The sequence below is a fragment of the Excalfactoria chinensis genome, chromosome 5 (genome assembly GCF_039878825.1).
Source record: "Excalfactoria chinensis isolate bCotChi1 chromosome 5, bCotChi1.hap2, whole genome shotgun sequence".
In the NCBI taxonomy this organism is placed as follows: Eukaryota; Metazoa; Chordata; class Aves; order Galliformes; family Phasianidae; genus Excalfactoria; species Excalfactoria chinensis.
Genome location: NC_092829.1, coordinates 7,863,265 through 8,006,533, shown reverse-complemented (window position 1 = coordinate 8,006,533; position 143,269 = coordinate 7,863,265). Strand labels below are relative to the sequence as shown.

Genomic DNA, 143,269 nt, shown 5'->3' with positions numbered 1-143,269 from the left:
ACATGAGGCCTAAATTTAACCCTTTGCTGTACCATAAGCTCTAGCTTGCAGCAAAATCTCTTAAGCCCTCTAGGTGAGTGCTAAATTGCTCATTATGGCAAGAGTTAACTCCTATGTACTCTCCTAATGGCACTCCCAACTCCACACAGCATTTCCCTGACTTGAACCTGGATAGAATCAACTGAGTGGGAAGGGATCTTTAAAGGCTATTCAGTCCAGACCTTCTGCAATGAACAGGGACCCCTACAGCCCAATCAGGAACTCACAGCCCTGTCCATCCTCACCTTGAGGGATGGAGCGTCCACCACCAATCTGGGCGACCTGTGTCAGTGCTTCAATGACTTTAATGACTTTTCAAAGGCACAGGTGAGATTCTGTAACGGTTCAGTGCCTTGGGAAGAGGTGGTCCGTCCTATCACTTTTTTCCCCCCAATCATTTATTTTCCACCATTCTATTTCTTATGCTCCTACTGTTTGCCTTCAATTATCCTGGTTCTCAGAGGGCATTTTGTTGAACCAGAACACTGTCACAAAATGAGGCTACTTTAAAAGCTTTTATTATGTGTTTGCTAAATTTATACCTGTTTTCTTCCAGACAAGTGAGTTGAATTGACTCAGTGAAGTGTCACAGGAGAAACAGATCTGGAGCAGGGGCTCCTCTCCTGGAGGCTGCTTCCCTCACCATAGCAGCCATGGCACACACAGAACCTGGCACTGAGATGTGGTTCTCAACAAGGTCTGCTGCTAACCAAAATCTTGTGACTTGAGCCCTAAAATGAGATAATCACACTGAGAAAGCCATTAACAAAAGATCAAATCCAGAGTAACTACTTAACTTATAGATAACAGCGAAATGGGGAAAGGTAGGATAGGCTGTCTGGCTGTCAATGACTCAGAATGAGCAATTCCTTATTGAAATTTCTTAGAGCATTCCTAGGTTGCATGGAAAAAAAAACAAACAATTAAGTTGTGTATTTGCTGTATAATATTTTAAGTTTGCTTTAATAGTCCTTTACATCATTATGATCGGTGCTGTGTGTGCATAAATATCTCCATCACCTCAACATTTTCCTCTTGACAGGTTAGTTTTCTACCCACAGAGATATTGATGAGACACTTTTGTGCTCCAGATATGTGCATTTTTCTGCATTTTCAAATAGGAACCACCATTATCTTTTTGCAAGCTGAATATTTTTTATACATCATTTACCAGTGACTAATGTGTACTTCAGCCATGAGCTCCAAGGACTGTCATTTATCTTCCATAATGACCACAAGTTCTTAAAAAAACAGGAACATACTGCTTGCAAAAGATGATCACAGAAGACTCTTAGTTACAGCAAACAGAAACAGAGCAAAACGTGTATTGATATCTCTTGTTTTGGAAACAAACAAATGAAAAAATCAAAGGTCTCTCCAATTTCTTGTGTGCAATGCAACATAAAGTAAAAGGCTTTAAATCAGGTAGAATATACAGTTTTATTTCTGTTTCTGAAGTGATTTCTTCATCCGGATAACATCAGTGTGAAAAAAAGAACCAAAAAAACCAACCTACAACACAACAAAACAAGCACACACAGCAATGATCAATTTTATTGTCTGCCATTTCTTAGTGACTGATTATTTTCTGTATAAATTAGACTATTTGTATAGACCAAGACTACTTGTATGTGCATTTAGGACAATGCTGCTGTGACCACAGGACTAAAAAAATTCATTCACATTATGCACTTTCTTCTACATGAGGGCAAATTGGATGTCATTTACCACAGCAAAATACGTATTATTTTAAGAAGTCAACCTAGGCATACATCTGTTTGAAGTGCTGCATCACAGAAGCTGACTAAGTATGTGCCAGACTATGCAGACACAGCTATGGATAGAATTTAACAAGCCATGAAATCTCCCCCTGGCTTAAGAGCAAGCAATTGCTCACCATTTTGGCAACTCTGCCCAAACTGTGCCAATCACTGTGCTCAAGAAGAATGTTCTCAGCAGGCTGTTTTGCTTCCAGCCCTGGTTTTCTTGGGTACTGCATGCATTGTGTTTCCCACCACCATCTTTGTCATTCACAATGAGAATGCGCACTCCATTTTTGCGGTGCTCCTAGTGTTTACAAGCACCCTATCTGACCATGATTTTCATGGAAAGAAACCTCAGCACTTGTTTGGATGCCTTCTGTTAAGTATTTCCTCTTCTGAAGTTTTACTAGCAGTTCAACAAATAGTTTCCCCAGTGCCAAATAAGTTTCAGCTACAAAACAATTTCTCCACATGCTTTCAGATGCCATAAAACAGCTTTATCTCCATTCTGTGTCTTGATGTTATTTTTTAGTGTCTTTCCTCCTATTAATAAAGAGCAATGGAGTGATAAATGTGTATTTTACACAGTACACAGCACTATATATGTATATTGCTGCTTCCAACAGCTCAACCACCTCCTAAGAATGCAGGCTCTATACAGCTTCCTCCTGTAAAGAGGCAAACACACAGAACACATAAGTCCAGGGAGCCTTTTGTCACCATTATTTACCATGTTTGCAGGGAACCCACTGGGCCAAATACAAATCCAAAGAGAAATCTTCTTTGGAAGATTCCTTCTTTGGAGGCAATGTCCTTTACTAAAGTTCACAGATGTTGAGTATGTATTTTCCAGTCAGGACTGACTGTAATCAGTCACATTATGGACAATGTTGACATCAGCTGATTAACTCAATGGTCACACTTCACATGGGTAATCTTGGCCAGTGTAATTTCTGGTTTAAGTACCTTATAGTTTGCTCTCTTATGGGTTTCTAGCTTGTTTCTGATAGTCCAAAATGTGTGCCCTATCCATCTTTCCATATCTATCTGCACGATAATATCCACATTTGAGAAGGGGATCTGATAAATATTCCTTTTTCCCCTACCCACAAAGACAAATATCTGGGTGCAGAGGTTCACATCAATAGATTAAGATGAGCGCTTCTTGAGCTGACCAATAACCAGGCATGCTTTGCTTATGCATTATGCGCCCATAAATATCTTAAAGATATCAGAGAGATCTGATCTTCAGAGACTGAGAACTTGTAAACAGAAGGCTGGAAATTCAAAATCTCTGAGACAAATGTTTCCTACCTTTCCAAGTTATTAATTTAGGAATCTAATTGCAACGAAGTACATTTTCATGTTATAGTTGGTGAGTGTGTTTGCCTGGGTATACTTCTTTTACTCCAAGATATAGTCGCTGATAAAGATGGATGGGCTTTGACAAGGCACATCTGTCATTTTCAGAAATGTGATAAGGCCACTCTTTGCTCAAACAGCCTCGTGTGAGCACAACAAACACTGTGTTTGGAGAAGAATATCTTTGTCTGTGTGTGTGTTTTGTAACATCAGTAATAGGTACCTTGGGAGCATTTAATCTATAGTATCAACACTGTTTATGGCATCTGGATTTTTACATGGCTAAAGTAATTACTGTGATAAATGCCAGTAATATTTTAAAATTAGCATTGAAGTTTCCTTCGATTTAGAAGCAGAAGATACTTAACTGGCAAAGATGGGATTGCACTAAATTCCATTGCACTTCAGGGCCTGATTCTGCATAGCTGATTCACAGAACAGTCTGTATTTTCATCCTAATTTCTGGACTGACTACTAGACCAGGTCTTGATATGTTTGTCCCTATTCACCTCTTTAGTGATAACAGCTTCAGCGTTTACTCCTGTTGTAGGAGTCAACAAGTCACCTATACCTCAGAGTACAGCTTACAGCATAACTAACAGATGGACAGATAAGTCCAACTTCATCTATTTCTCCTCTATTCTGGAAACATCATATAACCACTCTCAGCAGAGAGCCTGAGAAGAGTTCCCAGTTTCTTTCTAATCACAGCCAAAGCACAGGAACGCAGGGTTTGCTCTGTTGGTGGCAAAAACTCCAGGGTCATTACCACCTAGTGGCCACAGAAGGGTATGACATGGACTCGTAAATCGTGGAATGATAGAGCTGAGACAGTTTGGAAACTCACCACTACCAACAAAAAGCAGAGTTGGCTTATGACTAGTGGACCAGGGCTGCTGCTGGAGTGAAGGTGAGTAAGAAGATAAAAGGAAGAAGCTTAAAGAAAGGAGAGCTCTTGTTGTTTTTTTTTAGTGAAAATGAATCATTGCATCAGCTTGGATGCATGGGTCATGCTCTCCAGTAAGGAAGGGAATGCTATTTCTACTGTTTCTGTCACTTCAGGCTCTTTTCAGTGGTACCCAGTGCCAGTACAAGAGGTACAACAACTCAAAATCAGTTTATCTGCTCAGCCAAGACCTAGCCTGCCATGGAATGGAATCACAGTAGAGTGACTGTGACACCTATTAAATATGTGTGTCTAGGCCAGCGCTACCCTTTTTAGCACTATTCAGTTTTAGCAGTTGATGTTGCAGAAGATACACAAAAAATCATGCTGGAAAGGCAGAACACCAGGGAACTCTCCACCACTATCTCTTGTCACAAACAGTGGTCATATCCATCTTGCCATGTGTTCACTGACTCTTCTCTCTGTGGGACGGTTCCTGAGTTGAATGAAGATTTTTAGACATTGAGTTGTTCCAATTATGGATGGTACTTTCTACTCAGATTCTACGCATGTTCTACCTCTAAGCTCCATGCTACTGTTAATAAAGATGTTCTCAAGCTATTTGAAAATTCAGGCATCGAACAGAGTCAGCAGGTACCTGATATAATCATATATTCAGCTACAAGATCTTCATTTAACCTGAACACAAACTGCAGGGCCTTTCTTTTTTTTTCTTTCCCCATGAATTACTCCTGTATTTCATTCCAGAACACTTGTCACTCTGGTGAATATTAATTAAAAGTTGTAATTAATTAAAATGTCAATTAGTTCCTTTATTTTATTCTTCAGGGTAATACTGTATTCAGTTCAAGTGAAAGCAGCAAGTGAGCTTACAAGAATGAAATAAAACAAATCTCAGTCTAAGTTCTGCATTGTGGATGCTGAAAGAAGCGACTGCCTCATCACCATTTGGTAAAGGGAGAGATAGGGTTAAGGAACACCTCCATGAAGACAGACAGACAAACATGTTGGTCTCCTGTTGTCCTCAAACTGTTGCAACTTATTTATAAGCTGTGTTTTACAAGTCACAACTGTGTGCCAACGGGTATCTCTGAAACAGGTTTTTCAGAATGACAAGAGATCATAGAATCTTAGAATCACAAAACCACAAAATGATTTGGGTTGGAATGGATCTTAAAGCCCACTCAGCTTTAACCCCCTTCAGTGGGTTGGTTGCCCACCCACCAGCTCAGTCTGCCCAGGGCCCCATCCAGCCTGACCTTGGGCACCTTCAGGGATGGTGCACACACAACTCTCTGGGCAGCAGTGCCAGGGCCTCACCACCCTCTCAGTGAAGAAATTGTTCCTAAGATCTATTCTAAATCTCTCCTCTTTTAGTTTAAAGCTACTCCCCCACGTCATATCACTGTCAGACTGTGTGAAATGTCGGACCCCTCCTGCTTATAAGCTCCCTTCAAGTACTGGAAGGCTTCAGAAAGGTTTCATTGGAGCTTTCTCCTCTAGGCTGACTAAGCCCAGCTCCCCTAACCTCTCTTCATAGGAAGTTCAGCTGTGCATTAGCAAAACATCTGCATATGGCTTCAGCAAAACTATATTTCAAGGTATAGATTCTACCAGAGTAAAAAAGGCAAAAAAAAAAAAAAAAGTCACAATTTGGGCAACAAAAGGAGATGGAAGTTGAAACTGTTGTTTTTTGTTTTGTTTTGTTTTCCACTGGAATTCAAAAGGTTTAGAATTAAAGTAAATGTGAATACATGGTAAAACTGCAAGTGAGCTCTTAACTGATTTTGCTAAGAGAGCACTGATTGCAGCATTAACCATGGGAGTTTAATAATAAGGGATGAAAATTCCCCATACATGTGAAGTCAACACAGAGGCATGTTGTTTACCTGGAACTGCTGATGTTCTGCTCTGTTATTGTTTCATTTCCTTGCAAAGTTTCTCAGAAATCACAGTTATTGTATCTCACTTCCTCCTTCTTCCCTCTAGGGGCAGTTCCTTCCAGATCAAGGCAAACAATGAGTTTACGATGCATCCTCTCCAGACATTATGAAATACTGTTTTGTAGACCTTTCCTGTCAGCTCACACTGATGATTCTATTGAGGGGTCTGGGATGCTTTTAAGAATGTGCATTTACCTTTAATAATAACTGGGTACAAAATACTGTGCAATATAAACACAGTCTCTCCTTTTGTGTTTTTCTAAACTCAGTTACATCATCACTACTGTAGGCAGGATTTATCTGACAAAAAGAAGCCAGATGCTTCTGAGCAAGTCACACCGACTCTCTCTGCAGCCACAGAAGCACTTCCGAGACATCAGTTGTCTCATTGCAAAACAGATTAGATGAACCACAGCCTAAAATAATTTTCCCTTTCTATTCATTGTAGTAGAGGCCTTGTATGACCAGGTCAGAGGCTGACACAGACAGTACAATCCAGGTGACACATCACATTTTCTATCTTGGACAGAGAAAAATCCAAGAAACTTTTACTTCCAATTTCATATCTGTGAACTCAGTCCTGTAACAGCTGGGTTTCCCATAAAGATAAGGAACGTGAATTTGGGTAAAAATAAGTAATTGCTTTCCTTTTTCTGCTCTTGGATTCTATCAAGAAATTCCAGAGATGAAAACCTTCATGGGAGCTCTGCCAGACTGTACACGACTTTTGACATTCTGAAAGTCAGGCTGTCCACTGACATGGTTATAGGGGAGCAGCACGCAGAAAGTGTGTGTTGGGACAATACTACACTCATCTAACAGATTAATAAGGAGACATCATGATAGAGCCCAAAGATCACCAGCAAGGGTTCAGCCAGCACATTTGTCCCAGCCAGGCCATTTTGCACGTCTCCAGATCATGAAGAGGAAAGACCCTTCTAACCCAAGCTTGTCTTATGATTCTAAGACAGGGTTCCAAGTAGGGTCTTAAAAGCACTTAAGTTTCAAAAGCTGAGGCTCACACTGTTGGGAGCTCTGCTAAAATGAGCACTGCTACTGAAAAGGAGGCAAATGAGTCTGGGATACATCAGATGTCTCTTCTGAATATTAGTTGCTGAGCACTAGAAAACTTCACCTCCAAAGCTCCATTTGAGGTGTCAAATGGAAGTGCAAGAACCTGGGTTTCCTTAGCAGCTTGCTCTGTGAACTGGCTAATTGATACTTTTATTTACTCCCAAAACCACTTGATGTACATCTTAAATAGAAAGGAATTCGCAATTGATACTACAATTTACACCAATTCTCCTGCCAGCTGGATCAGGCCCTTTATGTAGCTAGAGATTAGATAAGGTCAGCTAAAGAAAGACATTGCTCACACTTTCACCTCAAAATAGTTCCTGTAGCCACAGGTTTTTTCCCTGCTCCTTTGAGACAGTCTTCCATAACAATGCACAGGAGCAGAGAGAAGGTGAGGCACAGAATGATTGTCTTGCCAGGACTCTTTAAATAAGGTCAATTGACTGGAAAAAGTGAACACATGCCTACAGCTCCTGAGTCTGGAAGAACCCAGGCTACTTTGCTTCACATTCTTATAACAATATTTTCCAAGTTTCCTCCTGTGATAGCAAGAAATGACTGTCTAATTGGGAAGAGCAGAGGAGCGGATTAGCACATAGTACACTGAATAGCATCTCAACATCTGTTGCCACAGATTTGCTGACAGCTGTTTCAGCAGAGTAGCTGGAAAATCTGATAATCCTGAACATTAAATTTCTTGTTAGCTGTGCAATGGCAAGTGCCAGCCTCTAGCATGACCCAAAAGGACAACCTGCAGCTTTGAGCAAATGTTGCTGGCTACACCTGGGCATCACATGCAGCAACTCTGAGAGAGCACATCTGGACACAGCTGGACCAGGGCTGCCTCCCACAAGATGATATGTGGCACAAGGGACTTCTGGTCCCCAAGGGGTATTTCTTATATTCCACAGTTTAATTCTATTTGCAAGCTTAAAGGAGGGTCCAGGCTGAGTCCCTCTCCTTCAGAGTACACAGAAATGATGTGCAACCAGTATGGGGATTCTCTAAAAGCTTTGGAAATTTTAGAAAGAGAAAAGACTTCACCTTCACTGGGACCCAGTTAGCCTGGGTGAAGCTGTTCGTCACTGCACTCCAGTGCCCTGTGTCTGTGCTTAATGGTCCTGTGTCCATTGGCCAGTAGGAGATGATGGTGTTTGGCTCAAACTCACAGCAGGGTATATTTTGCAACAAAGATCTACAAATTCAAGCTGCTGTGATAAATCAGCCAGGACTACAACAGCACCAAAGCATTTCCAACTCATCCCAAGAGCAGCAAGTCCTCCCAGGCAGTCCTAGATCCACCTGCATACTCAGCTTCTGCACAGTACAGTCTACCAAGATGGTGTAAATACACCTTTGAAACTCCCTTCCTAAAGTCTTGAGTCCCAGGCATATCACAGCTTGACCAAGCACACAGTCCCACTATGTCATAAATGAAACAAAAATTTGTTTACTGGGGACTCTAGTGATCCCAGCCCTACAATAAGACATAGATACAACATTTGGAGCTGTAACTTATTTTAACTTCAGTGCTTAAGAATAAGAATAGGCCAAAGCTACAAAGCTCTTCCCTTAATTACCTTTTTAAACCTGCTCTCACTGCAAATGACAAACACTGATAATAGCAAGAGTCAATCCTAATAGCAGTTGTGCATTTTTGCAAATCGCAGTTATCTGCATGGCAGCCCACAATCAGCAGGAATGCCAGGGAAGTGTGAAAGCCCAAGTACAGGCATTGCTTAAGAGGCCCATTAAACACCATTCCAATTCTTGTTTTCACAGTTTATTGAGTAGCTCGGGTGCCCAAATACTATTTCATGGCCGGATTACACCAAGGGAGAAGCAGAAGTTTCTCCTGTGGTGAGTGAATCAGTCTGACTGGGAGTACATTTAACCCTTTCGAACACAAAAACTCTAAAGAAAGATTTAAGATCTGATCGGAACTAAAACACTTAAGGTTTCAGTTCGAAGTGGTATTAAACATTACCTGGCACTGCCAGCACAAAATGGGCTGGTTACCCCTCACCAGCACAGGCTGCTCAGTGCCCCATCCAGCCTAGCTTTGGGTACCTTCAGCTCTCTGGGCAGCCATGTGAGAGCTTCACCACCCTCTGAGTAAAGAATTACTTCCAACATCAAATCTAAATTTCCTCTTTTTTGATTTAAAGCCATTTCCCCTTGTACTATCAGTATCAGACCATGTTTCAAAGGGAACAAATCAACTTGCATAAGAGTCTTCTTCAGAAAACAAGGAAATTAATAAAATAATGGAATTGCACTTCAGTTATTTCCATACAGAAAAATCACTGCTTCCAAAAACACCTGTATATCTCCCATCCATGCCTGTATATAGCCATAACAGCACAGACCTAGTCACAAGCTGATGTGGGTGCTACAACAGAAGGTCCTTAATACAAGGTGGCCAGCACGGTCCCCTGCACGGAGACTATTTTTAATTTCTGCAAAACATACTTTATTTAATTTGTTCATTACAGTAATTATTTTTGCTATTTCATACTACCAGGGCTTTGTAATTAAGGCAGGAGCTGGGACAGCAGGTGAGTTACAGGGTGTAGAGTTGAGCATGAGTGCTGTTATCCAGTAGCCTGTAGCCACATGGCACCCAGTGCACTGGGTGTGAATTTACTGGGCCATAAATAATACTCGTGTGTGCCTTATGGAGGAGATAAGCCTGCTCACAAAGCAGGGAATTTCAGGACTAGGCATAAAAGCCTCCATTCATCCCCGGACTGCACACAAGAGGAGCAGACAGGCAAAGCTGGGGTATCTTAGAAGGTAGCTGCCATATCCCCGTTACCCCAGAAACACTGTCACAAACTCCTGATCCTCCTTAATTTCACATGCAAGAGTACTCTATGGGTATAAAGGAAAGAAGTTCCAGTAGCACTTCTTATTTACCGAGCCCTGTGGCTTTCCATCATCAGAAAGTACTGGTGGCTCTGGGCCATTCAGATAGAAGGAATGTGATGACCATCTTCCCAGCTGTGCAGTTAACCTGATTTCCTAATCACGGTCTCACAGATCTGAGAGAAACCAAAAGAAATAATCTTGTGAGGCACGTGGACACTCCAGTCCCATTTTAAGCTTGATTGAAACGTAAGTGCCTAAGCCTCCCTGACTTTCATGGACAGTTTGGGTTGGGTATCTTGGCAGACTGACCATCACTTTGTGCATTCCCTTTTATTTATGTCACTAGAGATGTGTTCAGCCATGATAATAAATGGTGTATTTTATCCCATTGGATTATGATGATGGATCTCTGTTTCAAAATCAAATCTGCTCTCCCACTGAGCCAAGCAAAGAATTATTATATTATTGTAAATGAAAAGAGAAATAACATTAATAAAGGGTTTGGACTGGGGCTTTGGCATCTGGACACCTGCATAAAAACAATGCCAAATCTCAGAGTGATGCAATGATCTGTTAATTTTGCCACAAAGCACAGAGCAAGAGCAGCATCTCCATGCACTGCACAGGCAGTGCAGGCATCATCAGCATCCGATCTGCACAAATGATCATGCCCATGTGCAGGGCCAGCATGTTCTTTCTCACCATCTCTGGGTCATTTTGGTGTTCCTGCCTTCAAAAAATAAAAGGCAAGATAAAATCACCACTGCAAACCAGCACCTTGTCCATCCCATGTCTCTCAGTAGGAGGTTGTCAACACTCCTTCCTTTGACAGAGCCATCTTTGTGACTCTGGGAAACAAACATGTCATTTATGTTCTTATGAAGTATTCCTGGTTTATATATGATGCATTCAGAACAATCCATCTTCTATCTTGGTGGCCTGTTTAGAGACTTAGGGAGCTGGCACTGATTAAATGTCTATAATAGAGAGCATTAATTTACCCGTCAGTAGAAAAATCACCATTGTAAATTGTCCCAGTCGGTTTGTATATCACCAAATGATACGCCGGGTGTCCTGGATGCATGTACTGAACGGCATGTGTACATAAAGCATGTTCAATTAGCAGCCACGGCGTGCTTCAGCTGGCAACAGGCAGGAGGTGTGGGCTGCATTCTGCTGCCCTCTTTAGGATTTATGCCGTGGACTCCTCAGTCTGAAGAATGAAAAAGAAAGGCCTCTCTGTGACTGAATTCCCACATGCAATCCACAGCATCTCATAGAAACACAAAAAATTGCCATATCCTTTTACTGATCATGCTATGCTGCTTGCAAGCTTGTTAGGATCTGTTGAGTTCACAGTTCCAGCTGAAATATCACTGTTACTCAGCAGACCCCTCGGAGCACAAAAGCAAAGTCCCCGAGCCCTAAGCAGAGGTATGAACTGGTCTCACTTGAACAATGAAGTAGTTTCCAATTTGCAGAGGGTATGGGGATATCTCAAGAAAAGGTGGCCAATCTCTCATTATGGCTGTAGAGGAGGGCAGGGAGGTGAAAGAGGTATGAGCTGGGAATGAGTTAAGAACAAGTGGATTTGGGGAAGCAAGGAAATACTCTACACATGGGACCCAGGAGGCCGTGGACTGAGATGCTCAGGTGCTTGGGAAAAGACTGAGAAGGGAAGGTGAGGAGCAAAAGAAAATCTCCATCTGTTAGTTTGAAACTCTCATCCTGATCTATGCCCAGCCATTGCTCTGCTACATGCCAGGTTCATGCCCAGGGCTGGCTCCCTCTTTCCCAGATACTGTGCAGTCCCAGGGCATGAAGGTGAGACAACACAAGGCAAAACCTCCATCTTTCTAACCACTGAACACATTGCAAAAGAGAAGCCAAATCCAGCTTGCCTTCCCCCTCCCTTTTTTGTTTCTTTTTAGATTTCCAAACATCCCACAGAAGCAAAGGAGATTATTTCTGTTGGCAAAACACACTGCTCCTGTCTCAGTATTTCCTTTACAAAGGCAATACCCTCAGATCCATCAGCATTTCTTTTCACAGCACCAAAGAAGTTTTTCCCAAACATGCTGGTTTGGCTTCATGCCTGCTTCCCACCCTTGGGCACACAGGAGCTGCAAGAACTTGTGGTGTGGGCTTTGAAGAAGCAGCATTCCCACTCTGACCACTCAGGAACTACACGGGAATCAAGATGTGATCTTTCATAGAATCAATAAGGTTGAAAAGACTACTATGATCAAGCCCAGCCATCAGTCTATCACCACGATACCACCAAGCCATGTCCTTCAGCGCCGCATCTCCACACTTCTTTAAAACCTCCAAGGACAGTTACCCCACCACTATTCTAACTGTCAGCCTTGCAAAATTAATCAAACAAATGAAAACCCCCTTCTGCCCTTCATCACCACTGATAAAGGTCCTACCATCAGAACCAAGCTCCCAGTGTGGCTGCTGATGCAGAAGGCAGGAGGTGACCCAGTTCACTCTCACAGAGCCACTGTAGCTTTTGCCACACAGGTACTACAAAAAACTGTTCAGCCTCAGGGACCTGTGTGGGCATGGCTTCAAGCTCTATGTCTGGTAATATTGCAGGAGTTATTTAGAAAGCACCATCCCTTTCAGAAATTAAGGTCAAGGTTACAAAAAAATAAGTTGTGATTTCCAGCAAGTCTCCTGCTGAGCTGTTTTAAAAGGATGAGCTATTTTTGAAGGCTCTTATTTTCACAAAGCACTACGAAGTATTTTGTAGCTTCTGAAATCAGATCTTTTCAAGGGCAGAATAAGACTCTGGGTGCAAACACTTCCAGGCTCCACCAGGTGATAGCCCCACTGGAAGTTTTTGAGCATGGTTAGCTGCTGGGAGGCAAAGTGAACAGATCAAGTTATGTCCAAGCATTGCTGTATCTGTAACTACTTTCAGGCTGTGGATGGCCCCATCTCATCAGCTCTGACCACACAGAATCACCTCCCATATAGGTCTGGCTGTGGAAAAGCTGACAGCAAAAGCTCAAAGCATGCACTGCGAGCTGTTGAGTTTCTAAAACCCCAACCTAACATTTTCAGCTGTCTAACACTGTGCCAAGCATCTGCTTCACACCAGAGTCCTCGCAGAAGAAGTTAATTTTATCTGCAGAGCTCTGTGCTATGCACAAGTAAATCCCAGTGCATTTCTTACCAGAGTGATTTATCAGTCTGGCTTAGAAAACTCAGGTCTCAGAAGTCTGTTGTCAAAGTTAATGGAGCAAGTATATAAACTGCAGCATCTTAGGGCTATGGTCACTTCTCCACACCATCCTCTTGCCAGCTTTGGATCCAAATTTCTGCATTATTTGTTTAGGCTGCAGCCACACGTCCAGCAGTGACACGGAAATGCCTTTCCTTCTGGCCTACAGAGCCTAAATGAGAGACAGATTTCTTCTTGAAGCTTACATCAAAAGACTGAATCACTTGCATGGCTACCCTAATGAAATAATGGAGGTGATGGGCACGGAGGGAAGAGTGTGGTATTTTGCATGGCTGTGTCATGTTTGCGCCCATGGAGGGCAACGCAGGCATTGCCTGGCTTGGTGAGGGTACAAAAGATCCTTTACCTGCTTGATAAAAGGTATGACAACAAGGAAAGAAAGAAAAACAAAAGAGGAGCTTTCTATAAGAAGGAAAAGCAGGGAAGAAGTAAATAAATAAATAAATCATATTGACCCCAAACTTTGTCACCTAAGAAGCACAGAACAGATGTAAGCAACAGGATAAACAGTGACAGTAAACAAAAGCACTAGAGTCCCAAGACTGAAAAATGTGACAAAAACAAAATTTTGCCTAATAGTTAAGTTAGTGATAATTCATTTTCTCAAAGCAGAAATAAATATGTTGCTATGACTTGTGCCAGGAGGCAGGGACAGTGCCTCCAGCATCAAATGCAAGGGCATTCTCTCCCATCTCAAAATCAAGGTGAGCAAGTCCCGGGCATTGAAACCCATTCAGTCCCCAGTCAGCAGCAGTAATAAAATGAGTACATAATGCCACCTACTGGCTATAGTGGAGGACGCAAGAAAAACGCTGGCAGAAAGACAGTGCTCCGTCCCTCCTGCATGCAGGGGGATGATATATATCACTTGACTTGGGGAAGTCAAATTTCTTTTGCTGACTTAATCCCAGAGCCGAAATTAATCAGACATCCTAGCTAACAGCATCAGGAAATGCCATAAATTATGCTGCCTCCAACCTAACAACAGCATTAACAGCACGAAGAAGGTGGAGGCCCTTTTTGATTAATAGCTGTTTAAGTTGCCTAAAGGACCTATGAAACCTCCTGCTGGCTGACACAGTGAACAACATTTTATATTAAGCGATAGAAGGAAATGTCTTTAGAAGTGATGGATTATGCAGATGTAAGCTATGTGATGCGACTACCTCAGAGCTGTGGACATGACGGTCCCCTGCTGCCCTCAGCAGCCCCAGAGGGGACACTGTCACCTTGAGCTGAGCACCCTCAGCAAAAGCCACATAGTGTAATGGGTTGGGTTGAGATGGCTCCTTACAGAGCTAGAAGGATAAAGCAAATGAAATCCATGAAACGTGCCATTCCATCCAGTTTTGTCATTGTGATTCATAACTGAGCATTTCTATATAGGCCCAAAGTTTCCTCTTACGTTATCTACGGATGATAATTCATCCACAGTGGCAGAGGAAGTTTTCCAGAGTGGGAGAAGAAATTGCCAGCAGATTTAAACTCCTCAAAATATTTCAGAAGGACCTTTCCTAGTTGAAGTTCTTATTCCTTTAACAACTCAGGTATCTCGGTTCCATTCCTAGCCTCTTAGATTCATGAACTTCTCCCAGTCCTCAGTGGCCACAATTCTGATGAAATTCCCTCTCTCTATAGTCCTTACAACTATGTAGCCCTTAACTACTCCTTTGAAGGGGTTCCTTAAAAACTTATTTCCTTGCTGGTCACTTCTCCAGTTCAGCATTCTGACTCTGATTTACACCTTGACACCAGGCCTTCCATCTTACTCCCATTGCCATACCCACATTTGCTGATGGACAGTCTCTCACCCAGCCATCAGACTCCTGCACCAAACTCCTGCCCATGAAGGTACAGGTTAAAACAACCAGGCCTTTATTGTACATCTGCAGCAACTCTGAGGAGGGCCAGAAGAACCAAGACAAATTATCAAGGAGAAGCTTAATCTTTAAAGTAAACAAAGCAGCAAGAAACCATGTCACTTGAAGTCTGGCCAAAAGCGTGCCCACAGGAACGTACCTGGCCTGAAATGAGGTGCTCCTTTTTTCAGATCTGACTCATCTGCAGTTTTCTGAGTGCTGAAAAACCTTTCAGACTGTTTGTTCCATGGAAAAGCGACTGCTTTACTTCTAGGCTTAGAATAGCCCCAAACCCACCAAGCAAGCTTGTCTTGACCCCAGGGAGGCCAAGGGTGCCTATATCAGGTGCCCTACTCACTCACTCTGTCAATTAATTCAGACAAGCCAATGCTTTTGCCTTCACTAATTGATGCAACGAGTACCTAATTAAGAGACTCCCCATTGCTTTGCAATGTTCTCTGGCTATTCAGCCAGGTGGAGCCTGAGTAGGCACACTCCTCCCAGCCTGAGCTGTTTCTCCAGCTGCCAGTCATCAAACATCACCCCTCCAACAGGGCTCAGGATGATGTGTGCTTTTCCTGTCATGTACACAGGGGGAAAGAAACCTCCTTCTACTGCCTCCTGGTTTGTCTGATCCGGCAGATGGATGCCTTTGTCTACCCTGACCTACTTCTCCATCTCATCTTCTGCTGTCTGTCTCTCTGGAGTGTCTGACTCACTGCAGGCACAGGGATGCTGAGCCTGCCCACACACCTCTCCTGATGCTGAATTAACCTTCATATTAGACACGGAGGTACTCTGCACTGATTTCCCCAGCCAAGTCATGATCTTCTCCTCACTAAGGCCCAAATCACTTGCCCTCTGGCATCTCCAGCTTGCCAGCAATGGTTCTTCCACTCTCTCTTGAAGGAAGGGAAGCTTGGGGAAAGCAGGATCAGGAAGACAAGTTGACTGGGAGCACTGGTGGCTGAGGAGCCCACTCCATCCATTCTTCTATGCCTGTACAGATCCAGCAGCTGGACTAAATGATCCTTTTGTGTCCCTTTCAGCTTGAGATATGTTGTGTTTCTGTGCTTCCCTGAGGTCATAGAATCACTAAGGCTGGAAAAGATCACTACGTTCAGTGAGTCCAAACACCAACCCATCCCATCAGACCCCCTAAACCACATCACTCAGTGCCACGTCTCTGCAGCTTTTGAACACCTGCAGGGACGGTGACTCCACCACCTCAATGGGTAGCTATGCCAGTGCATCAGCACTCTTTCTGAGAATGATTTTCCCTAATATCCAACCTGAACCTCCCCTGGCACAACTTAAGGCAGTTACCTCTATCATCGTATTTGTATGGGAAATCACAGCCTGAACCTCTGATTAATCAGCTGAGGCAAGTGTTGGGTCAGCTGCGGGAGCACAGGTGAGAGTAATGTAGCTGTGCTCCCGGAAGGGGTGGAACTCGACTCCACCTCCTCTAAGACCTCATTTAAGGGCTGACCACCACTGAGACAGCATCTCTTGGAGATTGCTCCCCAGTGGAGATTGTCCCAGCTTTTCCAGCCAAGGTATTGATTTTGGTGAGTTTTCCTTTGCAAATAACTGTGGAATATTTACCATCATCTTTGTTAACATCTTTATAATATTTGACCTTACAGTATTGCTGTTACTAAGGAGCAGAGGTCATCCTCAGATCCTTTTTCTCTATGCAGTTTTCCAGGCAATCTTTCCCAAGACTGTAGCATTGCATGGGGTTGTTGTGACCAAAACGTGGGACCCAGCACTGTCCCAGACTGTTCCTGGTCAGGCAGAAGGGTCAACAACCACTCACTGTGCTGTGACATCCAAGGAACCCACTCCTCCCCTCTTCTGCAGCAGATGGAGGTGTCAGCAAGCAAACAGATGCTGTTAACTTCTTGCCACATTTGTGCTTTCCCCACAGCTCAACAATGCACTGAACTCACCAGCAGCCTTTCAGATGCCTCTGGCTGGTGAGTGGAAGTGCTGGAGGAAATAAATAATTTTTTACCACAATTAGCAGCTGTCTTTGATTCATGCTGCACAGTTATTTTGGGAACTTAACTTCTAAACTTAATTTCTTCTTGCTGAGAAGTGTTTGTGTTGAGTCTGAGCATAGACATGTTTAACAGGAAAGCAACAAGGCGCTCCCAGACTTAATGCCAGATCATGAGTAGATGCACACAGAAAGCAAGTGAAAAGAGTTTTGATTAATTGCTGGGTATTAGTTTGCTGCCATGGTGATAGAAACACTTGCTGCAAGCTTTTCAGAGAGGGAACATGAAAATGTTTGACACATCTGCCTGGCTTTGTAGCCAAGCCTGTGTGTTGCTGGTTAACTCTTAGCCCAGCGTTAGTGAATGAACAGGACAAGCAAAAACATTATTTTCACTTCCCAAGGCAGCAAAGCTTGCTGATCTAGCAGAAAAATAAGTGAACTATAACATAAGCTAGTTTAGATAGAATCAGAGAACATACTGTCCCCTGTTAGAAGCCTGGCTATCTCACAAATCCTCATTTCATGTTCTTTTTTTCCAAGGAACATTCTCATAGTTTATATCCAAACAACCTAATTGGAGGCAGTGTCAGCTCTCGGGGAGGAAATGCAGGACTGCAGGGCAGGTATTCTGAAAGCAAACACTTTCACGTTGTCAGAAGTGTTTTGTTTGCATCTTATCCAGAACTGCGAGGAACCATAACCACAAATACTTCACATGGTACTTTGAATTTAATAGCTCACATGGGCTACTGTCTGAGTTACTGCCTTTTATTTTATGACTAAATTAATATTATATACACAAGAGCACATTTAAGGTACCCAACAGGGTAAAAGAAATGATTGCTTTGTTGAAAAATATAAATTTTTATGCACAGAAGTTATTAGTAAAGCCACATTCCCCAGTCCATTAATGTGCACACATTTAAATTTTCCTTTTATTTTTTTCTTTTGACCTTTATTTTCAGATACTGCACTATGTTATCTTAAAGCTTTAATAAAACAGTAATTCACTCATGCTTTTTATGGCCTACTAATTTGTCTGTTGTGCCATATATTGGGTTTCATAACTTTTATATGCAAATCAATAAAAACTCCTTTGATATTTCATTTAAATCATTGAATAATTAACACATCCCAGCCCTCAAGTCAGCTAAACCATGTAGCAGCGAGCCAGCACTCACCAAACTTCAAATAAAAGAGGGTGTAATTTAAGACTTGGAGAAATCCAATGTATTTTTATAAAGATAATTAGAAAAACTGTGTTTATTAAAAGGAAGAAAAGGGGAGAAACATCTCGTGATTGGTAAAAGTAAAAAAAGCCTTGGGCTTGTGATTGTAAATGCAAATGGAAGACAAAAATAAATGGAAACACAGCAGAAGGACTCCAGTGAAGTGAACATCTCCAGGCTGGTAACATCTCACTAGATGCGAAGATTAAATCTGTGCAAGGAAATCCTCAAGGCGTGCCATCATCTGTAGGCATCCTGCAACCACAGCTGTGAACAAGAAGCCCTTTATTTCACTGGTTCTTGGCAAACTTCATCAACCACTTCTATTTCATTAAAAGGAAAATGTTTTAATTTCATAGAATCACAGAATCATTAAGGTTGGAAAAGACTATTAAGATCACCCAGTCCAACCATCAGCCCATCATCACTGTGCCAACTGACCCATGTCCCTCAGTGCCGCATCTACTCTTCTCTTTTTCAGGATATTTTGATGAAATATGCCAATTTTACTGAAATTTACAAATGGGGGTCGTTGGGTTTTGTTTGTTTGTTTGTTTGTTTGTTTGTTTTCCCAGCATGATATAAAAGTTAGATTAGTATCAAGAGTAAATATTGTGGACTTTGTTGTGAAATGAAAGAGAACAGCTGATATTATTTCAGTGGAGCAGGTGACATTCTCCTGGAATGAAGAACACAGCTTATTTCTTCTCATAGGTCTAAATAAGCTTTTGAACCCAGGGCTTTTCTTAACTCCCCCACTACCCACCACATCTGCCATTGAGTAGCCCAGGCTCCATTTTGTTGTTGTGCATTCTCCCTTTACTCGTTTAATGTAAGGCCAACATCACACATGAATATTTGAATGCTCTTCCAGAAACAGAATCAATGTCTTCTATCAAGTCTTAAGCTCATCTGGTAGCAGAGAGGTCACAAGGATTTACGTTTGATTTAGTTTTTTCACTGCTCTTTACAAGTAAATAAGAAGCTTGGAAAACTGGCTTCTTTATACATTTTCATACTTCATTGGTTGGAAATACTGAATTAAAAGCACACAAGAATAACTTCCTGATTATGTCAGAGCTGTGGGACCAAGCCACTGAAGGCAGGATTTGATTACCAAGACATCTCAAGTGGTACAGAGCACCTACTACCATACCAGTGCCTGAACACACTGCATTCCCAATGATTCTTCTAGCCAGGGCTTTACCTAGAACCTCAGGTCTTTGAGTCATGTGGTAAAATCAGACTGGAATTTCATTTGCCTTGTTTATGAAGGAAAGGAGAACACAAAAGTTGGCAAAGCAGTAGCTCATTATTTTGATCCTTGTTGGAAGTCACACAGTAGAGATTCTTCATCTCACAGTCTGAAGGATGGGGGCCTTGGTTTTGCAACACTTCGGCTCAGCCCGGCTGCATAGCCATCTGTTAGAATGTTAGCATCTCATTATATCAGAATGCATCCACGTTACTGCCTATTTAAATGTCCTTACCACTCAGCCTGGTGTTGGACTATGCAGAAGAGACCAGAAATCAATTCAAGATTGCTGTGTAGTCATTAAAATACAGAAAGCTTTTAGATATTTCACACCAGCATTGGCACTGTGTCCTATAGATGCAGAGGAAAGAGTTTGTTGAAAAGAAATTAAAGACTGATTTTATGTTTGTGTTTGTTTAACTAATGAGTTTTTGCTTAATAGAGAACTGCAACACCACATTAAAAGGGAGAGCACCAGACTGAAATAACAGTTTGGATCAAGATAGGATGAATGGCAATACCACAGTGTTTTCTCTTTGTGTATGCTAACTGCTGACAGAGAGTAATTCTCCATAAAATTTATTCAAGGGATGCTGATTTAGTTCTCTGTCCTTCCTGATTTTTGTCCACAATATCAGGAGGAGCAAAAATAGAGCAAACCCACCCAACATTGGTCTGCCACACCATGATGAGGTCAAAGTCAAGGAAAAAACCTAGCCTAAATAAGGCTGTTCCACACATTGTTGCCTACTTATATTGCCCACAGAGAGCTGGCACACGGGGCTGATCATTAAGCAAATGCTTTCAAGGTCGAGGGCACACTCTAAAAGCTGGCTGGTTTTACATGGGCATTAGAAGAGTGCTTGACTACTTTCCTCATTACGTTAAAATAATTTTATGTTAATTCTTTAAATGTCAGTTATTCAGATGTTTTCACACTGCACTTCTGGCTTCAAAGTTATTTCTTTTAAATTGCTGTACACACCATTTAACAAGGTTCTATGCAAAAGGTCCCATTTTTTCTGCTTTTAATATTGATTTTCCTTTATATCTTTTCATCCAGGAATAAGCCAGAGCTTGTGCTCAGAGTCCAATTGCTTGTTTTGTCTCTATTACTTCTGGTACATTTTCAATGTTTTACATTTAAATTTGTGCAGTTCGTTTTATTGTGCTTGTAACCATCTTAATTTATTTTCCATCTCTATTTCTTCTTTCCAGTCAAAATGGATACATTCAAAGACTGTCTTGTATTTGCAAACGAAAGAGTGCACATCATCCAAGGGTTTTGATTTGGGAGATATTTGGGCTTTTGCATAAAAGCCCAGGCCATAGAGTGGTTGTTTCAGACCTTACAGGTGTCCTACCTTTGAATTTCAATTGAAGCCCAGCTGATTTTAATCAATTCCTGCCTTTCTATGCTCCATCAGTCTCAAAATGGGAAGGAAAATTGCTTGTTGTCCTAAACCATTAGTGTCCCTGTAATTGAATGAGACCCGATGTAAGTGTACTGCAATAAAAATTTAATCTATCCCCAAATTCCATTAAAGACTATTGACAGGTTATACACACACTCCCCTGTGAGCCCAGGGACTCACCTGGTTGACTCACCTGTGAATATTAGCAAAAATTTCTTCTCAGAAAGGGTGTTATTGCAGTGTCACAGGCTGCCCATGGATGTAGGGGGATCACCACAACTGGAGGTGCTTGAGAACTGTGGAGATGTAGTAATGAGGGACATGGTCAGTACTGTGGTGGTGATGGGTTGATGATTGGTCTGGGTGATGTTAGAAACCTTTTCCAACCAGAATGATCCTATGATTGTATGACTGCAACAAAGCATGGCTGTCTAAAATGGCTCAGGGCATCTAGCAAAAAGTGTAATTACAGGTGATTCGTCAGGCCGCCAATGGGATAGAAACTCTGACTTACCACCTCAAGACAGATAACCAGCTGATATAAGTGAGCACCACTCCAGCAGCTGGCAGAGCTGGGCTAAGTAGCTGGAGTGCCATTTTGCTTCTCTTTGTACTGGGCAAAGTAAACCACAAAGCACAACTGGGAGTATGACAATGCCCTGGTTATGCTGAGGGCTCTTTTAGAATTTGCTATTGCCTCCTCACAGGAGGAGAAACAGAAATGAATTCATCCACCCTTTGAGTAACTGCAATGAAAGCAAAAATCAAGATTAACCCAGGTTGTCTCCTGCTCTGAAATTGGATTCTTGTCACTGCTAGACCGGAGATCCAAACAAATCCAATTCTCCCAACAAATAATGATGACTTTAATATATATATGTTTAGAAAATGCGAGGGTTTTGCTTTGCTATTAAAGTTTAATTAGTAATTAATATTTATGCAGCTATTGGCTTGAATTCTTCAAGTTACATAAATAAATATTAACTTGTGCATGATTTAAAAAAACAGCCTTGCCTCTGAAATTTATTTGTGCGACTCTCTATTACTTATTCATTAATTCATGCATAATTCCAGCTCCTCTTCATTCCAGATGGAGCGGGAGGGAGGGGGGGGTCACTCCCTTGGGACCAACGTGCACAGTTTTAATTCTCAATTTAGTCTTCATCACTACAAATTAAACATTTAGAAATTCTAAACAGTGTGTTTAGCAATGCTGACGTTCTAATCCATCAGTTCTTTAGGTATGCAACAGGATGGGCTGGGGGAGCAGCAGGCAGCACCTGAGCAGAAAGGCCATAGCGTGAGTCTGTGCATCCCAACTCACTGCAGTCAGTGAGTCCTTCACCTTCCCTGTATATTGGTTAGAGAAAAGAGCATTGGGCTGAGACTGCAGCAAGCCTCTGAGTTTACAAGCTATGGAAATGGGGAAGGGGCACCTTTAAGGAGGCTATTTAGTTATTAACACTTAGGAAAACTTCCCAGGGCTTCTAGGATCTCTTGCTAGGCACATGTTGATAAACAGTGCTTGATATGTTTTGACAGCTCCCTTTTTCATAGAATTGTTTGAGTTGGAAAAGAACCTTAAAGGCCATCCAGTCCAACCCGAACAGGGACACCAACTGCTCAGAGCCCCATCCAGCCTGACCTTGACCTTGTCTCCAGGGATGGGGCACTTTCCACCACCCTGGGCAATCCTGCTATCAGGATGGCTAAGGGAAAGTACATACAGTCATTTCCAGCTCTCCAAGCAGCTGCGTTATGAACAAAGGCCTGAGTGACCTAAAGACTCCAACCATTAGGAGTTACAACTTGCTAAGAAATAGAGATTCTTCCACTTCCAACTATGTCTAATAATCATGCAGCACAATGAATTAGGATGCTGGGCAGGAGAGGTGGGGTACAGTAAGTGCACTTGTAAGGTTTTTGAGGTGGATTTTGCACATCACCTGTAGTGATTATTCAAGTCCACAATGAGGCATTCAAACAACCTGCAGAGAACAGGCAGCTAAAAGAAGAGCTCGTTTCTGCTCCTAGGGGAATGGAAATAAATTGAGGTGCTGCCCTATACCCACAGCAGTGCCCGAGGCCTTAATAGCCTCTTTTTCCTTTTTAACCTAGAAGGAGAGGACTCCATAAAATATCAGCAAGCCATCCACATTTTCCCATGGCCATGTGCCTTTTTTCCCTGCAGCTGGGGAGGATTGATGTCTCCAGGCCTGGGAGGTTGGCCAGAACAGTGCTGGCATTGCTGCATATGAGGAGCACAGAGCTGTTTATCCTGAGGCTGCTGCTGGGCGCAGCCAGCTCTTCTCTGTGCTGCTGCGTAGATCCAGACACAGCTCTGTTCTCTGATTTTCCATTCCATTTCACCAAGGCAGTGATGTCTGGAAACACTTGTTAGCAGAACAATTTCTGTCTCACACTATCTGAATTCTGCTGATAAGATTAAGCTACAGTCCACAATCTCATTTCTGTATATTTCGCAGCTAGCAGGCATTGCGTAGAAAGCAGCATTGATGCTATATGGATTCCTTCTATTACAACTGCGTTGCCAATAAAAATGCAAAAGTGCCTTAAAACAATGCAATTTGAGGAGGTATCAAAGAAATTCCATCTAGGTCTGTAAAAGAGTTTATATATTACAGAGGGGGAGATAGAAAAGCTGTAGCATTATTGAGCCATTTAGAGTAAGATTCCCCATTACTCCATAAAGCCCACATCTATCTGGGTTTTCATGTGGGCTGACAGCAATTCTAGCTTCTTTCCACTTAATACAGTGGTGTGCTTCAGAGACAAAGAGGGAGAATGAGGCAACCTTCAATAGCACACGCCAACTGGCTGGAGCTCTAGAGGGGAAGGAAAACTCTTTCTAGGAAGATGGGGGACGTGGGGGAAGCATCACAGCTGCGCTTTTGCTGTGCTGGGATCTTATAATAGCTGCTACTGGCATCTTGCTCTTCAGTTTTGGAGAGAGGAAAAGGGGGACACTGCCTCCTGGGAACAGCAGGCTAGGAATCTGCATTCAAATTTGGCTTCAACTTGGTTATGAATCATGAAATTATAGAATCATTAAGGATGGAAAAGACCACCATATCATCTCGTCCAGCCATCAACCCATCCCACCATGTACACCGACCACGTCCCTTGGTGCCACATCTCCACAATTCTTGAACACTTTCAGGGTCAGTGATTCCTCCACCTCCCTGGGCAGCCTGTGCCAATGCATCACTACTCATTCCAGGAAGAATATTTTCCCTAACATCCAACCTAAATTTTCCCTGGTGCAACTAAAGGCCACTGCTGGCCATACAGCAAGAATTGTGATACTAAGCATGACATTGTAAATATGGTATTTCCCACCTTTTAAGATCTACGGGTAGATGGTTCCTGGCACTAGAAACCACCCCAAAGCATGCCATATGTGGAAATGCATTTCCCTTTGCCTCTCCATCTCATCCAGATGAGACATCAGGTGTCACCCAGCAGCTGATTCTCTTCCTTAACCTAATGCTTGACAGCAGACAGCAATCACTCTTACAGCAAGACGTGCTACCCTAGAAATGTATCCCCCAGTGTCTATGCACGGCGCTCGGGAGCAGCCGGGAGCGCTCGCAGCGCCGGAGCGGCCCCGTAAGCGCACAGTGACGGGCTGGGGCTCCCTCTGCCGGCCCAGGTGTTAAGATAGTAGGATCATAGAATAACAGAACATCCCTAGCTGGAAAGGACCTGCGAGGATCATGGAGTCCAACCCCTGGCTCCGCACAGAACCACCCAAAACCCAAATCCTATGTCTGAGAGCAGTGTTCTAATGCTCCTTGTGCTTCGGCAGCTGGGGGCCATGCACACTGCCCTGGACAGCCTGTGCCATGGCCACTGGCATTTGGGGCAGAGTGTTTTCCTGATATCCAACCTGATATCAAGCTAGGTACACACAGACTCACAGGGGATAGGGGTGGGGTGGGGTCCAAATGACTTCCTGAGGGCTGGAAATTCAGAGAAATAAATAAGTACACGTTGGATTATATTCCAGAAAGTAGACAGAAGGAGATATGGAGGGGTCAACAAGTGGCTTGCCATACAGACCTCAGTGACCCCATGTCATCCACTTTGCTGGGCATCTCCGTGCATGCCAGCATGCCGTGCAGCACTGTGCCAGCTCAGCAGCGTCTGGGGATGTGAAGCACTTCTGTGCATTGTGCCAGCTTGGCAGTGCCTGGAGTCACGGAGCTGATCTGTGTTGCACATCTGTATGGCACACACACAGCGTCCTTCTGTGCCGGCAACGTGCCCCATGCTGAGCCCTTGTCAATGGATCTTGGGGGCCTAAACACAGAATGACACTGACTGTGACATGTTTCTTCCCCAAGGAGCAAATCCAGCCGCTTTCCATTCATTCTGCAAATTGCAAACCCCAGGGGAAGGAAAGCTGATCAGGTGAGCAAAGCTTACTACCTTCACCTCAGGAAAAGACAAAAGGCAAAAATCTGCTGCGTACAAAAAAGTCTGCAGAGTTGCAGAGACTTTCCTTCAGAGAGGCAGCTCTGGGCAAGGTCACTTGGTGAAATGTGACTAAAACTTCTTGGATTGCTCTGAAAGCACAGGGACGCCTCTCAAAACCCACTTCACAGCACATTTCCCTGTGTGGAGGTAATTACAAAGAGTTTGGAAATGGAATCAAATCTCAAAAAAAAAAATAAAAATCAAATCTTAAATAGATGATTATTTTTTGTCATCTGGTGTCTGAGAGTGTGCTGCTGCTTTTTCTCTGTCCCTGCCCTCAGCATTCCTGGAGGCAAAGGAAGTGCTGATATCTCCGTGTGCTCTGCAGGGAGCTGAGGGACAGAGAACATAAGGACGGGCATTCAGAAGTAACTGGCAGCCCTACCCTGCATTTAGGACATACTACTTGTGAGAGTCCTACATGTAGAGGTGAGTCTGACAGCCTTGGCTTGAATCCAGTTTAGCTGCCCCAAGCAAAACAATCAATCTTGAAGGTGCTTTAAAAAGTAAAAAGTCACCGCTTTCCGTGGTAGTGTGAAGCTGAATGGCTTGCCCAAGGTTGTACAGGAATGGGGCCAAGCAAACTGAACTGCCTCCTGAATTGCTGAGTGACATCTAAAAAGCCCAAATCCCAACCCCTGGGATGTATTTGGGAAGAACCCAGAGCTCAGTTCCTGAATCCTGCATGGCTTCATATCAGTGTGAGGGGGTGATGCTGGTGGTTAATCATCAGGGTGGCTGCTTCTTAAATGTGCATCTTAAAAATGGGGCTCTGCTGAGAGCTGAGGGAGATATGAGCTTTAAAGCTGCAGTCGTCTTCTTTCCCTTCATGCATCCTCATCCAACATCAGCATCCAGGCTTCAGCTACATCCTGCCCATCACTGGCTGATGTTACCTACAATCATAATGCCTTTGCTGTGTCATCCAGAGTTGACCTTGAAAATGACTTAATGTATATTCATAACTCTATTTAATTTCATCATTAGCTCTCATGTATACCTAATTTATCATTGTAACTGTGTCAAAGTGAGAAGCCTGCAATTTCTCTGCCAATATACTGTTGATGTGGTACTAAGACATCATAGAATCATAGAATCACCAAGGTTGGAAAAGACCTAAAAGATCATCCAGTCCAACTGTTCACCTATTACCAATAGCTCCCACTAAACCATGTCCCTCAACACAACATCCAGTCTTTCCTTGAACACCCTCAGGGTCGGTGACTCCACCACCTCCCTGGGCAGTGCATTCCAGTGCCTGACCACCCTTTATGAGAAGTAATACTTCATGATGTCCAGCCTGAATCTCCCCTGCCACAGCTTGAAACCATTCCCTCTGTTCCTATCACATCAGCACAGTCTTCACCAATCTGCTCTTTTACTTTCCTGACTCCCAGACCCGGAGGAGCTGTGTTTTTCCTTAACCATAGCACTCTATCAAACAGCTATTGTTCCACCAATCCCTGTCCTCCACCTTCCTGAGCAACTACTTCCCCACTGTTAATGTAAAAAACTTTGGCAGAGCCAAGCTCAAGTCTCGTCACACCATAACACAGCCTCCCATCACATCTAAGAGTGCGTCTGGGGCTGTGTTTGGGTCTAGCTCATCCACAGACCTGATCTCTTCAACTCAGAAGCACTGCAACAACTCAGAGGAGGATGTCCCATGATGGATGCTCATCTCTCATCCCATACAATCCCTGCAGGCCATCAGTAAGGAGATGAGTACCAAGTGTCCTGGCCTCTTCTCTCAGGTAACAGTGATAGGATGAGAGATGGTGGCTTTAAGTTACACTAGAAGAGGTTCAGGTTGGATATTAGGAAAAACTGCCCCTGGAAGAGTTAAAGAAGTGTGGAAATGTGGCACTGAAGGATGTGGTTAGCAGGCAGGTGGGGGTGGATTGGGCTTGGGATGCGCTGGATGATCTTAGTGGTCTTTTCCAACCTTAAGGATTCTATGATTCTGAGCAGGCACAGAAATGGTTCCCTAAACAAGCCTGGAAAAGCCAAGAAACACATGGAAAAATAGCAGCAGAAGCTATTTACAAGGAAATGCAGGGGAGTACAAAGGACAAAGCAGAGGAGGAAAATCTGGTGCAAAAGAATGCACTGAGTGCTTTACTTACAAGCTGTGTAGGGCAGGCAGGTTACATCAGCGAATGCCACACAAGGTCATTAACAGCAATTACTGCAAGAGAAATCATTATGTCAAAACTTCGGGAAGCAGAACAACAAATGCACAACCGACTTAAAAGATGAGCAACAGTTCTAGAAGCTCAGGTCAGCACCAAACATAGAGTGGTGGTACAGACTGACAAGATAGTAGAGGGTAAGTAGGCAAAAGGACCGGTGCAAGCAAACACCCTGTGACTACTTGGTGTATTAGGAGCCAGTATCAATTCAATGATGAATTGAAAAAGGCAGCTCATAGCAGGATCTGCAGCCATACTGCAGTTATCAGGACAGCTGACAAGCTGTGTGTTGAATGAATCCCAGCAAGCTAAACAGAGTGCTGAGCACAACTCCACCCAAGTGCCTGCCATCAAAGAGATGCTACCAGACTTGGCAAAAGCAAAAAAGACATCCTCAGTGTTTGATGCCAGTGATGGGGACTGGTGTGAGCTCTGTGGCAAGGAGAGCAGCCACTTTACTGTGTTTTGAGCACCAGCATCGACATACAGATGGCTGAGACTGTCATTTGGGATCACAAGAAGCGATGCCGCCAGCCAGACACACTAACAAGACTCTCAGGGATCTGTGTCAGTGCTGATGACATTTAGGGGTAAAGATGAGCAGACAGTGTGCTGGAAGCTGTGACAGTTAAAGAGTGCAACTGGCTTTATCAGCCAAGAAAAGAGGGAAGCAATTGGACCTATTTGATAACACCAAACTGAAACTGAGCATCGCTGCACTCTGAGGTGACCTTCTGAAGGCAACCTGGAAGAAGTTCAACACAGGACAAAACTGCTCAAGAAGAAAGAGAATGCTGAAGCCCATTGACTAGTCATTGCAGAATGCTCCTGAGCACCACCAGCGCATGCTCCTGTACAGCAGCACATGGAGCAGTGACTTGTTCAGATCAGCATTCCAAGTCATTCCTGCTGAACTCACATCTGATTCATCCCATAATAAGCATCCACAACAGAAGTGCTGGTGACAGAACTTTCGACAGTGTTCAGCATGTTCATCCCCACACTTCAGAGCCAGCAGCCCTGGTGAAAGCAGTGTAGTTTCATCTTTAGACTGCTGCAATATAGTCCAGCCTTGCCACCAGCAACCCTCCTATCCTGTCCATGGATCCCTGAGAGAAGGATCTGCCCACTCTCAGCCATGTGCCACTCTCTGCCAGGGCCATTGGTGATCAGGACCAGTGGTGGTTGGAACTAGTGATGCTCATGACCAGTGATGCTCAGTACTAGTGGTGACTGGGACTAGTTCAGAGCAGTGATGCTCAGGACTAGTGGTGGTTGGGATAAATGATGCTCAGGACCTTTGATGTTTAGTACCAGTGGTGATCAGGACTAAAGATGCTCAGGATTGTTGATGCTAGGCCTTTATCAGCACCCAGGAGAGTTTTAATCAATGGAAAACCATCCCCAGCAGCAAGATGCTAGGGATTTCTATGCACCACATAGCCCAGGGGGCACCCTGGGAGGCACTCTTTCAGCTGGGAGAGGTGCATGTGGCAGCAGTGTTGAAATAGCTGAAGGGGATCTCTTTCCAGGACAGCCCTCCATGGAGACATGAACAGTGTTTGCTGCTGCCATTCCCTGAAGGCAGGTAGACAGCACACTTTCAAAGATGGAAAGTAAAGACTTCCGTGGGACTTTGTCAGTTGCACATTCCACTGCTCACCTACAGTCACCTGCTGTTGTTTTCCAGTCTTGTACATGGAAAAGAAAGAAAGAAAAAAAAAGGCTGTGCATTGCATGCAGCTTTTCAAAGCAGCCTGAAGGGGCTCCCAGCCCCGCAATGTGGGAGGAGATCAGCGAGATGCTGTGCTAGGTCCTGGGGGACAGAGCTGGCGAGCTGTGCGCCGGCTGTCGGCTGCTTCCCTCCTTCCCCACAGCACGGAGCTGCAGGGATGATGCTTCGCTGGCTGCGGGAGGGCAGGTGGCAGCCGCTGTGGTACTATGCTGCTCTGTGAGCAGTGCCAGCAGTGCCTTTGGCACCGGCTCCAGCGGGCAGGGGGAGTTTGTGCAGCAATAGCACCTGGAGACACGGGATGCTGTGAACAAACCCTGGCTGAGCCCCTGCTAAAGCAGGGGTGCTCCTCAGTTGCATCAGCACCAGCGTGAAGTTGTACCTTTGTAATGGCTTTCCATTCAACTTGTTTATTTAGAGCATTAATCTCATTATTCTAAAATGAGTCTTGTTTTTTTTTTTTTCAGGAGGGGAAAAAACAAATCATGCAAGGCTGTTTAATGTCATGTGTTGGATTCTGATCCAAGAGCTGTACATGTCTCATTGCACCAGCCTCAGCCCAGCAGCTTCTGCTCTGCACCCACGTACTGGAAGCAGTAATCTGCCCCCCCATTGCAGCTCCCATATGCACTCTGTGCTGGTGCTGTAATGTGATTGGAAACCCAGCAAGCCTGCTTTCTTGGGATGCTGCAGCTGAGCAGAAATCACAGGTGCCGCAGCAAAACATACTCTGAAACAGCACACCCGTATTTTTAGCTGCAGTGAGTGCTGACAAACAGTGCAGAAATGACTGATCTGAAAGTTGAGAGCTGAGGTGGCTCCTCTGGGTTAATGCTTGGACAGGGACACTGTTCCATCACCGCTGATAATGGATCTACAGTTGTAAAGGACAGATAAAATGCAGCCGTGGAGCTGCCTTTCATGGTACTCTGGAAAGCAGGTTCCATGCAGATAAAAGAAGCTTTTGTAAGGTTAAAAAGAAAGAGGAAATTAAAGGCAGCACTTCAATAAAACTCTGCTTTCCTTAGCAAAATGGAATATGCTTTGCTGGAAGTTTTCAGGCAGCCCTAGTACCTTGCCCAAGGAAGTAGCAAACAGTATACACACAGGAAATACTTACTAATTTAAATTATTTCATTTCTTTCCTCTTCCTTCTATATTCTCTAAAGGAGGATGTGCTTGTAATAGACTCCAAAGGCCACAGACATGCTCTATCTGTGAAACAGGGGGAGCCAGGCTTCCTGTCTGTTAGCAGCAGCTCTTTGGACAACCAAACCTCTGTGTTAAGCAGCAACATCTCTGAGTCTCATCCTCAGTGGCAATCACACTGGCTCTGTTCTTGCTAATACAGCCTCCAGGTACTGACCAGCACTCCTGCTTTGGTACCACCTGGGGACTCCCCATGTCTGCCCCATTCCACTGTCCAAACCATTACAGAAGATGTTCATTAGCATCAGTTCCAGTAACAAGCCCTGAGAAATGATCAGCTTCTGGCTGGGTTTCTCCTTGCCTATCCTGGCCCTCTGCGTCATCTATTAGGTGATGTCTGTGTAACAGCTGTGATTTTTGCCATACTCTGTCTAGAAGAAAGAAACAGGAGCCTCTGCCCAAGGTCTTTGCCTGCCCACAGGACAGTGCTATGCTGAGGAATGAAAACTCACCACCAGGGCCTAGACCAAGGTAATTACCTCACCCACACCATGGGAAGATGGACACTTCTTCAGGCAACCCCTAACACTCAAAATGTGCCCAGGTTGTCAGCATCATATTTGGTATATGGAAGTGGCCAGACCATTACTGCTCTGGCAGATATGAACCTCTATAATTAGTTATCTTCCTTGGGAGTGGTGTAAAATGCCTCAGAAGGCAGGTCTCACATAGTTGTCTGTGTGTGTCTGCATACATGTGCCATCAGCCAAGTCTGCTGCATCCCCCTGGACCTCATCAGCTGCAGGGTCTCAGCACTACCCAGCACTGTGTTCATTTGGTGTTCTGAATATTTTGTTCAGCTAAGAAAATGCTCTTTGCTGGTCTCAGACACGCACTGATTGGCATTTGGAGTAAACACCTGCAGCTGTCTTTTTTTTTTTTTTTCCTGGTCTCCTTTTCCTGGTAACATTATGTTCTCCCAGGGAGGAAAAACATTATCTTGGTGCTGGGATGATTCAATTACTCAGCAGTAGGTCAGAGAAAAAAACAAACAGTGAATGCTGCCTCTTACATCCTCTAAGAAAAGCCTTGCTAGAGCACAGGGGAGATGGAGTTTCAGACAGCATCCTACTGGGAAGGACCACAGAATCATAGAATTACCAATGTTGGAAAAGACCTATTGGATCATCCAGTCCAACTGTCCACCTGTTATCAATATTTCCCACTAAACCATGTCCCTCAGTACAACATCTAAATGTCCCTTGAACACCTCCAGGGTCAGTAACTCCACCACCTCCTTAGTCAGCCCATTCTGGCACCTGATCACTCTTGAGGAGAATTTCCTTATGTCCAATTTGAATGTCCCCTGGCCCAACTTGAAGCCATTATCTCTAGTCCTATTGCGACCAACACCCACCTCAGGACCTATGCCAACGAAGTGGATTGTACCCTTCTTTAATACCTTTTGTTGAAAAAAGGAGACTGACAAACAACCTGTGGTTGTGCATTTCTGCTCCCCCAAAACAGCTGCAATAATTAGCCTTATTACCAGTCCTAACTATCTGTAACCCACCGCCTTTGAGGGAAGTGTGAAATTCAGTTAGCACACACAAAACCCAAATTTCATGAATGGCTGTGCATGCTTTTGGAGAATCTCATTCTTCCAGCTAATTTTGGATAAGGGAGAGGCAGCTACAGATGTCCCCTGAAACACCCTGCCTGGAGACTGACATAAAACCTTCCTGTGATTTCCTTCGAAGGAAGATTGTGGCAGCATTTGTGTTACCTCAGCTTTACACTTTCCCTGGATGTTGGCACACACAAAGCATTGCAAAAGCTGGTGAGAAATTGCTTTCACAGAAACTTTCACGCTAGACATGCCTGTGCTGTCATCACATTGTAATTGGAGAGGAGAAGCAAGGAACAAAAATAATGCCCTGGCAATTAGTCAGAGTAGACAAAAAATGAAGGGAAAATAACGCACTTGTAAGAAGTATGGCAGAATGAATCTTGTTTGGGGCATGAGCACATGGAAGAATGCGGCCACCAAAAAACCATTTTGCTGAGGTGTGCCTGCAAAGTGCACTTGGGGAATAGTCTGAACAAAATCCCTCCTGACTGAAGCTGCTTCAGAGAAGTCTAGACTATTCTTACAGACCCGTAAACCACCAGAGATAGCAACACCCCAAATATGTCACTGCTACCTGAGCTGTATCATAGAATCATAGAAACATTAAGGTTGGAAAAGACCACTAAGATCATCCAGTCCAACCCTAACCCATCCCTAACATACCCACTGACCATGTTCCTCAGTGCCATATGTTTCTTGAGCACCTTCAGGGTCAGTGTCTCCCTCAGTCCCCTGTGCAGCCAGTACCAATGCATTGACACTCTTTCTGAGAAGCAATTTTTCCCAACATCCATTCTGAACCTCCCCTGGCACAACTTAAAGCTATTACCTCTCATCCTTGTCCTCATCTGTAGTGCTCAGCCACAGTGCTCTTCCCATGATTTCAAGTAGCCCAAGCAATGCCCAATCTGCCACAGCTCCATGTTAAGACCTTCTATTGCTCCGGCAGTACCGAGCATGAGAATCTGTTACTTCCCAGATCTCCTGCAAGGTGGGTTTCTGGTTGAGTTGTCCATTTGCTTTCATTGTTTTACAAGATGCACAAATCAGTCATTGCATTGGCTTATTTCCAGCACAGGCCCAGTAATACAGTCCCTTAACTGACCTGTTTATGCACTTTTGGATAAGGCTAAACTAATCTCCCAGATTGCAACCACCCCCCCCCCCCTCCTTTTGCCATCATGCTCTGCATACACAGGAAAAATATGCCAGTACATTGTTCAAAGAACAAGTGTGGTCAAGAGGCCAAAGACCCCAGAGCAATGAAACAGTGTCAGTAGATACAGCCTTAGGTGCCTGTACAAAGGTGGGACACAAAATATTCACGCGTGCCTGTTTGTATGTGACAAGCTGACTCTTGGACTGCTTTGATTTTCTGTATGGTGCCCAGATTGGATTCCCTTCAGGTCCATGGAAACCTTTTCAGAGATTTCAGTGGGAACTGAGTCAACTTCAGCAACATTTTTCAGCAGCAGCAAATACAGAGCTCATCAGAAATATGGTATCTTTATGAGGATCCTCATTTCTACTTCCTTACTTGTAGTTTTAGAAGTGGAGAAAATATTTTCTTAGGGAAGAAACCAGCCTTTCAGGTTTCCTCAAGAATCACAGCAGAGAAGTGATAGCAATGTTGAAATTCAGCAACCGGTGGTTTATTTTGCTGCTATCACATCTTAAATCAACTGAGATAAGAACAGAGGGGAAAATATTGTCTGAGAACTGAGATAGCTCCTCCTGTTCATCTGCCAGCTGTTCCAGTGTGTGCTTTGTAGGATTTACAGAGACGGACTATAATCACATCAGTGGGCTGGTGTCTATCTGCAAGAACTGGCTTCTGAATATTGAGCAACGCTGTGCTGTGAACTGAAGCAGTTTGGCAAGATTGGTTCAAGGAAGGCTGCTCTGTGATAACCCTGTGGGTTTTTTTTCCCTTAAAGCTTTTCAGATGGCTGCTGTTTGGGCTGAAGTTTTATCCACTGCATACACAGTCTAAACATACGGACAGCTTATCTGGTGAAAGGAATCCACCCAGCAAGGCAAAGGTGAAGGAGATGTTGCTTTGCTTACGCAAAAATAAAGAAATAAATACAGAAAAATATAAAGCAAAATTTTCTTTCTTTTACACTTGGTTTAGGAGCAAGACCCAGAGTTAAATGGTGAATAAGCTTTTGGGTCATGACCTTGGGTTTTCCTAGGCCTTGAAAACAAGGCTTTGCTAGTGCTTACAGAGGGACAAGGAAACAGCAGGAGGAGAGAGGACATCCACCCATCAGGCATTTGAGCACAATTCTAATTAGCTTTTATCTCTCCCTGAGCCATGCTGTACCATGTAAGTAAAGCCTTCAATGAGCAGTCACTGAACGCTCAGTCCTTGTCCCCCGGGAGCTGCCTGAGAACCCTGAAGCCCAATGGGCAGAAGAGCAGAACGCTGCCAGCTGTGCCAGCACTCAGAGCATAGACATGCTTTGGGCAGCTGAGCTTTTGCAGACAATTGCTTCTAAGCACCTTTTACTGGAAACCCAAAAATGAGAGAAAGCCACATTGGTTTTGATCTCTGAGTATCCCCAGCTCTGTTTGTCTTGCTTTGCTAACCACTGCACTCCCTCACCCCAAGAAATCTGATGCCCAGAGGAATGTTCAGCCTAAATTGAACTTCTGGATGCACAAGATGACTGTGGAGGTGGCCTAGTTTATTTGGGGAAAAGAGCAAGGAAATGAGCACCATGCTGACCTTGCAGCACAATGGCAGTGAAGTCTTGCTCAGCCATTTAGTTGTAGTCTCCATGGGAAAGACCTTAAGGTCTCAGGCCTCAATTAACATTGTTCTTTGCTTAACCTTAGAGTTCCTTAAACCCTACTTGAAGCTGCAGTGGTGATCAAGTGGAACCCAAGATCCTGACGAAGAATATCTAAAGAAAGGAAACTACATGGAAATCTGAAAGAAAGAGAGGAGATGGAAAACATGAAGCATCTTCACCTTAGGAGGGAGGTATTTCTGTTCAAAAAGGGAACATGGCACAAAGCTGGTAAGAATCTGAACCCATTGCCCAAGCATTCGAGATGAACTGTCTCCTTTATCAAAGGAAGACCTGGGAGGCTTGGGGTGCCAAAGAGGCAAAGAGACAGGAAAGTCTCCAAAGCAGGAGCCTTTAGCAAGAACAAAGCAAATGATAAGATTTTATTAATCCACATTTCAGAGCAGAACAAATTACTTCCTTAAGCACCTGGAAGTTTAGTTTTCCCAAGCTGGACTCCTGATTTTATTGGAAATCTTGTCTAAATCTGAGCTCATGCTTTGTTGCTGCCAATCAAGTGCATAGAACTTGATTTTGTAAAAGAGGTAGAAACAGAAGGAGATATATGCATGTAAAATACCTCTCTGCTGAATTACATGCGTTTGTTGTAGTAACAGCATGAGCACCCAGATGGGGGAAAGCACCACATGTCACCACCTGATCCAGGGTGGGTTCTCTATGCTGAGGGGATAGAGATTTGGAGGATGAATTTGGGTAATGTAGGGAGGATTGACTGCTATAGTTCCTCTTTTTAAGTTCATAGCAGTGCAAAGCAGGTCTGATTCATACTCATTTCAAGTCACTGCCTGTCGCCTGTGATGCTTTCTACAACCAGGCCAGCCTGCACAGGAAGAGCATTTAGTATGCAAGTATCACTTCTCGAAAACCCTACAAGAATCCAGAACTAAAAATGTGATTCACAAAACCAAAACAGAGCAAAACCAAACCTCACAGAACCATACCCACATGATAGGAAGGTGGTGTGTTGTCACCAGGCTACCTCTCAGCAACTGTTGGCCATGGGAGAGCCCTGCACAGGTCTGCAGTCTTTGCCCATATAAAGTATTTGCATTGACAACGCCCAAACATACAGTAGTCTGAAGTTTTAGCAGCAAGATATGAGGACTCATCGGGTAGACATGGAATACATTTATCCTCATGATCCGGGGTAGGGAGCTGGTGTTCCAGAGGCCTGTGTTTCAGTGAATGTTCATTTAGAGCTCCTGGATAATGCAAAGTGACAGCAAGCCTATCTGTTGCTCTGGTTGCTCACAAAAGGCACATCCCTTGCATCTAACATACATTGAAAGGCTCTTACAAGGCATCCTCCTCTGAAAGTTTGGTCTTCTGTCAGTGTAATGTTCTCAGTGCAGCCTGATTTATTTCCATTCAGGTGGTTTGGGTTAGTGAAATCCAGAAACAAGATACAGGACAGAAAAGGAAGACAATGACAGCAGTGGTTGGGTAAAGTAATATGAAGGAGTACTGCCCTGGTCAGTATAATGAGTTGATGGTCTTGCCATGTTTGTGATAAATTCATTGGCACCACAATAACTGATATAGGGCAAAACGAGAGTTACAAGCTTGGCTTAAAAGATCTCAGTCAGGGATGCAGACACTGAGCATTGCAGTCTGCCTAAAGGAATGCAGAAGAGACAGGGAAAGCTCACATGACACTGATAAATCAGTCCCTGCAAGCCATACTTGCAAAGATTAGAACTTCACTGCTGCATCTCCATGGAATTCAAAAGAAGCCACAAATACCTGTTCAGAACAGGATGCAGTGTGCTACAGACTGTTTCACAGCCAGGGTGATCTGGGACAGAGCTGTGCCCACATGGCCCCGCTGTACTGTTTTCATGTAAGGAGCAAAGAACACACGGCAGCTAGGATACGCGAATCAATTATAAGCCAGAAGATCAAACAGCAGTTCCATCTGGTGTGATCAGTGTCGTTCACTCCCTGTGCACAAACCAGGAGTAAAGGACAGGGAAGTCAAACATCTTTTACATTATATCCCCATTTTAAACAAATTATGACTCAAGAAGGGAAGAGGTCACTGTCACCTCCTCTCCAGTACCTTGGAAAGGGAGAGGGTTTGAAGGGGAAAGTACATTTGCTTCTTTTCCTGAAGCCAACCCAATCTGGGACACTTCTGTATGCTAATACAACCCACAGCCCAAGAAAGCATCTTCTTCTCTGATATCAGTACTCCCTTACAAAAGCAGTTTGGGTAACCAGGTAGACCTCCATTCATCGCTTGAACAGAGCTGACTTCAGTGGAGGTGGTCCAAATACAAGGGGCTCCAGACTTATATTGAGCAAATACATTACAAGCAAAACTTGAATAAGCCTCTATCTATTTGACATATCGGGCACTTGCTATTTAATTATACAGATGAGTAACACCAATGAAAGGGTGCTTTTTCTTTGCAGATTTGTTACAGGGGAATGAACGTGAATTAGGTTGTAAAACAAAACTGTGGTGTAAACAGTGTAATTGCTGTCTTCTCATCTGTGGCAATCAATGATCTGTAAGTCACTTTACATGGCTGCCCCAAGCCATTTCACCATCTTGCAGTCTGGGGGGTAATAAATAACATCTCTACGAATGAGGGAGAGAAGCATACGTACTCCAGTGTGGCACCCAGAGAGAGCTGTACTACATCAAAGGGGACCTCAGCCACATGGAAAACCATGTAGGAAATCTCTTGTTGACAGAGGAAAGATGGGCAGAGTGAGGTGCTTTTTGGTAGAGGCAGGCCTTCATTCTCAAACTTATTCATTAAAGCCACTGGAGGGGATGCTTAGCAGAGGTCACAATTTGTGCCAAACTGACATTTATTAGAAGCTTAACTAGTTTTTACTCACAGTTAGTAAAATGCTTTAGCTCTTATGTTTGTCAATTAGGCATGAGTTTTAAGTGCAATAGGACTCAGGGACCACAAAGAGGTTTTAGGTGACTTGCAAGGAATATTTTGAAAGTGGGGATGTTTCTTGATGGCAGAAAAGCAGCTAAGGATACAACTGAACCTCTCCCACCCCCCCAAATATGATGTCTTTCCATGCATTACTACCTCCTTGTGAAAGCTGTGCCCTATATACCTGTATAACAACGTTTGTGTTTTAGATCCTGATTGTGTAACTTCCTTAATCAGATGTTCTTCTCAACCACTGCTGAAAGGATCATCCCCCAGTTCTCATTCCTCCTTTCATTGGGTGCAGCCATGTTGCACCTTACTGGTGCCCTGGTGTCCCCATGTCTATGGAGCCATGTTGCACATTTATTGAGGAAGATGGCCAAAATGAAACCTAGTGTGCTGAGCAGAGCTGCCCCACCAGGTCAGAGGCTGAGAAAATGCTTTTTCAGCTGTTGCTTCATAGCTAGGGACCCATCTTGAACCTTTCGCATAAAACAGAGAAGTGAAATAGGGCTCTGGCTCTGACAAAGAGTAGCACTGAAGCATGTCCAACCTTTCCTCTTATTCAGCTGAGTGTCTGAGCCAATGCATGCAGATGAACGGCCCCACACAGCTGCCATGTGTCCATCTGCAGTATGACTGGCTCCAACACCATGACTGTGGTGATGGCTGGGATGTCCCTAGAGCCTGAGTTCCTGCAGACAGAGGGTGGCTGAGGATGGCAGGCTGGGCTGGATGCTGGGAGTGTGTTCCTATCCTATAAGACACTTATAGTGTATTCACAAATGAGTAGCAAATGCGGCATGCAGAAGGTTGAATCAGTGCAAAACTCTGACTCTCCAAGAGGACGTTAACTAAAATATCTGACTTATGGCAGAGAGGTGGCTGATTTGGGAGCTCTGCATATCAAAGTGTCAAGAGGAGACTGAACCCCATTGTATGAAACACCAGAGGCTCTCATCCACTCTATAGCCCTGGTGCCTTGTGAGACCTGTAGCAAAAAAAAAATCATGTCAACCAGTATTTGTTTCCCCTGGAAAGAAATATAATCATAAATCCCTCAGAGGCCTCTGCGTGAATGTAGAGCTCGGTCTCAGCCAGATTTTATCAAGGAAAAACAACAGATAGGAGTCTCTAGGACACCTCCTCTTCCCAAAGAAATGGCTCTCCTTTCCAACTGCATTTAGCATGTGGTTACTGGAACACGTTTTGAGCAACAGCCAAGCTGATGGCACTTATCTAACTGCTCAGCCAGAGTGCTGGAGGGAAACTGCAGGAGAGAAGGGGAGATTTGGTTTCTCAATCCCCAGTTATGCTTTCTGGCATTCCTGACCTCTGTGGGGCAACTGAGTAATTTCATCACCTTGTTTAAAAACAAAAGGAAGAACAAGAGGTGATGGGACAAGCTGCAGGGCTGCAGGTGTGAGAGGGTCAGGGCTTGAGCTAACCAAGACAAACAGTGCAAGAGCAGCAGCTCTGCAGCAAGCTGCTGCAGAAACAACCACAATCAATGCAGAGCAGGAGGACAGATCTCCACTTGTAACACTGTGGCCCAGTCCCAAAACCTCCTTACTTTCATCTTCCCCTTGTAACTATACTTTCTGCTCTGTGGCCACTGCTGTGGTGCCACCAAGCAAGCCACCAAGATGGAAGGAGTCTGGCAGGCAGTCTCACCACTTTCAGAGTGATGCACCGCATTAACACCTTATGCTAGATAAAGTTGGTTAGTGCTTTCTCCCTGAAAGGTGAAAACCTTGAAAACCTCCACAGACCTCACCGCTTGTGATCTCTATCAGCATCTTCCTGTGTTAGCAACGCTCCAGTTTCAACAGCACTCTGAGCTATGTGGTGCATAGCTCAGTGTTTGGATGATTCCCTTCTCCCGGCAGCTCTGCTGTTCTCTGTTTTTAACTAGAGCTCAAATTTACTCCCTCCACACTCATTCCTATTTCTAAAAGTGGCCAAGATTCACATCTTGCTCTTTGACTTATTGGAACATAATCTCAACTACAGCAGAGTATAAGAAGTATAAACTTCATCATCCTCCACGCAATGCACTGCTTTTACCCACGCAGAACTTCTAACAGTGACTGCCCATTCATCTCACATCATTTCAGACATTCTGCATACATCTCAGTTTCTGCTTCCTTTTCTTCATCTGACACAAATTAATCTCTTTTCTATATCCTGTTCTCACCAAACGGTTGGTTTCAGTAATAAAATTATACAGGGAACTTCTGCTGAACTCTCTTATTGTTTGTTCATCCTTTCTCTCCTCCCATCCTACAGGTAACCTGGGCCTATCCACACTTCCCCTTCAACTCTTTCCAGTCAGAAATCTGAAGGCAGCTGTCCTGTTCCATCCTCGTCTGCTATCAAGCTCCATCCATGCAAAGAGATGGGAATTTTTGCATGCTCATAATAGCTCTAATTTTGATTAGGTGAAGCAAAAGTTCTCTTTCTCTTCTTTGTCTCAGGCCCACAGGAATATGAGCTCAGAGCAGAATCAGTTTTGCTCGTCTCCAAATGAGTAATGCAAGTTCAAACTCAATTCCCAAAATACATGTCTCACCATCTCAGATCTGCTTGACTCCAGTTATTCTTAGCCCCCAAGCCACTGTGTTAAGAAGCTTAATTAAACTGATTTCCAACACAACAGCAAGAAAAATAAATCGTACTGAAATGAAAATATTTATCATAACTGCTTCTGGAAATGAGAAAGCTTTCTTCATTTTCAGGGAAAGCAACATGATGGTTGTTTAAGAAACCACTTCAAAGCTGATACTTTTACTGATCTGGACCTTCCAGAGTAAAAGAAGAGTGCAAAGTGTTTGCAAAAGACCCTGCCTCCATACTCTCTTCTCCATGACGGAGAACTCACACATCAGGCACATGTGATCCCACAGGGCTACTGCAGAACGTGACTGCCCGTCAGCAAGCTGTGGATTCAAGGAGATGATGGAAAGAAGAAGTCAAATGGGTAAATCCCATGCCCAGCATGTGAGATGTGACAGATCTGCTGTTCTGACCTGGGAATGCCTTACACAGCCATAAACATCTCCAGCAGGGTGAGCTCAGTGGAGAAGCAGCCTCTCTTCTGGAAGAGCTGTGGGCGCGTGTTGGAGACGTGATCTATGTGTTCCCCATTCATTTTCAGCTCCATTCACGTTGCTGGAAAACATTGCTCAGCTCCTACACCTCTCTCCAGCTTTTGTCTTACAAATTTTTCAGATAAAGCCACGCTGAAGCTTTAGGTTTTGTCTTTTTAAAAGCTGACAGATTTAAAGACCACTTTTCCTAAGCTCTTTGTGAATGCTGTAATAAATAAACAAAAACTGAAGTCAGTATTAAAGGCACAAAGATCTCTCTACTTGCATATCTCATGCAGTTTATGTCCTTACATCACTGCTTGTTGCTACATGAATACTCAAGGAGCTCATGGCAGCACCTGCAAGGATCTGGTCTGACCTCCTATGGGACAGCCTTTGGGATTCAGGTCTTCTTGATCCCCTCTATCCCTGTCTGCAGGACATTCAGTTAAAGTCTAATTAAGAAGAGAGCAGGAGGACCAGACCAATAGATCTGTAACACAGACCCATAGACTTGTCACATCTGTGATGAGTTTCTCCAGACCACACAAGTCCTGGCACTGCTTTGGCTTTGCAGCTGCCAAGAAATAAAAGCCCACTGCAGTGATGTATTTCTCACTTTAGGTCTGGCCTTGTGGGGAGAGGACTGATTTGTCCAGCCCCAAGGCAACTCACTGCACCAAGCCAGGACCACAACCATGATTTTCAGTGTTCATCTAAACAGCTGGGTGAAGGGTGATAGTACTGATGAAACAAGCACATAGCAGCACTGATAGCAGGGAAATGAGAGTTAGACAGTGGCTTGAAGGCTCACTAATAAGCTAGGTATATCCTGCCCAACCCTAAAACCGTCCTTTCAAGCTTTATGACTCAGAGGTTTACCACGAATCACTCCCTTTTTAGTTTCCTTTTGCAACCAAGAGAAGCATTTAGAGCTATCCCAGGGAAATGTGCAAGGAGAACCAACTGTGGGCTGAGCCAGCTGTGGGGTGAGGAGCCACCAACATGGGGCAGACATGCAGCCCACCCAAGGGGACACGCAAGCCTCCGTGCTGCCCAAAGCCCAGGCTCCAGAACTGAACGTGCTGCTTCCTGAAGTGAATACAAAGCTCTGGAGCTACTGAAGCTGTTACAAGGCTGGAAGGAATGAAGGGTTAGGAATGTGGAGGCTCATTCTGCACCAAGCAGTGTAATGGGGAAAGCTGTTGATCCTCCTTATCCCACCCTCTCAGTAACTCCAGCTCTGCCTCAGCTCCACTTATTCAAATTCAGCTCAGAATTAGTCTTTTCTTTGAGTAGTTTTCTGATGAGTAACCCAGTTACATCAGTGGCTGAGTCACAAAAAGCAAACCTTTATGCAGCGGGAGAAGCTATGGAAACTCCCTGTCACATCAGCTTTATGACTGCATTGTTCAGATGGTTCAGAGAAAGCAGCTTCTCTATAGCTCAGAGCTTGCCAGTGGATGGGAATGAATGTTTAGAAAACGTTAGCAAGTGATTAAATGGTACCTTAATTGAAAACAACAGAGCCAGAACCACACATAGGAGGGGAGATTGGTTCTCCTGGTCTCATGGGATGTAATAGCATGGGGACACAGATCTATGTGCATTTGCAGCCTCTGTTGCCATCTTCCTCTTTAACCTTAGGAAGACTGGAGTTTCAAGGCCTAGTACTAATCTGAAAGAAACTTGCACCCAGTTTGCCTAATTTTTCAGCTATGGGGAGAAGACAACAAATAACAGTGGGACCATTTATGCCCTACACACAATATGGGACCATATCCTACCTTTGAAAGTAATGAATGCTTAGGCAATGAGGACATGGCATACTAATCCTACTACTTTCCTAACCCACTTGCAGTTTATGGGCTTTCTGAGTATTGCATTGGATTCTCACAATTAATATCCCCAATGAAATTTTCTCCCCTAAATTTGCCTAACCATTTTCTGAAGCCATTTATTCTTCAGCATCTACACCAGAACAGGGAGTCCTATAGCTTACAGCCAGACTGTGTAAAGAAGTAATTCCTTCTGTTTGTTTAAAAGCCAAGTTGTCAGAAGAAATAAATAAATAAAACCATTTTGAGAGCTCAGGTTCTCATTTGGAGAACACAAACATACAGGCCTCTATCATTCTGTTCTTTATTCATCTCCATTGCACTCATGACAACACAGCCCCTACCACAGCCCCTTTCAGTCACTCCCCTTCCCAGCCATTACAAAGCATTCTCAAGTAGGAACAATCCTATTCCTTCTGCCATTCTTGTTGTCATTCTCCACATCCTTCCTATTGCATCTTAATTATTTTCAGCAAGAGAGTTAAGAACTGCGTGCACTGCGTGTGCAGCATCCCAGGTGTGAAGGCAAAACGTTTCTAGAGGAGCTTGTTTTTTTCCCTTTAGTGCCTTCTTCCTGTTTGAACAATACCTACCATCTGATTTGCCATTTTCTCTCTGCTGAGCATTGAGTTGACATTTTCATAGGGTTATATGTGATGAGTCTAAGCTTTTCTTTCTGAGAGGCAATATCTAATTTTAGACCTCACCGCTGTGCACGGTTAGGATTGTTTTTTTCCTTAAGTACATGAATTGCATCTGCTATTTACCATTCAGCCAATAAGCATTATGAGATCCTTCTGTTATTCTCTCCTGTCAGTTTTAATTTTTATTATTCTCTGTAAACTCTGCATCATCAGGAAGTGCTGTCATTTCCTTACTCACTTCTCTCCCAGATCATTTATGAACACAGTAAAAAGGAGCCCAGCACATATATCCACAGCAGTTTATTAGTCTATTCTCTCTCAGTTGTGAAAACTGTTTCCTTAGTATGCTTCACCCAGCCATTAGTCCATGAACGTGGCTTCCTTTAATAGGTTGAGTGATTGTTCCTTTTATATCTGGCCTTTTGACCACACTTATCCTCAGCTACCAATTTTCCCAGGACAGTCTGCAGCTCCCCAGTCTACACTTCCATCCTGAAGAACTTGGTGGTGGAATTCTCCAAAATAAAAACAAGCCAGTTTATAAGAATGCCACAAAGCCTCAGCGCTAGTGGTAGTCAAGTATTTATGTATTTAGAAGCAGTGCAATATACTGAGTCATATATGCCACCACTCTCCTGCTGGAACAGATCTCTGTGTTCTTGGCCCAAACACTGAAACATACCAAAATTCTCAAGTTGTTAGAGAATGTTTACGTGTGGTTATGCCTTGTGATGTACATAGGAGACAAGTCATTCGTGGCAAGCTCTGACAACTGCCACTGTGAAAACCCCTGCCTAATGACAATCAGTCAGCTGAATGTAATCAGGATGTCCAAGGGAAAAAAAATTACCCATTAAAACAACTGATGATTTTGAAAGAGTCTAATTTGGATTGCTTCCTTCTCAGTTACATTCCATTTCCTGAACAAAATCTCAGATGCTTACATTGCAAACACACAGTGCCTTAAGCCAGCAATTTTCTGTGCTTCCAGTACAGCAGCCTAAATATTCTTGGCATTATGGGTATAAATCACAAAATAAACTGAGCAAATATGCTACATCCCCACAAAGCTTTGTGGACAACTTAGCACAAACAACTCTGCAGGCAATCACTGCCATATGCAATTAAGCAGGTGCTGCTGTTCTGTTGTTAGGACACCTTAAGCATCTAAGGATGAGTTTGGGGAAGCTATATCTTCCCCCTTCTACACAAGGAACAGAAGTGTAAGAGCCTATACATTTGCTGTAATTTGGAGTTTAAGATACATATTGTAGAGTTGAAATAATACAATCATATAGTTGTAATTACAAAGTAAATGGATAGCCAGAGGATATCTAAGAAAAAACTCACCAGTGCTGAGGCTTTCAGTCAAAATGGATGCACACCAATGCTGTGACTTACTACAAAAACTCCACAAAGAAGCAATCTCCAGAAAGAAATGCTACCTTACTGGTGGTCAGCCCTTAAATGGGATCTAAGAGAGGTGGAGTCAAGATCCACCCCGTCTGAGAGCACAGCTAAACTACCTTCACCTGTGCTCCTATAGTTGATGTGTTGCTTGCCTCAGATGGTTAATTGGAGGTTCAGGCTGTGATTAGCAGTTTCCCTTAACATATATAAAGACCAAGTTCTGCCTTGGCTGCTTGTTGTTGACTATAAAGAGAACAGGGGTTCTGTGAAGAAAAGGTCCTAAGGAGAAGTTACAAAGCTGTGAAAGACAAGTTTAGAACCAAGACAGAGTTTTACTCTACAATGATGGTAAAATTTCTTTGTTGCTGTACTTGAATGGAAATGCTGCTCCCTCAGAGCGGACACTGGCTTGGCCAGGGAAAGAGAGTCAAAATAAACATTTCCTTGCGGTCAGAATGGTAACAGACTGGTTACATCCTCACACTGGATCCAACTACAACCCTTTTTATTTACACCCAAGCATGATGAATATATGTACAATAGCCAAATTAACAAATATTCCATGCTGTTGTTGTGTATGGATTATGGAGTCAGCCTTTGTTCTGTTGCATGCACCAGCTTTGAAAGAGAGCCTTTGTCAAGGAAAATGGCCTGCTGTTTGTGTCAGTTTCCCTGCCCAAAATGAATTCTGCATTTCTCCCAAAAACACACACTAGGCTTAAGTCTCCCTCTCACAAAGGCGCTCTGTCTGGGTGCCTTCACTTAGAACACAGATTTTATTTATTAAAACTGAGCATGAAATTCAGTGCCATGTTTATACTTAACCATGCAGAACATGCTGCTTCTCAGCAAGATAGGATGGTGAAGATAGTGATGGTGAACTTCCTCCTCCTGCCATGGTACTTCCATTCTTCCACCACCTTGGGTAACTGTCACCACCACCTTAGCGCCAAAGTGCCTTTGGAAACAAAAAAATCCCCTTCATTGCTCAAAATCAGAACAAAGACCTGCAGTAAGATCATCTTTTGAAACATCATATTAAAAAAAATAGATAGTGAAATGGGCTTTGCAGATGGTGGGGGGCTACCTGCTCAGAAGAGCAGGTGGGAAGGAAGCTCAGAGGCATAAGAGTAGATGTACCAGGATTCACCAAAGTCTCCATCCAACTAGCCCCACATTTAGTCTCTTTAGTGGCCAAACCAGATGCCTCACACTTGCTAGTCCTGTCTTAGTACAGTGTGTAGTGATACACACCCAAATACCTCCCTAGCCTCCAGCATTTTGTATCTTAGAGACTTTCAGATCCACAGGTAGCACCTTAATAGCCCTGTCTTGTTTTATTCCATGAGTTGGTCTTCAGTGATTTTTAACATCCACAACATCCTGCAGCAAGGCATTTTACAACTTAATCTCATTTTATGGAAGAATCATCTCCTGCTATCAACTCCTGTCTCAAACTTCTATTCCACTATTTTTCTCTGAGGATTTTAATTCTTTTCTTGGAAAAGACAGTAAATAATTGCATTATGTTGTACTGGATCCAGCCAGAACACCCAGACATTTGTAGGTACCAACTATTTCCAAAAATCTTTTTCCAGAAACATGAAACTATTTTTGCTGCATCTACACCTCCAGTATTTTGAGGAGGGCAAAGAGGCCAAAGCCATGGCATTAATGTAGTAATTTGGCAATAATTAGCTCCTGCAACATGCATTTTAAGACTGTTGCTTTGTCTTCATATGGCTGTGTATTGGTCCTCCAAAGGCTGATGGAGTTTCCATCGCAAGAGACAATCAAACCTGCAGAGCCCACAAACCTTCACCTTTTGTCTCAATGTGTATGAAGTATGCCACAAAGGGAGAAGCCACCAGTGAAGAACAACAAATACATATGATGTAGGCTGAACCAAACATATATCTGAGAAACAAGGGGGGAACCATAGTGGGGGTGACCTAAGTGCAGGTACATCAATCAAAAAAGGAAAGTCCAAGAAGGTGTGCCTCTCCTAATGAGCAGTACAGGCAGGCTGGTAACAATGGACAAGGAGGAGAATGAGATACTCAGCAACTACTTTGCCTCAGTCTTCACTGGCAACTGCTCTTCATACAGCCCTCAAGTGGATGGGGTGGGAGGTGGGGACTGGAGGAGCAGTGTTACTCCCACTGTAATCATAGTTCACAACCAACTGAGGAATCTAAACATTTCTAAGCCTAGACTTAGTGAAGCTTTTTATTCTGTCTCCCACAGTATTCTCCTGGAGAAGCTGGCAACCCATGGTTTGAATGGGTACACTCTTAGCTGGGTAAAGGACTGGCTGTAGGGCCTGGTCCAGAGGATAGTGGTGAATGGAATTTAATTCAGCCGGTGACTAATCAAACTGTTGTTCCCCAGAGGGTGGTACTTGGGCCAGTCCTCTTCAATATCTTTATTGATGACCTGGGTGAGGGCACTGAGTGCATCTTCATTAAGTTTGCAGGTGACGTTAAGCTGGAAGGAATCATCAATTTGCCTGAGGGTAGGAAGGCCCTACAAAGGAATCAGGACAGGCTGGATGGATGGGATAAAGCCAATTGTATGATCTTCTACAATACCAAATACCAGGTCATACACTTTGGTCATAACAACCCCATGCACTGCTACTGGATTGAGGAAGAGTGTCTGGTAAGCTATATGGATGGAAAGGACCTGGGGGCCAACATCTGGCTGAACATGAGCCAGCAGTGTGCCCAGGTGACCAAGAAGGACAGTGACATTCTGGCTTATATCAGACATAGTGCAGTCAGCAGGACAAGGGAGGGGATTGTCCCTCTGTGCTTGACACTGAGGCCACACCTCAAGCGGTGTATTTCAGCTGTAGCTCCATCATAACAGTTGTGAAACAGAGGGTCGCCTCCGCTGGTTCAGATTTTTATGAGTGCTCTTGTTCATCGCTTGTGAAAATGCACAGCTAATGGTGGTGATTATGTTGAAAAATAGTTTGATTTTTTTTTTTTTAAGTTGAGAATTTTCTCTACCAAATAGTGTTATTGTATTCTTTGTAGCTGTTGTAGTTCCCATGGAAATAAATAGAAGGCATTACTTTCGGATCAATCTACAGAAGAGCAGCTCTCCTTGGTCACCACCCAAAATGTGGGGGAAAAAATGTTTATCACAGACTTTCTTCATTTCTTCTGGCTACAAAAGGATCTGTGAGTAAAAGGAAGTAAAACATGGGACCAAAGCCATGGGTGGTCACTGAAATTGGCTTCTGCTATTGCGAGCAAACCCTCATCAATTGCTTCCCATACAGCAGAGAAGCTCCCTTTTAACTCAGCTTAGGGTTTTTTTTTCCCCTTTCATCTCCTGACAGAAATATCACTTTTCTTACTACTAAAGAACCTCTTCCTATTTCCAGAGTAAATGTGTTCATTCCTCATTAACACCCATTTGTTCCTATGCCAGCATAGTTCACAAACTTCAGGAGCTGGGGGGATTTTGTTCCCACATGGCACAGACACCTTTCCTGAAATGCTTTAAGATGATCACCTCCCCCTCTAAACCTTCATTTTGTTACACTCCATCAGCCAAGCTCTTTTAATCTCACACTGTAACACACCGCTGTCATTCCCATTCTCTACATCTATTTCACTTTACACTGACCATTCTAGGAAATACTGAGAACTACCCACAGCATTACAATGGATACTCCTAGCTGAGTTGCTAGCAGATGGGACCTGTACCCCAGAGAGCTGCAGATAAAAGCAGAAGGCTCTCCTTCCAGAGCTGGAAACAATTCCAGGCTGATGAATCTTAATGCAACCAGTTTATGAGGTAGGGACAGGGAGCTCACATCACCTGTACCCACAGTTTGGTGAAAGACATCTCACCTGTGGATAAAACATCTGTGAATGTCCTCTCCTGGGTTTGTAACTGGTCCCCTTACCCAAAGCAAGTGACAGAAAGAGCGGCTTTGCTGTACTTGGATGAGTATCAGGCACACAGAGTAAGACAGATTTATAGGGCAGCCAGAGCACTGACCCAGTACAAAATGATCATAGAATTAGTAAGGTTGGAAAGACCACTGAAATCATCTTGTCCAACCATCAACCCATGATGACCCACTGATCTGTATTTTGAGAAGACTGGCGTGGCTGAATGCATCAGTACCAGGACTGTAGTACTAGAAAGTCCCATTGCACAGGAAACATGTCCATTAATCCTATACAATGCACTAGGCTGAGATAATGTGTATTACATGGGAATCAGGAGGCTTTAACCAACTTGTTAAGTGCAGTGGACTTGTGTTCTGGAAGCTTTTAGCCTCTTTATAACCACATTCAAGATGCAATCATTGTTGCTGTGGAAATAAACAAGATGGGATATAGAGAAAGAAATGCTATCAAGTGGAGATGAGGCAATGGGAGCAGATGAGCCCTTATAGAACAAAGGGCTCTCTCGTTCTCGTGTCTAACAGAACAAAATATGAGGCAGAGTGACTGAAAACACCTTACAAAAATTGACTGTGCTTAGCTACGTTATGTAATAGGACATCAGCAGGTCTTTATCTAAATTACACAATCAGAGGCATATCAACCATTCTGTGTTTCCAGCCTTCATAAGTGTTCTCTTTTTTTTTTTTTAATCTGCTTTCCATTACAGCATCTGAAAATGTCTGCCTAAATCCTGGTGTTTATATGCACCATTATTGACTTGCAAACACTAGATTGCTCCCCAGAGTTCTTCCTTAATCTCCTGTGGCTCAGAGAACACGAAAACACCGAGATTATCGTGTATTTGATATTACAGATAATGTCTTCATCTTCAAGGCTCTAAACCCTCCCATGGCCCCTCTGTCAGGTAAATTCAACACTTTGAAACTCATAACCAGAAAGTACTTCTCTTCTGCATCCTGACCTTTGCTGTAACCATTGCAAATGGATGGAGTGCAGAGACAAAAAGTTCCCAACTCCTTCTGTGCAGCACATGCTCTTAACCCTCAGCTGCTGTTGGAAACAAGTTCTGCTTTAACCCAAGCAGGGACAAACACAAAAACAGCTTTCATTATGAGACCTTGGGATGACAATTCCTGCAGCTGTGCAGTGATGACGTTCTCAGCACAGCAGATCTCTATTTAAATCCAGCTAATTGCCATAAAGAAGAATGTCTGCAGAAACATTCACTTATCACAGGCATTCCTGAGCTCTTCTGCAGCCCTATTTCCATGTCAGGAACCCTAGAGGTTTCTGCACTCCTGAGAATGGGGCATAACCAAAAGAACATGAGGAACTTGATGTGGGTCCCAGAACAGCAGGAAGCAACAGCTCGGGGGGGGGGGGAAAGGATCCAGATTTTGATGTAGATAGTGCAAACACAGAGACGGGAAGGCCAATCAGTATTGGGCAGTAGTCTTCTCCACTGAATTATTTACTTTTTAAGAGCTCAGTTCAGCTGCAGTCATGTTTCTCTTAACCCTTTTAACCTCTTTTGCTGTGGTAATGAGCAACAAGGGGCAGCTCTAATATGGGGATGGGAGCATAAGCCACCCCCAACTAAGACCAGGTGTGTGACATCAGTTTTTGGCCTGAGTCAAAGGAGAAAAAAATGGCCAGCGGTGGATCAGAAGAGAAAAAGCAGCTCACAGTCACAGCAGTCTTGGTGTAATCAAAGGGAGACTTGGTGCATGTTTGGGATAGAGTTAGAGTGACAGGGCTAAATGGAAATACCAATACAGACATGTAAACACCTTTGCTGCTCATACCCCCTCAAGGCAGCGGCTGAGGAGCCCAAGGAAAGCTCAGGCTGCTTCTTGTGGATACGAGATCTCAAGGTGCAAAGCACATTAGAGATCCATAATGCCTGCATCCCCTCAGCCATACCACGCCTACATCCAGCCCTGGACACACATGCACAATGTGGCTTTATTCCCACAAAGGAGCATTTTTGTGCTCACTGTTCGCCCCCGTGCTCATATCTGCTGCGGTCATGTCAGTGGAAACAAGGAGCTTTTCCACAGAGTCCTATTTTCTCTCCTTGCCTCGTCTTTGTGCTTCACTCCTGCACAGTGGCCATCATTTGTCTTCCACAGGCAAGTTTTAGGGTCGTGATCACTGTCCATCTCATGTCTAGATGAGGAAGTGTGACAAATGTAAAGCATGAGAGTAAAGATGAGTTAAGCAGCAACACATGGGGAGATTCAGACTGGATATAAAGAAAAAGTTTATGGTAAGGGTACTGAGGCCCTGGCACAGGTTGCCCAGAAAGGTGGTGGATGTCCCATCCCTGGAAACAGCCAAGGTCAGGCTGGACGGGGCTCTGAGCACCTGATGGAGCTGTGGGTGTCCCTGTGCATTGCAGGGGAGTTAGACTAGATGAACTTTAAGGGTCCCTTCCAACACAAATGATTCTATGATTCTATGCAAGGAAACAAGCTGTCTTGTTGTCACTTATCTACCTTGGGTATAAGGCCATGAAGAGATGGTTTCCTGCACACAGAACTGAAGCTTCCCTGCTGCCCCGTGGCCCTAAGGACTCAGCTGATAAATGCAGTAAATGATCCACTGCCCAGTACATGCAGACATTGAGTAGGAGAGCAATCTCCAACCTGATGGTGAAAATGCCCAACATGGTCTCATGCAGGAGACAGAAGGAGAAGGAAGACTCATAGGTCCCACCACGACGTGAGCAAGGTGTCCCACCTCCCCCCCCCCCCCCCCCCGCAGCCAACCCCAGCTGTGTGCCATGGCAGCCCCAAGAGGAAAAAGGCAGAGGAGAAGAAAAATGGGCTCAAGAACAAAAAAGATCTGCGGTCCCTATTCTTCTTTGCACACCAAAGCAGCAATAACATACAGAAGAGAGATGTTGGCTAAAGCAAAGACAACAGAAGCAGCAAAAGATAATCAGTATTCCCTAACCAAAAAATAGAAATAGCTCTTTTAAAATCAGAATAAATCCTCAGAGAAAGATTCCAGGGGACACATCCATTTTTTTCTGCAATGCAGTTCTGTAAAACAAATGATCTACCTGTTTGAGTATCACGTAAGATACTGGTTGGAAACATTTCTTTTAAATGATGAGCTGTGTGTGCTGCCATCCTCAATAGACGCAGCCTTCTCCCATTTCTCTCCTCTCTCAATAGAAACAAAGCAGCATTTATGAGCAAAGAGTAAAATCTCTGGTCTCATTTTCCAATTTGAAGACTCCGAGGTGCTCATCACTGTGTTCTTCCCATATAACTATCCTCCAGCCTCCCGTAATTGCACTCAGCAGTACGAAGCTTGGCACTTAGCAGCTTGCAGCAGCTCTCTGCAGCACAATGATCAGGATTTTCATGTCAGCTCTCCTTCTCCTCCCATCCATGATTTTTTCCTGCTGGATTTCTGTCTGGATGGCAAAGCCACTACCGCGTGGCTGCCCCAAACCAGCGCAGAGATGCTGAGGGAGGCAGCATCCTGACCTACAAATAGAAAGTATCTTTGCCACCTAACTCTCCCCACTTGGCTGATAACATGTAGGCTTAGCTCCAGTCTTACACTGCTCATCTGTAGAGCTGAAGAACTTTGCTAAGGCTGAGGGAGCTGGGGCTGTTCAGCCCCAGAAGAGAGGGCTCCAGGAAGACCTGAGAGCAGCATTTCAGCATCTAAAGGGGGGGCTGTAAGAAAGAAGGGGACAGACTCTTCAGTAGGATCTGTTGAGAACGAACAAGGGGGGATGGTTTCTAACTTAGATTCAGACTGGATATTGGGGAAAGCTTTTAACAGTGAGGGTGGTGAGGCGCTGGCATGGGCTGCCCAGTGAGGTGGTGGGTGCCCCATCCCTGGAGACACCCAAGACCAGGCTGGACCTCCAGCCTCCAAAACTTCCCCACCAGGACCGGAGCCGGACCCTCCCTCATCGCCCCGCCTCCGCCCCGCCTCTAAACCGGGCGCGGCCGCCGCGGCGGGCGGATGGGCAGAGCTCGGTCGGTGCGTGCTCCGCTGGAGGTTGGCTGCTCGCTGCCTCCTGTCCGCAGGAGATCGCCGCGGTAAGAGCATCGGGACCGGGGGGGATGCTCGGTAGGAGCCAGTAGGAGGAGTTGAGCTGTAATTTCCCTCCGTGGATTGCAGCCCGGCCGGGAGTCCTCTCCCAGAGCTAAATCGGCTGTGTGCAAGGCGGTGTGAGGGGAAAAGCCTCCGTGCCCGGTCGGAGGCATCGCTCAGCCGCGGGGGAGCTGCAGGTGCGGTGGCTCTGCGGGGGGGTGGGACGCGGCGCGGGGTGCGGGGATACCCCGTGCCACGTACCGGTGATGGAGCGGAGCGGGGAGGTGGCGGCACGGGCCGGTCGCAGTATTGCGCTGGGTTGGTCCGGATTGCAGCAGGTGTGAGCTGAGGTCCGCTGGGGCTGCGGACAGCCGCTGTCTGCCCCGGGTTTCGGCTTTTATTTTGAAGCATTCTTCGGTTTTGGGGCAGGGTTTCCCAAGTCCTGCCCGGCTGTACATACTTCCCTCGTTCCACGTCCTCCCTTCTGCGCTCTGCGCTGATGAAGTGCTTTCTTGCAACATCAGCGCCAGGAACTGAATTCCAGAGGCAGGGGGCGGAGGAGGCGTGCTGGGGTACTTTGATCTGCGAGAAGTACCTCAAAACCGTGCATCAACCTGCTGAGGCCGGGGGATTGCTTTGAGCATACACTGCGGGCTGTGCTACTCGCTCGGCTGTCGGTGGAGGAACTTGTAACTGAAGTCGGTTATAAAGAAAAGTTGGAATCAGCCGCAGTAAGGTCGCAGCCATCCTACGGAGCACAGTCTAAGCTCCCCGGTTGCTAATCTCATTTTCTCTTCCATCCACATCAGTTTGGTTTTCCACTACGCAGCTGCCAAAGTTGAGGTGGCGTCAGGGAGCTGTAGGCGGCCGGGAGCCTGGGTAATGCCTTTTGGTGCTGTTGTAAGTGAATAATCCCCTTCCAGGCTGCTGTCCAAGAATTTTGCTTCAAAAATGTGAGCACTGTACAAGGGCCATTGTGTAAAAGATCATCTGAATGTAGGACAGGAAGGGGCCTGGCAGGTCAGCAGATTGAACACCAAATGATATTATGCCTTATTGCACACCGCTGTGATCCGTTTCTCCCCGTTCTCCTGGGAAAGGTACCTTTCAGAACTTTGCTGAATGGATAATACAGCATTTCTTCCAATATGTTTCTTTCTCTCACTTTATATTGGCACGATGATTATTTAGTTCTCCTTATTGTTCTCTTTTCCTTTCTTATCACAGTATAGAAATAGTTGCTTGCTTTGCATTGTGCAGTGGCAGACAAGCTGGGACTTGCTATCTGCTCCCATATAGCAGGCTTCAGCTGCTGCAGGTCCCCAGCAGCCCCATGCTGTGTGTCTGGCTTCTGAAAGGATGTGAGTGAGCTGCAGGTTGCATCGGGTACTGCTTGTGCTGTGACTCCTGATCTGGAGACTGATCCCTCTCTAGTAGGCATTGAAATAAGCATCTTCCTCGGGCTCTTTCAGTCCTGTAATGGGAGTGAGAAGCTGAAACTTTTACAGCATATCCCCATGCTCTGGACTGCTGCACCCTCCTCCTGGCTCTCTCCTACTTTCCTGCTTCTTCCCATGACAGTGCTGTAAAGGGAGGTATTGGGTAGGACAGGGTCTCCCCCACTTTCAGTGCTGACTCCACCACTGCTTCCTTTCCACATGAGTGGCTGTCTGCTCCCTGTGGATGTGTACTCTGTTTATTGCAATTGCTCTCTTTCTTTCGCCTTGGCTCCCAGCTTTGTTGCAAGCTGTGCAGCAGGTGGCTGTGCTTCAGAGGTGTTGGAAATGGAACTCTGCCCTTTCCTTGTGTGCCAGCCACGCATGGTAGGTTTCTCAGAGTGACCATGTAGAAAATTTTTCTTATCAGAGCAAACTAAGTTGCATATTGTCCCTCTTTCCCCACCATTTACTTCCATATCTCCAATTATTTACTTGCTCTGCGACAATTATTCTGTTGATGAGGGATTTTTAATCAATCATTGCACCTCAACCAGCCATGAGATGGGAGTCACTGATTTCCACTGTAGTGGATTGCAATGCAATGCAATAGATTAGGCAGCAAACATAGAATTGCTAAGGTTGGAAAAGACTTCCAAAATCATCTAGTCCAACTGCCAACCCATCACCTCCATGCCCACTAAACTGTCTTAAAGAGCTGGAGCAAGTCATGCAACTTCAGGCAGCCTCAGGGCTTGTATCTGGGCTCAGATTGAGCTCCCAGTTAGATCCTTGTCCTTACTATTTGCAATAAGGTCTATCAATAATGATTCAGTGGAAGTAGCACCCGCTGAATCAACACAGTTAAATCATAGCATCGCTCAGCGGTGCTGAGCAAATCCAGCTCCACGCAGTGCAAAATGCCACAGTGGGCAGATGCAAACAAGCCCATCATAAAGAGATATCTGCATTCCATTTGCTAACACTGTAACATTGTGTGCACTGTTTTATCTGATTAGGTGAAAATGGGCTAGATTCTGTGCAGCAGCTCGGTGCAGCCTTGCAGCCCGATGCCCCTTGTGCAGGAGGGGTATTGTCCCCAGAATGCTCAGTGCCTCAGGGTGAGCGTTACTAGGTGCTTCTGACCTAATCCATTCTGTCCTTCTGTATTACCCACCGAACTATTATTGCAGTGTCTCTCAGCATTGCACGTGCAACAGAGCAAGCAGGCAGTTCCCTATTTCACTGCACTGAGAGCTCTTGGGTCCCAGGCTGGCAACCAAGATGCTAAGACCAAACTGGGAGAAGAAAGAAAATAAGATGAGGTTATGAGCCTTGGCTTTGCCCTTCTTCCATAAGGTGACACCTTGCTGGTAGGGCTGTTCTGAGCTTAGGTGTGGTTCTTGTCACAGCATTCCCATTCCAGCTGTGGAAGAGTGATGGAAGGAAGAGAACAAAAAGCAGTACGAGAATGCTTTGCAAAAAGGGGTCACCGCATTTGTGCAAGGAAAGTTCCTGGTCAAGGCTGCATATCGCCTGGCTCTCTGTTCCTAGGAAAAAAAATAACCACTGAGCAACAGACAAGCCTTGTCATTGCTACCAGATGTCATTGGCGTAGACAAGGAGCCGATTTTGTGGAACTGAATGTAGAAACAAATAGGGTGTGTGGAATTCATGAGCTACTGAGTCATCGCCTGTGGCGTGCAGGAGTGGCTGCAGTTAGAAAGGATTGTACAATGTGGCAGGTTTGCTGCTGTTTAGTCTTCATATCCCTTCCTATCTGCAGAGAGAGCTCTGAAAGAGGGTCTGCTTTTAGCAGCCCAGTGATTTTTCTATTTGATGTAACCAGTGGTGTTCAGCTATTTCTGGTAGTTTGATACCTGCGCTGACATTTCACAGTGCTGGAAATACTGAAGCCTCAAATCGATGTGAATCTTAAGCAGGCAATGTGTTTGCAGAAAGCTCTGTAGCATTTTTGTGGTGGTGAATTGCTCTGGGAAACCTGCTGAGCTGATAAAGGGGAGCGGGCAAAGCCAACAGGACTGGGACTCGGTGGGTGACACTTGGACTCCAGGATTGAGGCACTCAATGGACTCCAGGGTGTTTTAAAAGCACCCAGTAAGTTGCAGCTCACTTCCGAGGGGACTTTGTGCCAGCACTGTGTCCAATAAAAAAATAAAGGCAAGTGAAGAGCTGCCAGATCTTGGTTGCATGACACAATCGACTTGGTATGGGTATAGTGGGTGTCACCAGGTGGTGCTATTTAGCATTGACTTCCCTTTTATTCTTCTCACCACGACCATTATTTTGACTCATCTGAGTGTTAAGTGGTATTAATTTGGGAAAATGCTTAAAGGCAAATAAACCATTTGCTCTCTGCAGTGCTGCTCCATTGGAAGCTGTTGTACAGGGGCCCTTGGTCAGTCCTTTGTGCTAGAAGGACTTTCCCAAAAGGGACGCAAGATAAACTCCAGCTGCTTAGAGCGCACACAGCTTCAGTGACACTTGCTTTTCCCCCATCCAAAGCATCCTGTTGCCTTCAAGATGGTGGTGGATGCAGAAATAAAGACAGGATGCAGCTGATGGCCAGCCTGAGGCTGCGTGGGTCTCTGTGCTTCCAGCTGGGAGAGCTGAGTCACATTTTAACGAGAGAGGAGAGCTGGGGAATTTGAGCTGTACTGGGATAGCTCCAGGAAAGTGTGGGGAAAGGAGGTACCCTGGCACTACAAAAACCTAAATTTAGTTCTCTTCTAAATGGAAGATGCTTATGATTTTACCCTGGCGTGGGTCAAGCAAAGTAGAGGCCATGGGGTCTGCTTCTGTCCAGCCCTGGGAGCAGAGGGGCCAGCATCAGCCCCATTCCCCATGCTTGAGGCAGCAGAAGAGGATGGCATCAATTCTGTTTACCTGTTTATTTTCAGTTTGGCCCTGTTTCTGTTGACGCAGCAAAGGAATAACTTTGTTGCCCTCTGCTGTGGCAGTTAAATCACATTATTTTCAATAAGGCAGCTATCTCCACACTGCTTCTGTTGTGCTGGTCTCTTCTATCTGGAATCTGTCTGCTTCTCATCATCTTGCTTTTGTGCTCAGCCATTGCGCCGCATGCTCTGAAAGCAGCGAGCAAAGCATTGGTGTGATGGAAGCCCCAGGTAGTAACACAAGTCTTTATCCTTTAGATATTCATAAGCATTGACAAAATCCCATCTCCGTCTTCTCTTTTCCAAGTTGAACAGCTCTCAAGTTTTTCTCATACAGGAATGGTTCCAGTAATCTTAGTAACCTTTTGCTGGATTCCCTCCAGCAGTTCCCTGTCTTTCTTGAACTGGGGAGTCCAGAACTGCACACAGTACTCCAGATGTGTCCCAATCAGAGCAAAAGGTCAGGAGGATCTCCCTCACTTTGTTGGCTGCGCTCTATTTAATGTACACCAGGCTGCTGATCTCCTCCTTCGTGTGCTTCTAGCTCAGGAAGGGTTGATTCATTTTTCTGAAGCAGATTAATTATTTCTGCTATTTAAAAGGAAAGAAATCCTTTCGAGAAGTCAGCTTAACACCACGTGCAGAGTGCGGTGAAGAAAAGCATTCCTACCCCAAGTAAAAAGGTCTCTGTGGAATAAGTGAGTGTGGGTTGCAATATTTACCAGCAGTGGGCTCTGCAATTTGTGAAGTGCCCGTGAGCGTGTCTTGCTCCTGACTTATATGACAAACTGCTCAAACATGAGCCTGCCATCGAGGTGAGCCTGGAAGCAAATGTTTTTATTCGTTGATGGACGTTAATGACCTGTTTCCCTTCTGCTTTACATCACTGTGGTGTGGCACGTTGCTCCCCAGCAGCCAAAGCCTGGTTGAGCTGCACTACCGCTTCCTCAGCCGGCTGCTCCCCAGCCTGCTTGTCTCCATGTGCTGTTTATGCACTGATGCACTGTAGCTCCAAATTTCAGAACAAGCTGTCCAATATTCATGAGTTATTTTGTGTGTTGTTTTTTTCCAGTTCCTGAGGTTTCTTTTAGAAGTCTGGGGATAAATTCTATGTTTTGTTATTACCATTACTGGAAGTGCACTGAACTCACACAGCTAAGCCCTAAACACGGCCTCTGTTTAGCTGGGAGGAAGGTAGGGTGAAAGACAACAGTGAGTTGTTTTACAAGCCTGCAGTTCCCAAATCTCTGCTTTGGTAACACCTGTAAGCAAATGTGAGAGCAAACCTTGTAAAGGTGAATCGCATATAAAATGATATCCTAACGTTGTGTATTTATCTATCAGAAAGAGTAGTAATGCAGTGGCACAGCTGCCCAGGGATGTGGGGGAGTCACCTTCACTGAGGTGTTGAAGAACCATGGAGATGTGTGGCACTGAGGGATGTGGTCAATGGGCACAGTGGGATGGGTTGGGATTGGACTGGCTGATGTTATCGATCTTTTCCAACCTTAATGATTCTGTGATTGTGTGATTTCAAAGTAAAAAAGAAAGCGACAGCATCAACACCTTGTTTCTAAAGTGTTTTAAATGATTTCATAAGGAACATTAAAAGAGATAATAGAGTATCCCAACTTGAAAGGGACCCATAAGGATCATCGAAAAAAGCATTAACATAAGATACCCTACATTTGTGTTACACCTGGTTATGTTATTATGTTAAAATATATCATGGGACTATTTTGTCCCCAACATGAGGATATCTCATTGTAAACCTCCAGGTGGTTGGAGCATGATAAAATCCCTTCACACCGATTACAGGAATGTGGCTTAGTACAGGAATAGGAGCTTTTAGGAGGGATAGCTTTAGCTCCTCTTCAAACAGTGCAATAAGCCACTCAGTGCGCTGGGATTAGTGCTTATAAAAGAGACATCAAACTTTTTCACCTAGCAGTGGAGAAAATAGTCTGAAGGGATGTTTGGAGTGATTAGCTTAGAAATAATGCTAAGCCAGTCTCCTGCTCTATTCATGAATTTGTTTCCAATGCCTCAAATGCTTAAGTTTTGGAATTAGCACCAGGGCATGTTCTCTGGTTGCTCTTAGTAACATCCACAGCCATACAGCTCCCATGCAGGTATCTGGGGCCAATCTCCTTAATGTGTGTGGTGTGTGCCTTGCTGTGCCATTAGGAATCCAGGCTGCAATCAGCCTTATCAAAACAAAAGCACTCAGGATGTTTGCTCTTGGGTTGATGGCTCACTGCGATGGACTTTATGTGGACCATGAGCTGTTCAATTGGAACAGCCAGTCTCCATAGGAAGGAGTCAGATCTGTAACCTGCTTGGGGAGCAGCTGGAAAAATACAGCCTCCTTAAGGGACCCTTCTGGTGTCCCCACAGACTTTTTCAGTAGATGCCCTCAGACTTTGACATGGATCTGAGCTGCTCTTTGGCTCCAAAGTGCATGCAACCTCCTGCAGAGCTCTTCCCTTCCTTCTCATGCACTGCAATGTATTTATGCAAGATGAAGTTGCTGAAGATGTAACCAGTGTGAGCGCATGCATCCTTTAGAGACCCATGCATGGGTCTGTGCCATTTGCTCTGGGTAAAACTGCTGATGCAGGGTTCATTTTTCTTTCTTTCTTTATTTATTTGCAGAAAATGTGGTCATCTCCTGCTCAGTGAATTGTGGAGTTCATGGTGCTTCCCCAGCTGAAAGCACCCTCCCCAAAACAGGATGTGTTTTGTTATAGGAACTTCCTAGAAGAACTGTGGGCTGAATGTTTTTGACGTTTAAAATAGATCTACCCCATTAGATACAAATGTTCCAGGAAATACACACGTGCCAGAAGCAGCTTGATCCTTTATTTTCATTATCTGAAGTGTCCATCAGATAGATACTTATTTCAAGAGGCCTTTCTTCCTTCTTTTTCTTTCCTTTGGCCATCAGCTTCAGTGAATGTACTTGGCAGAAAGGCAGACAGAAGTTGGTGTCTTGAGGGCTGGAGGTAAAATCTGTTCAGTCCCTGAGGAGAGAATTCAACCGAGATGTCCTCCCCAGCATCTTCCCCCACAGCTCCTCTGGACCTGCCTGCCCTGTGGCATAGGATCACCATACGCAGGACAGGCGCTGATATCAAATCATCTGCAGTTCTTCCTGGCACCTTCATTTTACCCTCCAGACACCCCACAAGCACATGCCCATTCACCTGCCTTTGCTGTGGCACCCAACAAGTGGTCGCAGAGAGCTGCTCCTCATTGCCGGATCTGTTCCTGTGCTGAAGGCTTGCAGAAGGCCTGCAGTTCTGGGGCTGCTTTTCTGCTTTTTTTTAGCCTGATTTCACTGCTTCTGCTCTTTTTTATAATTATTGTTGTTCTTTTTATGCATGGGAGTCAGTGCAGCCTTTCAGGGAACAAACACTTCTGACATATCTTTTAGGTCCAGAGTTCAGATGAAACCTGATGGCAGCTGATAGCTCTTTTAATTCCTTGTCTTGGCTGCCAGAAGAGGGTTTTGTAACACCAGTGAGCCTCTCCTGCAGGATTTTAGTCTCTTGATTCTTCTCTGCAGCCCTGCTGTGCATCCACTGCCTCCCAGTAACCGGGGCAGTGACTGATCTGGCTGAGAGCTGCACCTCAGGAGTGCACAGTGAAGTGAAACTCATGTGCTGATGTAAAATCCATCATGGAGGAATGTTTATCTTGGACTGTAATGCTTCCTACAGCAGGACGGAGAACTGCGCTAAGTCATTTCCTCAGCACTGAATTGTTACGGTGAAACTGCCTTAGTTAGAAAACACAGGGCAAAGTCTTCCCTTAAAGCAAGCTGTATTTAAGCCTAGGGACAGGTGGATCGGTGTATTCCAGGGATAGGTTGGATGGGACCCTGGGCAGCCTGATCTGGTGCCTGACTTAGTGGATGGCAGCCTGCCTATGGGGCTGGAACTTGGTGATCTTTGAGGTCCCTTCTAACCCAAAGCATTCTGTGATTCATTTCTGATGCAGCCAGAACTAGTGCAGTGGTGCTCCTGGACACAAGTACTGAGTTCCTCTGTTAGAGCAGGGAACTTCATCCTGTGGGTGATTTATGCTGGTTGGAGGCCTCATGGAGGGAGACAAAACAGCATCTGACGCGTAATGGCTGCCACGAGCCAGGCAGCAGGACGCTGCTGACATGGGCCGTGCTGAAATATTCACAACTCAATAAAAGCCAGCTCTCGGCAAGCACCTCCCAAGAGGGTGAATGCAGCCATTTCAGAGCTCTGTGAAAACCCAACCAGAAGCACAACAGAAAAGATTTTCTATTAAAATGAGTTATAAAAATCCTCAGAGCCTTGAGCTCAGGCCAAGCTTGAGGCACAGGGATGTAGGAGTGCTCAGAACAAGCAACATTCCTAAAGCCACATCCCTGACATGGAATGATGTCTGCTGGGTGGGCAGCTCCAGAGGAGGCATCACCCAAGTTATATGCACCTCCAACGCTGTGCTGACTTTGCAGTCATAGCCAATGCCATAAAGCCTTGCAGCCAACAAGGGTGGGGACAAGGATGGCTCTCCATCTGTCTCCCCTGGCCAACTCCATCCCACCTTGGCCAACTTTCTTCTTTTCCAGTTATATATATATATATATATGTATGTATATTTTCTCCTTCGCACCCTGTGTCAGATCATTTTCCTGCTCTGAGTGACCCCATGTCTTTTATTTAGAGCCCGGGGACTTCATGCAGATCTCCATTTGCACAGAGCGAATGAAGGGGGTGACAAATGACATGCAAATGCCTTTCCTGGAGGCTACAGGAAAGTTATTTGCTTGCACCATTCGACAGACTGATATTTACATACTATTAAATGCTGACATCCTGTTCAACTTTCTTGTAGCTGTGTGATTTGCAGACAGTTGCTAGTTTGGGGATTTAGACCTTAATGACTGAGGGCTGCTTGGCAGAGGAGAACACAAGCTGGAATGGGAAGTGAGGCTGTTTGGAGACCATGGAGTTCATCCTTTTAGGTGAGAGAGACTGAAGAATAATTTGGCTTGAGCTCCAAGGCAGGAATTCATTTTTCTGTCCTCTGGGCTTCCTGTGGAGGTGTTTAAAAGTCTTGAAAGAAAAAAAACAAACAAGAAGCAATTGCAGGTTTTTGGCTCTTGTAGTATCTGTTTGGTTGACAGCTTCCCACTGCGAGCAAACTGTGAGGATCTTAGAAAGTTATGACTGCACTTTGCGTGTTGCTGGGTAACAGTTTCTGCCTCTCGTGTGGCCATCAAACCATCATCATAAATTGCATCCTAAAATGCCAAATGGCATTGGCACTGTTGAGACAGAAGCTGTGGTGGCTCCAGATATGCCATAGAGCCCAGCAGGGTTTCCTTGGGACCTGGAAAGGAGTCGAGATGCCATGAGGAAGCCCTGGTGATGGGATACGGCATCATGCTTGGGTTGTGTTGAGCATTGCTGGGAGCGTATCCACAGTGTGCATGGAATGGGTGCTGGCTGCCACGTGGCATCACTGACCCAAGACCTGCAGTAGCAGGTAGGGATGCTGCAGGGCTCTCATCTGCCAGGGCAAGCTTTTAAAATTGGTTTGGCTGACAGGGGAGGATCAGGTGTTGATTCTGGCTGTGTTTCCTCAGTAGCAGCGGCCATTTTTGACTGTTGCACTGATTTCTTTTAAACCTTGCTTGCCAGGATAAGGGAAATTGGTTACTGAGCATCTTCAGACTGTGTTACTGTTGCAACTCTTTCTAAGCCCATTTAAATCTAAGCTAGAGCAAGCTTTGAATATAAATATGTCTCTCAATGGCTCTGAAGATCCTATCACAAACATCCTTGAGCATCTCACTTGAGTGTGATTTGTGCGTGGTTCCTGCAGCAGACTAATGATTTATTTACTTGTTTGTTTGCTGGGGAGGAAGCAGACACAGGTGTTAACCCCATCATTGCCGATTCACTCTGAGTGGACCTGGTAACCACTTGTTTGTGCAAGCATGATACTATAGCTTATATCTGGCCAGGAGAGAGAATCATAGAATCGTTTCAGTTGGAAGGAGCCCTTAAAGGTCACCTAGTCAAACTCCCCTGCAATTAACAAGGACAACTACATCTCCATCAGGTGCTCAGAACCCCCTCCAGCCTGACCCAGAGTGCCTCCAAGGACAGGGCATCCACCACCCCTGTTGGTGCAGATCTTGCCTCTGGCTGGCACGACTCACTTTCCCACTAGATTCTTAACATGAGCTCCCCTTGTTCCTACTGACAGCAGTGGGCCTTCACCAGGGGTCAAACTGTGCCTAAAATAGAGCTGCCCCCCTCTTTCAGCATGTGGGAGGATGATTTCATTAGTTGGTGTACACTGAGCTGCTCAGACACTGCACAGGAAAACACAATAGTGCAAATGAAAGCAGGAGGAGGAACAAACCCATCAGGCTTTCTGAAGTGTTTTTGGAAAGTGCAGAGCCAGGATGTTGTTTCTTTATAGTGACTGAATAGACTGACATGTTGCAAAATACAAAGGCTCTGCATATTCCCAGCAGTGGAGTGAAAACTGGAACTACCCAGAAGCAAAACCTATCATTAGCAGACAGCAAAGCACAGCAGCCTCACCAGCACCAGGAGCAAGCACAGAAGGGAGGGAGGGGCTGAGCAGCCCCCAAAGAGCTTTTCTTTGGGCCAAGGTTGTGCAGCAGCCTCATTGAGAGAAGTAAAGAGCTGTGATTTAACGAAGGCAGTGCATGTAGTCTGCCTTCCTCAAAGGGCATTGTCTTCCCAATGGCATCTCTGTATGGCAGTATGGGCATCGGGTCTGCTCCCAACAAATGAGTGATTCTGAATCTGTAACTTTTCTCACTTTCCTTCTCTCCCAGTCCTATCAAGCTGTCCTGAAAAATCGTCCTTTGCTTGTCCTCCTGGGTCCTTGCTGTGATCCATGGCATCCTGGAGGCGTGTAATAATCAAGACTGAATGCTGTGCTGTACAGCTCTGTTCTCTCCAGCAACACAGGGTGGAGAAAGTATTGACATGCCCTGATTTATCCCCTACAGATGTCATCTCCCTAGGAGCTGGCTTTTACTTGGAGGAAAGAAGGGCACACAGTGCTGTGAAAAAGCATCTGATTCAGAAAGAAAGGAAGAGGAGAGTTTAAAGGACCAGGCTGAATGAATGCAGGAAGCATCATGGCTTTGCAAACCCAATGATCCAAGCAGTTAGCACCATGAACCAGTGTTTCTGTCACCAGGAGCAAGAGGATGAGCATTTCATTTATGGTGACTCTCCTCAAATTTGTCTGCTCAGGAGTACTTTTGCATTCAGACTTCTGCAGATGTCATTCCCCACCAGGTCTAACCCAGCTCCAAAGATGAGAAGCAAGATCAGCAGGGCACTGTGTTTATCCCAGTGTGAGCTGCGGGTGTCCCAGTGCAGGGAGCTGGGATGACACCAGGACATGACTGAGGGAGCAGCACTCATGCTGTGCTGAGGATGCAGATGGGGAGGGCACTGTGCTGCCAGCCAGAAGTTGGGAACATCACTTTCACCACTGCACTGCAGTCCATTTTAATCTCATAACTGTCCCCACTCCACAGCCATCATTTACCTGCTGGTAAGCTCCTGTGGTCAGAGATGAAAGGTGAAGCCAGCATCCCTCTGAGGATGGAGCTGTGCAGCTTCACAATACTGTGCTTCATAGAAAACAGGAGAAGATGCTGCATTCATAATATATCACTCATATCCATGTTTGTAAACAGATTTATCACACCATCTGTAGAACTGTGCTGCAGTCTCCATATTTATTTTCTTTCCATTTATATAGCACAGCTCCTATTTAATTAATTTCATTTTTTCAGTTATGTACATTAGCCTCTTTATTTTTCTTCCCCACAAAAAAAAAAAAAGGGGGGGAGACAATATTTAATCAATCAAATTTGTTCAGCTCAGTGCAAAGCAGCTCAGGCCTTTACTGCTCCAATATTTACCTGCCTGGATTCGCTTCCCATCATCTCACATCTGTGTGGAGCAGCTGGGGGGAAAGGATAATTTAGGACAACTCTGCTGGCAAATAGGATGCTCTGTTGGTATTTCCTGTCTCCTGTTGCACTGGGTTAGCTTAATTTTCAGAAATCAGCAAAGCTTAAGGTCAATAATCCTATTATAATCTCTCTGACTTCCTGTAACTGATACTATATATATATAAAGATGTATTTGTCCAACTGGGAGAAAAAAAAATCAGCCTGTTATGTTATCTGGTTTGATAAGGAAGGTTTAGTCATATGCAAATAAAAAGGTGATTTATTGAATATAAAAAGAAATCACTGAAAGAGAGAAGAAGCTTGTAGTCAGCAGCTCTGCAACCAGATTCTCTGCTTGGTGTTGGTGCACGCTTTCGCTCTGGAGAGAGCAAAGAGCTGGGGCTCCAGCTGAGCCAAGAGGAGGGACAGATCCTACCCAGGGCATTGGGGTGGTGATAGGGCTGAGAGCATGGGCTTGGCCCGTGGTGCCAGCACATGGTTTCATGCTGATTGCTTTTACAGGAATAAAAATGCCAGGAGTCCCAGTCAGCTGAATCAAGGGGAAAGCAAAGGATTCCTCTCTGCAAAAATATTTCTTTAGAGCTCCAGAAGCGTGTTAGAATTCTCTGTGACCATATCCAGCCAACTCTAGAACCGTCTGACCCTACTTCTACACAGACTTTAATGCTGTCAGCTGTGTTTTGAGGTGTCCTGCTAAGAAGTGCTTCCCAACACTTTGCCCTGAGGGAACTGTTTGAGCTACTTCAAATGTCCCATCTCACCACACTTCGCATCCATCCAAAAGCCATTTTTAAGTCCATAATATTATGCTCTGAAGTCTCTTGCAGATGAGTAAGTAAATACTTTGGCTGCATTTGGTAATGAAGGGCAAGATTCTCCTGGAATCCTTCAGTCTACCAGGTGCTGCATTATGGGGATAAATGGCACCTAGGTTATGTTGGTCCCCATGTGAGCTCACCAACCCAGAGAAGCAAAGCTGCTGGTGGCATAGCAGGGGAGGAGGAAGCGTTAATGGCTGGCTTTGGGGCATAGGGGTCAGGCTCTTTCTGTGGAAGAACTGTCCCCTCTGAGAGTAATTCATTTTTAAATTCATTTTTAAAACTATTGCATGTAGTTTTGAAAACTATTTGCATTGGATAACTAACCCAAATGGTTGAGGATCTGAGAAATGAGCATCCTTCAAACATAAAGTCTAGTGTAAAGGGTTCATTTGGCTTGGTTTTAATGCTTCTTCGTGATGAATCAATTCCTCATGTACCTTGCTGCTGAGACAGACCATAGGAGATGGACCTTGAAAGGATGTGCTTCATCTCCAAAAAGCTGTACTGCTGTTTTAATAGCCTTTCCCTGCAGTCCCTCCGCTTGCAACTTGTTGGGGTCTCACATTAGCACACACAAGCACCACATTTAGCAAACATATTCGCTGCTACAGCAGATGGGAAGAGATTGAGTGAATGTTATAAAATTAACCTCTGCATCATTCAAAAGAAACAAAAAGCAAAAAAGAAATGACAGGGTAATTGGATGCTTATATGAACAGGATATGCTCAAATGACTTCTACATCCCATTACAAATACTTAGAAACTGCACAGCTTTTCCACTGCAGTGAGATTTCAAAGTGGTTTAATGGGCATAAGGAGTTCAGAGCTGATAATGCTGCTTCCAGCATTATCCTTTCACTGCACAAAAATAGGTATAGTAGCTATTGACTGGTGGAAATTGACTACTTGTAAAGCTGTATTTACTGACTTAGAGGTGCTAAGAGTCTCTTTACAGGGTTTTCAGGGCCTGAAAATAATGTGTGTTGTAAGGAGGGGATGTGTTTAGTTTCTTCAACAGAGGACTGGTTCCAGTGTGTGCCGGGCATGCAGGAGAGCTGGCATAGGAGCAGGAACCCTCTGTGGTTGTGCTTTAAGTCTTGACCTTAGGAGAAAAAAACATTGCTGGTGTGGGGTTGGTACTCAGCCTAAATGGACTTCTCACGTTGTCTTTTTCTTTCAGGACAAGCTGTTCATGATGTCAATCAAAAAGGAAGGTGCCCACAAGAAATGGGCTGCCCTAAAGGAGAAACTCGGGCCCCAGGATACCGACCAGTCAGAGGCCAACCTGGAAAATGCAGAGCCAGAGCTGTGCATCCGCCTCCTGCAAATGCCATCGGTGGTGAACTACTCGGGGCTGAAGAAGCGTCTGGAGAACAGTGATGATGCTTGGATGGTCCAGTTCCTGGAGCTGTGTGGTTTGGACCTCCTCCTGGAGGCTCTGGACAGGCTGTCTGGCAGAGGGGTGGCCAGGATTTCTGACGCCTTGCTACAGCTTACCTGCATTAACTGTGTGAGAGCAGTCATGAACTCCCACAGAGGCATTGAATACATTGTGAACAATGAGGGCTATGTCAGAAAACTCTTCCAAGGTGAGGAGACATCTTCCTGCCACACAGAGTGTGGGCTTTTTCTGTTTCTTCTTGTCTTGCCCTGCAATGGGCTTCTTGGAAGTTGTTGATTGCAACTGATTAATTGAATTAATTTCTCTTAAAAATGTCTGTTTTGAAATTACGTTGCTTTTGTCACTTAATACCATTTAGATGGACTCATTTTCGCACAGATGTCTTTCTTAGCTTCACGAGAAGCTGGGAATAAGCACTTCCGTGGCCATATACAGTCATGAGAAGTCCAGTACCCAGCTTCTCAGCAGATATTTGCTATTAGTATTTGTGAGGCCCAAGAGCAGAAAGAGAGGCGTTAAAAGAGCTTGGAGACCTGTAGCCTCCGAGGAGGAGGAAGAGTGGAATTGTTTAGACTTGATGTTTTTTAGACTTGAGACACTCAAGGTCAGGCTAGATGGGGCTCTGAGCATCTGATTGATCTGTAGGTGTCTTTGTTCATTGCAGGGAGGTTGGACTAGATGGCCTTCAAAAGTCTGATGCAACTCAAACTATTCTATGTTAACAGTCCATTTTTCATGTTGCCCAGTCTTTTCCTTCAAGGAAATGGGATATAACATCATGCAACGTTTCCTGCTGTTCATTTGCTAGGAAACTTGTCAGGGCATCTCCTAGGGCTTCCTTGTTGGCAGTGGGGCTGGGATGATAACTTCTGTGTTGTTCCACAGAGCTGAGATCACAGCTGCACCCAGATACCCTTATTAATAGCTCATTAAAGTGCATCTAATCTGGAAGATGTCTTGTTCCTCTCTATAGTTATCAAGTCCTCTTCCTTTTCTTCCACACTGTATTTTCTTAACCGGTGTGAAATACAGAACCAGCATTATTGGGCTGTGAAAGACAATGGGATATCCTGGGCTTCTCAGCAGTCTGGCTTCTTTGTGCACCGATAAACAAAAAATAAGATAACCTAATCCATTCCCTCTCACTTCCAAGGGCACAGAGAGAGAGAGAGTAATGGAAGAAAAGGGAATGTATGAGGACTGGAGAGAACAAATGGCCTATTTGATATGCACGTTGAGTAATTCTGCACTAAAAACAAGATTCTTTAATTGGGGAAAATGGTTCATCTGCTATTCTAAATAAAACATTTGCATGAGAAAATTGGAAATAGAATGCATAACTGCAAGTGCTGAGATCTTGGCTGCTGTTACAGCATTTCCACTGGTACTTGGAAGAGGCAAACAGCTACATGCAGCACCAAAAAGCCAGTGGGGTAACTGAGCTAACATTTACTGTTCCTACTAGAAGTTACTACCACATACTGCTATTGAAGCGGGACATCTATAAATAAGGATATTTTTCTTCCTGTCTGCCTTCCATGTATTGGCTGCACTCTTTCAGGTTTTCTTCTGCCATTATCTATAAGCCTTACAGCAGGAGACACAGAGATTCAGAACTTTGTGCTCTTAAAAATCTTCTTTCATTTTGTTTTGTTTCATTGTCTTCCAGCACTTGACACAACTAATGTCATGGTGAAAAAGCAAGTATTTGAACTCCTGGCTGCGCTGTGCATTTACTCGTCAGATGGCCACGGTTTGGCTTTGGATGCCCTGGACCATTACAAGGCAAGTTTTGAGCTGCAGGAGGAGAAAAGGGTTTGGAACAAAGGTCCCTTTGCATCATTTTGGTAAGAGAGGCAGGGATTTACAAAGGAATTAGTAGGAATTTTGGCCTGGCCAGCAGAAGCCCAGAGGCATTGCTCTGTGATTTATCTCTGAGCAAGGGACTACCAATAAGAAGGTTCTTTCTGTCAGGAAAAGTATCAAGGTAGATGGTGCCATATCCATGGGTGTCACTTGTCATGAGACCAGATGCATAAGTTAGCGGAAAGCAAGAGGAGTTTCACACATATCCCCTGTTGACCAGACACTGTTCTATGATAAGAGTGCTGCTTTTACCTATATTTTCCTGTCTTGTGGTTCGAGGCATAAATTGAGAGTAGTTTTAAGATGGTGACCCTAGTTGAGAGCCTGCGCTAAAGAGGTAGATGTTAATGAACTGTCTAAACAGAAATGTCACTTGTGTTACTAACAGAATGTGAAGAACCAGCAATATCGATTCAGTGTCATAATGAATGAGCTGTCAAACACAGATAATGTGCCATACATGGTGACACTGCTGAGTGCTATCAATGCCATCATACTGGGGAAAGAAGACCTAAGAACAAGAACACAAATCCGAAATGAGTTCATAGGTAAGGATGTTTGTGGCACCTAAGTTTCTTCAGAAAAAAACTCAATGGCCAAGCACAGGGCAGTTTTATGGCTTTATCTTCAGATGTACCTGTGAGGTGATTAAAGAGGGCTGGGGATGAAAACTGCAAACTCCTATTTTTGTGTGTGTCTGTGTGTTCTCTATTCTCTTCATCAGCATTTCTTTAGCCAGATGTATTTGATGCTCTCCCATATCTTTGATCTTTTCTATCATCCCACCAGCCCTTGATATTCTCAGAGGCATTTTTATAACCAGTCATCTTTTGTGGCCACTTTTCATTATATTACAGTTCACCATAAAAGGAGATGAAGTTTGGATTCACCTTATATAATGAGCACGTCTGTGCTGGTGAGCCTGGGCTCCATTTCCTTCTGTGGAGAAAAAGGGACATTTGATCTCACAGTTCATCTGACTTGCTTTAGATGTCTACTTTGGAATGAGAAGACTTGTGCTCTAGAAGTGCCAGTGTCCCTCTGTAATCCCGGAGGGATGCTCAGTGGCTCACTCAGCTGCAGATGTGAGCTGCAGGTCTCTTCAGTTGTGGAGTGAACCTACCTACTTTGGCAGATCCAGGATAGCTTCACTTCTTATTTCTGCAAAAAGTGTTTATGAGAGCAACGTTCTATAAAAATCATAGTAGATCACTGCCAAGTAGGTCATAATGCCAATATATATGTATTTTTTGTTCTTCCAGGGCTTCAGTTGTTGGATATTTTAGACAAACTAAGGTAAGGATCACTGTTTAAATTTTCTTATACAAATGGGATTCACAGTATCATAGCTGTGGAAGTTTAATACTTGGCAGTCTTCATTTGTGTGAGGTATACATGGGTGGAGTGGACCACACAGGTGTGCACCCATTACATGGAACTGGAGACATTAGGCCAATGTTAAGGTGCTGTCATCAACCACAGATAGCTGTTGTTGCAGATGACAATGACAAAGGCTTTGGCACAGATGGAGCATGGATCAGCAATGCCTCTTGTTGAGACTGCAGGTTAAGTTCAGACTTAACTTGAAGTGATGCTGTGAGCTCACTCAGCCATTGATGTATTTAAGTTCCTCACTGCTGGTGTTTGTTCTAGAAGTGTTCAGCTATAACACCTTTCTAATGCATATCTGCACGCACCTGACTTCAGGGTTTCATGATATGATGTTCTATCAGAAAAACCCATGATAAATTCTAGAATATTTTATGTATGAGTGCAGTTATCCATGTAATTAGAACTGCTCTGTCCAAACCCTTAAGAGTTAGGGAAGAGAAGGTCTGTCAATACTGACAGCAAGCACAAGCAGAGTTCTGCACTGAGTCTCTCAAGAGCACTAGAAAACTTGGCTTTAGAGTGTTTTTTTTTCTTTTTTAATGGAATTTTGAACAGCATAGAAGGAACTTTTTAAAAAAGCAATGTTTGTGTTGGCTATATAATAAAAAAAGTTGGCAGCCCAATTTCAAAGAAGGTAGAAATACCACTCTGTTGTTACTGCTCCAAAGAGAAGTCCATGCAAATCATACTCAGGGCCAGATAATCACATGAATAGTCCCATTCATTTCTATATGTTGGTTATACGAAGAGGTATATTCAGTTTGAGAAAGGATACGCTGATGGCATTTGATCCTCTATAAATAAGGTAGAGTTGGGCACTTCCAGCATGAACCAGCTGAGTGTGAGGGGCAAAGAAATAAAAGCCATTTAAAGAAAAATACTGATCTGAAAATCAGTGAAAGGCTCTCCAGTGAAAATGAGTTCTGTAATATTTTAGAGACATAGAGGAGGAGGACCTGCTTATCCAGTGTGATACTTTTGAAGAGTTCAAGATAGAAGATGATGAGGAATTATTAAAGATATGTGATGGGATAAACATGAACGATCATCATGAGGTCTTTTCATCTCTCTTCAATAAAGTAAGTAGGCCCCCCTGTAGGTTGCAAAGAACTACAGTGGCAAAGTTAACAGACCTTGCTTGCAACTAGTCTGGTACACAGACTTGGTATGATGGAAAGCTGCCTTGTTTTCCAGGTGAGCCGCTCCCCGGTCTCCATCCAGCTGTTGTCCATCCTGCAGAGCTTGCTCCACTTGGAACCATCTCACCACTCCAGCCTCCTGCTGTGGGAGTCCTTGGATGCGGTAGTGAACAGAGCCCTTTTGCTTGCCAATGACAGTAAGGATGACATACATCTAGCCTTATAGTCAGCTCTCTTTGTTCCTCATCCAACCCAGTGCCGACAAAAGGGAGGGAAGCAGAGACAAAACTATATCTGCTGCACAGTCATATCTTGATGGGAAGTTCCAGCCATACGGGTGCCAATGGGAATTGGCCATGTTTAGCATTGGGCTTGGGATTCACCATCTTGCTTTGATGGCTAATCCCTGGCACTGTAGTGAGCCTTGGGTCACAGGAGTCAATGAGAATCTGTTTTCATTGGCAACCTGCCACTGGGGCTGGCTGGCCTTGTTGGCAGCCATAATCAAAACAGTGTGTATGAGCCAGTACCATGAGAGAGAATTTCTCTATAAGATGAAAATGCCACTGGGTAAAATGATTCCAGGCTTTGTAGCTCCAGGTCTGTGGGAGCTGAATAGCTGAATAGCATGAATAACTCTTTGAGCATCATCCTCTTCTCTGACCTCAACGTGTTTTTCTAGTCCAAGGAAACACAGTTGAGGAAGTAATTGAGAGGCTGTTATCTATCAAGAAGCATCCAAACAAGCAAAAAAGAACCGAAAAACGTCTTTCTGGGAATGCAAATGGAGGCATCCAGACTGAACTAGAACCATGCACAAGTGCAGTTGAAAGCCTGGTGGGGTCACCAAACCCCTGCAAGACACCAGAAGCTCCCTCAGGACCACAAGCCTGTGAAGATAAGACCTCGTCCTCACAGCTCTCAGCCTGCTTCACCTCACCACAGACCTCTAACCCTCCACCCAACACTGCTCCCGCCCCTCCACCTTCACCACCTCCACCCCTACCCTCTGGTCCAGCAGCCATGCCCCTCACAGCCTCCATGAATTCACCACCAGCCCCACCACTCCCTGGCATCCCTCCTCCTCCACCTCCATTGCCTGGTATGGCAGTCATCCCTCCTCCACCTCCATTGCCTGGTATGGCAGTCATCCCTCCTCCACCTCCATTGCCTGGCATGGCAGTCATCCCTCCTCCTCCACCTCCATTGCCTGGCATAGGGGGTATCCCACCTGCACCCCCACTTCCTGGCATGGGGGGTATCCCACCTCCACCCCCACTTCCTGGCATGGGGGGAATCCCACCTCCACCTCCACTGCCAGGCATCGGGGCAATCCCACCTCCACCCCCATTGCCTGGTCTGGGGGGAATCCCACCACCACCCCCTCTGCCTGGCATGGGGGGCATTCCACCACCACCCCCATTGTCTGGTACTGGGGGCATCCCACCCCCTCCACCACCATTGCCTGGTATGGCAGGAGATCACATAGAAGCTGTTGTGGCCTCCCAGTTCAGCTGCCCTCTCGGCTCCATCAGGCCTCCATGCAAGGCAGTGAAGACACCAACATTGAGAATGAAGAAGCTAAACTGGCAGAAGCTGCCCTCCAACGTGGTGAGAGGTGGGTGCTTCTGGTCATGACTACTTTATAGGAGGGGAAAAGCTGCTATTTCTAAGTTTGTCAGGTTTAGCTAACTCCATTTAGACACAGAATTTTCCTGATTTCCGTTACATACTGAGCCAAAATGAATAGAAGCAGGATGGAACCACTAATGTAATAACTATTCCAACTAAATAGCTTGGAATAGCTCATTTATAAATGAAATCATTTGAAACTGAAGAAGGAGGAAGAATGGGAAGATTGCCCTAATCCACCTTGACATGCCTTAAGCTTGAGTTCTCGGCAGACTCTAAGCATTTAAAAGTCATACGTAACAGCACAGATCAGGATCAGCTCGTAGTTCAGGAAGGACATTGAAATAATTGGTGAGACATGAGAAGTATTGGCTTGTTTCTTGATTTTTGGGTCACATTTCCCTCTCCTAGCAGATCCAAAATGGAACATGAAATATAAGAAGAAGCAAGGACAAACAAGGTCGGTTTTGCCCCAAACAAGCAAGGCATAGTTGAAGTCTAAATAAGGCACACTTTTAATCATGGGACATTTAATTGTTGGGATTATTTCAGTAGAGCTTTCTGCAGCCCAATTTAGGTGTTGTTTTTTGTTTTTTAAAGAAAAGAAGAGGTTTAAGAAAGCACAGTGGGGATTAATTCGATGCTTAAGAGAATGCAGTAGGGATTTATTTAAGCAGTCCTATTGCCAGCACAGCACAAGGAGACTTGATTACGAACTCAAAAATACGTCTCTTATTTAATTCACCTTCTGAGGAATTTCCCTTCTTGCAACTCAGACTACCCAAAAAGCTGGGAGCTTTCAGCCCTGCAGCCGCTCTTAATCCCTTGTCTTTTTTTTTCAGAAAGTCACTCGATGTGGGCTTCAGTGAGCAGCAGCAGCGAGGAAACCATAGAGCCCAATTACACAAGCATAGAGCAGCTGTTTTGCTTTCCACAACCAACCCCTAAGGAGAAAACAGCCGCACCAGTGAAGGCAGAGCCGAAGGAGGTGAGGGGGCCACTCTCATTCTTTCAAGTAAAGATTGCTGCAGACAGCTCATCTAATAAGCCATATCTTCTTTTTCTTTAATGAAGATCACATTTTTGGACTCCAAGAAAAGTCTCAATTTGAACATATTTTTGAAGCAATTTAAATGGTAAGATATAGCCGATTTTCATGACAGTTGACAAAACTTTGAGTAGGTTGTGCATAGTGCCTGTAAGGTCCTCAAGAAATCTATTTTTTGCCACTGTTCTCTTTGTAGTCTGTGTTGCTGTAACATCTGGTTATTTCACAGCTTGTCAAATACTCTCTCTAAAATATTGGGCTTGGGTATTCAACTGTGTTTTTTCATAAAGTGTTACAACTCCATGTTACAGATAGAGTTATAGCACAGACTCTTAGGGTGGCTTTGGCTGTGAGATGCCTCTGGAAGTGAAACTCTTCCTCAAAGCGGGACCAAGAAGGAAGATGAGAATTCACTTTTTTTAAGGTAGTCACATAGCCAGGGGCAGACATCTGAGTTGGAAGATTGATCTCTAGACTTAAGTCATTTGACCGGAGCCAGAAACAAATTTTGTGCATAGCAACTACTTGAATCTGGATCTTCCAGGTCCCAATTCTGAGTTAATCACTCAGATGTATCTTTCCTATCTCTGTGACCCTCACTAGTGAAGGTACAGAAAACTTGTGCAAGTACATGCCTCAGTAGTGTGTGGTTGTGGAAGGGGGATCTTTGGGTGACTGCTACCTGTGCTTCTCTCTGCAGCTCCAATGAAGAGGTGGCTGCCATGGTCCAGAATGGGGATCGGACCAAGTTTGACGTTGAGGTTCTAAAGCAGCTGCTGAAGCTGCTGCCTGAAAAACATGAGGTCAGGAGAGAAAAAAATGCACCTTTGTTTCACAGAGATGAATGTGCAGTGAAATCCTGCAGTCTTGATTCTTGATTTTTTATTAGATAGAAAACCTGAAGGCCTTCAAAGAAGAGAAGTCGAAGTTAGCAAACGCAGATCAGTTTTATCTTCTCCTCCTTCAGATTCCCAGGTAAGGATACTCATTGTAAATGTCAGCCCAATCTTTTCCTGGGTTTATTTATTGGGAAGTTCATGTTTCTATATTAGTCTCACAGATAAATACCAACACATACAGTTGGTCAGTCTTCAATTTCACCTTAGCCGTCCCTTCCCCTTTTTCTTTCATGAAAGGGTGTCCCTTCTGCTGCATCTATATAATCAAAGAATCATTAAAGTTGGAAAAGACCACTAAGACTACCTAGTCCAACCCCAGCACATCCCCTCCGTGCCCCTCAGTGCCGCATCTCCATACTTCTTGTAGACTTCCAAGGATGGTGACTTCACCATCTCCCTGGGCATCCTGTTCTAATGCACAACCACTCTTGCTCAGAAGAACTTTTCCTAATATTCATGCTGAAAGTAGCAGAAGCTGGACCAGACCCAGGGTCAGACCTGCCCATGGAGGCCGTGTAACCTGCTGAAAGTCACATGGGAAGCCAAATACAATGCCAAGAATGGGGAACCCATATCTTAGACTGCTGTCAGTCTTCTCTGTTGATCACAGTGTATCAGCAGAAACTATATCCCTGTGTGGCTAAGGATTGGTCCCAGTCTAAAGTGATAGCCCTCCACAAGCATTTGTCTGATGTGGATGTGAGAGACAGCAATGCTTTGGGGTTGCCAGCCTTAGAGGAGATGTGGAAAGAGAGGTGATGTGTTGGCCGAGATTGTGGTGCCTTTATGCTTTTAATCAATCTCCATCCTTAGCTATCAGCTACGGATTGAATGTATGCTGATCTGCGAAGAGACTACTGTTGTGCTGGACATGATTCAGCCAAAAGCTGAAGTCATCCGGAAAGCCTGCGAAGGTAAACGGCCTGACATTAATTCTGGATCTTGTTTAAAACAGTCAGCTGTAAAGCCCCAATAAACCCTCTAGCACTCTGCAGTGAGTCTCCCCAGCACCACAGCTTTCCTTCAGTCTCTTCACTGATTTACTGCAGAGTACAGGATGCAGCTCTGGGTATCTCCACTGGTTATTAAAGCCTTTAATATGATGGAGACCATTTACCCTCAGCTTCAGGCCTCTTGTTCTGCAGCAGCTGTGTTCTTCTGAACCGCTTTCAACAATGAAGTGTTGGAAGCTTGTCAGAATTTCCAAAACAGCTGAATCTAGAGCTAATTCGTTACGCTAAGATCTTCACACAGCAATTTTCTCTGCTTCCAGAAAAGCATACCCCAAACTTCCCCCAGAAAGCAGTGATACTTCAGTTTTTTCCCCTCCCTACAAAAGTGATCAGAAGAGAAAGTCTGTTAGTTTGGGCTATGAATTGCTGATGCTCAAGTTTTTGAATACATGGAGAAATTATGCAATAGGTCTCTTTTTTCCTGTTGCAGAAATCTCAGGTCCCACTGCTGAAAGCATTTCTTGTCAGTACTGATTGTCTTAAAGAGCTCCTTCTGTAGGCTTCTCCAGCTGAAATTACAGCTGCCTGCTGGGATAAAACTCCCCCCAAAAATTCCCTGCAGCCCACTTCTCCTTTTAAAGCTGTTCCTGCCTCAAAACTGAGTGCTTCAGAAAGCACATCTCTGCAGCAGCTTGTTGTAAGGGCAAGGACAGGGACTGTACCCTTCATGCCTGATAAGCATCTTCACCATGCTAGACCAGGAAGAGATGGAGTGTGTCTGGTTTTAGCAGCTGGCAGGTAGTTGGAGTACTGTCAGAACTGGCTTTGCTGCACAGATGAATGGAGTCTGCAGGACTAAAGCTGGAGCCCTTTTTCCCTCCCCCACACCAGTTTAAATCTGGGCAATTGCAGTTGATCAGAGTCCAGCTCCACATTGTTTTCCATTGGGAATGAGAGACCAGATGAGAATAAAGAAAGAAAGCGAGCAAAAACTTTCATTAAGGCCAGCTACTGGGAATGAATCTACTTAGAATCAGCTTCTCTGCAGGTTGGGCTGTTGGGCTGCAAACCTGAAAAAGCAGATTTAGTTTGCTGGAATTCAGAATCCCACTTTTTATCCAGTTTAGAAAATGTTCTGGTTTAACTGAGGCTTTTGCCTAAAAAGCCTTTTATGTTTTTCAGATCTTCTGACCAGTCACCGTCTGCCGCTCTTTTGTAAACTGATTCTCAAAGTTGGAAACTTTCTGAACTACGTAAGGACTTTGTTTGGCTTGTCCTCCACCCATCAACAGAATACGTGTATTATCTTCAGAGGGTTGGACTCGATCTCTGGAGGTCCCTTCCAACCCCTACGATTCTGTGATTCTGTGATCTTCACATCTAAGGCTGCATTTTGGATACAGGAGTTACATCTGTCTTTTTTTCTCTTTTTTATCTTGTAGGGAAGTCACACAGGTGATGCTGATGGGTTTAAAATCAGCACTTTACTCAAACTAACAGAAACCAAAGCAAACCAAACCCGCATTACGCTGCTCCACCATATCCTGGAGGTACTACAGTCCTGGGCAGAAAGGAAAGGGAGGCTTTTTACTTTAGTGAACCATTTCTCCTACTCTAGATTCAGTTAATGTAATGCACTCTTATTCATTATCCTCCCCATCTAGCCGCAAGTTAAAAGCATTGGCTCTCTTAGGCTGGTGGTGAATGCTTGTGGGCACTGCTTTCCTCCAGCATCTTTTCCTGCAGTTGCTGGTCCTTCCTTTGTTCATGTTTGCACAGTCTGCTCATCATCACCTGCAAGCCACAGAGCTTGCGGCCACCAAATCCATCCTGGCAGCTCTGTACCCATTCATCCTTTCTACCTTTCCATGGCCACTCTCTTCTACGTCAGGCTGTGTTTGAGCTTTTCAAACTCCCCCCACTAAGTACCTATGACCTTCTTATTCCATGCATTAGTGTTTGTTGTTTCTTTTTCTCCATATTCTGCTCTGCCACCCTCATTCATTGGTTACACGTAGTTAAGGTCTGCAGAAAGGAGGCCAGATGAGGGGCATAGTGCAGTTGTCCTTCTGAGTGCTGCTTCCTTTCCCAGCTTGCACGACTCAGTAAACAGTGCTTATTTCTCTTTTCTGCTTCAGGAAGTAGAAAACAGCCATACAGACCTACTGGAACTGCCGGAGGACCTTGAAAATGTTTCAAAAGCAGCAGGGTAAGATTGTGTGTCACTTCCTTCAAATGAAAAACAAAACTAAATCCCATGCATATCAACAGTGTATCAGAAATTAGGATACCCACAGCTGGTACAGCATGTTAACAAGATAGCATCTTTCTTAGCTTTAACCAAACGGTTTGGTTGATGAGTGCTTACGCCTGCTTAATATATTACAGTTCTTCTACAGCTGGCACTACTGAGGTATGACATTTGCAGTGCATTTATTTAATACTGCCTCACAGGCCCTTCCATAATCTGCACTGCATTTGCAGCAGCAGGAGCTTCTGAAGTGCCTTTGACCAGGGAATCTGAGCAAATGCTGAGCAATCAGGGTGGAGGTAACCCTGGGTGGATTTTCTGGGTGCTCATCTTTTCAGTGCATGATGTTGTGGGGGGACTGAGCATCTTTCCATAAGTGCTGTGGAAGGAGGCTGTTTTTCATGAGTTCTTGACTGGACAGGGTTGAGGGTTGAAACTCACATGGGAAGCAGAGGGGCAACCAAACCAGCTAGACCTTGCCCTCTCTTTTGTAAGTGCATGATACCATAGCGAGAACTAACACGAGGTATCTGTGTGATTTCAGAATTAATCTTGATATTATACGCTCAGAGTCCAGTGCCAATTTAAAAAAGCTGCTGGAGCTCCAACGAAAGGTCTCATCAGCAAACGATGATGTGAAACAACAGTATGAGAAACCTATCCAGGTCAGTCTTGGAGTTCCCTTATAGCTTCCACCTTACACACACAAAGCCAGAATGCTGTATGTAGCTGAGGACGCTCACAGGAGGGTGAAAAATATTGCCATGAGATGCACTCTCAGATTTGGAAACAGGCTGTAATGCCACAGAACTCAGTGGTGTTTGCTTTCCTCGAACCTACCTACCTTTGGTGAGGGTGTTTCTTAAAGGCTTGTTTCAACAGCTCTCCGTGCTCCACTTTTCCTCTCTATATCCAAGTCAACGTGTTCACCCTCTGTGCAGGTAGCCAAAGTAAACCCCTTCTCTTGGGATGAAACTTTGCATTGAGCTTTCTATGTGTTGCTAAAGCCACCCCTGCATAGTGGCACAACACAGTCACCAGGAGGCATGTGCTGTTTCTTCCCACCCCAAAAGCTCTGCTTCAAGTTCTTATGGTGACAACCTTTTTCTTTATGAGCACTTCACCTGTTATCCTCTGGATGGCGTCTCACTGTCTATACTAAATGCATTTCAGGATAGCATTGATGCCTCCAGAAAACTGGAAGAAGATTTTGAAACCATTGACAGGAAGAGAGAAGAACTTGCAAACTATCTCTGTGAGGACCCAAGCAAGTTGTCCTTAGAGGATGTATTTAGCACCATGAAGACTTTCAGAGATCTCTTCATCCGAGCCCTGAAGGTTAGTGACGGCACACAAAGATGAGCACATCACAGTGCTGCGTATTTGTACTCCAACAGACATGGGTGGGACAGGCACAGAGTCAAGAAGGGAAGCTGCTGGTTCTGGATCCCTTCTTATAGTGCTTGGCTCGTGGTCACCTGGTGAATGGGTATCCAGTCCGTGCTCCACTTCATCCTCATGTACTGCCAGTGCTCCTGGCCTGACCCAGACCCTGGTGACTTGGGATTTCAGTGCAACTTCAGCTGCATATTCATAAAGATGCTTTCATAGAGTCATGGAATATCCCAAGTTGGAAGAAACACATAAGGATCATTGAGTCCAATCCCTTCAGAGCTGAGGGCATAAATTTTAGAAGAACAGAGTTATAAATCTTAATCCTTCACTTCAACTTGAGCAAATAGGATCAAAAGCAAAATAGCCAAAAGGCCACTAGTTTGAAAGAAAATATGGATTCAGTACCTTCCATGTTTGCCTCAGATGACTGTCAATGAGAGAAGCTGCACATGGGTAGCTGTGTTAGGCAAATGGCTGCTGCCACTTCCTACTGGGACTGAGCAAAGTCCTGCACAGATCAGCAGCGTCCGTTTCACTCTCCTGGCAAAACAGTTCTCCCTATGCTCATTTTATTTACTGTGAAGATTTCTCTTCTGCCTTTGCAACCATCTGCATGTTGTCTTTCTCTTCATTGGTTCTCCTAGCAGACATTTAGCCAACCTTTTCATACCTCTGTTACCTAACTGCAGGAAAACAAAGATAGAAAGGAACAAGCTGCAAAAGCAGAGAAGAGGAAGAAACAGCTGGAAGAAGAAGAGGGGAAGAGACAGAAGGGAGAAAATGGAAAAGTCAGTGAGTATCTATCTGAAAGGGCATCAAAAAGAAATGGGGGACTTGCAATCCCAAATGGACTGGAAGACCTGATGAAAGCTCTTTGCTGGTCTTACTTTAATGACTAGTAGAGATAATTTATTCTCTGAATTTCCAATTGCTGACTGACTAAAGGCTTTTTGGTATCTTATTGGCCATAGGTAGAAAGTGACTTTTCAGAGTGGCAGCTGGGCAGAGAAGTTAATTTTACTTTTGCTGACTGAGCAGGAGAGAGACAAAAATAAAACTGAAACATTTCAGTTATTTCAAATGTTTCAATTTCTAAACAAACTTTTTGAATCCTAAATCTAACAACAGACATTTGACTTTCCCCTAGAAAGTCTCTACCTACTCTTGAATAGTCTTGCTCCAGTTTACCACAGACTGCAGACATCTCAAACGTCTTGCAGATGCCCTGTTTGTAGCAGGGAAGCAGCACCAACCCAAGGTGATAGCACTGCTGTGCAGTCTGCAACCTTCTCTATCGGGAGCACATTTAGCACCTGTCTCTCTCTCTATCCTAGTTAAGAAGGGGTTGGTGAAGCAGGAGGATGTTTGCGTCATTGATGCACTGCTGGCTGACATAAGGAAAGGGTTCACGCTGAGAAAGACAAAGAACAGACACGAGTCGGATGCACTTCCTAAAACCTTGCCTGCGGAGATCCCAGAGGAGAGCCGGTCCGGTAAGGACACAGACCCAACTGTACCCGCAACTATTTCTTCCCATCTGTCTCTGAGTCTGAGCCAAGCACACAAGCAAGTAGCCTTCCAGCATTTGGGGCATCCTATTTAAGGAGGATCTGCAGCAGAGCTGTGGACAGGAGCAAGCAGCCCTGAGCTGCTGACAGCCAGGCGTGCCTCAGATCATCAGCATGACCTTGTGCCCACACTGATGAACCCTTTGAGAGTTACAGCCCATGGTTCAGCCACAGGACCCTACTGGTGGGGCACTAATGTCATCCCCACCTGTCCCCCCATGCAATCAAATCTCACTAGAATAATTTATCCTCATATTTTAGACCCCAATCACCCAGGTGTTTTTTAGGAGATAGCCTATGGTTTTAGCCTTTTTTTCTGGCTCATGACCTGTGTACCAATGCACAATTACAGTCTAAGGGCACTGGTGTGTGGTAGAGCCTGACTTTGTGGCTTTGGAAGGGCCAGCAAGAATTTAAGTGCTTGTGCTGACCAAGTCAGCATTCCCAGCTTGTTCAGGACATCTTGATACAGGTTTTCAGACACCCTTTACAAGTCCAAAGACTCCTATGGGCATCATCCATTTGACAGCAGGGACACCAGGGCACCTGTTAGAGTGACCACAAGGGGCACTAGGAGGGGAGGTGGGAGTGCTAATGAAGACACTCTTCCTTGGCTGTAGGATGAAAGGGTGCTGCCTGTGTAGAATCACAGGATCATTAAGGCTGGAAAAGACCACTCAGATAATCTAGTCTAACCATCAGCCCATCACCATGGCTGCTTTCGGGGCAATGCAACTACTGTAGGCAGCAACAAACTTGTAGCCTCTCCCAGTACCAGGAACACCGTGGTTGATCTTGGATGCAGTTCTGCATATATGGCTGATCTCATGCTTTTTGTTTGAAGGAAAGAGCATTAAGGATCCACAAGCAGGAGGACAGCAGATGGATGATAAAGCCAAGCAAAACAACGGTCATCCTTCAGAAAGCACTTTGTCCTTGGCAGCTGCCCTACCAGAGATTGGTGGAGATGTCGGAGATGCTTCAGCTCCAGGCCAGGCATTACCTGAAAATAATACTGGAGAAAATTTGCCACTAGGGTCTATGACAGGAGACCCTTTGGTAAACTTAGTGGAAGCTGATGGAGCTGGGCAGGGTACGGGGATGGCAAGCCTCCAGCCACGCCTGGGGAGTGGTGCCATTTCCTTCTCTGCTGCTAACATAGGTGCCAATATAACATTTGTGAGCAGCAGCTCTGATGCTGCTCTGAGAGAGCAGCTCAATGGGTCCATCTCAGACGAGCAGGACAACAAATGCCCAGGTGATGGCTTGGAGAGTTGCAGGCTGGCTCAGGACATCCAGCTGAGCCAGAATGGAGGCAATCCCAGCACACCATCCACTCCCTGTGATGGTGCACATCAGGCTGAGTTGAAAGAGGTGGCAAAGGAAAACGAAGACCCTGGTACAGACTCGCTGTTAGACACTTCCCAAGAGAAATCCTTCTCAGAGGAGCCAGCCACCGACTCTTCTTGTTCAGCAACACTGCCTCCAGGGGAAACACACACTGACAGGGAAAAGCAGAGGACATCTGGGAAACGGAGAAAGAAGAAGAGGCACAGCAAAAGCCACTCAGGTATCCTATATAGCCCTTGGGTGCTGAGTTAAATGGGGGGAACCTCCTAGTACATTTGTAGGTGTTATTTTCTCCCAGGTCCATGGTCTGATATTACCCCTAGAAAGTCCTTTGTCCCAGTGTTTAATGGAACTATTATTTTTCTAACCTGAAAAAGGTGTAAAAAGAAAAACATAAGCATCATTCATTCTTTTGACATTTATAAGTAGTTTATAAATGGGTAAAGATGAATCAATGATTAAAAGCCCATTATGCATAGTAAAGATGGCAATAAGCACATCTGTCAAGCATGCTAAAGACAGCTACAAGGCACAGTTATGTGCAAACAAGAGCTCCATTAGACTCCAGAGCTGTGATTAAGAGCAGTTAATAGTGGATACTTAATCAGCAATCACCCCTTTCAGCTACTTATAAATGCATAAAGCCAGCAAACAGCAGCAATTTTTCTCCTAAGCTCCCTTACAAGAGCACTTTGCCTGCAGTAAGTTGAAAATCTGCCCCGGGTACACTTCAGTTGTCTTGCTGGGTCCAATTCCCTCAGACTCTACAGATCTGGAGACATATTTGGGTGTAGATACTTCAATCCTGAAGTTGAGCTGACTTTATAGAGAAGACACATATATCTGTCAGCCTTCAGAAAGATACAGTATGCTGTCCAAAGCTTGTTTTCTGCAATCAAGCAGATGGGCAGGCAAGTAGTGAAGAAATCTTGTTAGTGTTGAATGTTTTTACTGCCGAAGGAGGCAGAGCAGAAAGTAAAAGAGAATTTGAATACCCACTACTGTGAGAGATAGCATGGGCTGACCATCTACCACTTACTTTCATAGTTCCGTCATAGCTTGGGACTTTAAGTATATATATTCTTAATGTGCAACATCCCCTAGCTAAAACCAAGGCATGAAACAGAAGTGTTTTCTCAGAAATAGTGGTTCCCAAACTTGCCTTCCTGAAGGCAGCAGGAAGAGCTGCAACAAAGAGAGCTCCCAGCTATCACCGTGTTTCCCTTCTGTCTGTAATGAACCCCACAATAGCCATGGGGTTCCCTGGTCATCCAGAGGTGGCATCCTAGGGACCTCTCTACTACTGGATGGTGTTTTTCATTGTAAGAAGTTCCCTGTTGTTACACTTACCTTACCATGATCAGATATATTTAGTGTGTCTCTTTTGTTTAAAAGCAGAGGTTGAGACTGATTCTGGAGATTATAAGACAAAAAAAGGTTGTGTGGTACAGTGAGGTATGTACACTTGCAAAGGCATTTGTATGTCAACTAACCCTAGTTCCTTCTGGACTTTACAGACCTAATCAATAATTAGCACATCAGCTAAGCTTTTTGTCTTTTTGTCTAATCACAAATACATTTAAAACAAATTTGCTACTCTGATTTTCACTGACCAGGGTGTTGATCTTGTGCTGAGCGGAGTCAGTGCTGATCTCCCCACAACACTGGATCACATCCCACATGTTCATCCTCTGTGCCAGCAGCAGCCAATCGCCTTTCCCTGCAGATAATTAAAAGACAGTATTCTAACCACGTGAATCCAGCTTCATGTGATAAACAAAGTCCTTGCTTTGATCCCGTTATTTTTCTCATCGTAAAAATGCAATTTCAGTACCTACCTCCTGCAAATAATGATGTTTGGTTTGCTTGTGGGTAGCCACTTTCTATAGCACAGTATACACACAGGCGTGGATAAGGAAATAAAAACACCAGGCCCAGGGAGAAATACATGATGGGACAAGATACCAGCTCCAACTCAAAGCCAAGTTCAATTTCTCAAGTTACTGCACACAAGGTAGTGCATTGGAGCAAACAGACCATGCACACATCTCATTTGCACTCATGCATCTTTCTGGGACAAGGTGGAAGAGGGGATTCGGCTTTTGTCACTGAAACAAATAAGATGCAGGGATCTTGGTACATACAAGTTCCCTCTGATGGGCAGCATCCTTGCCCTTCATGAGAAAACTTTAGGAGTTTCATGCCAAAACTTTCATAAATAAAAGTCTGCATGCTTAACGACAAATGGAAAGAAGGAAAGATAAACAATCAAAACATCCACTGTACTGAAATTGCATAGTTACTTGTCTTTTCCATCCCGATGAGCACCTCTTGTGAACTGAATCAATTATGCCAAATCTCTCACTCTCTCATTTCCTGAAAGGAATGTGTTTATTCTTCAGCATCCCCCATGCACAGAGGGGCCAGGAACCCCTAGCCCTGAAGGCATGGAGCAGAGGAAGCTCTGCAGGATTCCCAGATAGCGTTGATTTTATTTCTGCACCTGAAGCATCATTGCTAGCAAAAGAAAATGAGATATATTGGGTAGTTCCGCTCCTGACTACTGCTGTCATAACCTTTTGGCCCCTTCTGTACCATGCTTCAGGATTATGCTGAGAGCAAAAGGGGAGTAGTACTGTCAGTTTAACATTCCTAATGAAGATTTACAGCAAGAGCAGAAAATAGTAGAAACGAGTAGAAAATAGTAGCAGTGAGGACCTGTGACTGTCCTGCACAGGGAGAGCAGCTGGAACCAAGAGTTGTGTAACTCAGATTATATGTTTTAAGTACAGGGATTCTAGCATGCAGGTTTGAAAAAAAAAAGGTTGATTTTAACAGAGATTCAGACAGCTTCAGATTCTCCTCTGAAGAAGGAAAGCAATATAGAGGAATGCATGGAAAACCAGCACCATTAGGAAATGACTGAGTCAGGCACATCCTTGAGATGCCACCAGCACCCACAAGTGCTCACAGCTGCAAGGGCAGTGGAAAAGCAGCACTTGAAATCTTCAACTCCCCTTTTCTCCCTCATTCCTGTGTCATTTGGAAAGGTCATAGGAAACAAAAATCTGCTTACTTTTCTTAGTCTGTAGCCATGGAGTTTCCTCCCCCAAATGCAATTCAAGCCTATTCCTCTTGACAGCAAACCTGAAGCGCTCCCCATCACAAAGATGGGAGACCCCAGGAAAAGAAGTTCAGTACTTTTTTCCCAGGGTGATTCACCTGATTTATAACCCTGTCTTTTTTTCTTCAGAGACCACCTTGAAGTTCTTGGTCACACTCTTGGTACAGGATGTACCTCTCTCTGGCTGGAGCTAGAATTTGCCAGGTTGAATTGAAGCTGTAGGAATTTTCCTTCTTATACAAATGCACTTTCAGGGATAAACGCTACACCACCTCATTCCCTACACCCCCCTAATCCTTTAGAACCGCTATAAAAGCAACAGGGAAAGGACAGGATCTGACCCACCAGGAACAGCCTGTGACTCTATGAAATAATATTTCAGAGCTGTATAAGGACTCAGCTATTCAGTTCTCTCATCTTGACCATAACTTGTCACGCAGCAGTTTACGTATTAACATCATTATTCTTTTACACCCAAAGAGTGGTATCTCATGTTATCTCCAGTATACTGGGGGTCACATTATGTTTCTATGTATCTTGGCAACAGCTGAACGCATTTCCAACCAAATCTAAAAAGAGCTTGAAGAAAGAATGCTTTACAAAGTCTGACAGTCAGAGGGCACTGTACAAAGGTTTGGACACAGGAGGAGGCGCTTGAGTTCCTTTGTATTAGGCCCTATGGAATCTCTCCAGACAAATGTTCACATCCATAGCAAAATACAGGAGGCCTCCAGTCCAATCAGTCCCCCAATAAGGATATCAACAGCACAACATCTGCGGACAGCCAGATTCCATCCTTGGCTGTCCTTGCACTGAAAAAGCATTCCCTCATACAAACTCCCTGTAGGAAGAGGTTCAGTCAGAGGTCAAACAGAAACACAATTCAACTTAAAAGCACAAAAGTTCATAAGCAACCAGACTCTGGCAGTTCTCCTGCTCACAAACCTACTTGATTTATTTGGTAGAAAGTAAAGGATAACATCAAGCATAGGCCAAGTGTTCAAATACTGCAGCCTGGTGAGGCTCAGAAGAAAGAGGCAAAGGTACACAGTGCTGTTTGCCAGCAGCTATGACACATATGTGGGCACAATGGGAGCTCAGCCTATCTCGCAAAGGAACAGAGTTTTGGAATCAAAGTTTTCCTTTGTTTTCTTTTGACTTAATTAATGTTTTAATTTTAGACTACTAGATGTTTCACCTCACCCCCCACAGCTTGTTGGTGTCTGTGGGTTGATTTCTAATGAACAAAAGCAATGCGATCAAGCTAATGGCTGTCTTCCTGTACAGCCTTTGCCATCATGGCTGTCATTAGAAATTGTATTTCCTTCAGCTGCTGAGTGGGTCTGGTGCTTAAAACCAACAGTGCTCAGCTCTTTCCTCTGATAGCCTTATCTCCCTCAAGAAACACACCCAGATGGGAGCCTACCCCTGAGTCTCGCAGCAAAGGCACAATACACACATTTTGCTTTATTGTGCTACGACAGAAAGTTTGTGCCCTCTGAAATCCCATGCTCATGGCTGTGACCCAGCTCTGTTTCCCAGTAGAATTTCTCACACAAGGTGGGAGATGTTCTTCAACTGCATGAAGTGCCACACACAGGTTTCATTTGATATCAGTTGACAGTGACACTCAAGCCTAAAGCACTAGTTAAAATGTCCCCTGGACAAGACGAAATGAACATCCAGATCTATTAATTCAGCAATTTAACATGTAGAACCATATACCAACGTTCTGTTTGGAAAGCATAGAACTCACATTGTTGCCTAGCTCAAGAACAGAGCTGTCCAAACTCTTCAACATCAGTATCAGTGCTAGAAATGCGAGCAAGGTTTTTAGCAAATATATAAAAACTGGCGGTGCTAGAAGTTTAAGTTACCTGAGTTGGTACCACAGCCAATACACACAACAAACCAAACTGCTCTCACTTTACAGATGCGAACAGTTTGTATTTTCCCCTCCTCCTACAGGTGTTACAGCAAGGCAGAAGAAATAACAGGGGCCCGGAGACATGCTAACTCATCCCCAGAGCACTGCCAGCCTCTCAGAAGCCAGGCTCTGCATCACCAGAAGGCCTCCTGCCCTGACTGGATGTCACACTCCTCCTGATGCAGCCTTCCACCCTGTGCCCAAAGGCCCAATGAGCCGCCATGGAGGCTTCAGCACCCTCAGCCCGTGCCTTACGTGACCTGCATTGTGCCCCGGGGGTGCCTGTGGGGATATGGTCCAGATTGATGCAGCAGCAGGGAAGGTGCAGGCCTCTCAGCCTCCATCCTAATGCCCATCATCCCTACCTGCTCTTAGGCCAAATTTCTCTTAACACAATGGCAGAACGCGGCCCAGCATTCAGCCCTTGGGAAATTGAAAAAAATAGCAGTGCCTCAATTAGATTGAGGGTATGAGTCCAGCAGTGGCTGTACCCTCACAGGGGGAAGCGTTATCTCTCATTTCATTGCCCACAATCAGTTTATATTCAGCCAGAACCAAGACGCAAAATGTATTTGCTCTCTCAATCGCTTAAGGCAAGCAAAATCAGTTACAAGAACATCAAAAGCATGCATTTTGGTTAACATATGGCCATGTAAACAGTGTCTGGCTTCCAGATAACACTTATGTGCAATTAAGTTGAAGCATGGCTGTGGTCCTGCAGTAATTTCACATGCACAGCTACAGGGCCCCAGTTCCTATCAAAAGAAAAAATGTTTTCCAGGGTACTGTGTTAAACACATATTCAGCTCAGCCTTCAGTAAGTCTCCGGGTTTAAGTCCCATTCTCAGCTGCTTGCATTCTGAAGTCTTTGCATTCAAGCTGCAGAACACGTATTTTTCACATTACTTTTGCTTTGAAACTGGGAACGTGCAGTATTGTGTTTTTAAAAGAGTCGGAGCTATATTTCTCAAGTTTTGTAATAACGTTGTACCATAGTTTTGTACATAGCTGTCGATTTAAAATGATCTATGTTTGCTGAATCTGTGGTGTGATACTGTGCTGAAACATGAATCAAGCAGAAGAGATTGTTACATTTAAGAACTATGCCTTTATATGGTAACCTGCTCTGTCTAGACTAATGTTCAGGATAAACCTTCTTTTGCTTTGCTCAATAGTAATAGCAACATCCTTGCAACATTGAAGACTTTGTGGGACTGAGGTAGAGGTTACGCCAAGAATTAAATCACTGGTTTATTTTAACCAAAGCATTGTTATAGAGAATTGTTAACAAAAGCAAAGATGTGTTTGGAGTAGGTGCACGGGCAGACTCAGCTCAGGAAGCCTTGCAGAGCGGCACAACCACGTTGCAGCTGAACTCATGTTCCTGGCCGGCAGAAGTAAGCTGCAAAACCACATAACCCGCCCCAGGTTTGACATGCGAGACCATTGCATCACATTTTAAAAGTTTACTCTTTTTTTTTCCCTCTATTCCAGTCTCTGAATGCATCACCAAAGAATCAGTCCTTCTTGCTGTCATTAATCAAGTTTCTCTATTCTCAGATTAGACTCCAGCCTACAAAAGTCCAACCAGCAAACATTTCCCCAGCAGCTTTGCCTCCTCCATGTTGCCAGCAGGAGCCTGCAGCCCAGACGGGCACTGAGCAGCCAGCCTCCTCCACCCTGCCCTGCTGATTTATCAATAGGAACAAAATCACCTTCAGTATTTGGGAACAAGCAAAGCTCTTTGGTGTTACCTGCTGAGGGCCTCCAGATAGAGGGCACTGGACATTATCTTCCCATTACCTTCAAGCATTTAAGGAGAAACTGGTATTTTGAGTCACTGCTGGGTCTTTGTTCTGCAGCCATTTTTGAGAACTATAATAAATTGTCTGTTAAAATCAAATCCCAATCAACAGATCAAAGCACAGTATTTGTAATGCGTTACTCCAAAGCAGCTCTGCTTCTGTTACTGTGGTTCTTTAGCAAGAACAGGAGGATGGAGTCAGAGCAACTCAAAGAAAGATGCTCAGCTGGGTTGTGAAGTTTTGCTCTATTTGTCACTTTAGAAGTTCGTAATCCAGAAGATTTTTTCAGTGTTTGTATGACCAAATCAGTTGCAGGTAAAAGCAATGAAATTTGCAGCTATTTTAACAGGTACGTGTTTGTTTAAGCCAACAGTGAGTTTGGACCTCAGAAGAGAATTCCTGTGGTTATATTACAGCAACTGCACATGGAGTCCATTACGTGAACCAGCCTGTGAGCACCACAGGTTTCTAGCTGTCAAATAACTGCATATTCCTCAAATAAGCATTTTCTGTATGATAAAAATGAAGTTATGGATGAAATCTGCAGAAGTTTTTTCCAAGTACTTCACATCAAAATGTGGATATGTTTTAAAGGTTGGAATTGGGATTTCAGGGCTTTTTTGTTGTTGTTGTTGTTTTCTTTTAATTTCATTACTGAAAATATTTCAAAATTTAGAATAAAAGAAGTCAAAGTACTTGACAAGTCTCTTTATTTTATGGTAATCATTATTCACCAGAATTTTTCATGCCTACAAGTTTTGATACACAAGCTTACCGTGTATACAAGCTTACTGGTTTTTAATATAACCAGCACTATACCAGTCCTAGCTTACTCTATCTATAAATATGGCAGCAGAGACAATAAAGAAATGTGAGGTAACAAAACAGTCAGAGAGAGAGAGCTCTATTCACCTAATTCTACTGAAAGCAAATACAGACATGAACCAACTCCAACACGAACCACCATTTTCTTCAGTCACCCCACAATCACAGTGTGGGCAGGATATGAAAAACAGCTTTGCCACATTTCGAAACTTGACTCTTAAGTGTTGAAAATTAGGTAGCAATCACAGAATCACAGAATGGTCCGGGTTGGAAGGGACCTCAAGGATCATGAAGCTCCAACCCCCCTGCCTTGCAGGGCCACCAAACTTCCACGTGGATGAGATCAGGTTGCCCAGGGCCCCATCCAACCTGATCTTGAACACCTCCAGGGACAGGGCATCCACAACCTCCCTGGGCAGCCTGTTCCAGGACCTCACCACTCTCCTAGTAAAGAAATAGTGTCAGAATCTTCCTGAGTCTCTTATTAGTGGTTATTCTACACAGGGGACAGTCTTGCATTGCAGGATTTGCAATGGCAGCATGGGTCTGTTGTAAAGAAAAGGGTTTCCATCTATTTAGTGTAGAGCACATATCATATCAGATTCTCCACAGATCACTGCAAGTTCATCAGCATTTTCAGCATGAAGTTTAACTCGCTCCTTGCTGATCTAGCACTTAATTCATATTAGAGACTCTTTGCTACAGGACGTACAGTTCTGCAAGAACTCAGTGTGACAATTCATAAGGAGCCAGGTGGCAGCAGGAATTAACAGGAGCTCTGCTCTTCTCTAATGGAGACCTCAAGCAGACTCAGTCTACATTACTCAAAGTCAGCAGAATCACTTGTGACAGTCAGCTCCTGTCAAGTCAGTTTTGATAGACTCCCAGACTGTCAAAGCAGGATTTCTTCTAGCATCAACACACTTTGCTTTTGACACCTACATCACAGTTACAGTTGGTATGATTAGCTCTCAGCATGCAGAACCTGATGTGCTTGTTTAGCACTTAAGCAGCTTCATAATCTGCAGTGAGCTCAGGCATGGTTTGGTGACAAGTAATTACCAAATCCAGCAGTCAGAATAGATGGAGAGTAGAGGGAAAAGAAAGGCAGCACAGGCAAAAGGATGAAAAATGCACATGCTGCTGTAATCCTTTGAAATCCAGAAGTCTCTTTTGTAATTAAAACCCAGTAAAGCACCCAATATTCAAGAGCCATCCCTTGTGGCCTTTCCTATATATACTACCACATGTCATAATCTCCATTCTTCAAGGTTTATATGGCTCAGCCAGACAAACCTAGAGCTGAGCTGATCTCTAGTGGTGGTGACAGTTGCTCTCTGAATGAGAGCTTGGACAAATGATGTCCAATGTACTTCCCAACAAATATTTGTAATTTTCCTGATTTAGCAAGAAATTGATACGAGTAGTTCAGAAGAAAAGAATAAAAGAGGAGACGTAGGATTCTAGAAACTCAGGTTTATACCTCAAGTCTCTTTGGTGAAACAGTACAGTAATGCTTAGAAAGATATGCCCCTAAAATAACAGTATACTCATTGCATTGGCAGTGCTCAAATCCATCCTGAATCTCAGATTCTACAGGTATAAATGCTTTGTTTCTCTAAAATATCACCTTAATAAGAAGGACCCTAAGGAAGAAAAGAATTGAAGAACTTTTTTTGCCTCCAGATACTTTCATCTGCTCAATTTGCTTCCAGAGGTCCAGAGGATAGAAAAGATGTCCTGAGCTCCACAAAACAAATCCACCTGCTGAAATCTGCATAACCTCACCTAGATCAAATGACAGCTAATACAGTAACCTCTTCCAAACCATGACCTATCCCAAATCCAGCAAACAACTAAAGACTAGAGCTATCCTATCCTGCCAATAACCTCTTCACATATATAAGCCCCAATTAAAGCAACTGCTGAAATTCCCTTTCTTTTTGAGAAGTTCATCCCTACTTACCACCAAGTCCTCAGTTAGTCCTACAATACATCTTCTCCTGCCTTCACGCCTTTCACACCTTACTGAGTGGTTCCTTGGTTGAAGCGCCTCACTGCTCTGTCCCAGTGACCCATCTCACTCAGTGTTAGCCACCCACAGCTGCTGCTAGCCCAGGCTCCACCTACAGCAGAGCAGATCCCAAGGTTCCTATCTTTCTGCCAGCTGCCAAGCAGCACAGCCAGTTCTCATAAAGAAGTTTTTGTTAACTCCATCACTAGGATTGAGCCTACAAACATCAAGTGTAGAGACTTGGCAGCCATGGCCACAGATAAGTCATCTCTCTACCAGTTTCCCCATTTGTAAAACAGAAGCAATAGTTGATTAACAATGTAACAAAAGAAATAATTTTAATAATACATAAATAAAATCAGTAACATCAGAACACATTTGTTGTTATAACGAATTCAAAAGGAACAATATAATTGTAAGACCTGAAATGAGGTTGGAGAAAACCCTTGTGAGCTGTAGGAATGTAGATGAAAGGAAGCTTTTTGACAACAAGATATTCAACAAACAACGTTTGAGCAAGAAAGGACTTAGATCTCTGGTTTCTTCATCACTGTAATAATCTTAAATATCAAGGATAAATCACATCTGTTGAAAAGTCATCAGTGGAGGATATGACATAAGCCTCTTACTGCAATCAGGAACCTAAATCCAAACTACAGCAAGTGTGGCCTATCAGGAGGCAATGAACAGCATCTCTGTACTAGTGAAGGACCTCAGTCTTGCATGACTAAGTGATTAGTGCTATTTCTGGCTGAGATATAGCTGACTTTTAACTATCCATCAAACAGCATATCTAAATTATTTTACACTACACAAATTGACTCTGTGTATATTTCTGGTAGTTACCTTGAAAGCCTGTAGACGTAGCCTTTTTAATCAACTTCAAATTACACTCAAATTGGGAATAAGTTACAAAGGGAAACACCATGTTTTGTGAAGCACTTCTTGGAATCTCCACTTCTAGCATAACAGCGACTAATAAGAGAACTTCTAGCTAGAAAGAAAAATGACCCTTACCTGATAACACAGCCCCATATCAGCTCATCAGCAACACTGAAAATGAAAAAAAAAAAATGAGAGCACTCACGTAGCCCAAGACACAGAGGTTAAGTGGATCTTTGGATCAAACTTAAAAGCTTATACCCTAGGCTATCAAAACACAACTCATCTTTCCAGGCTAAATAAGAAGCATGCACGTTTTCAGTGCACCAGTAAGCAAACAGAAATGAGAGTCTATATTGTGGTAGTCCTCAAACAAAGTAGTGAATTGATTTCAGCTGGATCATCAGAATTGGAATGGTGAATCAAATTTGTCTCCACTCCCTGCCTTGCCTAAATGGCCTCCAGCAATTACCTTGATTTCATAGCTTTCAGGAGAAAGCCAGCCCATAGTTGGTCGCATTGACATGTGTGCATATATTTGTGTGAGATGGTAAAATTTCTTTATACCTATGAGCTCATTTGAACAGTATCGGCAATGTAAGATACAGCTGCCTTGAAGCTATACTAAAGCTCTAATCTTCCAAACAGTAGGAATTTCTTTAGCCTCCAAAATATAATCTTTTATTGCACTATTATAAACCCATTCATCATTCAAAGCATACTTCTTGTTTCTTGTGTAATATTTCTATTTTATAAAACAAAACCTTCCTTTAAACAATACCTGCTATGATTTAGAGGGGTCTAGATAGAAGGAAAAAAAACCTTCCTAATTGGTGGTGTTTTACTGATTCTCCTAATGGCTTAATTAATATAAATAGGCAGCAGAATTTTAACTATATTATTTCTAATCAGATTTTCTGTCAGCTCATTTTATTCTCAATATTTCTGGCAGAAAGCAGGTAGTTCCTCACTGGGTTCTTTCATAGCGCCAAATCTCTCCCTCATCCCTCTAATGTTATAACAAACATCTGCACAAGTTCAGCAGAAAGATAGTGAGGCCATAAGGGGAATATATTAAGTCATTTACATAAATTAAAAGCAATCCCGCTTTGCTTTTGGGAAAGTGTTAGTGCTTATTGGGGCAAAAAAATAATGACTATGGATGGCAACTGAAAATTATTTCAAGTTAATTCTTATTTTCTATTATACCTCTTTGGCTTAGCTATTTTATCTACCTCTTACTTCATGTGTAAATCAAGGGTTATTTTCCAGTTAATATTTAATGCTTCTTCGTGTAAATAGTTTATCACCAAATTATGATTAAAAATTAAAAATGGAAGATCTGTATCTTCCTTATGCACTGGATTCACTGGTTCACAGTTTTACCAAAGCTGTCATTAGGACTGGACACTATCATCAGTACAAATCGCTAGGTTTTCAAGACAAACTATTTCAAATCACAGGAGATACTTCAGAGGAGCACTCTAGAATAGAGATGCCTCAATTGTAGGTTTTAATGCAGCTCCCTTAAAGAGTTTTGCCTGTAAAAGTCATTACTTAGAATTGCTGGGCCAGGAAGAAAAATGTTCATTCATAATTGTTAATCTCATCCTTTGGGAGTATAAACATGGTATTTTCCCAACTGATCCTGTGCTAAACTTCTTTCTACACACTGACTCTGACTGTGTTGCTTCTGTAACACTGATAGATATTACTCTGGAAATTAAGAGAGAAATCCCAAGGCAACTATAGCTCCTTAAGTGTAAGTGTCCTAGGAAACTATTTAGGCATACAAGACACAACTGTTAGCAAAAGAAAGAATAATTCAGTCAAGAAAATAAGACCATGAGCCAGGAAGTATCTCTAGCAGGTCCAGTTCCATGTTTAAAAGCAAGCATTCACATAAGTAAAGACTTCCATGTAGACTTTTACAAGAAGCTTTGAGAGAAACTCTGCAATTTCAGGGTAAACATAAAAGTTGTCCTAGGTTAAAATGTGGCTAAAGGGTAAAACAAGACAGTAGTATTTATTTCTACACTTACCAGTCATTACCCTGGGAGGTCACAAGTCTCAAAGCAGCTCCGCCTAAGTTCTCCTCAGCTGCAGCTTGTTTAATTTATTAGGCTAATGTTTCTCTCAAAATCCCCACCCTTCTGCAGTCATTCTAAGTTGTGGTAATGTGGTCTCTTAGGAATAAGTGACTGTGTCCCTGCTGTCTGAGAAGTCCCCTGTGTACAGCACAGTACCTGTAGGAGGAATTCATTACCCTCTTCAAAAGAGAAACTCCATTGAATGGCCAAGCAACAGGGGCAAAAAAGCAACCAGGTAGGAATTTATAGTGCTGATAGCACTTGCTCTTCCTATCTTTCTATGTCAGAACAAGAAAGTAGAAGGATCAAAAAAGCCCAGAGAACCTTATGCTTGAATGTACTGTCTTGTTACTGACTCACATAGCTGAAACAACTGTGAAATGCCACTTGCTGTTTATCTTGATGGGAAGGTGATTGCAAATTATCTGTCTTTCTGTAGGTATTTGCAATAACCAAGAGCTGTGGGGATCCTTGTTAATTCTTGTATTTCTTCCTTGTCTTATAGGGCAGCAGTATGGAACCAAAGGACAGCGCGAAGAACCTGCTAACAAGTACACAGTGCCTGAATCACCGCAAGTCACAACCCAGAAGATCTGTTGAGAAGGTGAACAAATGCATTCAGGTTGAGATGGACTTGGAAATGGAGAATCCCAGCATAGATTTGATTCTTTCTCCAAAAATCAGCATTTCCAAGAAGCCTCGGCAATGTCCAGGGAACACATCGTCACCCCAGCAAGGTGTCTCCTCACCCTCCCAAGGGCAGCCTGCTATGCCAGCTCTGCTACCATTGCTTCCACCACCTCCATTCCTTCCTCCTAGGTGTAAGATTCCTCCCCCACCCCTTCTCATGCCTGGCATAAATGCACCATCACTTCCACCTCACCAGCTGTGCAGCAATCCCGAGTGCAGCCATTTCACTTGTGGATACAGTGAGCAGCCCTGCCCTAAGAAGACACCGAAGCTAAGGATGAAGGTGTTTCACTGGCAGAAGCTCCCCTCTGACGTGGTGAGACGTACGTGCCTATCTGTAACCACCAGGCTGATGCTAATGTTGGGCCTTGGCTCAGTAAGTCAGGTTGTACAAGTGGTCCTACTGCTCAGCCTCAGTCCTTCCTCTTCCCCCCCCAAAAAAAAGCCAATAATCACAGATAGGGAAAGCCAAATCCTTCACTGATAAGCAGACAAAATAATAGTTTGGGCAGTGCACCGGATTGAGGCTGTGTGGCCACTAAAATGTCATCTTCTTAATTTCCACAACATCATTAAGTGATGCTGTGAAGTTTAATTAAGGTTTTCAAAACGGACTGAATTGAATTGAGTGGTAAGACGTATGGAAAAGAAATGCCCTGAGATTCTTTGAGATTTATTTTTTCTAATGAACTCCTGGCGTACCATCCCTGAGTGCTGTTTCAGCTGAAGCTTTTACTATTCTTTTGCTTTGTTTTTCCCTTGCACAGCCAGAAGACGCAATATCCAGGAAAGCCCTTGTCAGTAGGGCTGAGGAACACACATGTTCAGGGCACGATACAGCCTCCAACTTAACTGTATTCTGAGCGCAGCTATGTGGGGTTTTTGTTTTGTTTTTTTTCCATGAAAAATAACACTTACGTCTGTGGCTAACGTGATCTGACAAAGGGGTTTGCGTGGCCCGTTCCATTTCAAGATCACCAAATCCATCCATCAAAATGACCTCCAAAGTCCCATCACAGAACTACATCCCTTAGTGCCATGTCCATTCATCGCTTAAATACCTTCAGGGTCACATTTAGTTCACCTTTGGAAGTGTTTTATTTCTGCTTATCGCAGTGCCTTGAAAGCACTCCTTTCTCTCTGTTAGTCCATCTTGAAGCGTTGATCTCTTCTAGAAAGCCGCTCCATGTGGGCTGTGGCACCAAGTGACAACAAGGAGCTTGTAGAACCTGACTACGCAAGCCTGGAGCTACTTTTCTGTGCCTCACCAACAAAACCAAAGCAGACAAGACCAACAAAGAAGTCAAAAGAGGTACCTGGACTGCTCATTTTTTTGTACAGCTTGGCAAATGTAAAAAGCTTATTCACCCTTTATTGTTGGCACTCTTCTATAATGAGATATACCAGAACATCCCAGCCTTTCTATTGCCTACAGCAGCCTTGAAACAGAAACAGGAGAATTCCAGATTATATATGTTGCAGTAACTCTGAATACATTGCTTACCTTTAGAATGGAAGAACTTGGGAATTACAGAACTAATTCTTAAAAAATGCATTATTCTAGACAGATCCGTTCCCTTCTCTATGCCTTTGCCTCTTTCAAATGTTATTATATGTACTTTTGTGATTTGTTAAATTGTTCAATTAATGAAGAGTGATGATAATGTTATTACTAGAGAATAGTGAACTCAGCCCAACAAACAAGAGAAGCTCTAAAATTTCTGTTAAAATTAAGGTAGGTGACTGCATGTTTCTTCTTATCTCTTGTCAGGTCACATTCATTAGTCCAAGGAAAAGCCTCCTTCTGAATATATTTCTGAAGCAATTTAAGTGGTAAGGTTGGAGATAAGTGTATTTGCTTGATGTGTGTATGAATGTTTCTGATGCTCCTGTTAAATTTATTTCAGTTAATATTTTATAACCACCATCTTTTCTTAGCAAGAAGTCAAGATTCCTGACTGGACATTAAAAATTAAGTAACTTGGGAAGAGACATCTTGAGAAGTTCAGGTCCAAAAATCATTCACAATTTTTATTCAGTTTTTCTATTAATAGAAAAGAGTTTCTATAATAAAGCAAACGGAAAACTGGTGAGTCACAGCCTTCACACTGGAATGAAAAGAAGCAGAAGAAGGAATCTGTGTTAGTTTCTAGCAAAACAGAATTACTTTCAGATGCCCTGAGATACTGCAGGATACCATGGATGCCTGCCTTTTTGTGCAACAGCCCATGTTAGAAGGCCTTCAAAAATAAATTCAGCCTTTATATTAAGAATAAACCACAGCTGGACTGAGGGATTTTTTCAAATTCTTTTTCCATTACAAATCCTTCTTCCCAGTGGGGAAGAATTGTGAATAACCTAACCCAGTTGCTATTTCTTCTTTCTACATGATTCCCTGGATAGTTGGGAAGCTCTCCTGAGGGCAGTTAGTGACTGTGGGTTCAACAAGCTGAGACCTATCGTGACGGATGGGGCTGCCCTACAGCCAAAAGCTGAACTCTCCTGAGCCCAGAGCAGAGTAGTCTGGACTCATTTCAAAGACATGTTGTCTGCCAAAGTTACAGGCGAAGATCTGGAGTAAGGCTGAGATATTCATAACTATCTTTCAGCAGGAGGAGAGCTATCAATTTTTAGCCTGGGCTTTGCTGGAAGAAGTGAAGGATTCAAGAGTAAATCTCTTCTCAGTGATAATGGATGCAGTAAGAGGAGAGCCCCTCTGGGTTTGCTGCTTGAAGAGGAACAAAGTTCAGAAAGCACATCTAAATGGTTAGAAAATTTCCTTCAGTCTTCATTGTCTCTTCTGCTCACAGCATCTCTCTTTCCCACAGCTCCAATGAAGAGATTGTTAGCATGATTCAGAAAGGGGACAGATCCAGGTTTGATGCTGGGATACTGAAACAGCTACTTAAACTGCTGCCTGAAAGCCATGAGGTATCTACTAAGTCTGCTACCGTGACAGAGCTGGGTGTGCTTGATACTTAGCTTGAAATATTTTCACTGGTAGAGCAAGAGGTTGTGACTGTGGTTTTTGCATTAGGCACCAGAAATAACTCTATGGGTATTTTGCTGTTTCGTTTGTTGTTAGATAAACAAACTGAAATCTTGCAAAGAAGAAAGGTCAGAACTTGCAAACGCAGATCAGTTTTATCTCCATCTCTTGGAAGTTCCTAGGTAAGCAAAATTGTCTTTGTTTTCAATCCTTGAGTTTGACTTGTAAGAATCAACACCTCTTTTTCCTGTACTAGAGGGATGTTTCTAACAGTCAGTCCTCAAGATAAATCACCCGACTGACAATTGCAGCTGTAGAAACTTTTCCTTCCCAAAGGCCAAATGCATATGTTTGGCAAACTAGTGTTAAATTAACCTTGGTATTAATAAGCTACTGAGAAAACTCCTGACTGTTGAGCTGTTAATGCCTGCATGACACAAAGCTGCAAATGGAAACCAGCCACCAGACTCTTACTCACTCCATCTCTGTTCCAGAAACTCCAGTATACAGAAGGGATCCCACAAACCCAGGGGTGAATCACAGCATTGCTTCTGCTTTAACCATCTCCCAGAATTCCCTGATTTTAACAAAGACAGATGAGATGCATACAGAGAAATCTTTCTGCTCCTCTTAAAAACAGTGTGTTTTGTTGTAAATCACAGGAATAGCCTCCATAAATACGAGAAGCTGCCTGTCCCATAGCCTGAGATGTCTTTTATGAAAATGTAGTGGTCAAAATGTGGCTTTTATTTTTTTTCCAAAGTTACAGCTAGCTTTAAAATTATTTTAGAGCATGTCTGTGTGGCTCTTCCACAACATTAATCCATGGCTAGGCATAAATATCATTTAAGGGCATCACTGAAATAGCATCAGAATTTCTATTTTGGAATTAAAAAGGAGGAACAAAAATCCTAGCTAGTGTTGCCCAGGAATCATCAGAACTTATTGCCTCGTTATGCAAGGAAATGACTGCCAGATTCAGCACGACACTGCTTTCTCAAAGAGGCATCTTTGGAAAAGCCTCAGTGTTTGGTTTATTTATAATGCAGTTCAGTGAGAAGTATGTTGTGTCAGAGCATTAAAGTGAACAAAACAATGATGGTACTGCACTTTGCCTAAAATGGGTTTATTCTCTGCTGAATTCGATTCATTAGGTGCATAGCTTCTTACTTTTTTTCCCCCCCACTGATCTCTTTTAGCTACCAGTTGCGAATTGAATGTATGCTGATTTGTGAGGAAACACAAATTCTTCTGCAGTGTCTGTGGCCAAAAGCACAAGCCATCAGGACAGCTTGTGAAAGTAAGTGTATCAGAGATGTGTCTACGGTAGTACTCTGTCATGGGAAGCTTCTCTTCTATTACTAATATTAATGCACTTAGAAATGGCACCAATGATTCTATAGGCTATGATCTAATCAAAATTAACCTTTTAATTGCAGAAAATGTTGTGAACAATCAAAACAATTCAAGAGATTCTTCCCCTTAGAGTTCACTCAGTAGAATGGTAATTTGTGCTGCTCTAAGTGGAGCTTCTGTCAACATGAATAAAACACATTGCCTTTTCTCCATCAGTGTCCCCTGTAGAGAAGAAGGAAATTTCCTATGCGTTAGTGCCAGATTTTGTTTGAACAGAGGTTGAATTTTTGTGCACAGCAATGACTTTTGTCCCAGTTTCCATCCATGCTGGTTGCACGCTGGTTGATGCATCACAGCCTGTACTGGCTTCCAAAACAATTGTCCCTGGTGATGTTCACCAGCATTTCAGAAACTCTTCATGCAAAATTGGCCTTGATTTTTGTTTTAACACAGTTATGCCTTAAAGTAACTCTTAGATCTTGCCTGAAGCCAAGGGCATTGGACTTGGGTGATCCTAAGTGGTCCCTTCCAATCTCAACCAATCTGTGATCCAGTTAACTGACCTCCAGTTCAACCACAACTCTCTCGTTAATGTTTGTATAGAAAAGTTGACTGTACTTGCCTGCTTAAAGCCAATGTTATGGGTGCTCTTTACTGTGTAGCAATCTGCAGCTCCCTGTAGTCTCCTTCTGTCCCTGTATGCTGTGAAAGATCAGCATTTCTGCTCCAGTTCTGCCAAGAACTTAATTCTAACCCCAATTTCTGCTGCTTAGATGCACAGCTTCTGGTTATTGCTCTCACCAAGGATGGCACTGACGCAAAAAAAAGTGCTATGCTTTTCTTAACCTAGAGTAAATGTACTGAAAACGCAGGCTGTCAACTTTTGCCAAATTAAGTATTGTCTCATTTAGTAAGTCTCCCTTACAAGCAGCTGCAGTGATCACACCTCCATACTTGATGGAAAAAACTGGTTTTCCATATGCTTGTAGAGAAGAGACCAAACAGAAACTTTAGTCATTCCACTTCCATTAAGTTCAGTTATTTCTGTACTGGTTGATTTCCAAATTCGTAATAGTGGCTTTACACAGTCTTGGATGAGAATTTTGTTAACCCACTGTCAGATTTAAGGAAAACCCTGCTTCAGACAGCTCCATTTAATTCACTGAGAATGTGCTTTCTTTATTCCTCAGCACTTCTTTCCAGTCACCGACTGCTGGTTTTCTGTCAATTGATTCTTAAAGTTGGAAACTTTCTAAACTATGTAAGTAGGCTGATTTTATTTTATTTTAATTAATCGCTCTGTTTCCAAATACAGCCTAAAATACAAACACAAGGAACTTTTTTTTCCTGTATCTCGTAGGGGCATCACGCTGGAGATGCTGGAGGTTTTAGAATCAGCACCTTGCTCAAGCTAACAGAAACAAAAGCAAACCAAAGTCACATTACTCTGCTTCACCACATTTTGGAGGTACCACAAAACTGTGAAATTATTTCTGTATTTGTTACTCTCTACTGTTAATTCCCCAGAAGCTAAGGGGCTGTAATTTCAGCAGTAGTCTGAAGGGTGAGCCTCTGCATCTGAAATACAATGAAAACTTTGCCACTGCTCCCTGGGCAAATAAAAAAGATAAAACCCATTAACATTTAGAAAACCTAGGGTTAGCTATCTTCCTCGGGTTTACTTAACATGTCTGCTTTGTGTTTTCTCTCTCTTCTGCAACTGCTCTCTCATGGGGACATGCCTTCCAAATGCATCTGTCAGATGAGGTTAATTTTAGTGTTATGAAGACAAAATCTCAGGTCAGCTTGCATGCTGTGGCAGCACATGGGATGTAAGCCTGAGCAGTTAAGAGCCCTTTTTTTCCCCTCGTCTTCTTTCCTCCCTATGGCTGCCAACTGTGACAGAAAGAAATGAACAAGGCTAAACTTACCCCAGCACTTATAAGGAGGAAAACTGAAGCATTCATTTTTCAATCCAGATACTGTCCAGCTTGAAAGACTTTCCTGCTCTTTGACAAACAGTGGAAGGTAATGATTTTTTACTTCAATTTTAGGAGGTTGAAAAAAACCACAAAGACCTGCTGCAGCTTCCCAGTGATCTTGACTTTGTTTCCAAGGCAGCAGGGTAGGACATTATTTGTTTTTGTCATGTATAAATTGCCTCTTTTAAGTTAACAACAAGCTGAGTCATTTTATGGTGGTGTAATAAGGTCACAGGACTTCTCTGGTGTGTGAGAGCGTTTCCCTTCTAAAATCAAACAGTTCTGAGATTTGTAAGTCAATCTGGTTACAACTTTTTATGCGGTGCTCAGTGTGATTCTTCCTTTGGATGCTCCACCAATGCCTTAGAAATAAAACTAAGAAAGTAGTGAACTTGATTTCAAGGATTATATTCCTCTTCTACATATTGTAGAATAAATAAATACTTCCTGAAATTGCTCCACCATACTCTTATGCTGGACCATAAGAACTACACTTGCAGAGCTGGAGTGAAAACAGAATGGGGCAGTTTACTAGGAAGCATGGACCTCAGGAACCCCTGAGTTAAATATCAGCACTTCTCTCCAGTAAAAGTGGGTGAAAAGAAAAAAGTCTGGGTTTTTTTGCGCCTAAAACCAGCTCAATTTGTTAGCTCAAAACGTGAGGAACATGCTGAATTGCACTAATCAGAACACAGATGTATAGCAGCAGCATTAACAGTTCTAATCTTGTTATGAATTCAAAGGAACCTCAAAGTGTTTTAATCTTCCTTGTAACTAGAAGTAAAGTATAACTTGTAAATCTGGGGTGAACTGACACTTAAGTAGCTGCTAAATAATAAGTTAAAAGTATTTTGATTTGATAATGCAGGAAGTACCAATCCAGGAAGTGTCAGGGGTTTTGCTATCTGCAAAATTTATGTTGGATGTTGTTTTGAAGCACAAATTTCTTTTTTCTTTGTGCAATAATAGAGGTACTTTTGTTATCAGAATCCAAACCTCATTGATGCAATATATGTGCTCTTTTTTGTAAAGTAATTGCTCTTAAATTTAGCCAAACCCACAAGCTTATAAATTGTTTTATTAATCAGCCCTGGGAGAGGTGTTTGCAGTACAAATCCTGCACAGGGCTCTACTATTGTTGTTCATATCTGGATGCACCTTGTTACATAATATCAGGTTTTGGTGAATCAGTGATTTTCTTTTGGCAAATTTGGATATCTGAAGTATAGAACATGTTTGCACTGTAACATGTTTGGTCCTTAGCGTGAGGGAAACGAACTTTGAGGGGAGATACCACTTCAGACTATAAATAGATGATGGAGAAAAACAGCAAGGAAGGAAAAGAACCATTTAAGTATTGACAGTACTGGCACAAGAGATGAGTGTGCGTTGCCTATGAACAAAAATAGACTGGAAATTTTGGAGGCTTTTGAACACCATAACAGAGAGGTTCTTCCATGTGCTGCCCCAGGAGATGGTGTGGGCAGGAGCACAGTTGCTTTCTCAGACAAAGGTTTGAGCAGCAGAGAAAAGGGTTTACATGGAGGAAAATTACCTGCTTAAGCAGGGTTTGACTAGACAGCTAATCCTACGTTCTTCTGCAGAGGTGTTTTTATAATCATTTTTTAATGAAAACAAAAGACTCACCCCTTTATTTTCATTGTCCCTTTTGTGAGCCTTTCAGGTTCCACTTCGATGCTATGCGGGCTGACGCAGGTGACAATCTGAAGAAACTGCTGGAAATAGAGAAGCGTTTATTTTTGTCAACAGAGGATTTAAAAATACAGCACACAAAATTTGTCCAAGTAGGTAAAGGGGGCACAATGTTCTTTGCATCCTGCTTCCCAATTGCTTTAAATCTGTTCTCAAAGACTCCAAAATTCAGCTTGCGTTGGACACAGGGGTCCTAACAACCTCCCTCTGCACTGGGGTGGAGGAAGAGTCCTGTTTATTCTCCCATTCTGCAATGTGATACTGTGATAAGGAAACAGCTGAGGAGCAGTTAGCTATGTGTGTGGGCAAAAGAAAGGAAGGTGCTAAAAATGAAATGTGTGATCCAACTATAAATATATATAGGACAGTAACATGTTTTGTCTCACTGCTCTTAGGGAAAAGAAAAAAGGAGTGAACAGATTTACAGTATGTTTTTATGTGTTTATTTCCAGATGTCCTAGCTTTAAAACGTCTCAGAGCAGGCCTATGTAACTAAAACTAAAAGGGGTAAATTCTGGTTCTGTGTATCCCTAGATAAGTCATCCCAGTTTGTGCCAAATTTCTGCCTGGTTACATGACAAAAGGGGCAGCATACAATGAGCTGCCCTGGTCCGAATGAAAGTTAGGTTAAGAAAACATGGTACTATGTGACTGAGTCTTAATTGTCAGGTTTGTCAAACCTGCTCTGCATTAACTGGGTAGGGACTAGATGGTCTTTTCCAAGGATTCTACAATTCTGGGCAGCTCAGAATGTATTTCTTCATAATATGCATAACTTGTGTTGTAAACTGTGTCTCAGAGCAGTGTCAGTGCTTCAAAGGACCTGCAAGAGGAGTTGGCCAACATCGAAAAGAAGAAAGAAGAACTAGCTGACTATCTTTGTGAAGACCGAAAACAAATGTCCTTGGAAGATGTATTTAACACAATGAAAACCTTCAGGGAACTCTTCCTCAAGGCCTTGCAGGTGGTTTGCATTTGTGATTGTTTAGAAATAGATGGAGAACTTTCTTAGGTAGTGCCTAACTAGATAATATGTTTACATGCTGGTATTTTACTGCATTAGCTCAAACCTACAAGCTATATGTCCACTACAAAGCTGCAAATTCCTTAAGAGATTGTTTGGCACTTCATTGGCCCATAGGGTCTCGTTCCTTGCATTAAGGGGTAAGAAAACAGCATCTTTACCATAAAGGTTTGCATACCATACTGATTATGCAATATCTGAATTAATGCACTTCCTCTAAGGATTTCTTAATGCCAGATGACAGTGGCTTCATATATGTGTTTTACTGACTTCAGCAGAGCCCAAGGATGGATTTACCTTCAACAAGTATTGCCAGAATAGAGAAACATCTAGTCTGGGCAAAGGAAGGGCAAGAGAGAGTGAGGGGTGCTTCAGGGCAAATCGGAGCTTCTGGTTAAAGTGAAAGAGCTTCTGAATAGTGTTTGAAGTCAAAGGATGGAGAACGTATCCTTCATGTTTCTACAACCTGCTCCTCCTATGAGACTCTGGGCTTCAGTTTTGAAAGCAGTGCCGCAACCAGGCTCAGAAGCAATGTGATAGTGCCCCAGACAGTCTGGAAACTTTTTATTATTATTTTCAAACAATGTGCTACTTCTTTCCTTGGGAGCTCTTTGTTATCAGTCAGATAACAAAAACAGAGCAACGCAAAAGAAATTGATAATGTGAATCTACTTGCTTCATCTCCATCTACTTAAAGAGGGGAGGGGGTAGAAGAACACCACAATTGGCACAATGGAAAGGAGCAGGTCTTCAGGCAGGGCTGAATGTTCCCTGCTACTCAAAAGATAAAAGGAGCAGATGGCAGGAAGAAGGAGATAGAATTAAAATAGTCTCCCTGCTCAAAGATAAAACCCAGAATTGAAGGTACACTAAGAAGTGAGTTGTAAAATGGTGGGGAGAATGAATCAGTCTGATTATGGAGGCCTGGGAGAAACATTTCATTTCTCTTAGCACTTGCAGTTGTTTAAAGAGGGGAGCCCCCTACAAAGAAGCTGTCTAATTTCAGGAAAAGGTGAAGAAAAGTTAAACTAAACTGCTCTAGGAAGTCCTCAAGTCATTACAAAGATCATACCGACAGCTCTGCGCGGGGATAGGTTCTGAGTGCTCCCAGGTAACCGAGCCAAAACAGCTGCTCCTCAGTAGGGTGTTGGAACAGGATGTGCTTTAGATAGTGTGAGGATATAGAGTTGTCAATGGAGCATCTTTAAATTCAAAGATCAAATATGTATCTGACATCTCATAAAGTGTAAATCCAAAGGGACGCCTCTTTTATTTAATCTCATCCATACAGCTGTCTTCAGTAATCCAAGAGATGGAGAAAGAATTGTGAACGTTCATTCCTCTGCCTTAGTGGACTTCCTTGTGTTGAAGTAACACTGTCAACAGATTGCTTGTCAGATTTCTATGGCTTTCTTTTTAATTTCTCTGTATGACTCAGTTTAGGCTTGCTCAATCCATAATTTTTATTTCCTAAAGTGTTTTGGTTTGTGTTCAGTACAGTGTGTGCTGCTCATGTAGCTAGACGGCGTATCTATCCCTGAACTGATCTCCTTTATTTCTTGTGGCATGTTACGTGCAGACATTCTCCCAGGGCCCGTAGATCTCCAAGTCTCCCAGCTGCCATATTTCTAAGACATTATGCTAAGGCACAGCAGGAATTTATCAGGCAGGCACAGAGGAGGCGGCATACAAGAATGAAAGGCTTTTACCCTCACCCTAGAGCTTCATCAACTGCATCATTCTTTCAGGAGCACTTTCTCCTCAGGACAAATGTATCTTTTTATTTCTTTGCCAAGGAAATGCTGCTTTATTTTCCCCTCCTTTTCTAGTCGCTCAGAGAAGGTCCCCATAACCTTGAACCTGCACTGTTCCTATGTTTCTGGGAGACTAAGTGGTCTAGAAATTTTTGTGGAAGAAATGATCCCAGCTTTTACCCTCTGTAAAAGTCCTAAGGAAGTTATGCACATATCCTGGTACTCCTGTCTGTCTCATAGAAATAGTGGCAGGTGATCTGTAGCAATTAACCAAATCTACCCATGCTATGAGAGAAAGTCTTTGCTGCTGCCAGGCTCCCTGCAAAGGAGACCGGATGTGTCTCACTGAGAATCTTATTTGCACCTCTAATAATCTTCTTTCTGGACACTGGTAAATTTTGTAGTATGATACAGCTGCAGAAGTCTCTAAGACAACAACTACTGAGATACCTACAATATGGAGATTAGCTATGGACTGGTTGCAATTAAAAGCAGGCAAGCTCCTAGGTGGTGAAGGCAGTGTTCTGATGATGATTGTAGTCCTGGAACAAGGATTCCATAAGTGTTTAAGTAGATGACTTTTTGATGTTCCATTGTAGTTAGCGTAGCTGATCAGAACTATCCTCCCCTGTGATTGTGCTGTCTGTCAAAACCCAGAAATACTTCTCCATTGAGTAAAGGTCTTTCTGCACTAGAAGTAATCATTCCACTTCTTTCTTTTCCTATATTAATTATATCGTGCTGGATCCAAAAGTTCTAAGAAAACCATAGTCCAACCTGTCTGCAAAATCCCCAAAGATTTACACCATCCTGACAGCTGAATGTCTCTCAGTACCAGCCATACGGTTTGGATTCTGCTGCTGCTGAATACCACTGCATAAATATAGTGGGTAAATTTAAAGGGTGCCTGAAGCAAAACTGTGAATTACTGTTTAACATGGTTGGAATTTCTGGTACAAGTTTCTGAGTACAAACAATATAAAACCAAGGTTGCTATGGGATAAATATCTAGAATGCTAATTAAATTAAACAAATGTTGAGTCTTGTGGACAAAAAGACTCATGAAGAAGAATGCATTTCAGTCCGTAGATGAATTGTTGCAGTTAAAGCTAGGAACATTTGCTGGTAACAAAAGATGGAAAAGGCATTGACCAGTTCAGTTCAGGCATCAGACCAGTTCAGCTCAGTTGTGTTAATTACCCTCAAACTTCAGCAGCTGAGCAATGTCATAGTAAGTGTGTACAGGGCATACTTAGAATAGCTTTTAATTGCAAACATTGTATACTAGCTGGCTTTTCCTCTTGTAACACTTCACATTTAATTTTCTATTTGTCATTCTATCTGAATGCAGGAAAACCAAGTAAGGAAGGAGCAAGCTGCAAAGTCTGAGAAAAGGAAGAAAGAACTTAAAGTTGAAGACACAAAGAGGCTAAAGGCAGAGCATGGAAAGAGCAGTATATTTAGGAAAAAATGATTCTGTTTTTATTAGCCAGACTTTTATTAATTAGGAGCAGATTATGTGTTTAGCTGTAGGTGGCCTAACAGAGTTAAGAGTGATATAGCCACTGCTGATGCTGTTGTTAAACAGAAAGCTTAGTAAAACATCAATTTTCAAGGGCTCATGAATGATCAGAAGAAATCATGATGGAAGCGCTAGAAAAGAAATTGCTCCCAATGAGCACGTTACTCCCATTTTTCTTAAAGTTGTTATTATATACACTGGTATTGCTCTGAACAGCTGTTTGAAGGCTTTTAGGGAAACAAGGTAGCACAGACTTGAACTTCAAGCTACTACCTTGTCAATGTACTAAGCAAGCTGTGCCATGTATTGTTGTTACCTCAACCTTCCCTTTTTTCTGACTAAAGTTCTGATTCCTTTGAGTGGTTATGTTGGCACTTTAATAATATGGCTTGCTGAAAAATAGCAGTCTGATGTAAATCCAGAAAAGCTTTTGCTGAGGAGGGTGTGAGATATTTCTAGTGTAAATATTAACAATATTAACACTTCTTCCTGTTGTCTAACTACATGGCCTTCTTTTAGTTCCTCCATCAAAACTACTCATCTTTAGAAATGCATTTTAAAAATACATATAAATATATTGAAAACTGACCAAAAGAATGTTTTCCATATTGTCTTGACAAGCTGTACTGCAAGTGTTTTATCTGCTTCGCATAACTAATGTAAAGCTGCAGATTCGAACAATAAACCTTTTCTGATGTAAATACAGACAAGCAACTTAGTATGTTGTAAAACAGTATTATAAAGTAACATCAAGAAGTAAGAGTTAAAGATATGTGTCCACCCTATGAAGAGAAAGAGCACCAGACAAGAATACGTATCTTCACTGTACAGTTTAGATGGAAGTGTCATAGTTTTCAGTGTCTTGTGAAAAGTAGATTTCTTTGGATATAGTTTTATACAGTACTTTAGAAAAATGTGCTGAGTAGAGGGTGAGAATCAGGCATTTTTTGCAATCTTGTTTTATCTGCATCAGGATCAGATACGGCAGAGGACCGGAGGTCAGATTCTTTAGCCTGTGTGTAATTTCATTTAAATCACATACTTAGCAAATGAGACAACTATTTTTCTGAAGGAGAGACTGAAAAGAGAGTAAATTTAGTAAAATAAAAGGCTTGGTACCATGTGAAATAACATGCATCTTTAACTTTGTAGTTATGTCCCTTGGAACCTTGTGCATAAATCTTTGAGGCCCCAATCCCACGCTCTCCTAATCTCTGACCTTAACTCCAGTCACATGCTCTGTTAGTGTCAATGTCTGGTTTATCCAGTTGTCTGAGGATCATTTCTCTGCAGTTGACAGACATGCCAGGGGAAGCGCACAGGAGCAAGGTCTCAGTGCAGGCCGTAATCTTGCTCTCTCTAGTTCAAAAAGAAGATATGAAAGCAGAAGTAAATGTCACTGATGTATTATTAATAGATTACAAGCAAAGGCTTGCAGCTGCTCAAAAGAGCCAGAAACCAGCCTGAATTGTTAGCAAAATTCCAATGTATGGCACAACTCAGAACTACTTGACTGCACATATTAAAAACAGCTTAACTTTCTACAGCTTCTGTTGCAGAAGCCTCTGTCATTGGACACTTACATTCTTCAGAATTAGAACAGATACATGCAAAGACTATTATTCTATATTATCTCCTCATAAAGCACTGAACTTTTTAATTAACTGAGGGGAAAAAAAACAGCTGCTTCAAAGGCAAGTTTGGGGATCCAGCTATTGATGAGAACAAGAAACACAGTGGAAGCCCCTGGGACTAAAACATGAAAACATGCAGAGAAGGTTATGTTAAAGAGCTGGTGAGAACTTATGCATGTAACTCTGACACTGTAACCGCAGCAGAGAGGGAAGTGCTATTAAAGGACAAAAAACAAATAAGTTTTCATGAATGGTAGTGGAGTTTTACAACATAATTATCACCTTTACGTTTAGAAATCAGCTGCAAATGCAGACCCCGAGCCCAATTTCTTATGTTCTTATGTGCAGGGCTAAATATAAGAACTTTTCTCTGGCAAACTTCTTATTGTCTTTACTTACACAGGACTTAATCATTGGGCTGTAACTATCCGATATATGATCAAAAGCCATCATTGTTAATTGGTCTTACAGTAACAAAAGCATCCACTCTTAGTAGTTTTTGAGTGTCTGGGCAAAAGACTTTAGAAAGGACCCAAAGACTGAGCACGTTACTAAAGTTAGCTTAACTCAAAGGGGTTCACACTGAAACATTTTTGCCAAATCTGTTCTTAAAACTGCCCAAGGACAAAGGAACTCCACAGTCCGAACAATGCATTGCTGTGTAAGACTGCGAGTCAGCTCTAGTGTTAGCAATACTGGAGCAAAGCTGGCCTTTTTTTCACAGCTTCAAGCTTAATATAACATTCTGCGCTTTAAAATCTGTGCATGTTTATCAGATCAAACAGGATAACAAACAATACAAACCCTTTTCATTTCATCCTGTTCAGCACAAGCAGAGCATACAAATTGCTGCTCCTTTTCTGTCTGCAACAGCCTTTTACATATTTGGTAGCTGTTATCGCAGCACCTCTGGTCTTTTTTTTTCCTAGACTAAACAACCCCAGCCCTTAAGAGATTTTCATCCTAGAGCTTGTTTTCCAATGCTGTGTAATGTACTTGTGAATCTCTTCTTGATTTTCTTCAGCTCAGTCTGAATGGTTCAGCAGGGCAAAGGACATCTTCCTCTATTTTATAGGCTGTCCTTCCATCTCGGTGTGATGTTTGCCTTCTTTTGCAAACACACAATATTTTGACTCCTGTGCAGAGAAGCATCTTGGTCTCCAGTGTTATCTTACAGGATCCCAGAATTGTAGGGGTTGGAAGGGATCTCTAGAGATCATTGAGTTCAACCCCTGCTAAAGCAGGTTACCTACAGTGGGTCACACAGGTATATTTCCAGATGGGTCTTGTGCATCTCCAGAGGGAGAGACTCCACAATCTCTCTGGGCAGCCTGTTTCAGTGCTTCATCAAGCTGACAGTGAAGACATTCTTTCTTGTTTTATTATGGAACTTCCCATGTTCTGGTTTCTGCCCGTTGCCCCTTGTTCTCTTGCTGCAATCTCACTGCTTCCAGCTTTGTACCATCTGCAGATTCAATGAGGGCACTCTCTATTGCACACTCCAAGTCTTTCATGAAAAGACAGAAGAAAATCTGAACCACACGTAGAGCCTTTGCTATTTGACCTGCGCTTGATCCAGATAAATTATTCACTACTCTCCAAATATGGTTCCTCACATGCTTTTGCACCATCATACTACGGTGCATAAATATAACTGGGATCCTCTCTGACTCTGCAGTGTAGCTCTGTGCATGTTCTCATGCAAAGGAACAGCACCAGCAATATGCATTTCTTGCAGCAAAGGGTATTTTTATATTCTAGATGCATGGAGCTGACTAGCAAGCCATCAGTTTCAAAGAGAATGAGAGTATGTGACAAACAAGTGACTGCACTGCCGTGGTTTTGCTGTTCTCAGTGCTCACGTTTACAATCATACAAACAAGAATGAATGTAATCTCTGTCTAATCTGACAAATAATTATTCCTTGGTGAGGTGACACTCAAGAAAAGAAGGACTGGAGGGGAATGAAACTGGGATAAAGCACAAAAAGGATACTGAGCAGGCAATGCTTCTTTTGCTATCTATTGAGACAGAACAAATGCAGGTAGTCATATATTTCATTAAGCTACTCAGTGATGAAGAGGGCTATGGCATTAAAGAAAAGAGAAGCTCAAGTCAGTAAGAAGAATTCCTGTTGCACTGCAGGAACAGACCATATGTGAAATGTCAAGTAGCTTTACCTTGCATGGGAAGTGCAAATAGCGGAATGAGGTAGTAATATTTCAGTGTGAGGAAGGGTGGGAGAGGAGCCAACTTTCATCGTGTCTATGAAACCTGACATGTCCAGGAATGACTTATGTGAGACATTTTCAGCTAAAAGGTGAAAATATTGGTTCCTGTGTAGACTAGGGAACTTCACATGGACCACGGTGTACAATTCAAGCCACCCATGCTTAACAAATACGAGCTGAGTTCAGAACAGGTGCCCAGCAGGCAGATGAAAATGACCAGGGAATCAAGAGCCAGCTAAAATCTATCTTTCACAGCCTAGCAAAACAAAGCCTGAAACTGGGTGTGATTCCTTGTATAAATACATATGTGAAAAGTGAAGTATTTAAATGACAATGTTAGCACAGAACATACAAACAAAAATTGGCCAGGAGGCTAGAAATCAGCAGACGTTTCTAAGTAGAACAGCTCTGAAACAGGTATCCAGAAGGAACAGCAAAGTTGTATGATTTAGTTGGAGGCAATCGCGAGGGAAAGTAGACCTAAACATCAGGGGATTGCTCCCAATCTCCTCTTCTGTTTTTATCACCTTCAGTTATCAATGAATGTATGAAATGGGTTACACATACTGTTACAATTTTATTTTTCAGCAGTTGAGTGTTCCCAGCATTTTCACCTTTATACATATAGTCTGTGTTGGTCTCACAGTGACAGCCCCGTGTTCTTTCAGGTCAGTGTGAGAGCGTGTGCGGTTGCATGTCACTATAGGTCTCAGGTGTCACGGGCTGCCAGCACAGGGCATGTGCCTGTCAGTGACAACAGTCGTGGATATTTTAGGCGTGTGCCTGTCAAAGTGCAGCAGGCTGTGTTGCTCAGGTCAGCGTGTGTAACCGTGTCTCACGTGTATTGCAAAGCTAACAGCTTTGTGGTACACGACACAGCTCCAGATGTGCTGCTCCTTGTGTGTGTCCCATAGAGACAGCCTCGGGGACCTCAGAGAGACACAGGCCCACATTCCTCGGTGTCCATCTGTCTGTCCCACAGTGACAACCGGCCCACATAGAACAGCATGGGTAGGGAGGGACCTCGAAGACCACCCAGCTCCAACCCTGTGATGCGGGCCAGTGGCCACCCAACAGATGAGGCTGCCCAGGGCCCCATGCAGCCCAGCACTGGGCACCTCCTGACATGAAGCACCCACAGGCTCAGGCCTGTGCGTGCCTCGCAGTCACACAGCCCTGTGTGCCTCTGACCTCAGGCAGCTCAGACCTCTGCTTGTGCCTCACGGTGACAGCCGCACACTCTCGGGACTGCAGCATCCACGCATGGCGGTGAGATGTACCTCAGATGCGTGCATCGCACCCCAGTGCCACAGCCACGTCTGGGCGACACGCGGCGATCAGTGCACGCTCCCGTGCGTGTGTCCCGCAGCCCCACGTGATCCCGGCCAAAGTCCGTCCGTCGGTGCCGCAGCCCCAGATACGTGTGTGCGAGAGGCCGGCAGGCCCACGTTCACCAGAGCGGCGCTCAGTGCTCGGTACGTGCACGGGGAGGGACTCGGGAGACTGAGGGAGCGCGGGAGCGGCGTGCTGGCGGGGCCGGGACTGGCGGGGCGGCCGGGCCCGCACGTCAGCGCGCCGCGCGGGGAGGGCGGGCGGCGGCGGCGCCGTTAAAGGCCGGAGGCGGCGGCGCGGCGCGGGCAGCGCGTAGGGGCCGGGCTCGGCGGGGGGCGGGTGAGGCAGAGCGAGGCGACGGCTGCGGCCACATTGCCAGCACCATGTCGGGCACACGGGCGTCCAACGACCGCACCGGCCACCCCGGCGGCGGCGGCGGGCTGAAGCGGGCGCGCAGCGAGCCGGGCGGTAACAAAGTGACGGTGGTGCTGGGGGCGCAGTGGGGGGACGAAGGCAAGGGGAAGGTGGTGGACCTGCTGGCCACCGAGTCGGACATCGTGTGCCGCTGCCAGGTGGGTGGCTTTGCCCGCCGTTTCCCCGTGCGCTCCTCACCGTTCGCTCCCCGCTGCTTTCCTCGTTCTTCCCTCTGTCCGTTCCCCCGTGCCGCCCCGCTCCGTTTCCCGCTGTTGTTTTGCTTCCCGACCCGCTCCCGTTCCCCTCCCCGCTCCTTACCCCCTCCCCGTCTCCTCTCCCGCAACGTGCAGGGTGGGCAGCGCCGTGCCCCCCTCTCTTCCCCCTCTTACCCCCCCCCGCCCCCACCTCCCTCCCGGGCGGCGCATGGAAATGCCACTCGGAAAGAAAAAGCCCGGCTCTATAAATAAAAACAGCTGACCCTTGGCGATAAGCGACACAAGATCCCCCGGCGCCGGGAGCTGCCCGCGGGAGTGTCGGGTGGCTGTTGGGCTGCCCCCTCACGGCGCTGCCCCGGGCCCGGCTCTTGGGACGCGGGTTCGCGGCTCCTCTCGGTCCGTTCCTCTCAGCGCTGGGAAGCGCCGTGTCATGGGGTCGGTATTCCCGCCGCGTTGTTTACCTGGAGAACAGCGTTGTTTAACCGATTCGGAGAGCAGCTGGGTAGTGCAGGTCCTCACGGATGGGTTTTAGCGTGTCTTACTGCAGGGGCTTTGAGGAGTGGGAGATTGTATACATATGTATATATATATATATATATATACGTGACACACATATAACTGTGTGTATACATAATAGTATTTTATAACTATTACATATGTTCTCTGTATGCATAATCACAGAATCGTTAAGGTTGGAATGGCCACTAAGGTCATCCAGTCCAACCATCGGACTGTTACTGCTCTGGTCTGTGTCAGTCAGTGCCACATCTACCTGTTTCTTGAACATCTCCAGGGACAGTGACTTCACCTCCCCCTGGGCAGCCTGTGCCAATGCATTACCAATCTTCCTGAGAAGTTTTCCCTAATATCCAACCTGAACCTCCCCTGGTGGAATTTAAGTCCATTACCTCTTGTCCTGATGCTGTTATCTTGCAGCTGAGGCTGGACCTCCACCTTGCCACAACCTCCTTTCAGGTTATTGTGGAGAATGACAAGGTCTCCCCTGAGCATCCTCCAGACTGAATAACCTCAGGTTCCTCAGCTGCTCCTCATAAGACTTGAGTTCCAGACCCTCCACAGCTTCATTGCCCTTCTTTGCGCATGCTCCATAATGCAAGGAATCTTAAAAGCTTAATCTGGTCACTTAATACAAGCCCAATTAGACACTAAGGCAGTCACTAATAATTGAAATAACTTTTTAAAGGAATGCTTTCAAGCATTAATCATGAACTGTGGGTGCTGCCCCATCCTTGGAGGTGCTCAAGGGCTGGTTGGATGGGGCTCTGGGCAGCCTGAACTGGTATGGGGGAACCAGCTCCCACAGCAGGGATTTGGATCTGCATGGTCTTTAAGGTCCCTTCTAAGCCATTTTGTGGTTCTGGCATATTGAATCAATAGAGCTGCTAATGCTTATAACTGTCATGCTAAAGATATTAGTAAATTGTGTGACTACATTAATAAACCAGCATCTTATTTCAGTTCAGTTGCCATGTACCACAAAAATTATTGTTTCAGGATGCATTATAGCTAGTGAGAAATTACAGATGACCTTGGGGTCTCAGATTTGAGGATGTTTCTCCATTTAAGCATATTGTATAAAGAAATACTGCCATGGGAGTGAAGCATTTTGAAGGTGGAGGAACTATTTTCAGTGGAAATGTGGAGCTCCCAAGGTCTTGAATCACCTTAAAGAAATGTTTCCCTTCAAAATTTAGCTGACGAATATGCATTAGAAGGGCTGCAGTCTTTTACGTCTTTTTTCATTTTATTTTATTTTATTTTATTTTATTTTATTTTATTTTATTTTATTTTATTTTATTTTATTTTATTTTATTTTATTTTATTTTATTTTATTTTATTTTATTTTATTTTATTTTATTTTATTTTATTTTATTTTATTTTATTTATTTTTCCTGTTCTGCTTTCTTTTTAACTTGTTGCTAGGAATTTAAGCACGGGTCTCATAATTGCTTTGGGAAGGAAACAATTTAGAAGTTAGAGCTGAGGAGAAGTATTTCCCATAGGCCAGTCATGCGTTTAGCATTATTACTGCAAGAAGTCATACTGGTTTCCTCTGGACAGTCTTCACTGTGATGCCCTGAGGTTGCTTTCAAGACTGATTCTATGTCCATTCAGAGAGCTGTGGATGCACAAGCATGGCCCCAGGTGCAGCTGCAGAACAGCTGGGAGGATGCAGGATTCGATATGTGTATGCCAGAAGGGTTAGTGTGCTAACAACAGGCTGGATGGCTTAGTATGCTGCAGGGCACGTCTAGATCCACTTTCTGTTGTGTGCTGATGAGACTTGGGTGGGTGGGTGGATGGAAGGCAAGTGGATCCAGGAGGGCTCTGGACTCAGAATGGTGTTTGCTGACACAAGTATGTGCGCATGTATGAGATTTAACAGAACTGGCTTCAGAATTAGAGCTTAAGGGCAAATATGAAACACTTGAAGAGAAAATATGAGTATTTATTTACTGTAGCGTAGCAAAAATTATACTACTCCTCTCATATTTACATGCTTTTTTACACATCTGACAACATGGATCTTTTTTAATGTGCTGTTTTAATAATATTTGATGCTTTCAAAGTTGGTCGTGCAAGTAGATAACTGTCTACTTTGACCCTTAAGATTTATTCAGGATATGCTTGTATCTGAGCATTTAAACAGCACTAATTAGTGTTCTCCCAGTGGGGTAATGCTAAGTGATGAACTTGTAAGAGTAACCAATTTGAGAGGGATTTATCAGTGGCTTCTACTGATGTAAAAACACCTCAGCTTTTGGACCAGACTCTTAGTATTTCCCATCCCTCCTGGAAACTGAAGAACCTTTCAATAGATTGCTTAAATTAGACATGGTGAAGATCTTCTGAAGTCTTTGAAGAGACTTCAGTAAAAAGTTTCTTCCGGAAATGTTTGTGTTTTGGAACTGGATGATTCACAGGGTTATTTCCTGATGTCCCGTCTGCTCCGTGTTTCGAGACATTGATTTAAACAGCGAGTTTTAGTCCTCAGTGAAACAAAGGTAGCGAGATTAAAAAGCGGATAACTAAGGGGGGATGTTTGTCTTTTAAAGCAATGTCTCAACAGGGTAATTATTACGTACTATTTGATCTAATGCTTTAAAAAAGCTTTTCCTTCCTGAATAGAATTCAGGTTCAGGGCCAAGTGGGGGTTGAAAGATCTTTCTCAGAATGGTATTACCCGAATAGTTCTACCAAGGGAAGCATAATTTGCATTAAACTTTCCTCACGTATTTTTAGTTTGTTGCTTTAATGAAGAAAATATTTGGTAGTTGGTTTGCCACACAGGAAATGATGCGTTTCCTGGGATGCTGGAGGAGAGGCAGGCCAGTGTATGGGAGTCAGTCCTTCACAGGCATAAGTGAAACTTGAAACTGTGTTAAATAAAGAAAATTCCACATTAAAACCTTGGCATCTTTAGTTGTCCTGAGTTTTCAGAACTGGATTTTACTTGAATGGAAGATTCTCAACTTGATCGTGTTGTTTCAGCTCAGTACATAGGCTGTTTACAATCCAAGTGTGAACAGATTTTGATGCACAGCCTACTTCATTTTTAACATGCCTTTTTTTAACATGCCTTCAGATAGTGATTTCCCAGAGTGATGGAGCTTGGAAAGGAGCCCCTTGATTGTACAGTCCAGCCTGCCTTGCTCCAGGCAGATCCAGCTGGAGCACCTTGCCCAGGGTCACATCAAGACAGGCTTTCTCTGTCTCCGTACAAGACTCCATCTCCCCTCTGGGCAGCCTGTTCTGGTGCTCTGTTACTCTCGCAGTGAGGAAGTTTTTCTCATATGCTGATGAAACTTCCTGTGTTCAGGTTTAGGCCCACTGCCAGACCACCACAGAAAACAGTGTCACCCCATCCTATGATGCTCTCTGCAGAGATTTTTGTACATACTAATAAGGTCCCCTCTCAGTCTTCTCCAGGCTGGGCAGGCCCAGATTTCTTTAGTCACAGCTCTCAGCCCAGCCACACTATGTCAGAAGCTTTTCATGTGTGGTTGCCCCCTGGGCTAAAGCTTGTGGGCAGGTTTTCTATATGTGGGTTGTTTTTTTTGGTTAGGTAATTTCACATGTTTAGAACATGGCCAAGCAAACAGTTGACTGTCACAGCTGCAGAGCTACAGATCCAGAGGCAGCACTCAAATTAGATCTGTTCCCCAAAACAATCACGTATTGAACTACTGTGATAAGTTCGCAGTTAAGTGAAGGCAGCCGCTCATCCATGCAGTTGTAGCTGTTTCCTTAAGGAAGCTGAAATGATGCAAGGAGCATTTGTAATAATAATTTTTCACTGGACATATTTACTGCATGGGACTGTGTGGATGTGAATGGAAAAGGAAATAGCATGCACTGTCATAAAGAGGCATGCAGTGTATTATGTCTTTGCCAGTAACAATAAAAGCTCATGAGACTCTTTCATTTTTATAACAAAGGTGTGTGCCAAGAATGTCTGAGTTCCCTCTGTAAGGGAGAGTAAACAGTTTTGCCTTGTGTGGTGGAGTATTTATGTGCAATAAATAGTCTTACAGCAGAATGTCCAAAGGCATCAGGGCAAAGTGCTCTGTATAAACTCGAAGGGGAAGAAAGAGAATGCAGTTTTCCAGAAGCTCAGTGTGGAAGATACAAAAATTGCCACTAGTAAATATTGACTAGAGACCGTATGATGATAAGCATGATCTGTAGTGGGTTTGATCTCAGTTAACAAACAGATAAGCAGAATAGTGGCAGTACGAATGCACATTTTTCCTTCATTTCGTACTGAAAGCAGTAACAGTGAATCAGCAGTGCAGAGCAGTCCAAGTGTTTTTAAGGTTCTTCAAGCAGTCATTTGGCACCTGATGTGTGCCAGTGCTGCTGTGCCCAGACTGCCTGTGTCAGACCTGTGACTCCAACAGCTTCTGGAAGCCTGGAAACAATTTGCTTGATGTTATCAACACTCCCTTCAGAACAGGCATTAAAGGAGATGCACCATTTGAGACAGAGGTAACAAAAGGTGTAATGGATACTTATACTAAAGAAGAGCGGAGGCAGCTGAAATATGGATAGAAACCTTTTCTGTTAAGGTCACTTGTGGTCGAGCAGTTTGCGGCTAACCACATCTTTGTGCAACAGGGAGGGCAAGTGATTGGTTTTCTCAGTGCAGTGAGTGTAAAGTAATGTTGAGAAGGGAAAAAGCAGTAAGGAAAGCCTAAGTTTTGAGGTTGAGATCGTTACAAAATCAAAGAAGAACATAGGAAGGGGTAAAAGGATGTATCCAAACAACATCTGTTGCTTATTTCTAAGTTTCCTGATTTCCTTGTTCTAGTGCTCTGGTGATGAATGTAAGTACCATGCATGCTAGAAATGGCACTGTGAGGAACACAAAGGAATATACTATGGGCAAATGGTCAAATAATGAAAACCGAGCGCAAAAGAAATGCCAGGCAATGAGTTTTTTTCAGTGTTTGTGACAGGAGTGCTTCCTCTCTTTGTTGAGCTGCTGACAGAGGGCAAAACAGCCACATGCCCTGACTGTCCCCATTGATCCTGGGCTGCTGGAATGGTGTGCATCAGGGTTTAAATCAGGTCAGCTTTATGTGATGAATGTGTGCAGTTGCAGTGCTTGTTGTCTGCTGTTTTTCTCTGTGTTTGTGTGCCTGCATTGTGTTGCACTCCTTTTGGTGAGATTTAATCGTGATATTTAGCAGAACTTCTTCATAGAGGATAAAGCAGCACGCAAAGACTTTAATCTCTTGATCATTCAGTGCTTAATTATCATCAGCAAAGAAATTGACCTTGGAGTCTTGAGTGTGACTGCAGAACTATTGTTTTTTATTTTGTTAATGTTTGCGAAGGCTGACAGTGCCATTGACAGGCACACATACATTTATAGTAAAGAAGTCCACCCTTCAAAGCTTGACATTCTTTTGTAGCAAATTTGTAAGTCACTTAATCCAAATTCTGTATTTCATTTTACTTACACTTGATTACCTGCTGCGCTGTATCATTTTAGGATTCAGAACAACATGATGACACGGCTATTTTAAACTAGCCGCTCCTCTGGGTAGCAGCGAGATCATCTCAGGACCACCAGGATTATAAATACTGATGAGAAGGTCAGGTTTAATGTTTCCCAATCTCCATAAGAAAGCTAGCTTAATTTCCAATCCCTTCATAAAACCTGATAAATTTATTATCCTCTACAAGCATCAAAGAAAGCAGATGAAAATTAAGATGAAATGACATCTGGTCTGTTTCATTCCTGTTGTAAGTCACTAGCTGTCGCTAACTTGTTTACAGATGTAAGCAAAGTTATGTTCATATTCTTGGATCGTGTTACTTCCCACGGGGACATGACTACACTTCTTCAAAAGAGAGAGCTGAAGATCAGCAGACGTGTCTAGATTGTTTCTGTTCCTTCATTTTAGGATTCTGCTAACAGCAGTCAGAATACTTTTTCCACTAATGCTTTCAGTCAATATACCTTGAGTTAATCATTTTCTTTACAGCTTCTGCTGGAGCTCAGTTTGTTTTGCTGTAGTGCTGGTCTGTCATAGCTGTTTTGGCTTCTCTACGTGGTTTTTGTGTTTTGACAACAATTTCATTTCAGTTAGAAAATGCCTTAAGGTTAAAGCGTATCTAGTTACTCTACGCAGACTGTTTTTCCAAGCAGATTTGGGTTAGACCTGAGTTTTCCAGTTGCATTTGGCAGATGCTTAGGAAGACCAAGGTCTCTGCAGAAGTTGGGGTGAGTTTCATTAGTAATAAAGGAAAAATACAACATTCCTGCTGCAAAATATGATATGAGCTTCAGCTTCAGATATTTACATTAGAAATATTTCATGTATTTCTTTAAAAGGTCGTAAGTTTTGTTCAGAGCTGTCAAGGGTGTTTCTGCCTGTGGTCATACTGATGCTCTTCTTGGAACTGACTTAGAGATTATCAAGGTTGTACAGGCGGGTCTTGGTTTAAAAACAGGCAAAAAAGAAGCCTTTTATTGTCAGTTTCATTGTGTGATGAGAAGTGTTTGGCCTCCAGCTGCAGCTGTATGCCAGCAAATGTTGTAGCTCAATGGCAGATGGAATTAGAAGAGCTGGGATGCTTATAGAAAGTGGTAGCCGGGAGTCTCATCTACTCCCAGATGCAGACGTGACAGGCTCTTGGTTTAGAGTAGGCATTCCAATTCGTGGGTTATAAATTCATGGATTAGAATGCCAGAAGAGATCATTTTGTAATGCTGCCCAACTACCAAGAACACGGTATTCCAATAGCAATTGCACCATTGCCAAAAGGAAAGGTAATACAGTCTCTCTGCTTCTACCTGCTATTCCCATTTATATGCACAAGGATCGTATTATCTATAGCAGCCTGTGGACTGAAACTCTTTTCAGGCACTTTCACCTGGTTTCTAGCATAGATATCTCCCTTCCAAGACTTCTCTTGCACACTGGCCACCTGGCAAGAGCAGGCAGACATGCATATGTGCATCAGGACATATTCCATGCCTATTCAAACATGTATCATGAATCTAGGTGCAAGTGAAGAGTTCCTGCTGCAGATACTAAACAGCCTCATAACTGCATGAGTGTTCTGAATGGAAATTATGTTTGCATCTTGGGATATTTCAGCTTTTGAGAAGAGAGAAGCCTTGAAATGGCTGAGCACTTTGGAAGATGAATTTATTTCTTCTTTTTTTTGTAAGTTCTACTAAAAATGACAAAGTCTGTGTGCTTTCTTCTGCCGTTTTGTTCATAATAATTATTATTGTACCTTAGAGATATTATTTGTACTGGTTGATTGTTAACACTGGTAGGATGTAAAAGCTTCTTGATCTGTTGTACTGATGAGGTGGTTTTGTTCTCATACTATATAGTAATCAAAGTGTGTTGCTTCTGTATAAGCATACAACATCACAAATAGGTTGGCAATAAGAAGCTTGGAAAGGTATTTTTTGAATAAACCAGTGTAATGAAGAAAAAGATCATACATTTATTCATTAGCTTAAGTTCCTTTGGTTCCTTCAGGTATTGGGACATTATGTACCTTCACAGTTTGATCATTAGAAGTCTGCCTAGTATGGTTCCTGATGCTCTTAGAAGTGTTACTGTTCTTTCCTTGTCTTACATCAAAGTTTGTTTCCAGCTGGGAATTACAGGCATTTTAGGTTGCTGTGTTTGTGGTTTAAACCACATTGCTGGTGGTCTTCTCTATTTTAGAAGAAAAGAGGTAGAACTTAAAGTAGCAGGAGGTAACAAAGCATTCCTTAGCAAAATGCAGTGAAGTGATGCATATTTAATGCTGTTAATAAGGCCTTAACTTAGAGAGTTTTCAAAGTTAATAAAAAAGTGTGTGTTAAGCTTGAAAGCAGGTGCTTTCGTAAGACTGAATACTAATTTTCCACTGCAGGCTACAAATGACTTCAGTCAAAGTTATTTTTTCTCAGCACTTGCTTTGAATGTGGAGGCCTTTAACACCTACCAAGTACTATTAAAAATGAATGCTTATCAGCTCTGAAATACAGCTGACATGAAGAGCATCAGCTATGGCCGTGCAGACAAATAGTGTTGATGGGTCTAGGCAGTGCTTGCAAAGAAAGGGTTTTTGAGCAGTGTTTGGAAAAGAGCTTCCTAAATCGTCTTTAAGTCTTTTTATGACTGCTGTCATTGTTTGGCATGATGAACACTTTGTAGTTCTCAAATCCCACTTCATTGCTGGTGTTTGCTGCTGGAAGTTTGAAGTGGATGCTAATGTTGCAGATGTTGATGCCATCCCAGATGCAGTCATAACTTTTTGAAGCTTCAGCAGCTCCCTGTGTGGCTCCTTCTTAGGAACAGAACTTCCCACCCCAGGGTAGTTGAATGGGAATGCTCACGCTTCCCACATTTTGGAAATTAATGCATTTATTTCTGGTCATAGCATCACTCACAGTACAGATGATGTCAAAGTAACACTGGCAATTAACCTCTAAGAAGTTGTCACTTTAACATTCCCATCTATAGAGAAAGCTTTTCAGAATCGTGGCAGAAAGCAGATATGACCTGGAAAGGTGCTAACTGTGAAAGGTGTTCCTTGGGATTTTTGGGCACTGCAGTGATTCAGAGCAGGGATTCTGTGAGCTGAGTCTGGATATTAAGTGGAAGCTTATTGCACAGAGCTGTTTGTAGCATGCCTGGTAGTTCTCTTGACCTTCAAACATGCCACGTTCCAGTAAAGCCTGTGTAAAGCTTTCAATCTCCCATTCATTTAATTCATAAGGAAAAAAAAAGCTCATAAAGGCACTAGGTTGACTCTCGGAACTTTGGTACCGTTTGAAAGGGAGGAGGTATCTTTACTAGCTGAGCTATTAGACTACCAGCTTGTCAGAATATTTGTGAAACTCAAGGTGAGAAATGAGTCTAATTTACTAAGACAAAAGATAACAATTAGAAAGTATCCCATCAGACTGGTTATGTTTTGCATGTTTAATCATACGTATCAGGCAATTCAGTGCTCTACCTCCACTTCAGTTGTGTTTGTAGAAATGTATTAAGTTCAGCTGTAAAAAATATATTCAAGACACTCTAAAAGGAAACGCAGACCAGCATGAGCAGCATGCAAAAGCAATGCAAAAAGCATTCATGTCCCTTCTTAAGCATTTGCTAAAGAAAGACAGCATTTGTTTGGGCATCGTTTGTTTAGGAAATTCTTGATAATTGTAGCAAAGATAAACTCTGTGCTTGTTAAAACCAGACCTTTAATTAAGTCTTTGTTTTTTTTAGTTCAGATTGGTGCACGCTCCTGATTTATTCACCTCTTCCTAAGTCTGAATTGTCTCATCATCCTCCTTTAAAGCCTTTTGGGAAAAATCAGTGTCTTGAGAAAATACAGACTCTACTCTCAGGTCTGGCAGATGATCACCTAAGGCAGGAATTGCAGCAGACTCTGTTGAGAGCTGGTGGTGTGAAGTGGGATGATCATCTTTTGACCAAGATACTGTGTGAAGCTGCAAAGATGACGCGTTCCTAACTTTAGAGCAGCATCTGCTTTGTGGGTGGGAAAGGAGTGCTTCCATTCAAAAGGAAATATTGGAGTTGTAGCGTTAACCCCCTAGAACTGTCTGAACACAGATTGTGCCCCAAAATTGTGGATTTGCATTGGTTTGTCAGAGTCAGGACCCTGTTGTTCCCAGAAAGTATAGGTTTTTTTCCTGCCATCACTCTTACATTCACTCTTGCTGTGTTCCATTTCTGCCTTGACTCCATCCATGGTGTAATTATACTTTCCAAACCTACATAGACCTGTTGAAATCTCTTAGTGGTCCAGTCTGAGCCATTTTCCACAATACCACGGTAGTTCAAGTCACTGTAAAGTGGAGAAAATTATGACCATTCATTCAAATAAATAAAAAAGATTATATTATCATATTATTTGCTGAGAGTTTAGAGTGAAGATATCGGGCAGTTAACCCTTTGTTTCTTTCTGTTTCAGGGTGGGAACAACGCAGGTCATACTGTGGTTGTCGATGGGAAAGAATATGATTTCCACCTGTTCCCTAGTGGCATCATTAATCCAAAGGCAATTTCTTTTATTGGTAAGACCAATTTGGAACTTGTTTTAACAAGCAGTGCTACTCGGTAGGTAGCTGCAACCATAGTTTATAATAAGCAAAAAACATAGGGGGCTGTTCATAGGACTTGTTTTAGCTTCAGCTGTTTGACTTCTTGTTTACATTATAAACTCAAAACTCCTTAAGCTGACGCTGTATTTCCCTGTAATGATATTCAATGCAAATAGCATCATAAAAAGCTTACTTACTGGGCAATAAACTCATATTTCAGTGATAGGCAAGTTGAAACCTTACTCTGGCCCAAAATTATAGTTCTTTCTGAAAGAAAACTGCATGCAATATGTGCAAGAAATGAGTGTATTCTAGTGAGTAACAGATCTGTAGGTTCAATTTTGCTGCATTTGGTAATTTCTGAATGCATGTTTGAACTATATGAAGCTTCTTGGTTTTCATTTCTTTTGCTTTCCAGTGTATTCTCTTGTAAAACGGTGAAGAGTTTAACTGAGTTATCCTAAATTTAGGCAGAGAGAGACTATTGCAGATATTTCCAATGTTCCCAAGAAGGAAGCAGCAGCTGTTTCCAGCCCACTAAATCATTAATCCACATCACATCAGTAATGTTCTGTACTGCTTGTGGATTTTGAACTGTAGCTCAATAGCAGGGAGAAGGCATTGCTAATGCATTACAGTGCTAGTTTCAGCTGAGTTTAAGATAAATTCATGAACGCTGAAGAAAATATAAATGCTGCCAGACAGACTTGTTGGTGTTGTAAGGCAACAGTCCCATTTGAGCTTTCATGCGAGAACAATTGGGACTAAATTCCTGGTGCAAAGTCTACCACAAACAAAGGAAAGAATCTGCTTAACTCAGCTGACTCTGCAGCAGGCCATATGCTCACATCTGCAATAAGCAAGTAGTTTTGTCTGATTTTAGCAGACTTACAGCTGCTTATCCAAAATGGAGATTTATCCCCAAAAATCTCAAGATCACATAGTGAGAAATGAGAGAAACCTTGTCTTCCTTTCAGAGGAAATTTCAGAGCAAGCGCTTGCATGATTCACACCCTGAGAATGAGTATTTTATGCCTTGCTTTAAAACAAATCATTTATCTTCCCGAAGGTAATGGAGTGGTTATACATTTACCAGGCCTGTTTGAAGAAGCTGAAAAGAATGAAAAGAAAGGTTTGTATCATTTCTTTATGCTGGCAGCTGGTGTGAGGGGATTTTTAAACCTTGGTATATATTCAGTGCAGTAACCTCCTGAATTTTGAGTAATGGAGGGGACAGTATTAAAAATGTTGAATTGTGTTGTATCTTAAGACAGATTTTTCAGAAGTAATTTTTCATGGGATGTCATGGATTTTTATGCCTTTTGAAACTTTATCGGCTAGAAAATGAAATCCATACTAAAGTGAGAAAGGTGCCAATAAAAATCATGTTGAGAAACCATAGAAAAAAAGAAGATAAACTGTGTGTGACCGATCAAAGCAGCTGGAATCCTCGTTTTTAAACTACATTTTTATTTTCTTGAACAGGTTTAAAAGATTGGGAGAAAAGACTGATCATATCAGATAGAGCACATATAGGTAAGTGAAGGGTGGGGAAGACTCAAATCAATGCTTAACTTGTGCTGAGCTGCATTATCATTCTAAAATGCAGTCGTGTATTTCATCTAATATTTCTTTTCTGTGTTGTGTTCCTGCATCAGGATTTGTACTGGCTAAAGAATGATGCTTTACATATTTTCATGGTTTTAAAGCAGTACTAGCTCTGTTTTCACATAAGAGGTTCTTATGCTAATAACAAACATGCTTAATTTTCAAATTAGAGGTGTCTGTGACTTAAAGAAGAACGTTTTGCTCCTTTGGTCTGTCATTATGTCTTTGGTTTTCCATTGCAGTGTTTGACTTTCACCAGGCAGTAGATGGGCTTCAAGAAGTGCAACGTCAAGCCCAAGAAGGAAAAAAGTAAACCTTTAGCTCTTTCATTTCAATAATAATTATGGAAATTTGAAAAACTAGCCTGATGTTGGAAAGCAGAAATACAATATATCTGTAAAGAGCCTTGCTGATTTAATAGTTCTATGACTCTGTTCTGCTCCTGTTTTAGTGTACAAATTATGCTAAATTGGGATATTACCAAGGATATGAATTTTTTGTAATTCTATTTTCCAGTTCTCTGCAGCACGTAAAGGCACTTTGAAATTCCTAACAAATCTTTAAATCTTATTTGCGTTGAAGCAATGCTTCCATTCCTCCCACATATCAGACTAGTAATGATTTTGTGACTTGGGTTGGAAGTGTTGACAGGATTAGGTTACATGCTGATAATTGTTTATTGTATATTCAGTTAAACTTCATGGGAATAATCGTCTCTTAATTTTAACAGTACACAGTAACAGTATATTGTTATTCATACTTCATGGTTCTGAACGTGGTATTATTCTGTCAGTTAGTCTCCTATTAATCTTCATCGAGATCCCAATAACAGTTTTTCTAAAATGCACATGAAAATGGGCATGCAGGTAGGGAGGCAGCTCCATTTTTCTCCTTTTATCCAAGGTAAATGCTCCAGCAGGAGTTCTTTGGCTGTGGTTTTATTTAAACAGACTCAGCTACTGGATTCAAAGCCATAGGAGACCAGTTTGATAGCTCACCAAACTGGTTGTTTACAACCATGGGCAGTGCTGCAGCTATGAAAATGAGAAAAACATGTTTATTTGCTTTTGTTTTCAATAAGTATGACAAGATAGTAGAGTAACTGTAATTTCTATATAAAATACGTATATACACAGATACTCCTACTCAGCTTGTTTCAGTTGGATCCAAGGCTTAATACTTTAATGCATACTGTGCATATTACCGATATTATGCAAGTCCACTGAAGCATGAAATCTGCTATATACTTACTGTTATGGAACATTAATGCTTATTTTTCTTGTCTCAGAGCTCCTGCACAGCATGTAGCGTAGCAGAGAGCTGTAACAAACTACTTAGCATGAGGAATATTTTTTGCATATGTTAACAGACATCTGGGGGGTTCTTTTCAATTAGTATTGGCACGACGAAGAAAGGCATTGGACCAACGTACTCCTCCAAAGCTGCACGAACAGGTCTTCGAATTTGTGACCTCCTTTCTGACTTCGATGAATTTTCTTCAAGGTACAACTAGCTTCATTTCGAAATACTATGTTAAAGAGCAATGTATTTTGCCTGGCAGGTTTATTTTTAAGGAGATGATTTTCAAAACATTTCTGGTCTGAATTTTGTATATTAATTATCCAGGAGAAGATAACTGGAAAGAATCTACATGTATTTCCTTTACTTACAGAGTGGTGTCATTTAAAATCTAGCTATATACAATAGGAAATATGCTGGTTAAGATATTAAAGTTCTGTGTATTTTCTTGACGTAGCTGTCAATGTATGCAGTGTATGATATAATCTCACCTCTTGCCAAAGGTTCTGTGAGCAGTAACTCAGAGTGTTCTTCATGGATATGATTTACATATCTTACAGATTTAAAAATCTGGCTCAACAATACAAGTCCATGTTTCCAACATTGGAAATAGATATAGAGGGACAACTGAAAAAGCTCAAGGTAAGGAAGTAGTCTGATTTGCAATAGAATGTTCTTCTTATGGGCATTAAATAGATTCTGTAATTGATAGAATTATTTCTCATTAAAAAAAAAAATTACTTTGTTGTGTTAAAGCAGTCAAGAGACTTCAGAGTGACACGTGCACTTAGTAGTCTCATTCCAGCCAGACCTGGGCTGCTTCAGTTCTTACTGAGGAACTGCTTGTGGAAGCTGTGTTTCAGGATCTGGGTTTCACTCATAAAAAACATTATTCTAATAAATTCAGAAGATCCCTTGGTAAGACATTTTTGAACAGGGAAGAAAAGATGACACAGGAAAAATCTCGAATGTTTCCCAGGTTTTGCCTGGTACTTGTTCAGAGCAAACACCCTACTTTTAAAGATAGCTTCTTAGTGTTTGGGAGAAGTGTTTTGGTTTGTTTCCTTTAGTTTGTCTGTTTTCCCTCTGGAGCTTGCATTGTTTCTAAGTCTTAGTCTCATCTATATGTTCCTCAGTGTGTCTGGACTATAGGCTATCAAGAAAACAAGGTAGGCGTGCATCATCTCTGTGAATAGAAATGCTGCAGAAACGACGACATTCCAATGCCATAACAAGCTGTGCACTCTTATTAGCAGTTGATTGTAATTTGTTTTTAGTGGAATACGAGCTAATTGTTGTGTCTTCTTCAGATAAAATGCAACTAGGGAAGCTGATGCCCTAGGGCTTATCTGTATGTTTTGTTCTTCCAAAGTGATCACCATTCTTCTTCTAGCAATTCAGCTACTGTTGTTTGGGAAGGCTGATGTTTACACTCACATTTACAGGGATATGCTGAAAAAATAAGACCCATGGTTCGAGATGGTGTGTATTTTATGTATGAAGCTCTTCATGGCTCCCCAAAGAAGATTCTTGTTGAAGGAGCCAATGCGGCATTACTCGATATTGACTTTGGTACGTTGGACTGTGAACTTGAACGAAGTTCCAAGAGACTCATTTTATTTTGATTTGCATTTATAATTGCTATGCAAAGAACGAGAAAACAATAACTAATAATAAACTAAAGTTTATTCCAGCGGGGCCGATATTTCAGTCCTAGATATTCTTTTATTACTTTTGAATGTTTGTACGTTGCCATACAGACTAGGCACCCATTGTGGTGCTGCTGAGAGTATTTCCTCTGCAGTGGAGAGAGGATTAAACCAGTGCAGATAACTTATAAGCGTAACTTCTTCAGTTGATCTCTGCTCTGCTCTATAACCAAAAGTCCAATTAAACCACTTAACTCTCCTTGAAGATGAAACAAAGAATGAGAAAGATGCTGCAGTCCAAAGTCACAGTGCAGTGAGTAACCTCTGAAGGTTTAGAAAACAGTCAGCAGATACTCAGAGCTGCCTGTGGAAGGCACTGGAAATGTCACACTGTGACCTTTATGTGAGACTCTGTGGATGCTGCAGAAATACTTTATGTGATACATAGGACAATGAAAAAAGCTTTGCACAGTGGCAGTGTCCTTTAATAGATCAAGTGCCTGATGGAAGTAATACTGAGATGCTTTTAAATTTCTCCCTTGTGAGCAATCCTCAGTGAAAGTTACAAAGGATGGATGCAGGAATACTTGCACATTGAAACAGGTCATGCATAGTTGATAAAGCAAGACGTTTTCTTATTTGGCTATGTGAAATTGTTGATCAGTAACAGTAGGCTTATACAAAATGCTGGGATAAATTGGGTGCTTGAGCAGAAAGAGCCATTCATTTGATGGGGGTGGGGGTTATCTCTGGAGCTCTGGAAATCTGAATGTGTATCATTCACTATAGGAGGAAGCAATTTGGGGAAGAACAACTGAATTTGTTCTCTTAAAGGCAAAAAGGGGGCAAGCAGTAAAGAAAACTTATCCTCTTCAGCTGCTACTTCAGTTCAGCTTTAAAGCCAAACATACAGAGGAAAGCTTCCTTTCAACTAATAAATAATGTCATCCTTTGCTTTTTGTCATTGCTGAAACAGAGCTGTGCCGTTTTGTTTTTCTGACAGGCACATACCCTTTTGTGACTTCATCAAACTGCACCGTAGGTGGCGTATGCACTGGACTTGGTGTTCCTCCCCAGCACGTTGGTGATGTGTATGGTGTTGTGAAGGCATATACTACTCGGGTGGGAATCGGAGCCTTCCCCACTGAGCAGATTAACGTAGGTTTAATATTAGAAAATATACATGGTTGCCAAGAAATAAGTTCAGGTGATAAGGGCATATTGCAAATAAATAAGCATTGTAGCAGAACCGGGTTGTTGCACTCATGAAGACAGGAGTTATGTGATAAATTTCAGTCAATTTTCTTCAGAGGAAAGAAACACAGGTGTGATGCTATTAGGTTACCATGACGGTTCTGCTGTAACGAATGATGTCAAAAACAGATTTCATAATTTGATGTGATCTAGGAGCTTTTCAGTGGCAAGAATGTGCTGTGCTGAAGCTGTTGGCACAGCTCAAGAAGTTTAAATTACAAGATAGAACTCGTATGCTTAACAGCCTATGTTTCGTATGATTTATTGAATAATTTTGGTGTGCGCATCAGCTATTCTGCACAAATTGATCAGAGAAAGAGGGGAAAGCTTTCAGTTCTTTTGGAACTGTCCTCTGGTTTCTTGATAATGAAATTATTGTACGATAAGTTCAGCATATCGATTATGAGCTGAGCGCATAGCGTTCTCCGGGTCAGTGATCTGAATTTGATTTATAGCTGTATTCACTGAAATCCATTCTCTGATGGCTGCAAATGAATTGGTGATGTCCTCTGTTTATATTAACCACAAGTGTAAAGCTTTAGCTTCATTTTTTTCAAGAAAAAACCCCTATACATATTGCCAGCATCAAAGGGAACAGTTGACATCCTCATACTGTTGTAGGACCTGCCAGCCCTGAGCATGGGCAAACCTTTTGTTATCCTACACATCACACAAGCATTGGTTTGCCCCAAACGTGTACAGTAGATGCCAAAAGACCAAATGAAGAAATTAAAAGCAAACACTTAGAAGAAAAGAGAGACACGTTTAATAAGCATTTTGCAGATGCTATTGATAGAGATATAAGAATCTTGTTCACGAGGGGCTTTGCTCTCCACCTAAGTCACATTTGAAGTATTCTTTCTATCTTATTTTAGGAAATTGGAGATCTTTTACAGTCCCGTGGCCACGAATGGGGAGTAACTACAGGCAGAAAGAGGCGCTGTGGCTGGTTAGATCTTGTCATTTTGAAATATGCTCATATGATCAACGGATTCACTGCGTAAGCATCACAGATTTTGAGCTACATTTGGAAGTGATTATTTTGTGCTTCGCAGAATAAATATGTAGGTAACATTAATATAAGTCAGTAAAGTGTTACATTTTAAGCAATTAATTCACAGTGGGCAACTGAAAATTGTATACAGTAATTGACAATGGGCAACTAAAAATGGTCTTCATGCTGCTAATAATTTTACCTCCTTAGACTTTTTCAGTGATTTTACGCCATCATAAAAGTGTTTTTTTTCGTCATAAATGTTTTCACTTTGTTTACATCAGATGACCAGTGTAGTTTTGATCAATGTACCAGTTAGTTTTCACACAAATTGTTTGTTGCGGTGTTCTTGATCCAGTGCTTTCCAGCTGTCTTAGCTAGAAGCCAACGGTTTGGGGCTTTAACTGGCTTTAGTGGATCAGACTTGGATGAGCACTTCTGCACATAGTACTTCTGTAAGTGAAATAAGTAGAGTCACACAAAGTGTTCAGCAACTGGCACAGCTCAGACAGGTTCATTTCTCTAGAAAAATACAGCCCTATATTGTATTATAAACACTGCTTTTAACTGTTTGAGCTTTTATTTTAATTGGGAGTGAATGACGTGTTTGGTCAGTAAGTTGTTTTATAATTGAAAACGTCCTTCAACATTTTAAAGGAACTAGTCTAGGCTGTAAAGCCATTAGGCAGGTTTGTGTAATGCTGTAACACTGGCAACTATAGATGAAGCCAGTAATGTAAAATTACAATCCATATTTTCAGAAAGCTGCACGTCTCGTAACAGTTGTGTTTGTATGAGGGGTAGATTTTGCATTCAGGTGTACTCTTTGCATTCAGGCACATTATTTATATATACAGACACGTGACCGTGGGCATTTTGATATCTTAGAAACCAAGACTTAATGGTATTGTTTATGCCAGTAGTGCTGGAATGGAACAATATCTAGAATGATCTCTGTTCATTAATTTATCTGAAGGGTTTTCAAAATACTTTATTTGCTTGATTTTATATTTTGCTTTCTCTTAAAACAGCTCGTGTTAATGTGGGAATATTTGTTAGGGAAGCATTACATTTCCTTCCATTTCAGTGCTATGCAGTTGTTACATTTCCATCAGCAAAGCTGTGTCATCTCTGGTAACTCTGACAGTCGAAGCACAGGGGAGATATAAACTAAAAACAAAAAGCTGAAGAACTGGTTTTGTTTCTCCTTTCCCACGAGGTGGTCTCATGCAGTCATTTCATTCATCATATGCTTATTGAGCACATACAGCATGGACTATATGTGCATACACCTGGCCAAATCCCTATCTGTTCATGAACCAAGGAATCAAGGTCTGACGTATTGCATCTAGAGAATTTGACTAGTTTTAAGATGCAGTTTAATTCTGGTTGATGAGTGTTTATTTTTTCCTGAGGTTCCATTTTTTTCATTGTGTTAATTCAAAAGAAGGAAAAGATTCAGCAAACTGACGACACTTTTAGCTCAGCAAGAGTGCTGAATGTCAGACTGAGGCCTTCCCTGCTGTACTGTATGAACCAGATTACTTTTGTGATGTCTGTCTCAAGTAGTAAATAAAGTTGTCTTACAGCTGTTGTAAATAAGGAGGATTAAGAGGATTGTTAGTAGAGGTGATGTGTAGTGCCATGCCAACATACACACTCAAACTAAGTGCGGTAAGTTTTGCTTTGTGTTGTCAGTTTGCATTTTAATGCACTGAACTGAATGAACACTGTGCACCTGTATGAGCAGCCAAGCGTTTGGAAATGTGTCCTAGTAACTCAGTCACGTATTCATCCCAGAGGCATGAATTCAATTAACAGTGTTCATAGTTCAATACATTCGTGTATTTCTGCTACTGAATTGCTTGAGTTGGATTTCTGAATAGAGAACTAGTGGGGAAAAAAACCGAGCATAAAAGGTGGAAGAGATTGAAGAGGAAAATAATAGAGATCAATCATGTGTGTGACTCTGACCAATGTTGTTCTGTGCAGCTTGGCATTAACAAAGCTGGATATTCTTGATGTCCTTGATGAGATTAAAATTGGTGTTGCTTACAAATTGGGTGGAAAAAGGATTCCGTATTTTCCAGGTATGTTATTCAATGTGGGTTTTCATATTTCTATGTGTTGGGAAAGACACTATTTTTTATTTTTTTAATCAGGATTAATTTATGTATTACTGGATCTTGTGTAGGAGTTTTACTATGTGCAAATCTGAGCCTAAAAACTGAACTACTGTAAGCTTCAAATAATTTCATTCCTAAACAAACACTGCTGTAGTATTCTGGCAACAGAAAGTACATTCCAAGGTTTTGACAAGGAGATTGATTGACTGGGTCCTTGGATCAAAGTTATCTTCCTAAGTAACATAAATTAATCTAAATTAAGGATGAACTAATTATCCCATCGGTAGACATACTGTGGCTTTCTACTTTTTTTTTTCCCCCTCATTCATTAGATTTTTAAATGCTAACATAATTCCTTGGGCAGGAACCATAGGTGTGCTCTTTTAAGGTGGAACAGCTAAACTCAACTGTGATTAAAAATTGTTCTCCCGCAGCTAATCAGGAGATACTACAGAAGGTGGAAGTGGAGTATGAAACGATGCCTGGGTGGAAAACTGACACAACTGGTGCACGAAAGTGGGAGGACCTTCCACCCAAGGCCCAGAATTACATTCGATGTGTGGAAAACCACGTTGGAGTGCCAGGTAAATTGTAGGCAGATGCAGCTGTGACAGTGTAACAGTACCCAGAAGAAGCTATGTAGAGGTGCTCACTTCTTTAGCCAGGGATTGGCTTAATTTTGGCAGGAGACAATGGAAGCATCTGTGATTTGGTTGGCAATGGTAATGAAACTTTGCCAAGAAGCTGTAAAAGGTGGTATTCTGCACCATGCTTCAGTCTAATGTCCTCCCCTGACTGATCTCTTCATTTCACTTCCTGCACTGCATCTCTGTTTTGAACACAGACTTCTCTTGTTTTTTGTTTGTTTTTTGACCCTCTTCCACACATCTCCAGCCAAAGGGATCCGTATGTAACGATACATGGCTACTGAAACCAATTCTTCCACTTAGGAAAGTGAGAATCTTAACGTGGTTGATCTCCAAAGACTCATCACTCTTCTTTTCTTTGTATGAATTGCTGGAGGTCTCAAGATGCCAGGGGTTAGTTGTGGCATGAATGCTGGGAGGAGATTTCTGCTACAGCAAACCTGAGAAGCTAGCATGTGGGCTGTTGTTTTCCATAAAGCTCATCAGAGGTCACCTCTAAGGGTGTACGCCATGTACAACTGTGGCAGTACCAGTGTTTTCCATAGATGAGGAAGTATCTTAAAGGAAAGCCTGAAGCTCAGTGCATGGTCCTAGACACAGATGTGGGTGATGGGATATGTAAATAAAGCTTGTGTTATTTCTCTGGCTATCAGGGTGTAGGCCTGCAGTCCTGGTGGAGCTGCTGGCTAAAGGAGGCATACATCATCATTTCTATAGTATCCATGGACAGTAAAAAGTGGAGCAATTCTGATGCAGTATTTAGGGTGACTGCTCCCACCAGATAGTGTTCTTAATGGCAGCCTTGTATTTAGCAGCATCATAATGTGTGCACATTGTTGTCTCCTGATTGGCTTCCTACTCTGACAGAGCTCTTGCTTTCTTAGGTGTGTGTTTAGCTAGGCATTCTGTTACTGAAGATAATGAGAGTTAAACCTACAATAAAAGTGTGTGACCTTCTGTTAGGTCTTCCATCAGCAATGTTGCACTATGGTGTGGTAATGCAGCAGGAGTAAAGTGATTTTGGGTACTGAAACTTCCTAGTAGTGCATTTCACAGCACAGTGTGGGTTAATTTGTATCAAAGCATAATGAAACACTGCAATTCAGTAGTTGTGCTAATCAGTTTGTTTGTTTTTCTTCCATAGTCAAATGGGTTGGAGTTGGAAAATCAAGAGAGTCGATGATCCAGCTGTTTTAAGCAAAGGAAGAAGTTCAGTGATCTGAAGCACAATTCAGTGTTTGCTTGTTCCTTACTGTTTCCTCTTTAAATGGAAATGCTATTTAAAACCAACATGTTCTTCTAGGAATTGAATAGAAACAAAATACCTATTCTATATTGTAACATTTTATTTATCTTGTATGTCTTGGTAATTTCAGTGTAAAACCTGTTGTGGTGGCCATCGTCAGAAAGGAAAATCAAACAAGTGCATAACAAAATAAGGAAAACAAAATCCATATATTTTTTTAAATTTAACACATTACTATTTGAAAGTATTTTACGTCAAAATAGAGTTATTTCTTCTTGGTGCAACTGGTATGAAGCTTTTTCCAGCAATGACTGGGTGACTTTAGAGTTGTGAAGGTTGGATTCTTTTTTCTTCTTTGGGTTGGCAGCAATAAGACGTACACAGTGCTCTTGGAGTGGTGGGGTTATATAGGTTTTCAGTTTGTAAGACACGGTGAAGTTAGGTATTTTTGACTGAGCAAAGCAAACATGATTATCTCTAATTTTGATATAACTATTTTTTTATAGCCCACTGAAATGAATGGAGAGAAGCTGAAGTATTTTTTTAACACAGAGCTTATTCTAGTAGCTGAAATAACATCTGCAGAGGGGCCAAACTGGAGAAAGTTGTCTAATAACTCTTCTAAACAACTCATGCACGAGCAAGCAGTCCTTGAAGAGGCTGTCAGGTACGCAGTCTTTATTTTAGGCAGTAGGGAAGGAGTGAATGACGGCGGAAGGAAGAGAGTCCTCAGGGTACAGAACATGTAAGGAGGGTGCAGCCAAACCAACATGCAGCAGTTTAGTGAACCTGAGACGTTTCTTCCTGTTCATGCAGCGATTGTGATTTCCAGAGTTTTACTATAGTTGTCTTTTGAGGAGCCTGGGACTTGCAGCTCTGCGTGGCACGCTTGCTTCCACAGCTCCAGTGTTTCCAAGAATAAATCAATGCATGACTTAACGATGACTGCTGCGGTATTTACACCCCTTGCACATTTTGACCTTCCTCAGCAAAATGTAATACCTAATTATAGAAGGGGATGACATGTGGCAGCCAGGGATGTGACATGTAGAAGCCATGGAGAGGTCCTCAGAACCTTCAAGAACATCAAATAGTAAAACTTCCTCACTTATTTTCCAGTGTTTTGGGGAGCTCTGTGGCTCAAATCTGCAGTCTTCATTCTGGCATAGATGAGGCAGCTCTACCCTTCATATCGATGAGAGTTAAAATGAAAGAGATTTCTGACCTTATTTAATGTTCGCGAAGCACTTCTGAAAGGTGCTCAGTAAGTGCTAATTAGTACAAGCACTGCGAAATGTACCTCGTTTATATGAGGTAATTTAAGCATAAAGGTTTCAGGAGATATAGCAATAGTTCTGTTTCATGTAGCTTTACCGTTTGACATTTGCCTACCAGATGAACCTGACGTGTTCCTTTTCTTGGCCCCATCTCCATGGGTGCATTCGCATTAGGGATGGCCACGGTATTCAAGCTTTAGTTGATTTGTTGACTAAATCCACAATGACTGCAAGCCACACTGTATTCTGAGTAACTGGATTAAATGACCAACTCTGAATGATGTATTTGGCATGTAAAAATGAGGATTTATAGCTTAATTTTCACAGGATTACTGTCTCTTGTTCACCTAATCTTTTATTTTCCACTAAGTGTTTTTTCCATTAAGTGTCGATTAGATCCACGTTGCTTGTATTTGCTTTCAAGGATTCATTGAAAACCCAGTAATGTTGTCAATGGACTTGAAACTGTAGACAATTATCCCGTGACTTACTTCATTACAATAAAGTAATACTGTGCATTTCATTTCACAGCATGGATTTCCTAAAATGAATTCTACTCCTATTAAATTCTGCTTGTATTGTCATGGAGTTAAATGTGAGCACATTCAGGTTTTTATCAAAATGCTGTTTAATCTATTGAGTGACATAATCGTTGATGAGAACATTTAAATGTAAATTTGCATTCAGTTGGGCTGTTTCCCATTATCTTATAGACTGTGTTGTTTGTAATTCGATATGATTAACAGTCACTGTGATGAATTTGGACTCTTCTTCCTTCCCAGTCAAGTGCAATACTAATGAGTGAAATAGGTTGGTGTGTCATCCCCCATGATATCCTGATGGAAGACTAAGGGTAAATGTCTGCCAAAGCAACATAATTCATTGTAAAAACTATGGTATAGTTTTTATAAGGTAGCAATTACTGATTCACTCACGCACATGAATGTGTTTGACATAGGTACTCACACTTCTCCTCGGTAACATGGCCTTCATAGTCAGATGTGTGTGACTTAATACAGTGTAGGATTTTGAAGCTCTTGTTCTTTTTGATTTGGCTGTATATGGTCTTACAGTTCTGCCATGATGCACTTTATGAAAGGAAAGAAAACCAAGCATTTCCGTAGTAATGTGCAATCTACGCTCACATCTTTCCCTCTATGCAGATATTTCAAGTGAATTTTGGATCCACACCTGTTATTTTGTCCTGAAAAATACATTAAAATGAATTTAAAATAACACTGCTTGCTCCCTATTTCTTTCTCTTTTTTCTTAGCAAAACCCACTTCATACACAAACCTTTATTAATGTTACATGGATTGAAAACTACATGGATAAAAACTAAGTGGCAGTATAACTGAAAGAATCGATGTTTTCTTTCAGTCTCTGAGAAAAAGGTTCTTAGTGTTTGGACTTTGTAATATATTCTGTAAGCTTTATCAGACTCCTGTTTTTTTCCATAACAGATGGCTTGGAATAACTAATCTCCACATAGCTCTTCAACAGAACTGTACTAGAAAAGAACGGTAGACCCTGACTCAGCATTATCATCGTCTCCACAGTGTGGAGTAGCTTCAAACAAGTCCTGTTGGGGCTTTTCAAAAGCCTTGATAGAAATTACTCTTTCTCTCATCTGTTTTAGAAGAGAACAGCAGGTAAGCAGCCTGACCAGTAAGCAAGAGCAGGTTAGTAGACAATTTACAGCAGCGTCAAGGAGTTGTATAAGAACTGTACTGCTTATTGACTCATGTTTCTTCATTTCTTTTGCATTAGTTATATATAAACTCAGATAGAATGACCTTTCATTGGTAGCTGAAGTGTCTGAAGCAGTTTGATTGAACTCCATGTGACACTAACATTGCTCAAGGCAGAAGGAAAAAAAACCAGCAACAACCAAGTAAGTACCTCTGCTGAAATTACCCAGTGGGAAAACACTCTGTTTTGTTGCTGGTCCATCTGTTGTATGTCAGCTGGAGAGCAGAGTCTTTAGGCTGAGAGGGAGGAAAGAATGTAGGCAGGGTGGTAAAAATGGGAAGAAAGGCAGGATTGACATCTTGCCTTTCTAGTGCTGCAATTAATACATTGCTTCCTTATTCCTACTCGCTTCTGGTAGTTCATGTGGGGTCAAGCTGTAGCCCTCTCCTTATACCTCATGGAAGTGGCCCACCTTCCTGTACAGTAACAAGTTTCATTTCCATCTGAGGGCTGATTTCAAGTCCTAGATGTTGGCAAAAGTGATGAGCTGACATAACCCTTGTAGATGGGCCTCAGGCAAGAAGGAAAATGAAGCTTCAGTCATGTTGTCTATAGAAGAGATCCCTATTTGTGATACAGGCACTGTATTAAGCAAGTACCTTGTGGATTGTTGGCTGCTAAATTTGGGTGAGTTTGTCAGTTCATGTCGTCGGTCCAAAAGTGGGTACCTGAGACGATGGCTTGCATGGCCATCACTGCACTGCACAGGGTGCATGGTGCAGCCTGCTTCATGGAGGTGAGAACTTGGTTCATTCTTACCCAGACAACAGGTCTGTGGGAAAGAAAGGTAGGGAACAACTGGCAGAAATTCTGCTGCTTTTACTCTTGTGTGGGCCTGAACTCTTTCTTGTCTGTCAAAAGTGAAGTATTGTCCACGTGGGTATCAGTCATGGCGAGGTATTAAAACCTGCAGAGTAGTTCCAAGACTTTGCCATTTAATCTGTGTATTCTCACAAGAGATTAGTTGTTGAAGCACCTTCGTGCATTGTTAATATCTGTTCATTTCTGCAGCAGTGTCTGCATTAAATATTGGCTCATCAGCTCTGTGAGACTGTCCAGGAGATGGGGAAAGAAAAAGAAACAAACAAAAAAGGGGACACAAACTGTTTATAACCTCCTTTAATGCATCAGGTTTTGGCCAGCAGCTGCACTTTGCAGTGGTTGGAGGTAGGACACGCTTTAACACTGTCTGCACGAATGTCTTTGGCAAGGAGATGCCTTTTTCAGGAGAAAGCACTCATGTATTTGAATGTATTTTGAAGTGTTGAGATACTGTACTCCTAATTTGGCAGGCGCTGCCTTTTAGAAGTTGAATATGTACGCTGAGTTTACATTGCAGGCCTCCAAATCAGGCAGCAGCGTTCGGTTTTGGAGATACTATTCCACTGCTTGATAAGTGACACAGTAGTCAGGTAGTTTTTGGTGGCTGCTGAAACCCTTAGAATGGCGAGGGCAGAAGTACCACCGATTGAAATCATTCCTTTTGAAGTGCAGAACAGCCACCTGTATGTGCCTTGGCAGCAAAGGTGGCACTGTGCATCTTCATCTTCTCCTTTATTGGTCAAAACTTGCAAGGCTAACTGAACTGCCTCTTCTAGTGTGTGGAAATGACGTTTGCCAGTGAGGTTTATGGAAGCCCAGATAGCCTCTAAATAAAGATTTCCCCATGCAGGAGTGCTGGAGTGAGCCTTTGGGGTGCCTAACAAAGGGACAAACTTGCTAAATACAGAGTATTACCATTTCTGTCATGTAATAAAAAGATATTGAATGATGTTCTTTGCTTCTGAAGAGGAAAGTCACAAACCTGCTGTATTTAGAGTGATGTTTCCACTGAGATTCATGTAGTGCTGCAGTGCTCTGCCATGCATGGAAACCTGTCCTTTGACAAGTGAAAACATTTTGAACTGGAAGAAATGGGAGTACAAACTTGGAAGCACCTGGCTGAGAAGCAGCTGCACTAACCAGTACTTGCGGTTTACAGCAGATACCGGGCTGAATATGAACCAACAATGCATTCACATTGGCACGTACCAGAAGGAGAGTCAGCAGGAGACAGAAGGGCATTGTTTCCAGTTGCTCGTGCTGGTGAGTTGTTCAGCTCATTCATGGTGAATGTCCAGCCCGCTGGCGTCTGTTGGGAAGGCGTGTTTTGTGTCCCGGGTAAATGGGTGAAGAAGAAAAGGAGAATCCAGCAGGATGATGTGCCATGCTTATTTTAAGAATCAGCCTTGTTGCAGATGAGAGTAGCAGTTGTTCCAGTGCACAGTGACATGTACATCAGTGCAATGGTTATAACTTCACTGCTTGATTAGTGTATTACAGCATTACAATTTGACAGTGCTGGTCAGGTTCTGAGCTTTGCATTTTGTATTCCAGCTTCACTTATTGCAGGCAGGAAAACCATATGCAGAATAGAGAATTCAGACTATCAACCCTCACATTTCCAGCACAATTTCTTCACTGCCTCCTTTAGTGGTATCACGTTTTGTGTTCTCACATAAACTTGAAAGATTGATTAGAAACGTTTATTCCTGCCTTGCAATTGCATACACTCATTCTTTCAGAATTCTGGAATGCTGTTTATACATATATAATAACGGAGCTGCAGTCAGGTCCGTGTCAGATGAAATATAGTTTGAAGACACGTATTGGAGGAGTTTACAAAAGCAATGCCTTGACGTTCTCCAACAGTGCTAAGATTCACTTTATCACTTCTAAAGAAGATGACTAGAAAAGGTAAAAAGGAAATCAAACCCGTGTTTTAGGTTAGAATTTGGTAACCTTGTAACCTTATGCATTAGGCAAAGAAGAATTTACCTTCAGTGATCTCTACTTGCCTATACTGAGTAGCTGGACAAAAAAAGCATCTCCAATTTGGTGGAAGAACTGAAGCTGCAGTAAAACAACAGCAAAGTCCTGCAGAACAGTGCTGGGAGCTGAACGTAGCTGAAAGAGCAAACAGGGTCTGGGATAAGGGGTTGGGGGGCAGTGAATTTTGAAGGCTATTCTTCCATTGTCTGTCAGTTATTCAATGCCATCCTTACCATTTTGCATCGGTTTTAGTGGTCATCTATTTAATACAGTAGCTTCCTGTTGAGTCTGGGTAGTGATAAAGAAACAGGATTTGAAACAGAGACGATACTGAATATCTTTGCTGCCACTCTGGAGATTTTCCACATCTCGAAGATGGGAAAGATGCAGCAGCAGAATGCACCGTTGTCTGTCATGTCAACATCTCTGCAAATTCCGTGCATACAAATGGTAGGAACACACTGAGCAAAAATATATAGAATGTAACACTTGGAGATAAATTTTACACGGTCACAGGGAAGAAATAGAAGGTGGTAGCTAAGGCGTTACAAATAGGAGAAAACTATTATCTATTAGAGCTTGATGTGCATTAGATTACCTGATGAAAAGACAGAGCTGGTAGTGATGGAAATCTGAGCCTTACATAACACGTGCTGATGATTTCCATCCCGAGGAAACATGCCGACAGCACGCAAAGTCTATTAATTGGCACCCTGGGTGGTAGGCCTCGTACTGAACATGACTTTTATAGCTTCTAGCACAACACTCGTGCAGGCTGCTCAGCAGAGAGCGCAGAGATAGAATGAGTGCCTTGAAGGCTTCCCAAATGTAAACAGATTTCAGCCTAAAAGGCTGCAGTAAGACAGTTTCCACGTTAGTAGTGATGGCTGCTGTGGCTGTGGCGTGTTTTCTGGCACTGTTTGGACATTCACTTTGCTCTGTACAGTTTCTGTTTTCCACAGATCTTCTCAATCCAGGTCTGACAAGACACACGTATTTAAAATAAATACATTCTGTGAGTTGCTGCTGCTGTGGAAGCATCTGTAATACACAGTGAGTGCAGAGAAGCAGCTTCTTTGCCAATACATGCTGGCACTGTCCTTTTGAGCTGAATGGATGAAGCTCGAGTTATTCCAGATGACTGTTTCAGGGAGCAAGAGTTAATTCCCCAGCAAAATAACAAGACCTGGTGCAGAGTGATGTAGTCACAGTGTGGAGGCAGAAGGGTTTTCCTGGAGCTCCTCGTGCTGTGTGAGGAAGAGAACGCTTTGCAATGCTTTGCACATCTTTCCCACAGCATTAGCTGTTTGCAGTCTTGAGAGTGCCCTCTGGTGTAAGTGGGACCTTCGAAGGTTTTGATCTGTTGAGCAGATCAAAATTTGTTTGCTATGTGCAGTTGGACACCGTTACAAGTAGGTGCAGAAGAAGCCAAAGCAGCAATCTTTGTAGCTGCGTGTGGCAGCAGCCGGACCTTGCAGCACAGATGGCATTTCTTTGCATTGCTGTGTGTTACA

At 43.1% G+C, this 143,269-nt stretch overlaps 3 protein-coding genes and 2 long non-coding RNA genes across 10 annotated transcripts; 3 read left to right on the top strand and 2 right to left on the bottom strand.

The window, feature by feature from the left end:
* Window positions 1-38,054: 38,054 nt before the first annotated feature.
* On the bottom strand, window positions 38,055-44,893 carry LOC140253396 (uncharacterized). Its single transcript, XR_011903844.1, has 3 exons — window positions 44,822-44,893; window positions 40,930-41,215; window positions 38,055-38,891 (listed from the first exon to the last, which is right to left on the bottom strand). It is a non-coding gene; the product is annotated as an uncharacterized lncRNA (long non-coding RNA).
* Window positions 44,894-52,780: 7,887 nt separating this feature from the next.
* LOC140252778 (inverted formin-2-like) lies at window positions 52,781-90,518 on the top strand. 5 transcript variants are annotated; one of them, XM_072337834.1, is made up of 23 exons: window positions 52,781-52,880; window positions 67,252-67,660; window positions 69,143-69,258; window positions 69,728-69,887; window positions 70,602-70,635; window positions 71,669-71,810; window positions 71,926-72,067; window positions 72,553-73,488; window positions 74,345-74,490; window positions 74,577-74,638; window positions 75,251-75,353; window positions 75,440-75,525; window positions 76,263-76,363; window positions 77,585-77,655; window positions 77,845-77,952; window positions 78,541-78,611; window positions 79,198-79,318; window positions 79,827-79,991; window positions 80,738-80,840; window positions 81,383-81,541; window positions 82,461-83,186; window positions 84,365-84,421; window positions 88,059-90,518. In XM_072337834.1, the coding sequence occupies exons 2-22, from the start codon at window positions 67,264-67,266 to the stop codon at window positions 84,418-84,420; spliced, it is 4,005 nt and encodes a 1,334-aa protein (XP_072193935.1). In that variant the 5' UTR covers window positions 52,781-52,880; window positions 67,252-67,263; the 3' UTR covers window position 84,421; window positions 88,059-90,518. The 5 variants fall into 5 exon arrangements, with proteins under 5 accessions (XP_072193935.1, XP_072193936.1, XP_072193937.1 ...); XM_072337835.1 differs by lacking the exon at window positions 84,365-84,421 and having other exon boundaries at window positions 88,059-90,516; XM_072337837.1 differs by lacking the exons at window positions 52,781-52,880; window positions 67,252-67,660; window positions 69,143-69,258; ... (4 more) ...; window positions 72,553-73,488; window positions 74,577-74,638 and having other exon boundaries at window positions 74,372-74,490; window positions 88,059-90,516.
* A 5,195-nt stretch (window positions 90,519-95,713) lies between these two features.
* Window positions 95,714-109,234, top strand: LOC140252942 (inverted formin-2-like). Its single transcript, XM_072338196.1, has 13 exons — window positions 95,714-95,868; window positions 96,139-96,646; window positions 97,499-97,635; window positions 98,095-98,156; window positions 99,152-99,254; window positions 99,409-99,494; window positions 100,512-100,612; window positions 101,859-101,929; window positions 102,029-102,136; window positions 102,723-102,793; window positions 104,335-104,455; window positions 105,163-105,327; window positions 108,493-109,234. Exons 1-13 carry the CDS (start codon window positions 95,836-95,838, stop codon window positions 108,613-108,615), a joined length of 1,689 nt encoding a protein of 562 aa, XP_072194297.1. The 5' UTR covers window positions 95,714-95,835; the 3' UTR covers window positions 108,616-109,234.
* LOC140252944 (uncharacterized) lies at window positions 104,298-114,867 on the bottom strand. Of its 2 annotated transcripts, none has more exons than XR_011903746.1 (3): window positions 114,753-114,867; window positions 109,883-110,022; window positions 104,298-104,386 (listed from the first exon to the last, which is right to left on the bottom strand). It is a non-coding gene; the product is annotated as an uncharacterized lncRNA (long non-coding RNA). The 2 variants fall into 2 exon arrangements; XR_011903745.1 differs by lacking the exon at window positions 114,753-114,867 and adding an exon at window positions 114,473-114,552.
* On the top strand, window positions 114,131-138,422 carry ADSS1 (adenylosuccinate synthase 1). The gene is made up of 13 exons (XM_072338197.1): window positions 114,131-114,432; window positions 124,963-125,065; window positions 126,162-126,224; window positions 126,578-126,628; window positions 126,943-127,009; window positions 128,096-128,203; window positions 128,560-128,641; window positions 129,445-129,571; window positions 130,652-130,806; window positions 131,778-131,902; window positions 133,889-133,986; window positions 134,457-134,606; window positions 135,814-138,422. Exons 1-13 carry the CDS (start codon window positions 114,244-114,246, stop codon window positions 135,864-135,866), a joined length of 1,371 nt encoding a protein of 456 aa, XP_072194298.1. The 5' UTR covers window positions 114,131-114,243; the 3' UTR covers window positions 135,867-138,422.
* Window positions 138,423-143,269: the final 4,847 nt, after the last annotated feature.

Coding starts and splice junctions, on each gene's coding strand:
- ADSS1 (XM_072338197.1), top strand. CDS start 114,244: ATGTCGGGCACACGGGCGTCCAACGACCGCACCGGCCACCCCGGCGGC. Junction 127,010..128,095: donor CAAGCCCAAGAAGGAAAAAA/GTAAACCTTTAG, acceptor CTTTTCAATTAG/TATTGGCACGACGAAGAAAG. Junction 128,204..128,559: donor TTCGATGAATTTTCTTCAAG/GTACAACTAGCT, acceptor CATATCTTACAG/ATTTAAAAATCTGGCTCAAC.
- LOC140252942 (XM_072338196.1), top strand. CDS start 95,836: ATGGCCAAGCAACAGGGGCAAAAAAGCAACCAG. Junction 99,255..99,408: donor TGCTGCCTGAAAGCCATGAG/GTATCTACTAAG, acceptor GTTTGTTGTTAG/ATAAACAAACTGAAATCTTG. Junction 99,495..100,511: donor CATCTCTTGGAAGTTCCTAG/GTAAGCAAAATT, acceptor GATCTCTTTTAG/CTACCAGTTGCGAATTGAAT.
- LOC140252778 (XM_072337834.1), top strand. CDS start 67,264: ATGATGTCAATCAAAAAGGAAGGTGCCCACAAGAAATGGGCTGCCCTA. Junction 70,636..71,668: donor GATATTTTAGACAAACTAAG/GTAAGGATCACT, acceptor GTAATATTTTAG/AGACATAGAGGAGGAGGACC. Junction 71,811..71,925: donor TTTCATCTCTCTTCAATAAA/GTAAGTAGGCCC, acceptor CTTGTTTTCCAG/GTGAGCCGCTCCCCGGTCTC.